We start from the raw sequence: 144,179 nt of genomic DNA, 5'->3' as shown, positions 1-144,179 counted from the left end.
TCTGCTTTTTGGAACTGCATAGCTAACTTTTCTCTATGTGGAAAACTGTCAACAAACAAACAAACCCAGACTGAAGCTGAAAAAAATGAACATTTACTTGTTAAAAAAAAAAACAAAACCAAACTAACAAACCAAATCAGAAACAAGCAAATAAAAACCATCAAATGGACATTTCAAAATCAAAGCGTTTTCTAGAAAATGTCAATAAGAAAGACTGAAAACCTCGGAGGCAGAGAGTTGTAGAGAAAAAAGATCCTCCCAGAATCAGAAGAAAAAAAAAAAAAAGAAGATAGTTTTTATAGGTATTTACTGCCTGCATATGAGCAACCAGAGTTTTTTCAGCACATGGTGTTTGGGGAGACACTTAATTGTCCAGATGAACTAGTACAATGTCTCCAGTTCGTGCCTGCAACCGCGAGTACAGGTATAGAGGTGGAGTTGTGCTCTGTTTTCTAGATATATTTTCTAGACCCCAAATGCTTTTGGCCCCTGTGTGGTATCGTGAAATAGTCCATCTTCACATCACAAGGCACAAAGAACATGGAGGCTGACGGGGAACTAAGACTATAAACTCCACTTCATTGAGAAATTAGGATGCAATATCTGTATCTATACAAGACATTCTATACAAGGCAATACTTCTTCATGTCTCTATTTACCATGTCAAAAAGCAGAAGAGATCTAGTGAGTAAGCAAGTGAGAGGGAGATTAACAAAAACAATATACAGGAGCCTAAATTGAAACATCATTTTTCACAGGAAGAAGTCTTTGGCAGGGCTCATGCTGTTTCTGATGTAGTGTCTCCAGTCGGCCCCAGGAAAAGTTGGCTGCAATTTCTCAGAACCTGCCTTTTGAGACTCAGTGACTGCTTTTCTTCCCACAGATCTGATTAAGCTAATTGCACATTTTCTTTAATTAGAAGAATGGAGGTCATTTATCTGCAAATGGCCTGAAAAAAAAATTATGTTGTTTTAATGTGGCTTTTTTTTTCCCCCCTTAATCCTTGCTTTTACTAAGGTGTTTGGCTTCTTTTCACTCTGCTGCTTTCAGCTACCCCGTTTTGTGAGGGCTAGGCATGCTGGACCTGGCATCCAGACAAATTCTTAGGGAGCTTATGAGATTGTTTTATGGGATCCAGTCATGGGGATTTATACCATGAGGAAAACCTAGAGCTGACAAGATCCTCCTCCAGCTGCAGTCTGAACCGAAGTGTAAGTGAACTGGGACTCCAGTTATTTGTGCTTTTTTTTAAATTCTCTGCTAAGCCTGGCCTACCCAAAAAAGCAAAACGAGTGCCATGTAAGTAAGAACCTGAAGAATAAACAATGGGATGGAGGGGGCACAGTTTACAAGTGCCCTCCAAGCTGCAGGGACTTTGAGGTGAAATGTTAACAACTAGGGGTGTCTTACTACCACAATTTGCCATGGAAAAGTCTCCCTTAAAAAGATAAATGACAGCACCTCCCAACTCTTGCAAATGCTTCCTGCCAAAAGTAAAATTGTGTAGGCTCTCAAATCTACAGGCTGCTGGACTGGGATGTTTTGCAGAGTTGGTGGATGTAGCAATCGCAGAGCTATGTGGCAGCCAGCATCAGGGATGCGTTTCAGTGATTCCTCAACTTCTGCACTGCCAAAATATCAGTCTCAAGAAGGCTTGTCAAGAGCAGATCCTCCATCACATTATCCCTATTTGTTCTGTAAACCAAATAAAAAGGGCATGCTGGACATTCAGGGCAAAAAGTCCCTCTCATCACTCAAGTCAGTGAAAAATGCTCAAAAAAGGCAAGGAATTATGTGTGGGGGGTGAGATGGGTAAGGAGAAGGGAAGCTATTAGAACTGTGGTTTAGGGGATTTCCTTGAGCAGTGGACAACTCATCCGGATCTCTGCAATGTCTGGTATGTACTCCACCTACTGCAAACTGTGGTGACTTTGAAGACCTGAACAAAGGGAAGCAATTGGTACCACCATGCACTAGTACCACCATGGCATTATACCTTCTACTAATGAACACTACAGAGTACTTATTTTGCACTCAAACCACTATATATTATCCTGGGTTCATTGGCTCTCCATCCCAGTGAGACATCAATGTGTCAAGAAACAAGCACAACAAAGACTTTCATTTTTGCCTTAGAAGCCACTGATGACCACTTTGTCAGTTGTTCCTCCTTCCCTGCCAGAAGACACACTCTTTGGGATTATTACTGGCTAGTGTCCCAGCAAATGACCGAGCTGAACACCCGACCAAACTCAGGGACACTAAAAAAGAAGGGATGGGAAAGCTGATCTGGGTTGTCACAGCAGTGGTAGCACACCCGGCTGCCCTCATCTCCCTGTTCACTGATGGGAACCTCTGGACCTCTATACAACTGTCCCCCTTTTCCTCTTGGGTTTGCTCTTATGCTGTCCTATTGCTTCTGTTATTCTATGTGTGCGTTCACCAAACACCAAAGAAGATGTCAGTTTTTTAACACTCCAAAGCAGTGTTGAACGGCTTAGGAAGCAGTGTTCACCATACAGGGTTTGCCAGAAAGTAGAGCAGTCACATTTGTTGGCAGTCCCTGACCACTGCTGCTTCTGGCTGCCTCGCAGAGTGACAGGAACAGTCCTCCCAGAGCAAGTAGTCATGCTTATCTGAACTTGGGAAGTCCTAGTGTTGGCCTGCAGGATTAACCTACAAGGATTCATTCACCCCTTGGTGAGGCCTTATCTGGCTGTCTATGTACATCTTGTAAAAGGTTATGGTACACACATGACTACAGCCCAGTTGTTTCTACCCTGTTCACTGTCAGAGGATGCTCCCTCATGGACAGAGCATCACTCATCAACTTTGTGCCATCCATAGCCTATGAAAAATTCCTGTGTCCCTAATGCCTCATGTCAGCTGTTAGGTTGGCTGAGATATATGGTGAGTTGGCCTCTACAATTGCTTTTTCATACATATCTGGCCTGGGTGCCTGTGGCAGGCTAAGTACATGCATTTGCACCCCTCCCTGTTCATGACATCCCCTCTCTCCTTTCTCCCTCTCTGTGGAGGGCACAGAGATATGCTACGTAAGTTTTTCACCCACCTTTGGAAAGGCACTCAGCAAAAATAGATGGAAGGCCCTGCACCCCCCACCAATGGAAAGGCAGAGTCAATATCCTTCAGCAGATGAATTTTCCAGGCAAGGTAAGCTTTTGCAATCAGGTAGGGAGGTGAAGGTGTACTGGCACTTGCTCTTTGTGCCTGGGGTGTGTGATGGGCATCAAGCCCCTCTGGTTGCATGCTGTTAGGGAAGGCAGACATGGCAGTTGAGGCTGGTGAGGGCTCCCCATCGGGCAGGGAAGAGGTTAATGGTATAGCTGGGCAGAGGGGGCCACTGGGCAAAAGATATTGCTGTTTCACGTCTGGATGTTTTAGCATAGAGCTGTCGTGAAGCCTCACAGAGCTGAGGGGTCCCTCAGTAGTTCCTATAGCTTTAAAGTGCCCGGGATGATTTAGTGGAAGGGAGGGATTCCTGATCAGAGAAGTGCCTTTTACTCTTTTTTTTTAAACATGTCGCTGATCAAAGCGGTGCCAGGGAGACTAGGAAGAGCAGGACCCTAATGGATCAGCTGTGTAAAACATGTCAGCAGACAAGCCCCAGTTCTCAATGTGTCTCTCAGGGAACAGCTCACAGATTAGAAAGAAAACACACACACACAGAGACACACACGAACTCTCCTGCTGACCTTGTGTCAAGGAGTTAAGTGTTATTTGGAAGTAATCGCAATCAGCTTTTTTTTTTTCCCTTATAAAACCCCAAAACTGTATTTCCCAAATACCCAACAATAATTCCAGAAGCTATGGAAAGATTTATACAAGTTAGACAATGACTTATTTAAGGCAAACTCAAAACATTTGGTGGAAAAGGGCAGTGGACTCTATTGTTATCCAAATGAATCATACCCCCCTACTTTACAGACAGGCTTCTCTCCCCACTACCCTTACAGACATGACATATCTGGATGTACATGACCCTGCCACTGTTTCATTTTGGACAACTTTTGGCAAGGTGTGGAAAAAATATTTCATATTTTCTTTAACAGGCAACTCATTAAAAAGACAATCTCTTGTTTTAGAGGTGGAAAAGAAAACAGGGAAATTATGTTAACCAGAGACAGCAAGAAGTACTTTTTAATGAGTGGGCTGTTAAGGAAAGTAGCAATTAGATATACACAGAAGGAATAAATGTTGATAGAAATGGTGTAAGATTGCCCTGATAGTGCTTTCTAATCCCTTGTTTAAAATAGGCTGCAGACTTCTGAAGGAATTGTCATTGTGTCATGGAAAAAACAGCCTGCAATTCTGTAAGACTTTCTCTTGTAACCTGAATGGAGAGGACGTGTGTTAGGTGGGCAGGATGAGCCAGAAGACTACCTCTTCTGATAGTTTGGCCCATTGCACTCATTCTGTGGTTAATTACGGGTCCAAGCCAGGCTGGATCCAGTAGAGTTGTGAATGGCATGGCAGGACAACCTGGGTAGGGAGTAAGCTTAGGTTTCATATCACCCTCAGCAACACAGCTGTTTTACTTGTGCTCACAGGTCCTCCCTTCCAGTGCCTAAATGATGTGGTAGCACTGAAAAGCAAAGCCTCTTCCTCAGTCACTGCAAAGTTATGAAAGCAAAAGCTTTTCTTCTGCTTTAGGAGATCATGTCATGCAACACTATGAGGCAGGTAAAAGAGGGTGAATAGGATAGAATAGTTTAGTTAGAAGGGACCTACAACCATCACCTAATCCAACTGCCTGACCATTTCAGGACAGATCGAAAATGAAAACATATTATTAAGAGCATTGTCTTTTTAGAGAGAAAATATTGTACAAGTGAGAATCTTTAACCACCACCTCCTCCTTCCTCCTTTGCAGGAGATTTATCTCACAGATCAATACCACAAAATTTGCTACTGAGAATCTTTAACTACCACCTCCTCCTTCCTCCTTTGCAGGAGATTTATTCCACAGACCAACAACACAAAATTTGCTACCTTTAGAGACAGGAACCCTCCCAGGGAATTTTAGCTGCTTTAAAATCCCCTTAACAACATGCCTGTTGTATCATCCTGACTGTAACTAGAGCTGTGGAACAAAACAAAGGTTTTCTGCCAGTCGGGAGATAGGAAGACATAGTTATTTGATAAAGTAGCTGAAAACCTGGGGTTACATAAACAAAGAGAGAGTTCACTTCACACAAACATCAGCATTTCCACTAGAATAAATCTGTAATGTTAGCTTTCATCTCAAGCTGAGAGAAAAAAAAAAAGAACCCAAACCAAAACAGCCTGTAGAAATATACACTGATACATAATTATTTGCTTCATATTTTGTACACATTAAGCATAGTAAGATTTCTTATTAGGTGCATATTGATTTATGGTTATGTCTTTCAGTGTACCTTGTATCTGCCTGCAGTTTATAGATTTCTCCTTTTTTACAGCTTTCCTGTAATTTAGTATATTTTGATGAGTTATGAACCTAGTTTTATCTGAGGAATGTTCTCCAAGGAGCATGAGAAGCAAATATTCTCCTCTGCCCAGCCAGGCTGGGTGCAGGGACCAGGGATGACTATGCCAAGGGGACCACACGGCACACACCAATTCTTTGCGATGGAGGGGTTAGCAGTCAGGGCTGCTTGGGTGCCAAGCTGTCCCAAGCTGGACTTTCTCTCCAAGATATGACATCTCATTGTGGATGATGTCCCACATCTCTTTGATGCCCTGTGATGATATGTCCCATCCATCTTGCTCTCAGGAGTGCAGGGACAGAGAGGGCATTGGGATTAGGGGTGGATGAGTTGGCAAATTCCTGGGAAGCCTGAGTAACAGAGTTGTGAGAGGAGACAGTTTGGACAACAGGGTCATGCTTTGGTCTTTTGGATCTTTTGAGAAGTTTGAATGCAGAGCTGGGCACTTGGGACTGCCTGTAGTTCAAGGCAGTGATATATCAGATCTCTTCTGCCTTTGCCTCTCTGCTCCACTGTTGGCTATTTGGGCCTCCCGCTGAAGAGGAGACGAAATCCTACAAAACCAGAGATTTTTTTGTTTTTGCGAATGGAAGACATTTTCCCATCATTTGTATAATCTACTTTCAGTGTGGGTTGGCATCCTATGCCATGGCAAACAACATTGCACTCTAACAGTAACTGGAGACCAATTCACCACCAGCAAATCTTTTTTTTAAAATACAGCTTTATCACCATAGCAAAAATATCAACTATGTGATGACCATGAACAAATAAAGAGAAGACAGATGCTTCCCAGTTCATCTCTTTCCAGTTAGGTTTACACTTTAACCAGTTTGCCACTTGATCTTCAACCTCTGGATAACAATGCTAACCTCAGTATTTCCTACTCAGCTACAAATAAAGCTACACACCTTTGTAGTACCTATGATCACTTTACGATCACTTTATGCATTTTGATGAAGCATTTGCTTGTTCAAAGCATGTTTGCCAAAAAACCCTTCAATTTATCAAGAGACTGGCTGGATCCATTGCTCAAAAAAATGGTGACATGATGGCCCTTCTTTTAAGTAAAAGCTAGCAACGGGCAAGTCCCCAAAGGTCTATTAGTTCATTTTGGTGAAGATGATGAGAAGAAAGTTTGGATGAGGAACTGAGTTTCGCTTTATCTTCTGGAGACAGAACAATTAACCTGGGGGGTTCGGGCCCAAGATGATAAAGAGGCTGGCAGCAGTTCACTGCTGCTTCTTCTTTCTGAGCTGACTACTTTGATTGCTGCAGGAGTGGTGATTTACAGCAGCCTGTGTGAGAAGAGAACAAGGATATACATCTGCAAATCAGCGCTAATGAGATGTTAAGATTAAGAAAAGCCAGGAAATTCCAGAAGTTGGGACTGCTAAGGCATCCTTAGTTCTCCTGCAACGTGGTGCATATCTGGCAAGGATGGGACAGTCTGGTGCCACTGCACAAGAGGTAAGCTGAGTAAGTGGATCAATTTCTTCCCTGCAACTGAAGGAATTACCCCTGCACTGTACAAAATTATACCTCTGACAGGAGGGAGCTGAGCTGTGCCAGGGAAGTGGAGGCTGTTCATCACCCCAGGGGCAGTGCCAGGAAGTCATATGAGTGGTGGTGACAGCAGCATTTGCCTCATCTTCAAAAGGCTGTAAACAAAGTCTCACTGATTGTGATCCCTATCATTGCAGGACTGCATCAGCAACCAAATTATTACTGCTGTTGGTATGTGACCCCTTGGGGTGGGCAGTAAGGCAAAGCAAGAGGGAAGGACTATTGACCATCACATTAATTGCAGCAAAGAAAGAAAGTTCTTACTGCCTCCCACAGTGGGCAGGAGTAGATAGGTCACATGCCAAACTCAGTGGCAAGGTTTTGGTGCAGGATGATGGTGAAACAGTTCTTGGAGTGGGATGAATTGGTCTATGAGGATAAGATGTAGTGACTGACTGAGTCAAGAACTCCCTTAATTCCTGATTCCATGTCATGTAACAGCACGCCAGCCCTGAACATGTCTGGGTTTTGGGAGTTGCAGTCCATTACTTTCTATGATATGTGCAAACTTGGTAAGCCATCCTTTAGTTTCAGATCCCACCCAAAATCTGGATGGCAACTGCCTTGGTGAGGAAACTAACATTCAGCCTTAGACAACGGTGCCCATGACAGATGGTGAATCTCATGCAAAGGATGAAGGCCTCAGGACATAACATCACTCTCCTCAGGTTCCACATAGTCTCTTAAAGAAGAAATATTGCATCCTACAAGACCTTCTATTACTTTCTGATAACCTGTTACCAAGGCTTGGTTGAAGACCAGCTTTATGTCCAAGAAGAGAAATAGCTCAGCAGTCAGAGTGATGTCTGTTTTCTGAGAAACACTGCATGGAAATATTTCACTTAACCTGATCCACAAATTAAAAGGGTGTCCTGAAAACAAAAGCTGGAACTAAAAATATGCAATCCCACTGAAGCACTATTTTTCTTCCTCTACAGGAGAAATTATTTTCATCCTGAGCTGTTACTTTTTGGATTGGGATAGTTTGTTCATATAGGTAGGGGCAGGACTAAGTACATGTAATAAAATTCATTCCCTCCCTTCATTTTTTTGTGTATAAATATAAATGGCAGGTAAAGGACATGTGTAAAACTATTTCTATTGGCAGACATTAATGACACATTGCAGAGCTGGATGTTTTACAATGTTTGTTCAAATCACTTCAGCCCTTGGTTTGAACTGACTTCGCTCCACCAACTGGGACAGGACTGCATCCCTGCTGGAGAAGCGTTAGCTCTGCTCAGATTCAGATCACTAAGGACAGCTCTCAAAAAGACCACAGAAATACCTACTCCAAGCCACTAAACACAACTATCTGGGATACATAGGCACCATTCTTTACTAAGGATTTGACCCACAGCATGCCAGAGAGTAAAGTGCCCCTGAAAACATCACAGACATTGGATGCAGGGAGTCAAGGAGTATCTTGAAAGAGTTTTCTTAATAGCTACACAACTCCTGTATAACTAAAATGATACTAATGCCTTTTATTGATATGGGAGTGTGCACAGGATATGGATTGAGGATGATATGACTTTCCAGTCCTAGTAAATATGGCAGTGCAGGAAAAGGCATGGAAACAGTGAGAGATTGAAAGCTTGTTAAAACACCATTTAGACAGATGTACCAGGATCATAAAAGCTAGCAAGGATGCGCAAAGAAACAAAATCCAGAGACTGACTCAATATTGTAGCAGAAACTTGACAAGGTATTTCTCGTAAGATAATAATAACTAAATATTAATGAATAAATATTAACAGCAGGATTCTCTTAATAGCATAGTCAAAGGAGATTTAAGCACATACGAATTACTTAAGCATTCAGGATGAACAGGAACAGAAAAGTTAAATTAGCAGATGCTGCGGTGACGATTTGTCAAGGAAACAAGGCTTATAGATCCCTTTTTCCCTTGGGTTTTGGGCTCGGTAGAGGCTTCCACTTGGTACATGAGGGCTCAGGGACTGGCATGTGCTTTCCCACTTCAGCATTCAGCTAAGTGTCCTGCAAGGCAGAGGGCTCAGGTATTACAGCAACAGGTCAAGTAGGAGCAACCAGAGAAGATGGTAACTTGGTGTGCCTAGAAGTACTGAGGAATAAGCCTTCAAACAGACCTTCACTCACTCATCCCCCACCCCCATCTGTCCCTGAATTATTCACATCCAACAATGCCAAAAGTCTCTATTTAGCTGTGGCTCAGCAGATTACTACTACGGTTAATAGCTGGCTTTGGTATGACGCTGTTCGCCTTATCTCTCCTCTCTCCTTCAACTCGGCCTTTGAACGCTAATCCACCTTCTATAGCAGCCCGCACCCCGCTTCTGCTTGATCTTTGCTTGCCATGAATGCATCTAGCTCTGAGGATTTTAGGGGTAGGGTCTTTGGTGCTTGAAGCCACACTGCTGAAGCATTGAAAATACATGTGCAACTGCTAGCTCTTGTAGCTTACTGCTGGGTTTTCTTTTTCTTTTCTTTTCTTTTCTTTTCTTTTCTTTTCTTTTCTTTTCTTTTCTTTTCTTTTCTTTTCTTTTCTTTTCTTTTCTTTTCTTTTCTTTTCTTTTCTTTTCTTTTCTTTTCTTTTCTTTTCTTTTCTTTTCTTTTCTTTTCTTTTCTTTTCTTTTCTTTCCATTCCTTTCCATTCCTTTCCATTCCTTTCCATTTCATTTTTTCTTATTATAAATGAGTAGTTGTTTACAAGGCAGTGTGGTACCTGAAAGGAACAGATAGTGTGACTGTCTTTCCATGCATATCTCTCAAACATATGTATTTACTCTCTCCTCCCACACACACACACACACACACACACACACACACAGTTCAACAGCCCAGTTTTTTTTTTCTCTTTACCCCACCTCTTAGGAAGGAAAGCAAATGTTTCTGGCACTCCACTGCTGGATTGCTCACATATTTGCTTGAGGAAAAAAAAATTATAAAAGATGTTTGGCATAGTTTTCATTCAAAGAGGAATCCAGTGCCAGATCCAAGCATTGAAAACAAATGTGTGGCTTAACTGTCATCTACCCTGGGATCATGGGAACTGCTGCCTGATTTTCCCAATGAGTGATCACTAGCATGCTCTCCTGTGGTATATGAAATGCACTGAGCTGACCAGCTTTGTTCAACTTGAACATCACGGCTTTGCCTCTGGGTGACAGCCTGGGTGCTGATGTCAGCAGAGCTACATCTCTGCCTGCCACAGAGCTCTCATGTATGTCTCGTGCTGGTGAGAAATCCTCCCCTTTCCTGTGGACAGACAATGTGTTTTTGTACTGATAATGTGAAGTTTCAATGTGAAGAACTCCCTCGACTGATGGCATTGATGGAGCTTCATCCTGGGGCTACAGGCATCCAGCTTGCAAGTCATTTTCAGGGTGATATAAGTGGTCGAAAACACTCACCATCATGCAAACCACCACCTCCTCAAGGTGCACAAATGCTCTCACAGTAGGTCTAGGCTTTGATGTCATCACTGCTGTCACTGAGCACCTCCCTGGTTAGAGAGGGTATTCCCCTCCGCAAGATCCTCCCCTGCCCCTTGGCATAACACATTTTGTGGCAGAGGAAGGAGCTTGAGAAGGCTACATCTGAGAGACAATGAAAGACAGTTTTAGAACATCCCAAACTAGCATGAAGTGACACCTTTCAGCTACAAGCTGTGGCCAGGATCAGATCAAAGCTCACATAGCCATCATGGCCTGGTCTTGTGCTCCCCTGGCAGCACCAGTCGCTGGGGTACAGAGGCACCTGGCTGGATGCACCCTGCAGATCAGTGTCTGCCCATTGCATTCAAATCAAAGAGGCTTTGGATTTCACTGGCATTTTTGTGAGAGAATTCAGTCTGCAAGAAGTGTATGTAGTCCTCTGGCAGCTGTCAGCTCTGCTGTAATACCCAACTTTTATTGACTTACATGCGGCACTTGGCAAGGACTTAAGCTCTCACCCAAGGGCAGCAAAGCAGGAGCTAGCTTTAGAGACGTGGTGATAAAATAGAAAATTATGTACAAAGTAAAAGGATAAAACCCCTAATCTGAAGTGTTCTAGTCAGTTTGCCATGCTGGGTGTTTCTCCTGGATAAGAGATAACCCTGTTTCCAAAAAGTTTGGGAGAAGTTCAGCAGAAAGAAAAAAAGAAAACCAAAAATCTTACAAAAGAAACCCCTAAAACTTAAAAAAAAAAAAAACTGAAACACCAAAACTCAAAAAAACACCAACCCACAAAAGCAAAAACAGAGTCAGAGCCTCCAGAAAGCAGCTCTTAGTCGGGCTGTTCCTGTCTGAAATAAAGTCATCCCTCTTAATTCCCAGCTCATATTGTTCCTACCAAAGAGCAAAACCTTAGGAGGAAATCACATCAGTGAAGGGAACGCCAGCTCCTTTGTACTATTTTTCAACCCTGCCTTGGGAGCCAATAATCTGTCATCCCTTGAATAAACAAGCACCTTATCATATCACAAACATTTATTTAACCCTTTTCTCCTGAGCTTTTACCAGCCAAGCAAAGTGGCTGGTGGGAGGGGGAGGGTAGCCCTATCCCTAGACTGCTCTGGCAGAAAGGACAAATTTCCTGTGTATTACACCCAATCTGTAAAGTGTCAGGCAGCCCTTCTTCAGCCCCATGAAAGGCAGCAGCTTGAATCTCTGCATTTCACATAGCACAATCAAATTTTCCTGTCCCCCTCCCTCCATCCCTCCCCCGGTACATTAACGCCTCCCTCCCTGGAGACGAACCCTTGATTCCATCTGAGAGTCCATCCAAATGGAGCCAGATTTAATTTCTTGGACATTGAGGGGGGTGGTGGCAAGGGAGATTGTTTACATTTCTTCTTTTAACAAGAGACTGTGATGAACGGAGCTTTTGATTCCAAGTTGCCAAGGGATTTTTTTTTAGAGATATTCTTTGACTCTGACATCATCAGAAAATGGAATCGGCAAAGTATGTGCATTTCCTCAGCTCCCACAATATCCATTTTCTCTCAGTGGATGTTTCTTGTTTTTCTTTTCCAGTGTTGCTCCCACACAATGGGGCCAATTTTTGTTCAGGACAAAGAAAATATAAACAGAGCATGGAATTGGACTATGAGCAAGGTCTCCAAGCTTACAGAAATCCTCAGTCGTGAGGAAAGGCTACGTTATGTTAACAGTCTGCCAATTAACCCTGGCTAATCAACTGCTGGCCAGTATCTTCAGTTGCTTTGCTGGTGCCTCCAGAAGGCTGCAAATGCTGATGGCCCAGTCTGGCACTACAAATTAAATTCTTGATTTGGACTCCATCAAGTCCCTGAGTATTTGAAGTGCATATGCTGCAGGTGAGGCCAGCTGACCTCAGCAGGTGGGCAGGTAAAGACTTTTTTCCCTACCATAGTAGGGTATCATAAATACTGAGCTCAGCAATCAAAGTTCAGCCATCAGAGGAGAACAGTCCCAGACAGAAGAAAGTAGATCACCAGAAAATCACAGAATCACAGGATGCTAGGGATTGGAAGGGACCTCTAGTCCAACCCTCGAAACTGGCTTTCCCATGGGATTTGACATGTTAGCCTCCTAGAAGCTTGTGAATTAGCATATGACATTAAAAGAAAAAATAAATTACTACACTCACCGTTTCACCTTCTATCTTAAAACAAATATTAATATATAGTGGTCAGTCATAGAGTAAAACTTGCTCTTCCAAACAGCTTGGGAAGTCTGTTGTTTCAAAGACAGTTATTATTTTAGGCATATTAGCTATATTTGCTGTTTGTGGGTAAACCACAGCATGTGAAAGTGTCCCCTGATGTAGCTCCACAAGTGGCTTGCTCATGCTGGCCTGGACATAAGCCAGTCTGGGACAGCCAGTCCCTGGAAGAGAGAGGCAGCTCACTGGGGGCTGCCAGAGCAGAGCACTGCCACATGCACTCCCAGGGCAGGGTCATGTTCCCCCCCAGGTACCCAGGGTATCTACATTTTCTTTGTGACAGTAAGTCACACAGGTCTGCATGCAAGGAGGCACTAAGCTGTGACAAGCTGATTTATGCTAGACAAGTTGATTTATAATGGGTGATACAAACCAACTGCAATAAAGGCCTCATTTCTCCAGGCTTACTGACTGCAGCTCAGAAGCTGCTGGGAAATACCCCGTGAAACATTTATCCGTGTAAAATAAGTTCAGCCATCATTAGATGAATGTCATTGACATCCTCTGAATCCATGGCTTGACAGACCTTGTACTGAGCACAAGTTGGTTTGTTAAAAGCCTGAAGTCTACAGGCAAGCACTGCCCCAACTGAAACGATTAGCACTTTAATTCAGTTGGTCTAGTATGGGTCTTCTCTGATCTTACAACATTGTCTGCTGAGATCAACAGGTTGGGATGAGAAATGACCAAAGGGAAAAGGAATAACGATAAATGATTAACAACTCAGCTTCCCAAGACTGCTTTTATTAACAACATTAATATGATACCTTTCCCATTGCTTAACACTTAGCATGAGAATAAACAATTTGCAAGTTTTCATTTTGCCTGAACATTTTTTATTTGGATGTTCCCACTCCTTAGCAAAATGCAGTCAACCAAGAACCAGAGTAGCCTCAGAAAAGAACAGGGGAAAAAAACCTCTCTTGTATGAAGCTGAGTACCTGTCCTTGGGATGGATCCAGAGGCTCCAAAACCGTGCTCTGTGATTTTAGCCTCTTGGCAGCATTTACATCTATCATTGTTTTTGAGTCAGTTGGCCTGAGTATGTGAGGAGACTGAGGGAAGACGTGATCACTCACTAACTGAAATGAGGATGTAGTGAGGTGGGGATTGGTCTCTTCTCCCAAGTGAGGAGTGATGGAACAAGTTGCCTCAGTTTGTGCCAGAGGAGGTTTAGATTGGAGATTAGGAAGAACTTTTTCACTGAGAGGGTTGTTAGGCACTGGAACACTCAAGAAGAGTGTGGCCAGCAGGTCAAGGGAGGTTCTTCTCCCCCTCTACTCTGCCCTGGTGAGGCCTCATCTGGAGTCCTGTGTCCAGTTCTGGGCTCCTCAGCTCAAGAGGGACAGGGAACTTCTGGAGAGAGTCCAGCACAGGGCCACCAAGATGATCAGGGGACTGGAACATCTTCCTTAATGAGGAAAGGCTGCGGGAACTGGGGCTGTTTAGTCTGGAGAAGAGGAAACTGAGGGGGGATCTCATTAATATTTACAAATATCTAAATGGTGGATGTCAGCAGGTTGGGGCACCCCTTTTTTCCATGGTGTCTTGCAGCAAGACAAGGGGTAATGGAAAGAAGCTGGAACACAAAAAGTTCCATTTAAACATAAGAATATCCTATTTACTGTGAGGATGAGGGAGCTCTGGCACAGGCTGCCCAGGGAGGTTGTGGAGTCTCCTTCTCTGGGTGTCTTCAAGACCCGCCTGGACTCCTTCCTGTGTGACCTGATCTAGGTGAACCTGCTTCTGCAGGAGTGTTCAACTAGATGATCTCTAAAAGTCCCTTCCAACCCCTACCATTCTCCTGGGGCTCCAGACCCAGGGAGGTGTTGGAGTGACCATTCCTGGACATATTTAAAAGCTGTGTAGATGAGGTGCTCAAGGACATGGTTTAATGGTTGAATCTGATGATCTTAAAGGTCTTTTCAAGTCAAAATGATTCTATGATTCTAATGCAAACATGGAAAGGAATTCTGAAAAAATTTGTGGTGATGTCACCAAATGACACCAAAATTCAGTCCTAAAGAAAGCAAGCCTAGGATGAAGCAAAAGAATTTGGGCCTGGAGAAGAAACAGCAGACAAAATTTGCAAAAAAACTGCATGGAGTCTGTGAAAGCTGGGTTCTTCCCAGAAAATGCTGGCAATTTGAAGGAGAAATACATTTTTTTCATAGTAAGCTGCTCGGCTCTCAAAACTCCAGAGTGGATCACAATCACTAAACCCTGCAACAGAAACAGTCCCAGAGCTAAACTCATCCTTAGCAAAATGTGAACTAACATTATACTCCTAAAAATAAAGTCAGCACTTATCAGACACTGGAGAGATGCATTGGCTTCTCAAAGTCCTTCCCCCACCTGCATCAGGGAGAAGATGAGGAAAAGGTTTTGATGTTGAAAGGAAAGCAGAGAGGAGGGTCTGTCTGGGGGGGCTGAAGTTTTGCTTCAGTTTTCACAATCGTGTCTACAGAGCCCCAGGATACACAGCACAGAGCTGACTCCTTGTAACTATGGGGAGAAAGGATTATTTTGGAGTGATATGCACTTAGGACTCATGCCACTGGAGAATGCAGCCAGGCTATTTTTAATGTACTGCTTCATTTTGCACCTGCTACCATTACAGAGTTGTTTTTGTTTCCATTAGAGCCACTTGTCTTGAGGAGTTTATAACTCCAATGAAATGTGCAGTTCTGGGATGGATCTTCATCTGTAGTTCAGAGTAAAGAATTTTATCATTTAAAAACAATAGATGGTTAGCATGGTGGCATTAAGAGCATGTGAAGGGGTGCTTTGAATAATTTTATGGGGTTCTCATAATTGTAATCCTTGAAGGGCAGATTGACATAGCCTCCTTTATTCATTCTGAAATGGAGCAACATGGACTACAAGGACCTATCCCTAAGGAGCTTGCAAAACCAAAGTTGCATGAACAGTCATTCTCTAGTACTTAATCAGTCACAATATTTCAATCAAATTATGAAATAGGACATAAGAAAACTTGGTCCTTTTTCCCACTCTCACCATGCAGCGGGCCAAGTGGAGATCAGCATCTCTTTGAGAGGTTGGAGGCTAGTGCCTGGCATGGAACTGTGTTGCCTTAGATTACATACTCCCAAATACCCTCTGTGTTGTCTTAAATACATACTCCCACTGCAGTGCCAGAAATGAAGCTTGCTTCAGCAGCCTGCTGGAGCCTGTGAGAGAAGCTGATATAGAAACATCAAGATGTTTGCTACTTGCGCTCTGCCACCTTCTCTGATGAACACCAAAATTATTTTGGTTAAATTGTGCACATGTTGCTGTATGATCCCATGGAGAACAACTGCAGGCACAGCAAGCTCTCTAACATTTCAATATCAACAGCCTTTTGTAAGTATCTCCCTAGTTAATGTCAAAGCAAGGGCTCTACAAATGCTTGCCATGGCCCAATCTTGTGCCACAAGTGCTCCCATTTTTGGACAACAGCCATCTGAGCAGAGCCACAAAGCAGAAACAGCAATAAGAAGATTATTTGCAGATGTTCTCTTCCTGCCACAGAAAGTTGGTGCTCTGACAGTCTGCTAATTGGCTTTGAGATGTGGCATGCTTTGCTAGGCTAGCAATGATTGATCTGGGGGCAATGGCCAGTCCCCACAAGGTGCCTGCAGCACTGCAAAGGACCCACCAAGCCTGTTGGACATCTGTGCTTTTCAGACTGAGCTCCCTGGAGGACCTCTCAGCCTGAACCCTCACAATGCTGTCTTTCACAAGACTGTTTGCCTGTTTTCCTTTCCATGTTCAAGCTAGATCAGGCATTTGTGCAGTTAGGATAGTAACAGGGAAGGTCTTATATATCTCCTGCACTATAAGCAGTCGTTATGAAATCTCCCCATCCCACACATTCTTGTGTAAAACCAGGGCAGGCATGAAGAGGGGTAGCAATTTGGAGTGGCTGCTCAGCCCTGTACTGGTACCAGCTCCCTTCAGGGGTAATAACACCCTGGATTCCCATGAAAAAACAGTCTGGGGGTGATTTTTGCCCTGTGCAGCAAAGGAGAACTCAGAAATAATTGTGTGAAACCTCAGTGACAAACATATTCAAGACGACTGGCCTCATGTCTTCATAAATCAAGCCAAATCTCCAAATCTGAAGCACTATCAATTCAAACGTGGGTTTGGGTCTTTTCTCTATATTCATTTGGACAATAAAAATTCATTATTTCTCCCCAAATAATAATTCAATTAATTCAGACTCCTAGACTGTATTTATTTCGACAGCTCTTGTACATGCTCTCTTCTTGGCTTTCTGCAAATTCCTGACCAGTGACTTTGCCGGCAGTCATCCTGCCTGGACCAGAAGTGTGAGTGCTTAACTATTTAATTGCAACAATTTCTGTCAGGAAGTCATAATTGATTATGCAGTCTATTGCAAGTTTGCACAGATTTGGAGCTGGCAAATATTTAATCCTAAACACATTAACCTAACGAGATGCCACAGACACCTGCCAAGGAGGCTGCAGACCCTCCTCCTGCTCCATCCTAGTAAGGGAATCCTCACACGGCAGCAGTCCCAGTGGGAGGATCAGACTCAGGCCACTGAGTCCTTCTTATCACGACTGCCTGACAAATTCTTCTTAGGAATAAGTGTCACTTTGTGGTACCTCTATTTTCCTTCCCAATAAAATAATAATTTGGCAGTGCCTGAGATGATGATAGTAAATCAGTGTAAGGCTGCAGAGGTTACAGATAAATTCAACCTATTTATCAAGCCACGTCACTTAGCTATGTCAGCTGCAAGTGGACATAGGCTACTGTACTCTTAAAGTCATTTTCTTCAGAAAATGGGTAGTGTTCTCAGGAAAGCAGGGAAACATGACCTCCCTTCATCTCAGGAGGGAATTACTGGGAGCTGACCTGCCTCTGCTGCTTTGGTATTGCACACCAGGGCTGAACCACAGCCACTGTGCCCTGTGTACCAGTCTGATTATTGCCTGGACCACCTCTGGCCCATGGGAGAAAAAACGGACTTCCTTTCCACTCTTTCCAGTACAACACCACATTTTGCACCTCCTTGACATAATCTGTTGCCCAGCACCTTGAAACATTTTGAGCCATTCAGTTTCAGGGACAAGTCAGTATGAAGGCTAGAGAGTCTTGCCTGTGGGCTGCTCTGGAAACAGGTTCTCACTAGCAGATATTTCTCTGGTGTGCTGCTGAAGGTCTGCAAAGATTAGTGTCCCCAAAGGTCTTAATCTCCATCTCCTTCTGGTCCTTCAGGAACATCCACCTCATTGCTGCTGAACCCCTATCCTCACCATGCAATGGTTGCACCGTGAAGAGGATCCTATTCAAAGCAAAACCTACATTGAAAATTATATGTGCAATTCAGTCTCTCTGTATGGGTTTTATAGCGTGTGACTGTAAGATTTTTCCTTTAATTTGGGATTATGATTTTAATACATGTCCCCTTCTTCTGCTTATATCTTTCTTTCACTTCCTCTTGCATTTTCCCACTGTGTTGCAGTGGTTTTCAAAGTGGGAACTAACAGGTTATCTTAAGAACAGACCACAGACTTGAGATCTGCCCTCTGTTTTCACACAAAAAAAGAAAAGCTTTTCAGGAGGATAATCATATTCGGAAATGATGTGACTAAATGTTATCAGGTTGTCATGGTGACTGCAGTCTTTTAAAAAACGTCTGTGTTGTGGTTCACTAATGAGCAATATATTAACTAAACCAAACACCATTTGTCTTTTCAAGTATTATTCATATGCACTACTGAATTAAATCTTTTTTTCTTTTTTTTTCTATTGGAATACTGTTTTTTGTCTTATAAACACTGGAACTGAATTCAGGCAATAAACAAGAGCAGAGATAACTTCATCACCTTTGCCATATTTTATATCACTGTGTCAAGCTGAGCCTCGCATTAACAAGTCTGCAGTAGGAAATACTCAGCATCACATTGCCAGCAAAATTACTTGTATAAGGTAGACCTTCAGAACTGTGGTTTCTGGCACTTGAAACTTTGTCAGTCCCAATTCCAGTGTAATTCTCACCACATTATCTCACTAGTGTTAGGGTTTACATTTTCCTGAGGTGCAGAAGACAAGCTGGAATGCTGCAGCAATGTAAAAGTCAGTCTGGTTCTGACTTCAACTCATCCTTACTAGCTCAAATCTTTAAAATTCGCCTTTCAAGTCTCCTACATGAAAATAGCTTTTGATACTGATGTGCAAGTCAAACCACCGTCTGCGTTTCAGAAACTCTTTGGATTTTAGAGCTCTTCCCAGCAATTCTACTAAAACCCCTCCCAGAATGAATCTACCACAACCCAAGAGGACACCAGTGTTTTGGAGGAGCAGTAAGGTCACGCCAGAGGGGAGAAGATGTGTGAAGATACCCTAAGAGAGATAGTGAAAGCCTTTGAGAGTCTGGAGGTCTTTTGTATATGAAACTGTGCCATTCCAGGTTCAGGCTTGATCAGGACATTTATCGCCCTTGGATCACTCTCTGCACTGACAGTGAAAGCAACTGCAAACAATGCAGAGTTTAAGACAGAGCTGGACTGTGTCCAGATGGAGATTAGCTATAAATCACCCTTTTACAAAATAATTTCAGGTGGTAGGCACTCTGTTGTCTTTCTGAAATGAAAACTTATTTATGTTCCTGATTCTTTTGGCACAAACTAAGATGAAAATTCCAGCTCCTTCAGTCTCCCCTGGAGTCTGTTTCTGCCTGAGATCTGTAGAAAATCCATTATTTTGGTCATGTGTGCTTGTAAAGCAAGTTTGTTGGTAGTGGATAAGAAAGTGAAGGACACATCATAGAATCACAAAATGCTTCATAGATATGTTTCATGTTCTGTGGGGAAGAGATGACATTACAGCACACACTTAGCCTTATATTACATGCTCCTCCTCTGCAGTTCACGCTAAGGCCCCATTGGCCTCTCATTAGTTTTTCAAGCCTGCTAGAGGACAATCACAATGACTGGAACATAATGACTAGTAATTGGGTTAGTTAAGTCTTCCCAGGCATTTTCTAACTTTTGTTTACAGAGTTGTTTAATATCATGACTCATTTGCTTTATTTTTGTTGAGTGAGTAATATTTGGTACTTACATATGTTTCCTTTTTATAACGACTTCTGAACACAGAATCTCTGCTCTGCTTAGAATATAAAAACATAAGCCTTGCTATTGAAAACTCATCATCAATTAATTATGCCTAACTACTCTCAGCATAGGTTTTGTGTGTCAAAAGAGTAGTCCTGGCTTTCTCCCTCTCCTCTGTCTTTCCCCCTCTCCTCCATCTTTCCCCCTCTCCTCTATCTTTCCCCCTCTCCTCCGTCTTTCCTCCTCTCCTCCGTCTTTCCCCCTCTCCTCTGTCTTTTCCCTCCTTCCCCCACACCACTGCAAGGCTATATTTAGTTGGAGATTTAGGTTGATCTGCAATTCCCGCTGCAAATTCCTTTCCATCAGCAACTACAGCCAGAAGGTCTGAATAAGGGAAAGCATTGCACTTCAAGAAGCTTCCTGTTTGCCTGGATTTTCAGGTTTGCTACTGTTTGTAGAGCAAGGCTGGTACTAGACTCTGCAGACTAAGTGGCTGCTAACTCATCCCGGTTCTGGTGCTGGCATCAGACTCGGGGTGCAAAGCATTGTCTGGTTGATGGCTCGTTCCAGAAATATGGGCAGCGAAAGCAAGGAAAGCGTGTCTGATCCTGAAATATTTCCAGAGCAAAGTGTTAGAGAGGATAATGCTGACAGGACTGGCAATCTCTCCGAGAAGGAGAATGAAGTAGAGGAGAGCAGTCTGTAAATCATGGTGGAAGAAAGTGCGACACAGAAAGAGCTCTGCAGATAGAGGACAGAAATACTCAACTCTGCTTCAAACAGAAAGAAAAACATTAAATACTTATGAGAGGTGTTCTCTAAGGTTTTCAGTAGTTCTTTCCCCATAATGCTTGCACTCCTAGCCTTGGTTGTGCCCTACCCTGTAAGCTCCCTCTCCCCTGGCTTTAAGCTAAAGTAAAAAGAAGCTGTAAGACACAGCCTTCGCTTTTACTGCAACCTGCTCTGCAGAGCCCATGGGATGAGAGTCTTGCTTGAGGATTTTGGAGACCAGGATTCAACCACCTCCTAGCCACAAACTTCCTGGGCAGAGCCTGCCACCTGTAAAATTCACCTACCTCCTAGGCATGTTGAGAGGATAAATAGTTTAAAACCCATGAGACGCTCTAACATTATAGTTTTGGTAAGCACGTAGCACTGGAGATTAGTTGGGTTTGCTACCTTATTCCTCTCCAGACTCTAAAGGTTTCCATTTTGCTAACTGTTTCACTACAATTCACATTCATGTTTTTATCCACTGTTGAACTGTCAAAAAAGAGCCAGTCTGGATCTTTTCAGTTTCAGCTGCATTTTAACACTTTAACATTTGTTAAAATGAAGCCAAACACTTGCCTACCTAGTTTGGATGATGTCGGTGTATGTGTAAAATGAATGTGATAAAGAGTGTAGTATGGAGTATATCCAATAACTGACTTTTTTTCATCAAGCCTGAGAAATAAGAGGACTGTATAACAAAGTTATTCCTAGAAGAAGATGCAGCGAAAAGATTAACTGCATGTGTTCACCTGCAAAACCTTTCTTTGGGGTATTATGTTCTCATCGGTAATTGTAACAAGCAACTCTAAGCCTGAACAAATGACAGATCAAGCTGATGAAGTCTTTCATGGAATTCAGTAGGCTCAGGAGCATAGTCTATGTTTATTATTTCTTTCACCCTTGTTTAACATTTGTAGGCTTGAGGCCAAACTTCTTAGGTGTTTATCATAAGAAGCCAAATTTTCTATGAATGTCCTCAAAAAATATTGGTATTGCTGACCTACAGACTCACTTTCCATAGGCTAAATCATGAAGAGCTCTTAAAAATGATGAGTTCAAGTGTCAGACCTATCATTATTATCACAGCATGTGCTGACTGAACAGGTCTGCCACTGGTTTCTGTCTCTCTCTGTATTTTCTGCTTTCTATCTCACCTGCTCTGGTGTCTCTTATTGTTTTCCTATCTTGGGTCACCTGAAGCTGTATAACCTATAGTTTATACCTGTGCGATGTGAAGCACTGTTGTCACAGAGATCTATACACACAGAACATGCTTTTGCTTCCACATTCATTACACTAAACAAATAGTTTTGATAGAGATCTTCTGTTTAGAATTACATCCTTCCAAATATCAAATGACATATTGTCAAATGTCTCATAAATGCAATAGTAAAGCTAATTGCCTTTGCTCTTGTTCTTGCCCCAGACTTCCTGCGTTAGCAGATTGTATTTATAGTAGCTACGTAATAAATGCACTGTCCTGGTTGAAATGTTAGATATGTTTCAGTTATTGTTCATGCTTTACTTTTTCTTCTTTCTTTGTAAATTAGAAAGCATTGGGGATTCAACTTGATGCAGTTACAGTGATTTCCTAATGTTAGCTTCTCCTTTTGTTATGTCTGTATCTGCTGTTGAGGTTAAAAGAAATAGTAGCAGTGACAGACCCTTTACAAAACAATGGAGCCAAATATTTTCAAACCATGGAGAAATTTGGTTTTGATTCAAACTTCACAGCTTGGACTTATCTCCATAATGAACTGAACCAACACCCAAGATACGAACAGCCTTGAACTCAGATTCCAGATAAGGATGTCGTGTGCAAATTCTTTCCTTAAAGCTCAGACTCATGATCTTTTCAGAAAGGGGCTTTCCTAATTTTAGATGTTACTGCCTATCTCTTCTTGGTAAGTGCCTTTGGGTGGGAGGTTACTATGTCCTCAGCCGAGCCAAGTGAATGGACTTGGTGAGCTAATCAGCTTCAGTGCAAAGTCAGCGAAGTCACCCTGAGTTGCTGCAGAAGATGAGATGAGCCAAGCTGATGTCTTCACCCGAACGTGCTCTTCATTTGTACCGTCGGACCCTACTGGGAAACAGTAACCTCCAGTGCGGGGACTGGATCAATTTCTTTGGCTAGACGTGCAGGAATGCCTCTGCCGCCATCCCTTCATGGTACTCAAAACTATGTCATTGGTCTACACCAGAGCAGAATTTTGTCCCATCTGTAACTGACAGGGGACTGATTGACAAAGCCCAGTCTATTTGTGTCCCTAAGTATATTTGCATGATTCCTTTGTGGATGTTTTTTACATGAGTCAGCTCCTGTGAAAGGAAAAACACTGATTTCACCAAGAAAATACAAAGCTTTTTTTTTTCAATATTATGAAATGTCTCTTCACTTTGTTATTTCTGAAGGGCTCAGGCTTATGAATAAAGGGCCTAATAAGGAGCTGCTGTAGGTGGTGTGCCCCCTGGAACCACTCTTTATTTGCAGGAAAGAGAGTGGGCTCAGGATTTGAGCTGATGGTATCACTGCTAGCACTCCTGCAAATTCCAGTCGCAATTCCTCTTTCACATGTACCTTCGCTTTTCCCAAAGAAGCCTGTCTGGCATTTTATTTTTGTGTTGGACAGAATGACATGTTGCCTCTAGCTTCATGAGGAATGTCAAGGTGGAGTAGGTGGAACACCAGCTTGAGGGGAAAAAGAAATGGCTTTTGCTGCAGCATAAGCCTCCCGCCTTTCATCAGCTAATCGAGAGGCATTTTTTTCCCACCCACTTCGGCCTTGATGGAAACTAAAGGAAAACAAAATAGATTGGTATATACCTGGTCTGTAGATCATGGCGTCCTTCCCCTACTTAGTTAATGTTTCTTTAATTGGCTTAGTTAGCTCCCCTCACCTTTCAGCACTTCAGAAATGACTCTTTGAAGAGAGCCATGTACAGAGATTTAGTTGACATTTAGTGACACTAGGCTCTGCAGTCTCCAAAATATGACTGATGTCACTTGTTATGTTCCCCCAGGTCTCTGGGGACAAAGTCACTCTTACCCTGAAGCATGCATTGACAATCTCAAGATAACACTTCTTTGACAGAGTCAGGGGCCCTGTTCCAGGGTCTAATGTAACCTCTAGAAAGTTTCCAATCTGGGCGTTGTTTGTTATTTATATTTCATATCTGGGTTTTGTGTTTGCTTTGCTGTCATTTTAGTATGGAAGCTGCTAATAAGATCAAAAATTTATACCTTTTTCTAAAACAATTATTTTTCTACTGGATGGCTGTGCTGGCAGGTCTGTGCTTGGATGTAAGAAACCTTGTTAAAGGTGAACAAATTCAGACAAATCTAAGAAAATAATCACTGAAACTGAATTTTTACTCTAAATTAGTCTATTAAGCCCACATTATTGTGCAGATCCTTTACACAATGGACATTTCTAAGCAGAGTAAGATACTCTTTGGTTTATTCCTTAGTCCTGAAGAGAAAGATGGCTTTATTAATGCTTTGTTTTGCCTTTTATTGATTACTTTTTATTGATTTTACTTCCTTTGCCCACACACAAATCCACGGGGCCAGGGTGGGCGAGCTGCAGGCGCTCACGGAGAAGAGCGCTTTGATGCCAACCTCATCCCTCCTGAAGACCTGCCAAGTGTGTCCTACCCGTGACTCGCCTCTTCGAGAGGAGGAGTCACCCAAGAGAGCCGAGGCCGGGATGACTCCGGGGGCGCGTCGGGGCGCCCAGGCGTGGCGCGGCCCCCGCGGGACAAGGTGCGGCGTGGGAGACCGGCACACGAGGGCGCCCGCCGCAGCGCTCAGCCCCGGCTCCGGCCGGCACCGCTCCTGCCCGGGCTTCGCCTTCGGGTTTGTTTTTTCTACCGGCGGCTGGAGAATTATTTTGAAAAAGAAGTGAAATAATAGTTTGTCTCTCACAGACCAAAGGCTAAACCAACTGATAAAATTCAGCAGCTATGTGGGATAAATGCGACTGAAACTGCCAAAACAAGCCTGACCTCCGTTCCTGCGTGTGCGTACCAAAGCGTTTCACCAGGAGCTCAGCGCTCGGCGAAGCAGAGCTTGGCACGGGGGAAAACGAAGGGATGTGCAGCGAAGAAACGGTACTTCAACAACTAGCCCAATCTTACTGCTTTAGTGCACTCATCGAAATACTAATTTAATCATCGAGGTTAATAATTTATTAACGTGCCGAGAACCCGAAGAGGGAACTCTAGGGAAGTTTTTTTTGTAGGCTTTTTTTCCGTTCCACCTTTGATGAAACTGCAGGTTTGTAACAGCTCCTCCCCTGTCGCTCTCCCCTCTGGGCCCGAGGACCACAGTTTGAGTCTAGGTAAGGAGTCTGGTTCAGAGGGAGCAAACAATACCCTATAACAACCGACCTCTGACCAAAATACCAGAGAGGACTTGGAAGTCACTTAAAGTCCACTGAGCAGACACTTAAAATCCCCTCACAGTATTTTTTTTTTCCAGACAAAGAAAGTAAGGGATGGAGGGAGAGGATCTCACGGAAAAGCAAGACATTGTACAAAGCGCCTTTCTGTCTCTACCAGAAGACACAGGTTAAAATTGGTTCTGCATTGTAAGATTTGAAATTACTCTATTTTCTGTCTCTTGTACACAAGCCCAAGGCCTGGATAAGTCAGGTTCTCTGAGTAATCTGAAGTAGAAGTGACAGCTGAGAACAAAAGTAGTGTTAAAAATGGTTCTTGTACATGCTGCCCGAGGTGTTGAGGTGGGTTACTGCAAGGCAGGGTATTTGGGTCATTATCAGACATCCCTCCAGATGACTATCAGTCACACCTGGGCATAGTAATAAAGTGTTCCTAAGCAAACACGAACTGTTCATTCATACCTACCCCTCACTCACTCCCAGGAGATTTGAGGAAAGACAGGAGCAGTTTGTTTCTGACACCTTTCTCTCCTTGGGTTTTCCTCAGATCCAGGCAGTAATTTGGACTGCAGGCAAATAGGAGATGGCTGTGCCCTAAGACGTAGCTCAGTGTAAGGTCAAAGTTTCCACAGTATATTAGGCCTACAGCACATGGGCAGGATATTATACTGTTCATGGGATGGAGATCTGAATGGGTGACCATGGAGGATCTCAGCTCTCACCTGACGCAGGACATGGAAAAGTTGATTGTCACTGACTTGAAGTGTTGCACCAGGTATGAAAAGTAAGGTATATGCATTGGAAGACATGAAAACAAAGGGAAGGGTTACAGATTCATGGGCACTACAGTGTCTCTCCTGTTTACCCTTGAGTCATGAATCAGTGTCCAGCATCCCTGTGTGGTAAAAGGAAGCACACACACATGCAGTAATTTCCAGAATAGACTTGAATGAAGATCTAAACAAAGACTAAAATGATGCAAGAAACAGGACTTGTGATGTGTGATGTGGTTTATATGGTCAGAGATGGCTACTCCCATCTTGAAATCCCAAGGCAGCAATCCTCCTGCAGTCCGAGCCTGATCAACTGCTTGCATAGGACATCCCTGTTTACCACCCTGTGAACCAGAACTGGAGGGAGGTAATGGCTAATATGAATGGATGCACTGGCTAAGAATACAGAATTCACCAGCAATGTCGTAGAGACTTTAGTAGGATGGTTTTGCAGGGTGATTTTTCTATGAAGGTGTCTTTGTGTCACCTGAAATGAAGTAAGACAAGGGACACGAGGGACATCAAGGTATTGCAGACATCAAGGCTTGGCAGAAGCTGGGATGCAACAGAGAGTCTGTTGAGGCGCCAAGATATTGTCTGTAGGTACTCATGAGGTGAGTAGGTGTCTCAATACCATTGCAGCTCTAGACCTTAAATCAAAAGTAAGGACTCCAATAATAATTCTGTCACAGAAGCAACTCATATTCATGAGTGACAAGTCTGTGTGTCTAGCACAACTTGCTTTTTGTGATTGTCCTGGCCATCAATTCCCTGCCAGTTCACAAGCATCAGGTTTACATTTCCTTTTCTTCCAAAGCATCCAGGCTCTATGTGTGGAGCTGGTATTGCATATGCATATAACTGGCCATGAGCAGGTGAAAGTCCTTATATTCTCCGTGTGTGCTAGGTTTTAGGTGCATGAAATGGGCAGAAAATCTTGACAAAGAAAATTTAGTAGTAGTTTGGAGAAAAAGGATTTCTCACTGGAAAATCAGACTTTTTTAAGCAAGGAATTCAGGGTTGTCTCTCCCAGAGATGAATGCATAAACTGTGAACATTCTTTCACTTGCCTGTTACCACATCAAAGAGGCATCAGGAATGAATTCCTAGTATAGCTCAAGTTAAATTAAAATGCAATCTCTCAAGGTGTCTCTGTGTGTATTTTTTATTTCTAAATTGCACTTAACTTGTAAATGAGCATATTCTCAGCCTTGCTCCACTGCTCCTTATGGACACAACCTTCAGGGATTGAATTTGCATCAGAAACACTCCCCTTGTTACACTCTGTGGTTGTTTCCTAAGAAATCTATCACTCACAGCATGTGGAATCTTAGAAAGATTCCTCACATTTTCTGGTAAACACAGCACATTAGTCTTGTACAATTCAGAAACTAATGTTTGTAAATTGTTTGGGAGATGAACCAAGCTGACATTTTTAGGTGCTGTCACAATAACAATCCATAATGTCAAAGCGTCATCAAGCTCTCATCATGTGCAAACGGAAACTATGCAATGATATTGATGTAAAGCTGTTTGCTAAGTAGACTACCACATATCTTGATAGTTCCTGAAGAGATGTTTGAAAAATGCTTTTTAACATTGTTTTTTAATTATATGAGATGTGCTAGGAGAATTCATGCCTAGGATTGAACCAATGGAGTGGTAGTAGTCCTCAGTAACATATCTAGAATGAGATGGCAGGTTGCATTTGTTAATTTGGAAGACATATATTTATACAGGATATTAAGGTTTAATGAGGTCATGATGAGTCACCATTATTCATGTTGAAGGGAAGAAATAGGAAGCTGAAGGGCCAGAGGTCAGAAACAGAGAGTGGTTGGTTGCTGCCGATAGGCTTTCTGTGTGCAAAGTCTACCATAGACCAAAAGGGATGGGCAGGCTGGGAAGTGAGGAGAAGCAGGACTCACTTCACACCTGGATGTTCAGCTGAGACTCGAGCCCATCTGGGCTTGACAATGACTCTGAAGATGACCCTATCAAGTTGGCCTAGTCTGAGATAGTCAAGCTCAGGTCCTACTGCAAGGAATGCCATCAGAAGTGACATTACCTCTTATTCTAGAGAGATTTTTTTCTTTTCATGCTGCTTACCTCGAGCATTTATATGACAACGTCTCCTCTCTCAGACATTCACCACAATCTCAATGCACAGTCAGCCCATAAAATCTGCCAGTATGGGCATTACAGATGCTCACGTACCCTTTGCCTTGTTGCACAGACTTTACATAAATCTGAGACTTTTCAGAAATTCAGTTTAGTACTGGATGCAGCTTGGCACGATGTGAAAGTTAGTAGAGGACAGGCAAATTTGGATCATTTTCCACCTTGAGATAAAAATAAACAGAGTTGTGATGCTGTCAAGGATCCTGATACAAATTCTAAAGCCCTTTGAAAAGCCATTTGTGTCACCTGCTGGTAGCATTTCTTCCCCTGGTGGAGGTACCTGGCCAGGCCACTATATCCTTCAAAAAGCAAATTTTAACATCTAGGATCAACACACTGGTGCATCACTCTAGAAAAGCTGGTGAGGCGGATTCCATGTCAGAATGCACCTATTCACTGTAAAGTCTTTAGGGGCAAACGTTGGAGATACCCTGCAAGACTGACAGAAAATTACTCATGGCTTCAGCACTCACCAGTACTGAAAGGTGAGGAAACATGTGAAAGAGCATCTTAAACTTATTTAGATTCTGTTAAGCAAAGCCCACTGGAAAGTGTTGACTACTTAGTGGAAATTGCTTATGCCAGTTGTTAGCAGCTGGAACCACATGGAGGGTCCATAATTTGACGTCCAAAAGGCTCTATGAGACTAGAAATGTCTTGTTACTGAACTTCTGAATATGTAAAGAAGAATTCAGAAAAGAAGGAAACAGAGATGATACAGTGAGATTGGTGAATGATAGAAACTAGTCATTTCTGAATTCTCATAGAGTAAGTCCCAAAAGTAGATTTCTGGAACATGTGAGTAATTTGTTTTCTCACATCCATTAATTCAACACATCATTTTCAATCTTGAAAACTCTGAAGTAAAATTGGCTCATGAGACGCTTCATTTGAAAGGCATCCCTTAAACATACTTTGGGAGAAATCATCAGCTCAGTGGACATCTGGTGCTGAAAATGCAGAAGTCCCGGTTCCCTTTCTGTCCTCTTGGAGGAGCAGAGATGGAGCATGAGAGCATTGGAGGGAACAAGAGAGATGAGCGGAAGACAAGGAAGGCTATGGTAAACTGAAACTCCCATCTTACTGCAGGAAACTCTCTGTTCATGGGCACAATGAAAATGTCAAAACCATTGCTATCTCACCTGTCTGCCTTGTTCTCCACCTTGTGGAATTACATTTGAAGTTGCAGCCACGGTTCCCAACAGCCAGTGTATGGCAAGAGGAAGAGGTGGTGAGTACTTCTGGGTACTGTCCCTTGCAACAAGCAAATCCTTTCAGGTGTTTACTCTATACCGAATGGAGGACTGACCTGGATTTGTCCCACAGTCACTTTCTAAATATACAGTGTTGACAAGATTTTATTTTCAGTGTCTTATCTATGAGTAATTCATTTTCTGTGTCTTGGAAAAAGCATATTATTAATAGGCAACAATAGTGTGGGAGTGAATCATAGGGCACCAGACTAGAGCCAAGTTTGGTCTATCAGCAGTCTAGTCTCTGCTCTTAGTTTCTGCTCTACCCCAACATAGTCATGTAGGCAGGAGTATCACTGAAAGAGCGATGCTGACAGCTAGCTAAGGAACGGTGAAAGGTGTCAATTGTAGAAGTGGTGAGGGTAGACTTCAGCAGGAGCCTGAGCTTGTGATACCCGATTGCTTTTCATTCTCATTGCCGTCTGTAGCTTTGGTCCACTCCACGTTACTGCATTTTGCTGGGCTTAGCAGCAGTTGGGGTCAAGCCATGGGCTGGAGGACAAGGCTGTAGAGCCTGATGGATCTAGGGTATTTGAGAAAGGGGTAACTCCAGCCCTTACACATCAAGCAGACTTGGGCGCTCTCTTTTGTATGCTTTGGAAGTTGGTGGTTTCTTAGCATAATCTTGATGATTCAGAACACTAAGGGTGATTGAATCTGGTGTTGAGAATGAACTTAGAAATACATCAAGTTAACACAACGGACATGTTCTGGCAGTTTATTTCATCAAGGACCAAAATTATAGTTGGTGTGAATCCACAAAACTTGGTATCTTCCAGATAGGAAGGTGTTTCAAAATGATACAAGGATATTTAGTTCTCCTAATGGGCTTTTAATCATTAGACATTGAAGTCTTAGCAAATGGAAGACTGTTTGCCTGACAAACTACCAGGTCTATGACATCAGCAGGACTGAAGATATAGAATAAATTGGTCTACCAAAACACATTTATGGAGTTATGAATAAAATACTCTCTATTACTTGACAGATTGAGAAGTAGAATACACAACCATGGGTGAGTGTCAGCTATTGAGGAAAAGAAACCAATGAGCATGAGCCAGTAGAAACTTCCATATGTGAGATAAGATAAATTCAATCTCAGGAGCAAGAAGTGGAGCAAATTGAGAACCCAAGCAAGAGTATAGTACTCAGTGCAGGATAGCTCCATCAGGAGCTATGCGTAAGAAATCTGAGATCCATTAAACTTTGGAAGGCTCCTAGCAAAGTAATAAAGGATCATCACATTTCAGATTCAATATGGGAGCCTGAATCATGATATAGTTTTAAGGTTAAAAGGAAATGGATCAGTCAAGGAGGAAGTTAAGATTTCCTGTTAACCAAATGGTTAACTGAATGCTAAGCTCCAGGAGTCCTCAGAATTTTTCAGAATCAATTTGGTTTGGTGTTTGTTTATCTGGGTTTTTTTAAGATCATGGAAGCATAACCAGTTCATTCTAAGGTCCCAATACCAAAAGACTAATGAGAAACTCATTATATTCTTCAAGGGAGTGTCATGACTACAGAGCAGGACAGAGGTGGGAGCATATGCCTCGTGATACTTTTTGTCATTTAGAGCTGGCAGCCTTGACACTGAGACAAGAGTTGCAGGTGAATGAAAATTATCAAAGGTTTTCAAATGAATGCTAAAAAAAGACTGGGTGCATTTGAGTCATCAGAGAGCTAAACATTAAATCATAAAAAAAATATCGAGCCATCTGGGAATTTCAAGTTTTGGGTCAGAGCTGCACGAACAGTGGCGTGTTGTTGGGAATTTCTAGCTCAGCAAACTGGCTGGAACCTGGAGGGAGTGTTGGGGCCAGCAGCAGAGAGGGCGTGAGGAGAGCGTGAGTCATCTGGGACTGCAGACAGGAGAGGGCAGCTGCCAAGTGAGTGGGTGCCCTTGGGGAGTTTTGCATCTTGCAGGTCTCCCACAGCTGGAGTCAGCGGTGCTTGGTACAAGCAAGAGCACTTTCCTGTGCTTGAATGTTAATATTTCCCAGACACACAATAGGAACTGCACAGAAAATATCCCCACCTTGCCAGTTATTGGGGCCTCATCCTGAAAACATTTCTATGGAAGACACTATTTACTGAGGCCACTGGGATTAATAAAGCTACTCCTTTGTTCATTGGAGGTGAAGTCTCCCAGCAAATCACATCCATTCCTGATAGGCTCCACTGGTTTCACGGTTGATTAAATCAGAGATAAGCGTTCCCCTTCTCTTCTGTTCTCAAAGATGCCAGTGATACCTGAAACAACTGCATTTGTTAAAGATGCCATAAGAAGCCTCAGTCTTGAATACTTTTCCCTTGTTTTCTATTTTAATACTTGATTATCTTTGGCTGGCCATCAGTGTGATAACAGTATACCAGTTCATTCAGTAAATATCTTTTCATGTTCCCGAACAGCACTCATTATTTATGACTGGTAAGAAAACCTTTGCCTCCAATGGCAGAAGGAGAATGTCTCTTTGTTTAATTACCATGTATAGTTAGCTGCATGGCGATTGGGATAAAATAATTCACTTTCTATTCCCAGAAGAGTCTTCCTAAGTGCCTTGGGAGGCGGGGGGGAGGCTGGCAGATGAGTGTAATCTCAAGAAGCACACTGTAGTGGAATCCAGCACTAGGAGCCAGATGGCAAGTTTGCACTGAATAGCACATTTTTTTTTAATAGCTGTGAAAGTTCTCTGTCTGCACATGGCTTTGCTGAATGACAGCAGAGAGCACTTTTAATTTATCTGGTGTTACACTTAGGTTATTCCTTCTGAAGGTTTCTCTTGTTTTTCACATAAGATCAGGGCCCAGTTTTAGTACCAAAGCCAATGTTTAAATATCTGTGAGAGTTCAGAAAGCAAAGAGGGCAAAGGTGTGGGAGGAGAAACGCTAAAAAAATGAAAAGAGAAAAATGAATGTAGCAGCATGCTAACAGCAAGCAGCACCCTGGTCTTGGTCTGTACAATCCTCTGAAAAGTGGGTTGTATAGCTCTCGAGCAACATCCATTGAGTGTGTTAGGATCTGCACACACATTTCGGAGGATAGGGATGAGAACGTGAGGTAGTTAATCATTTCCCATCTTGCTATAAAATACAGTCAGAGCCATAAATGCTCTGTAAAGAATGCTACCATAGCAGTATATACATGTGGGCTTTATATGGGCTTGGTTCTGAGAGCTTCATTACAGTATTAGCCTTTACTTGAGAGCTAAAATGTATTTTCCGTCCATGGAAGGATGATTAGATCCCAAATTTTGAGTTTTCTGACTCCATTCAGACACACAAGGTCTCAAAACCCACACGAATTAACATAGTCTGTGCAAGCCCATTTCATCCACAAATGCCTCTTTGAGCATGTAGAATCAACTGAGGCAATAAATGGAAGCTAAGATAAACTCCACCCCTGTCTTCAGATACTCACCTAACTGGTAATACTCTTCTGGGCAGAGAGGTGATGGTAGAATTTGCAAAGACTATCAAGAAAACACAAAATTTGAGAAGCATGAGGCAGTCCCATGGGCTTTCATAATGTGTCCCCTGAAGTGGACATATGTGCGACATGCCCCTGGAAATTTGGCCTTCTGTGACAGTTGTGTATTGCTCTGAATGCTTCTAGTGCCAAGCACATTTGCCAACATGACTCACAAATTCTGGGAGAATTCAAAAAATTCTGAAATTCAGTTTTGGACTTACAGCAGAGAAACCAAAATCCATGTATTGCCAGCTGTCTAACTCTATGGCTTTTATTCTGTCATTGAATACCAGCTGCCCTGCTCTTACAGAAAACGACTCAAAGGACAAACATCGTTCTTCCATACCATCCACTTATTTAAAACTTTCCCACTTTAAAAGCATAAGACCGTTAAAAACCTGCAAGCAAAGCCATTGGTATGGTTTGTACTATACCCAGCACAGGGGACTCCAAATCAAATCCATGACAAGCACCCAAAAATAGGAAAGATCATCTTCAGCCATGACATTGCTGCTAAGAGAGCACTATAATGTCTGTCTTATCTTACATATAGCTGCCTGCATCTATTTAAACAGTGGAATTCATCCTTTGCAAAAGGTTGCCTTCAAAACAGGACTTGTTGCACCTTATCTGAGCCACAGACATTGCTTTGGCTTTCTGCATGGGGGTCAATCCTACGAAGTCATCACTAGAACAGGTTGAAATGTTTTTGTATTGTTTTTGCAGAATAGTGTCTGGGAAGAATGGGAAGTAAAATATTTACTTCTTCCAACATTTCAAGGTAATTTTGTGGCACACATCGCTTCTGGTTTCTCTTTTCACTTTTTTCAGTTTTCGTGCTTTGAGCACATTTTTGCTTCTCATCTTCTGCACATTTTCCATGGGAGTGTGGAGCAAAAAGTTAAATAAAAGGCAGGATTTACTTTCTGTGATGTTTCCAGCAGTCCTTTTCCTTATCTGAGTCAATATTTTCTTTTCCAGGATGATATTTAATTCTTTTAAGATGGGAGTCATTTTCATTTGAAAAAAAAAAAAGACTTTAACAACAATGGAAGAGATAATTGGATCAGCTCAGTGCAGCTACACATAGTGATAGCCAGACTGAGGATGTAAAATCATCTTTTCCCTCTTCCAACTGTTTGAAGACTGCATATTCAAGTCATACTTCATTGACAATCAATAAACAAGTTTTTTACTGCTGTCAGCACTAAGGAGATGCAGTGTCGAGAGAGGGAGTTGATAGCTGTACTGACTCAGCCAGTCTTCAGGCAACACTCAATTTTTTTTCTGAGCCCAGAATCCTTCTATTACACTGAAAAACGAAATAAACAACCCCACTAACCTGCTTTCAGAGATTTTCATCACATTTTCAGGTTCCTTGTCAGCCATTCCCACTTCAGATGTACAAATAATCACAGACTGAGTTCAGTAACTTCTCCTGTCTGACACATAAACTTCCTGTAAGATGTCCAGCCTCAAACTAATGACATCAAGCTTTGGAGCAGTCATCATTTCCCAGAGTAAAGCATTATTGTGACTAATCATCCATGCTTTTGATACCTGTTCCACTAAACCACGCTGATTTTAAAGCACTTTTTTTTTCTGATTCCCTAGACTAGCACAAAACCAAGCCAAATCAGCTCATTTGTATGAATCAGTGAAACAGCCCAGCTCTGTCTGAGGATCCTGACTTCAAAGAATCTTCTCTTGCACATCTGAAATTTTGGTTTTGAGGCAGAATTAATCATTTATAAATTGTCAGCTGCTTAACTAGCTGGTTATACCTACAGCTCAGGTCTAATTGTTTCTGCTCTTGCTCAGAGGCACAAAAAATTGCATCAAGATAAGTACCCTAGGAAATGTTTAAATTATCCTAATACATATGGTCAGAACTGCTCCACTTGGAGACAGAGATAATCTAGCTGTCATGGACTAATGAGCTGCAACCTGGAATTCTGGTTGATCCTGTCACCCTTGGCCAAAATAATCCAAGGAGGGACGTGACGTATGTTGAAATCTTGTTTTGAGAACTGGACATTCGGATATCTTCCAGGACTGCTCTCAAGGTTGTGTTGTACTCACAATAAAATTGTTTGGGGAAATTTAGAAAAACTTAATGATGGAGGATTATTGTCTGGGCTCTGCAGTGAACAAAAAACCATCCTAACTGCAGAGGCATTTCATACCCCTTGTGAAGAATCCACTCAGACTGGGGCTTCACTGGTACAGTGGGAGATACCCTGCTATTTTACAACTGATAGCCCTACTACTTGGCTACTTTTATTGACTGAAATTAAGTGTATACCTTTTTTTTTCACTTCCTCTTCCATTGTCTGTGTAACCAAATGTGGCAGATTTTAGTGTTTATTTGCCTGAAAGTGTTGTTTGGTTTTTTAAAGAAGTATTTTCCATTTTTTTGCAGTGTTTCTTCCCCTGGGAGGCAACGTTTGGAACCATCCAGGAAACAATATTTTAACAAGCATTAAGTTGCCATCTTTGAGAGAACAGAGAGAAGCTGATGCAGAAGGGAGGAAAAGCGACTGCAATACACCATCCCTGATTGTGGTTTGTAACAACACCTATCCTGCCCAGCCACCTCCACCCCTCCCTCCCCCCTTAAAAAAAAGTGTCATTCTCATGTTCTTCTAAGTGAAAATCCAGGGAACAATGAGGTCAAATCAAATAAACAGCCATTAAAAGCACTAGAAGTCACTGAAAAAGAGTGAAAACTAAGTTTAAGCCTAAATTCCCATCTGTCAGTTCTGACACATCACATAGAGAAGTAGCAGTCTGCCGTTTTTCCATCAGACATCACTTTTTGACAGCTTTGCTTATGTGCAAGGGAGTTTGCAACGTAAAACCTATGCTGTGAAGGGGCGAAAGGAGCTTTCAGATTAGTAGAAGACAGTCCCAGAGACAGTTCTGGGACATTTTCCTCACTCCTGAGGCTGTAAGTTTGTTTTGCTGTCCAGTTGGCATATGACATTTACCTGCTTTACATTAGACAGTGAAAACACTTTAGCTAGTTAAAATGCTAAAACTGCTTTAGATGTGAGGGAAATTATTTTACAGATGGAAAAAAACCGAATGTTATGAGCTTGGGAGGGGAAGATTGACCACTGACCAGAGCTCCACACGCTGGTGTGCAGCCAGCAGCCCAGATAACACCTTGGAGGGGAGGATAAGAGCAATTTCAAGGAGCAACCTACAATTTCTGGCAGGACAACTAAATCAAAAGTAACATCTCCTTAAGCAGGGCTGTCTTTCAGATTGGAGCAGCACCAGGTGCAGTGCTGCATGGGGCATGTGCATTGTCCACGGCATTGTCCACAACAATCAGCCAACAGCCGTTTTTCTAGGTGCTTGAGAGCTGCCTGCTCTGGAAAAGTACTGATTATTACAACATAATAGGGAAATCTGGAGTGTCTAACAACTATTGGATGGCTGTTTGGACCTTGTCAGATGTTTCAAAGTAGAAGACCCAGTCCTGAGCTTAAAGGACTGACTTCAGACAGTGCTGTCATCAATCTTAAATAATGATTGCCCTAACAGCTCATGTTAATGAAAAGCAACCTGTTCGCCATCCCCAAGTGAACAGTTTTATCAGCACCAACAATGACAACACTGCCTTATATTTCCATTCTGAGCCTGATGAGTCTGACATCAGAGCAGAGAGTCATTTAGGGGCAAGATGAAGCATAAATAAAAAACTGTGTTTTCTTCCTACTATTAGGAAGTGGGAAACTCAGCAAGTGACCAAAAAGTCAAACTGAAATGAATGCTTGAGCATGCTTCTCAGTGTCTTTTGAAGGAAGGAACAAGTGCAAGGATCGGTCTTTGAGGAAAATACCAAATCATTAGTATGATATGCTGTCTGCAGGGAGCTCCTGAGAACAGAATATGTGGCTGTCATTTCAAGGGATCTGCTTGCAACAGAGAGGTTTTTCCACTTACAGCTGAGCACTCAAATTGGCTGCACATCTGCAGACAAACACGATGAAAGTCTCATCTGGATCTGCAAAGCACACAGTGGTAGTACAAATGCTGCATTATTTCCTCCTGCTTAAAGTAGAATGTACTTGATCTCAGATGATGCTCTGAGAAGGGCAGTTTTTCTCTCCTTATCATTTGAGGGGTTTTTAACTTACAAATGAGATATGCTGCACCACATTTCTATGGTTTGCATTTGATACCTGTGAGTAAACACAATGCAATGATGCTATTTCAGCAATATAAAAGGTCATTATCACAGGTGTTGATTGCAGCTGATGGTGTTATATAGCCTAGCAGTGACTTGCCACATGGTTTCTTCTGGCCTTAAATTCTATACATAGTTTGAATTGTTTTGTCCTCTTCCCTGTTAGGAAGGAATTGTATCTCTGAGTCTTCAAAGCACACATTTCCTAATCACTTTTGGCTGCACCTCAGCAGTGACTAAGCCAGCCTTTTAGTCCTTTTGTTCTTAGTGGTATCTATACCTCAGGACAGCTATATATCTGTACCTCACAGGACTTCTATAAGTCTGCTGTGCAGACACACGCTTGTAGGATTGAGGCTGCATATGAACAGCACCTACTTGAAGGAACACAAAGAAGAGGGAGGTGGGACCACAGGGTAAGCACAGGTGGCAATGGGGGGGGTACGCTCAGCAGTTCATTTTATTGTAGCTTAGTGAAGTCCTTGAACTGAATGTGTGGGTAAAATTGGGCTTTCTGTTGACTCATTATGAAACATCCACAACAATGTGAAGTTCAAAACCTGTAGTTAAATTGAATAACTTAGTGCCAGTAAGAAACATCCTGAAACCAAACAGTTTATGTAGTTGTAATCAGGAAATGTTGAAACATAATGAGTATGCAGCAAACCTCAAGATAGCTAATGATTTTGCAATTACCAAAGGTTTTTCAAAGAAGGGAGAATGGTACTACAGACCCTCTGTGGCTGACATTGGTGTGAAGGAATTTGTCCCTGGAAGGAAACTCTCTAAATGAGAGTTTGTAGGTTTTTTTATATATCCATAGAAAAAAAACCCTGTATTTCATATTTGACATGTATTCATATATTTCTTATAATCTCATTTTAAATGTTACATTTTTGTTTCTTAATGCTCCATAATTTTAGTGTTCCTTAAAGCTATCTACTGGTAGCTAGCTTTGGGAAAAGCCTTCTTAGTCCTTTACAATTTGCTGTGGGGACAGGACAATAAGTGCCCACAAGACTTTCCACTGCCTGAAGAGTTCACACTAGTAACCCTTTCAGGAGAAACAGCCAGCAGTTTCTAATTTAGGAACAGAAGCAATAGATGGTCTGGCTGATGAGCCCCATTCAATCACAATTTACAGCAGGAATGTTTGTGTTATATTGGAATTCACATTAATGTGCAAAATGAAGCAGGGGGGGAAAGCACTCATTTTTGTGAGCTCTTTTTCTTCTAAATCTCTGGAGCTTAAAATCCAAGTAATCCGTGACTGTTCACTTTTAAAATACGGCTTCAGGAGGAGGAGGAGGACTAGATCATAGCAAAGAATTCATTGCATATAATTTATCTAAAGGGCCTAGCTTATTCTGTTTGTGAGCTGTGGGCAAACAAGTTATGAGATTTTTAAGAGCTTTTATTCAAAGTTATTTTACTATTTTAAGAAACTTTGTTTCTGAAAAAACTTTGTTCTGCACAAATATTAACAAAAGGTAGGTTATATGTGATTCTATGCAGATCAGAGATTAGATCTCATTAGTTTTGGCTAGAGATTTACAGCTCATTTTACTGGGTGCAGGTCAGAAAAAAAATTAACATTACTGCCTTATTTTTGCTTGATTGTCAACAGACGTGAATTAAAAATTGTCTTCTCATCTATAGTAGCTTAAAAAATTTACTGTTTCACTACAGATTTCTACTGATTAATTGTTAAGCTATTAACATTGAACAAATGCAGAAGCCATAAAAAAAGTGAACACAGGTAACACTTCTTTTTAATTTACTTTTTGTTTATTTACAAGATACTTTTTTACACATTCAGGCAGCTCTGGTGACAAAAATGAGGGCACATTGTTTCTTTACAATGTAATTCATGAATGCCTGGTACTGAAAAAATGATGTTTTATCTTTGCTGCAAGACCTTTCAGCTTGTGGGGTCATTTGATGGGCTGAAGGATCTCACACCAACAGTGGGATGTGCCAGGTTAGCAAAGTCACTCTGCTTGCCCTAGCAGGGAAGGAAACCATCTGGTCTTATAAACTAGATGTTTTAAAATCATATAATATAATAATTTCAGCATTATCTACATAATTAATGTATTAGAGGTGATGGAATTACTATACTTATCCTCTAGGAAAATCCTACACTAAAGAAATAGCAAATTTGGCTACATGAGAATATATCCTCCAAATTTGGAAATGAGTATTTCTTCCTCTGCAGTTAGAGAACTACATTTTGAGATCTCCATTTCAATTATTTGAATGAAAAGAAAAACATGACCTGAACAAAGACTTTTAGATTCATGACTTTGATTGTTCTCCCTAATTGATTTTTTGTTCATATTTTTTTTTCCCCTATGCAGATCGAAAGGCTCCAGTTCTTCATCTCTAGACGAGAAATGTGGATTCATAACTCCTTCACTATTTGGTCATGATTTGGGCTTCAGGCCTATCAGTCCCTCAACTACAATCACATGGCATATAAATGTATTCAAAGAATGAAGGCTAGATTCTCAGACACTGGAAAGATTATAACTCCATTTGACCCCTGACTTTTGACACCTATTAAGCAGAATGCTCTCCTTAGCTACCCAGCTGTCTTTCTAAAACAGAGGGCTTAAAGGACATGAAAAAACCTCAGATACATAGGTAGAGTCAAAAAGAAAAACTCTTTCATGGCATTAGCCTGCCATTTCGCAGCCATGGATTTTCCACTTAGCAAATTGATATAGGTGTGGAGACCTGTGAAAAACCCCTCCAGACTTGTTCTTGACTTCAATGACTTCAGTTTGCCCGTGAAAAGATAGCATCCTAGATGAACAAAGCTCCTTGATTGAGGCCTCAGTAATTAATTCCTGTAAGAGTGAGTGGGAGGAAGGAGCCAAATGCTCTGACACAACCCTACCAGACTACTGAGAGGATGAACTGGGGGAAATGGTAGGTGAATGAGGGGTTTTCAGCCCACACCCTCTTCCTGGAGATTTATGGGAAGGAGATTTGAGGATCAAAAAGAAAATGCCGAAGGACAAAAAGGAAAGATTACCCAATGTAGTCTGACTAAGGGCTTCGAATGGCAGCCCAGGCCACGCGTCCTCTTGCAAGGGGCTCTGCCTCAGGGAAAGGAAGAGGCTGATGTTTGGTGCTTGCCAGCTTTGTGTTAGGAGCCTAGAGAGCACCCCTCAGCACACTGTCTCTGCAGCAAGACTGGACACTCACACAAGGGGTATGGCTGGCAATGAAAGGCTCCGCACCAGCCTCCGCACTCTTGGCCCCTACCAACAGGATCCATCATATGAGCTCCAGCTGTTTGTGTGACTCAGTACACAGACATCATGAGGAAGAGAAAAAAGCAAACAGTTACTGAAAACAAAAAGAGAGAGCCTAGAAAGCCTGGGATCTGTGTGCGTCCCTGGACTAAAATTGCCTTTAGGATGTAGGGCTTGTCAAAATCTACTGAAGTCTTGCCACAAAGGTTTGCAAGGACTCCTGCGTGCTTTGTGGAGACTGCTGCCTTCTCCTGGTGAGCTGGGCAAAGCACGAGCTGGAGAAAGTCCATCACAGCTCAGAGTCTTGTTTTGAAATTCATGCCTCTCTTAGAGCCCCTTGCCCTTAATATTATCCCATTTTTATGTTTTATGTAAAAAAGGACTACCTCCAAATCTGTAATGCTAAAATCAGTTGCAGGGACATCACTGATTTTATTGTTGCAACGGGAACAATACTCCACCAAGTTTTCTCCTTCCCCAGAACACAGCTACAGGGAGGGAAGCAAGTAATATCTACCAGGGCATCAAGGCAAGCAAAATGAAGAGGGCTTTGGAAGAAGAAGGGTGTAGACATCTGTTGGTTACTAAAGTGCTGTCTTGCTGCCAGGGCAAACAGACAGAAGGGGGAAGTGGATGAGGGAAGTTTCTCTGCCGGAGCTCCCTGCTTGCTATGACTGCTCCCAGAGATAAGGAGAGGATCAAGGGAGATAGCATGCTTGGCTCAGCTCTACTGGGCTCTGCAGGGCTCTGCTGTGCTCTGCTCTGCTGTGCACTGCAGAGCCTGGCCAAGCCGAGCGTGTGCACAGCTCCCTGTGTGGAGTAACCCCACTGGCAGCAGACACCCTAGAGACCAAAGACTTTAGGGGGAAAAAAAAAGGGTGTTTTTTTTTTCCCCACATGTACTCTGCAGATGAGATGTTTCACAAGCAGGCTTGGACCATCTGGGCTCCTCTGGAGAGCCCTGCTGAAGGCCAGGGCCTCTCTACTGACCTGGCAGGAGCAGGGGAGGGGGGTGGTCCCCCGGGGCAGCACTGCCGCCTTGCACCTCTGGCTCATCCCATCGTTCCCCTGGCAAGGCCTCTGGTCTAGCCCTCACACTGCAGCCCACAAGCTTGCCCAGCCACCCTTGGGGACACCCTCACTGTCTCCTAGTTTTCTTCTACTGAGATAGTCTTTTGCCTTGCGAGAGATCAAAGGCAGCAAGAGTAAACATCTCCATCTTCTCTCTGAACATATCCAGCCTAATATGCGTGGTATTTTTATTGTGGAAGGGAGCGATTTGTAAGAAGAAATGAAAATCTCCAGTGTGTCAGCTCATAGGAGCTAATGATGTTTACACAGACATACCACACTGATGGAATAGTCCCAACATCCCCTTCTCGGGGGGGAGGCAAGGAAGAAGAGGGGGGGGAGGGAAGGCTGGGGTGGGGGGGGTGGGAAAAAAAAGCGGGGGGGAAGGAAAAAGAGAAAAGGAGAGACAGCGGAGAGAGGAGTGACCCAGGCTCCCCTCCCCCGGCTCTTTCCTGCGCAGCAACCTGTACTTGACCCTCCCGAGCCTGGCTCTGCTCAGGCTCCATCCCGCCCCGCCGGAGCCGCCGCGCTGATACCGGGCAGCTGATGCGCTGCCTCATCCAAAACACACACTTGGGGGAGGCGCGCGCCCACGCCGGCCGTCGGGGGGGCGCCGGGGCCAGCGGGGAGGGGCCGGCACCCACCTTCCCCCCTCCCCATCTCACCACCCTCTGCCCGGGACCGGCCGGGACGGGACGGGATGTGCCAGGCCGCCGCGGCCGCCGCTGTTTGCCAAGCACTACAAGTGGCGGGAGAAACTGCTCCACTTCAGGGTGGAAATATTTCAAATGCTTGGCGGGATGAGGGCAGGGGGGGCTGAAGAGGTGGGGGAATGAGACCGCCCGGCCAAAATTTGTGGGAGGAGAGACCGACTAGCCCCTGCCCAACCCCCTCGCAGGCTCTCCCGGCCTGTCATGTCCCATCCCCCACACACACCCTTTTTTGAAGGGCAAATTCATGCCTGTTTGGGTGGGGGACTGGGAGCACTCTGTGCCACCGGCCCCTTGGCTCTCCCATCCCCTCACCCGCTCCCTGCGCTCCATGGGCACATGAGACCACATGAGGCTGTGGGCTTCCCCGGGGCGAGGGGCACTGGAAGGGGTCCCTAGAAGACCATACAAGGTTATACAAGGCAAAGGAAACAGAAGGTGAAAGGTCTCGGAGCTTAAAAAAAGTCCTTTATGAGTCAAATTTTCAAATTGTCAGTCTTTGAGACTTGCTCATTCCAAGCTGTTGCAGTGCTGTCTAATCTCTGCTACCCACATTTCTGCTGCTGCTCAAGTGTGTTAGAAGCTGAAGAGGCCAAGTCCAGTGGCAGCTACTCTCTACCTGCAGCTGCTGTTTTCCTCTGTCTTTATGCTGGGGAGGAGCTATTTAAATGCATTTCCATGAGTCACAAATTCCATTGTTAAATATTTATTTCAAAATGCCTGCAATGTACCGTTTCCTTGAGTTTTATCATGGATTTCACAGAAAAGCCTGGAGCAAAGACTTTTGTTGTTGTTGTTGTTAGTCTGGTTGTTTCCTGAAGTACAGGCTTGCTTTTACAACAGACCAGGTTGCTCTGGACTGACCTATTTCCTACCGAGCTGATTCAAAGCCTCTGGCTGGGTCAGGGCACCGGTAGAAATTTCAGACTGTGCACAAAACATAAAGCCTGTGGAGAAGCCAAAGTGACAGTTTATTTTTGAAAGAACACTATAGCTAAAACTGCATGTAGCAGTTCTTGGGCAGCAGAACTGTGGAACCGTTCCATGGCTAAGGTGGCATTGCAACTCCAAGCAGTGTAGTCTTCAGCACTGTTCACAAGCCCGCCTCTTGAATGGTTGGTAGGGAGATTGATCCCAGAGCTGTTTGGGTTGGGAGGGGACGTGTTTATACACAAACCTGTGGTGATTTCATCCAGAAAGTCCCTTTTATCTGAACCTCCTCACAGGATGCATTGTAAGAGCATTGACTGTGTGGGTGGGAGATAGCTACTTTTCCACACTGGGAGCTGAGATGGTCGCCAATCTCCCAAGCTTTGGAGTTGGGCATTGTTTAATTTTTTTCCCTCTCTCAGCTTCTATGAAAACCACAGAGACTCTTGCAATGTTGTATCCAGTCAGTCCTCTGGCTGGCCACGTGCAGGTGGCTATGAAAATAGTTGTTGATGGAAACAAACATTGCCTAATTCACCTAGTTTTCAGGATAAGGCTGAAAGATTTATTTTTCTCTGAAATCAAGAAATTGTCCTCAGAATTCAAGCGTGTGCTGTATGTTTAAAACATTGTTGCTGAAGGCTGGAAAACACATAGAAGCGCTCAGTTCTGAAACACCACAGTCACAAGGCGCTTGAGTTTCAACTGTGTTGGAAATGCAACTGCCATAGCTTTACTCAGTAGCCTGTCCATTACTTTCTGCGATTTACCTGAGCCTGTGCCCCTGAATGTCCAGCCTCTACAGCCTGGCTTGGGACAAAAGAGAAAACTCATTTGGCACTGCAAAAGAAAGGTGCTATTATTTTTCTCATCAGGGAATGTAAATGAATATGTACCAAATGCCTGATTCTCTGGACTGATCATTGTGCTATGAACACTCTTACAGGCGTAATGCAGTTACTTATGTCCAGATTCTACCTGTGAGTTAGTGTCCTGTAGCTGGGCTTTGCACCTCTCTAAAGTTCCCCTTATCCATAAGCCTTCCAGTTTTTCAGATTTCTAAGCAAATACACTCCAGAATAAAAAAATGTCAAGTAGCCCTATTTTAAAGGTAGCCCCTCAGTAAAGTCCACTCAACATCAGATAAATTGAAGTGCTCTGATTTAAATCAGTTCCCAAGGCTCCTGGTTCTCCCATCCTTAGGCACACTATATGGCATCTACTCAAGTGCAGCATCCTGGTGTTGCTCACTTCACCAGTGAATAGCCTTGATTTTCTGCTCCACTTGGAAACAAGTAAAATCACTGCAGCTTTCTGATGTAAAACAACATCATTCTGAACAAAGTATAAGGAAACAGACTGACAAAAGACTCCTTATTAGAGAAAAATACTCACATATCTGGTTTCTCTCCCATTTAAGACCTTGTTTTCAGTGTGTAACTCGATGCTGGATGCTGTGTGGATTATTGTAATGGCTGCATGCACAGGTTGGAGTACCTTGTTTCTGCCCTCCCTCTTCCCCGTTTTTTCCCTTTGTCTTCTATTGCTTTTGCTGCAAGTTCAGAAGCTCGGTTGTAACTTCTCTTGTTGATATTACATGTTTGCCAAGTTTTGGTATTTCAGCATTCATGCAGTTCCAGTTTCATTCAGTTTCCCCTGTGTGCTTTATCCCTTTCATCTTTGGCCTTATTAATGTGATTGCGCTGTGACAACAGTTGCTGGAAGACATACAGGAGGGCTGGAGCAACCCGTGTTTCCCGGTGAGTGCTGAACTCTGCCTTCGAAGCGATACCGTACTGCAGCAGGAGGGAGCAGGAGAGCCCGTGATGCTCTCCTGCCCTTTCACTGTGCAGTTATCCAGCTCAATTCTGCTCCTGGCAGGGAGATGGGTATTTTTCCTGGGGAACTCAGCTAGCCCTGCTAAGCATGCCCCAAAGCAGCCCAGTAAAGCCAGTCATTTGCAGTTCATTAAAGAGCAAAATGGCAAGTTTGTCTTCTATTTATTTCTCCTTTTATCCTGCTAGCAGGGGATCATCAATACACAGGCAGTATCTAGCACTCCCAGATAAACTGCATCTGTACAGACTCATTCAGACACAGGCTATAAATACCCACTGCCTGTGTGCAGACTGTTGCCATGCTCCCTGGGTGCCTCTTTGAGGGCAGATTGTCCAAAAGGCTGTTGGAGAGATCCCCCCCCAGACAATGTGCAATGCCTAGAACATACTGGGATGCCACCCTAGAGCTGTGATTAGCAGCGTGTGAATGCTGCTGCGACAGAGGCACTGACCACTTAACTTCTCCATTTTATGCCTATTTGGTTTCAGTGCTATGATTTAAGTAGGTCCCCTGTCAACCGGTGCATAAATTACAGCCAGCATTCTGGCACGGGACTCTGGGAGCCATTCAGGGCATTTCCCTTTCCAGAGATTTGTTTCCTCCAGAGCAACTTGCTAAAGTAATGCCTTCCTCCTTCCCACTGCCCTCAACTTCATGCTAAAGACACTGTTAGCCTGATGCTGTCGTCCTCTTCATCCTGACATAGCAAAACAGAGCATGCCATGAAGGAAGAGTTAAATAATTATTTTAGAGGTATCTAATTTTCAAAATCTTGTCTAATCTGGCTTTTCAGTTTAGCATTCATTCTCCCCACCCTTTGTATATACCAGTTTCAGTCCTTTATCTCTCCCACTTCTAAATATTTTACTGGGGTTTTGTTTTATACAGCTGAGAGGAATGCTGTTCTGATAAAACAGGGCTATAATCTCCTCAGGCTGCATTTCCTTAGTTCCCACTCTTCAACTGTAGCTTTTAAACAAAAAATCTTTACTAGATGAAAATAAAGACGGTGAATTTCAGTGGTACATTTAATAATTCATAAATCAAATGAAGTTCAAACAGGTTCAAAGTTTAAAAGTTTAAAAGTTTTGCTGAAGCTTTAAAGTTTAAACTGTCAGAGACTTTGACAAAAAACTTTTCCTGTCTGGAATATTTAAGATTGTTAAACTATATTGCATGCATGGCTATTGCTACATCTTTTCAACCAAAAAGTTGTCTTCTAAAAGAATATTGATTTGATGTTTTCTTTGAACAACTATTACACATACAGTATAAAGAAGCTTGTTATTAAAGAAGATCACCACTACATAACCTGCATATTATACAATATTTTTTTCAGGCCAGCCTACTTTGTCCCGCCAGAAATCACTTGATTTATTAGTGCTGCTACATGCTAGAGGGGTAGAAAAGGTCTCCTTTTAATGGCTTGGCCATTATAAAAGAAGAATTCAGACGAGTACATGAAACTACAAAGACTGAAAAGCATTAACTTTTATGCACAATGTCCTTCCAAACTTTGGAAAACACTGAAGACTTGATTCTGTTCTTGTTTATACCAGTATCAATATCAAAGTCAGAAATAATACCACCAATGAATTTCTATGTGATCTCATTTATGCCAACTTAATTTCATTAATGGATTCAAGGATCTCCTTTTTCGTATATTTTATAATTCCAAAAGCATTTAAAATATTTTCAGAAATATATTTATTTCATTCATTGCATTTCTGAATGCAATTATAGCTCTAAATGAAATTCTGTGAAACAAATATGTTATAAATAGCACATTAGGCAGATGCTTGTACCTAAAAAGAGAACAAACTTAACTTGGGGAAAAACTGGCATGGCATCAGAGGAATCTCACCAGCATCCAGTGGCTGTGGCCCAGGCGCAGCTCAGACGTAAGCACCACCGGTAAGCCTAGAATTGGACGTCTTTCCTTCAGGAAAAATAACACACATTCTATCTGTCATTATTAGCCTTTAAAATTATTTTAGCTTTCATGAATGAGCTCACAAAGTAACTTGTTTGTTATGGTAAAAGCAGAAACATTAGTGGCTTTAAATTACTTTAATTCATAGTAGTCCGATAGATGGGGTAAATGGAAATAGCTATTATATGCCCCATAGTTTCTCAAGGAAATTGGGGCTGCAGAGGAGAAAGTGAAGGAGAAAGGCAATCTGTGGTTCCTGATGTAGCATAAGGTGACGGTAAGAAATGTGTGTCTCAGACTGCTTTTGAAACAGAGTTATTTTTGACTCAAACGCAGACCAGTTGCAATGTTGAGAGTTCAGCAGAGAGCAGAGTCATGTTCTTCCATCAGTCAGGAATCCCTTACTCCTTCTAGTAAGTGCAGATTTTTTCCAGTGAGCAGCAGGGAATGTTATGCACATGTCACAAGACTTTTCTGCAGTCTCTTGGACTGCCTCACCCTCACTGAAGTTAACAGTGAATAAAGGACAATTTCCCAGCATCCTACTGTAGTGGATTTTTTTCCCCCCCAGGGCCCATTGGACTAGCGTGTGAATTGCCGTGTGAATAATCTGCAATATATGCGTACAATGTGTTGGTTTGCCTGCCAGTAGAACATTTGCAAAAAGTCAATAAAGGAGAGATACAAAACCAGCTAAATAAAATTATTTTAAGACATGTATTTGTGAGATAGTGTTCACTCAATACAATTAAGAAACCTTAGATACATTCAGCAAAGGACTAGGTGCCCACAAGTTAAGTGTGTGTAGCGAGTAGTAGTGGCTGAACACAGAATGGATCATTAAGGGTTAAGACTGAACCTGTTGTGAGGGAAGAGAGCTAGGTACATCCAAAGGACAGTCCAAAGATACCTCCTTGCTGGGCTGGAAACTGACTGTAAGCAGAAAGCTCTCGCACGAGGTGAACCCAAGCCCTAATTCACCACCTCCTCCCCACTCAGGGAGTTTAGATATCTGACTTGAGGTCAGTGATATGTTACTGATATTCTCATAGGTACTTGTTGAAGGTGGGTGCTTGCAGATTTTCAGTTATGGGTCTGTAGGATTAGACAGCTGAATAGGTGTTTTCCAGCTCACAGTTTTGAGCTTTAAAAACTTGATGTCCTTCTATGTTAATTTTGGACCTGTCACTTAAGTGTAATAAAAAGACTTAGTGGTGCCTTGCCCACAATACAGTTTGCTGTAATTTCCATGATAGTTGATCATCATCAATTTAGAACTGACTGACTTCGCCAAATTGCCTAAACGCCAAGGAATTGCTGAATGCTTCTTTTATAACTTGCCGCCTGGGAAGAGACAGTGGTCATCTTATGACAAGAGTAAAAATAAATCACAAATCATGATTTCTATCTACTAAAGCAGTCAACATTGATTGTATGGAGTCTTTTATTTCAGGGACTGCTAGCTGGTACGGCCACTGCTCCTTGCCAGTTGTACTAAATAAAAAGCCTCCACCAGCCCTGTGACAAAGAGAAATTCAGCAGCCATGCAAAACAAACAATGCTATAAGCTATCTTCTGCTTAATTTCCAGGCCACAGTAGTCTTTGGGGACCATTCTGCATTCTTCTGCTGACTTGCCTCTTTGGTACCCTCCCTGCTCTGCTCACATGGGGAGAAAAATGGCTTGTTCCTACTCAGAAAAGTGAGTAGTGAGCAACATGCTAGAAGGGGCATTTTCACCAACTGCTTCTACAGACATCTTTCCTTGGCGGAAGAGGGAACCATTATAATCCTTTCCTAGATTACAGTGTATACAATTTCTGTGTTTAGAAATTGTAGGCAACTTGTGTTCAGGAAAGGGGCCAGTTAGTCCTGTAACAGTTCCAGAGAACATAGAAAGCATGCATATAGCTCTAATAGAGGAGAAGTTCTGGCAACACCACTTGCCTCTTCCTCGTGTGCTTGTTACCAGTCCAAACAGGACTTTCAGACATGTCAGGATACAGACTCAGTAAGGTCTGGGTTAATAGTTTAGGGATGAATAAAAGGCTGAACCCAAGAACTATTGTACAAATTACTTTCAGCGTGTTGGATGAGAAGACTAATTTAGTCAAGACTGGAAGAACAAATAAGAAAAGTAGCTTCCCACATGCTACCCAGTGCCCTGGCACCAGGCTGCAGAACAGAGAGAGTGAACACCTCAGAAGTACTTAGTTTCCTCTGGTAGATGTTCTTCAGAAAGCCTGAAAGTTCCGTTAATCATATAGTTCCTGCTTTTAACACTGCTAGCATCCATCTAACAGAGCATGCCAGCTCGGGGTGTGCAGGAGGACACAATCTAGTCATTCCTCTGGGCTACTGTTTCCTGCCAATGTGTAAGGCAATCTCCAGCTCTGAGAGCTTTCAGCAGAGCCTTTGCCTACATGTGTCAACAGTTTTACAGTGCTCTCCAGTTGCTGCCATAGCAGGAGTGCAGGAGTAGCCGGATACCAAGGAGCCGAAGTGGCCCTTGAGCAGATGTTTTTGAGGAACATTCTTCAGTGCTATTCTTACTCACAGTCACTGCCATTGGAGTGAGTTGGGGAACGTTCTCAGTATTCAGGCAAAGAGCAGGAGGAGCTCAGCTTTGCTCTCCTTCCTGGAAAACTTCACAACATCCAATTTTTAGCTGACTCCTGGCATTTAAAACAGTTTAAGGATGGGAACATTCAAAACTAATGAGGCTGTTTTGGATGTCCTATGAATGTGTCAAACTAATGCTTACCTTAACTAATAGTGTCCCATTAATGCTTACCTTAACTAATTATGTAATGTAGGCTTTGGAAAGTAATTGGCTTTTTTGCACGGCATATTGAGATAGACCTGTGCTTTTGGATTACTTTCAATGAGTAGATGTCTGAGATCTTGTTCTGGAAAAGCTTAGTCTATCGTGATATGTGTCAGAATAATGTAGTTCAAGCCTCTGGATTTTGAAGACAAAAAGATAGGTTTCCTGGAAAGAGTTTTGATTTTATTGTCCTCAAAGGAAATAAAGTCTGCATTTTGTAACAATCATAACCACTATACTTAGGTGACAAAATGAAACAAAACAAATCCCCAAAATATTCAGAAAAATCCTTCAAATCAGAGACAAAAAAGAATGCAGTGACAGAGTTTTCTGGATCTGACCCTCAACCACAATAAATAATGGAATTCCTTACGATATGAGCTTGTACTAGCATATTATAGCCAGAAAATTGTACTGTAATAGTGTTAGGTTAGGAGAGGTTTTTTATACTGTATGACTACTACAGTGAAACCCTACATATACCCAAAGACCTCTATGCTATGAAACAGGATAAAGCTGAATTAAGGAGGAGAAAGCTGCAGAAAGGGAGTCATTCTTCTGAGACTGTGATTTTTCTGTGAGTGTTTTACTGGCCCAAGCCATTAGAGTGAAGTAGGAGAAGGTGACAGCACATGGCAATGCCTGAGCTGTCGCACCAACAGTCCTCTGTTCTGTCACCAAAGGGGCTGGGAGATGGTACATGGAACAGTAGATCTCTTATGAAACCATATTTTTTGCAGCACAACTTTTGAGCTTTCAGCAGTTGTTTGCTCGATGCATCCTCCCTGAATTTCTGTAACCCCTCCCCAGACTTGTAGACTTCATGCCTCAATTACACGCAAAGGGGAAGAATTACCATTTCATTCTGTATTTCTGAAGGATGAAAAGATCTCTTTTTGCTTGTTTGATGCTGGACCTTACGATTTGACAATGGGTTTGTGCTGCTTTGCTGCCCAGGGAGTTCGATGCCTGCTGTGGAAGGGTGGACAGGTCCCACCAGCATCAAAGGAGATGTGGCATCCTGACTCCAGCTTTGGCTGCATGCAAGCTCAGAAGGTGTTCATCCAGCATTAAGCTACTTCACAGAGCAGGATACTATTCACTTGATTTGATTTACAACCTAATGGGAGAAGATACAAGGACTGTACAAGGCCTATCTTAGGTCAGTTTAGGCTGCTGTGGAAATGTAACTTTCCTTCTAGAAACATGACAGTTGTACCTTATTAACTTTTTTTCACATCAGCCACTTTTCTGTAGACTAATATCATCTCTCTCTCACTCACCTGTGTTCCCACTGAATGAAGATAGGTTTCCAAACAAAATTCTTCTGAAGGGACATTGCAGGTTTAACCTCAGTGCAGTGCTGCCAATTTTAATGACCTTTGGTCTCACATGCCGAAAGTAGTCTCCTGAAATGAATGGGATTCCGTGCAGAGTTGCATTCTCTCCAGTATTAGTCAAGATCTTGGTTGCAAGTGCCACAAGCAGCCCTAGACTGTGTGACTTTGCTGATGCAGGAGACACAAAACCAACAGCAAGCTCTGCAGCTTGTTGCAGCTTTTTCTGCCATCATTGGTGCTGTGCTACTAGGCTGTATTGTTGCTGCTCCAGGGAAAATCTGAAGATGAAGAGCCACATACGTGTCTAAGAAGCCTTTGGGCAGCAGACTCTCCATTTCCAGATGCAGCAAATAGAGAGAGCCCAAGCGCTTCTCAGTCTCACTTTGAGCCTGCAACAGTTTTCCTGTCCTCCTCTCCATCTTTTAAATCATTAAAAGAGAAAACCTGCTGAGGAGGTGGAGGTAACTGCTTTTCAAAATCACAGGGTAATCTCCCAGGTCTCCAAATCTTTCTCTTTGTGTCCCTGTGCTCAAGGCAACTGGATGAAGAGGAACTGTCCCCCTAGTCTATTCCATTTTGATTTTGGCTTTCTTTTTTTTTTTTTGGAGAGTTTTGCCAGATCTTCTGGGCCAGGGCCTGTGGTTTTGGAAGAAGAAACATTATTTATCTCATAATAGAGAGATCAAATACAAACAAGGGAGCTGCAGTTCCTGGCATGAAAGCTTTTTGCAGCAATTTACTATCCAACATCCTTATAATTAATGAGGGCTATAACCACTATTTTTAGTACAACTAAAATGAGGTATAAGTTATTAAAGACATGTTGTGTAATATGTGACTAACATATCATTTTACCAAGAATTTGCATTAGATTGCTGGAAATTGCAGGAAAATTATTACCAGAGTATTCCAACTGCTCTGGATATTGTTTGGATGTACAGTAGAAAACAATCTACAGTTTAGCTGGCCTGACTGGCTAACTGTGTCAAAGTCTTAAGAAAACTAAATTACTGTACTATAAATCCAGTTTACATATTGCAAGAAAGACATGGCCAAATGTATTTCAGATGTGACAAGACTGGAGTGATCAAAATTAATTGAGGCAAGAGGTGGAAAATGGAAACGGGAGAAGATTGCTGGTTAGTGGAATGGGTGGAACAAGATAAGGTATTAATGAGAGGATTAGCCTATCAGTTAAAGACTGCCTAGGGCATGGAAGGCATGAAAAGTCCAGTCAAGAGCACAGCAGAGATGGTGCTGGTGGTGGTGCAAGGCACTGCACCTCATGCTTCTCCCAGCAGCTGCATTGGTCACTCCTACAGCTGCAAGGCAAACGTAGAAGGGAAGGGAGACACTAAGATGGGCTGTGGCAGGGAGGCATCTGGAATCCAAGCTGGTATCAGGGGAAAGCCACTGTCTTGACATACATTTGATTTGTTCAGTGTAGGGTTTTGTCTCTGACGCTGATGAGGTAGCCAAGTATCTTGCAGGATTCGCCTTGAAGAGCCAGAATCTAGCTCTCTGAGTGCTGACCTATCGTTTCAGCAATGGCTTCCCAGATACATGCTGAAAACAAAACCAACAAAAAATCCACTACCCCCACCAAGCAACACCTTTCTTTTAAAAGAAGTAGCATAAAATTTTTTTGCTCTTCTCTTGAGATGGGGCACACCCTACATAGTGCTGTTATTTTCTTGTCTGACAATGGTGTACACACAGTCACAGCTCTTGGCTATGCAGTTCAATTCATAAAAGTCAGCAACCTGTTGAAGTGATTAGCTGTATTTGTTTTAGAGACGCCCAGAACTGAAATTACTGGGAGAGTGCATTACAGATCAAAGTTACAATATTGACCAAGATTGGAGGGAAGCTTGTACATTCACATTAGCCATTCATATTTATGACTCCTAACCTGGTTAACCTAAGTACAGCTACTCTTAAGAGATACAGGTGGGAAGTAGTTCTGTATAAACTGTATACTTTATAAAGGTAATGTGCAGACAAGTTGAGAATCGAAAGATGGAAGAGGGGATCCTTGAGATGCAAATTACTTCAGCTGCTAGACAAAAGCACTGTCACTGACTGAAGCATCAAATGTCCCAGCTCAGACATTGACATATTCTTGAGGGAATGCTCCAGCAAGGAGTATAAGGTCATCAGCACTGGCTTGGTGCCTTGCTGCCCAGAGGATTTCCATCTGTGCCTGGAGAATGTTGATCTACATCTTCCGGATGCTTCTGATCCAGATGGCGCAATGTGAGGCCAGAACACTTTTGGCACACATGTAAGATGCGAAACATAAAGAGAATCTGTGTGACTCTTTACCTTCACAGGAAAGTAAAACAAAGGTAAAAAGAGCAGATATTCATTATGGGAGGGAAAAAAAGAAGTCTCTGTGGTGGAGCACAGCACTCAGAACACAAACTGGACAACGGAAACGGCAGTGAGATTTTTCAAAGCGTGAAAGTAGCCTAGCAACACATATTTGTTTCCTGTTTTAGAAAAGGTGCTATGAAAGCATTAATTCCTAGGAGAGGAACAGTATATAAAAGACAAGTATTGTTTACCTTTGAAATTGCATGGGGAATACCAGTGAGATCATTCAGTACATGCTCTCCTCCATTCATAAAGGTCTGACATTTTGATCACCTAGTATGCATGCATCCAAACATGGTATGAAGCTGGAAAGTCCTTGCAAAACGGTGTTTAATGTCTTTCCCCTCACAATTCTGTTAGTGGCACAGTAAGTAGCAGGTACAGATGAATCTTACAGAAAAGCAAATCCTGTACAAGAGATTACATTGGTACATGAGAAAGATAAAGTAGAAAATTCCTGTTTTCCTAGTTTAGTAAGTAATCATGTAATACCTTACTTTCCAGGAGTCTAAAATCTAAAGAGGTTGCTTCTTATTTTCTTACTTCTGTTTGGGAAAGTGAAAATCCCAGTGATTCAGGGATTATGTTTCAAGGAAGTCAAAAGAAAATTAAACTTTACTAAGAACATTTCCATTTCTTTCTTCTTATGTAAACCTTTCTGCTTTCACAGTGATCTTCAATTTACAAAATTGGCAGTGCTGTTTCTGAAAAAATCTGGTCAGAATGGGCACAGTTTTACAGGTTGCATTGATGGCATTTATTGTTCAGACATAAGCATGAGATCTTTAATGGTCTTGAGCAAGCTAAACTCTATAGCTCTGTCCATAACCAGATAAATATTGTTCCACCTGTGTTGAAAGATATTTATTGACACTTAACAATTTATATGAGGTCATTGGCCTTTCAAATAAGTCCCTTGTTGAAAATTTTATTGCCGTGCTACATTGCTTGACTAAAAATAATTAACTTTCTACATTATTTAACGACACTTACAAACTACAAATAGTGTAAAACGGAAATGTAAGACCTTAGAAAATTCTACTTGATGCTCAGTGAGACAGGTTTTCTTTGAAAAATTAAGTCAATTTTTTAAAAATCCATGAAGGATTAAAAATGTCCTAGTTCCATTTCTCTGGGATTTGTATGGTCCCATACACTGCCTCCTAATCTTTAATATATTTGTCCTCATAACACCTCTGTGACAGAGTAAAAAGGATTTTTTTCTTTCCAGAGTTGGATATCTGATAGAATAAAGAGGAATGGATGTAGGAATGGACATGGACTGAGACTGCTGCAGATAGGATTAGTGGAGATAAGCAGGAAAAAGTTCTAGAAAACAGCAAAACGCCCAGATATGTAACTGGAGAATTTTAACAATTGATAAGTAATAAATATGGTACCTTACAGCTGAGTGAGAGTGTGGAATAATGCTCTTTTCAAGATCTCTCAGATGGCTCAACCTCGTTAGCTGTCTTCAAACATATGAGAAAATGAGATCATTTCACGTTTTCCCATTCCTGATAGTTTTCTTTGATAAATCTGTACCTAAAATTAAAATAGCCATTTAGTCTGTCTTTTATATTTGCCTCACTTGCACGATTAATAGCCTGATCTTAAGTAACAAAGATTCACCACTCCTCAGGACCTTCAGTCTTCCCATGCCCAGTAGAAGGTGGGAGACAATTCAACTCAGGACAGAGCTGCAAGCAAAGGCTTGGGAAAAGACAACTGCTTGTTTCTGTTGTGTCTTTCCAAAGCCCGTGCCAGCCATGTGTGCTGACAGCTCTGTATCCAGTATGGGAGCTCACCAGCCATTAAGAAAATCAATTTCCAGGATTTCTGGCTTGCTCAGTTCTCTGCAAGTTAATGTGCACACAATTTCACAGATGATTTCAAGCTAAGCCACTAATGATGGTAATAAATGTCTTCCAATTGTACTAAGTCAGATGTAATTGGATATTTCAAAGAACCAACATGAACAAGATAACTGAGGTTAGATCTATGAAAATGTGAGATTAAACTCTTCTTTCACCTATAGCAGAGGCTGTTTGAATATCAGAATAGGTGTCTGCATACTACTAATTTATATATGTCTGTGTTTACCAATAAATCAAATATCTGTGCATGTATACACTATAACTTTTATTTTTTAAAGTGGAGTTTGCCTCGTTCTCAAAAGAAATGGGAATTCATCGTTCTGTTTACACATATTCCAGAGGCAGAAGCAAGCACTTGCAAGGTGTTCCACACTTTCAAAGTGAAAGTTGCTCTTTTTTTTCATGTGTAAAGGGAAGAAAATCCAGGTGGAAACTTTGCACATATTCACGGGAGATGGACATCATTGCCCTGCTTGTAAAGCATGCTCTGAATGAAGGAGAAGGTAGCATATTAAAACTGACTTCTGGGTATTCTAGATATATTCTTGTGCCGCCATACCCTGCCTGCCCCTGCCAGGAGCCCCTTCACAGTGACTAGGCTCTATCTGCTGAATAAGATCTGCAGATACTCAAAGCATGCATGTATCCTAAGGGATAAAGTATTACTGACACAAGAAGTGGAAACAAGAACAAATGTCTGTTAACTTCATGTCTGGCAGGATTTTGCCTAAAGTTACAGAGGTAGAAATCACTGATGTAAAAGCATGAAACATTTATAAAATATGAGTGGCAATATTTCTCCACACATACCAAGTCAGGTAATGGGATTGCGTTTTGATTGGATGGCTAATTTGACAGGCTTAAAAAATACTGAAGCTATGTGAGTGGAGAAAAGGCCGCTCTATAATCCCACTCAGGTGCTGAGAAAGCCCTGCATAGTGCTTAAAATGCCTACATTGTCGGAGAGTCTCATCCTAAACTCAGAGAGCCGTTCAAGGTGGAAAACTGGAGGCTGGAATCCTGGAGGCTGCCTGGGCTATTTCCCAAAGTAGGATTGCCGAAGCATGGAGTTGTAGGTAGGAATGGAGATTTGTCAGACCACTTGCTTATTCCACTGAGGGCTTTAAAAAAAATAAAATAAATGCCAACTACAGCATGATAATAAATGATACCTTTTATTAGATTTTTTTTTTTTTCTAAATCAATGAAATTTGGGAATTACTGAGCTTTGTGAGGCTGAAAACTAAATGAAGCAGTAAGCCTAGCTGTTGCTTGAGCAGGGATGCTGTATGGCAAGACTGAAGATATCGTATGCTCCTCCACATCAGCATCCTGCCCAGGTCTGAGTCTCCACTTTCTCAAAAAAAAAAAAAACAGGAAAGATGAAAATCCCCAAGCAAATGCCCAGTGTAATTGCTGCAGTAGTCTGCATGACAGCGAGCCAGAGCAATTGCTTTCACGTGAATTGTCTGTCTCAACTAAACATAGATTATAGCATCATCAAGCTTCTTTAATGTCCAACACTATGAATTATTTGAAAGAGTGTAACAGAAGAAAATGAGGGTCCTGCAATGGAGCCTAGACCATCCCCTGTCAAATCCATTTTAGCATTTTAAGTGGGAAAGAGTTACCATCACCTACCTTTTCCTTCGAAAAAGGACACAAGTTAAGGACTCCAGGTAGACCTCATCACAAAATCTGAGTGCCTCTAAAGGAAACTTTTCACGTGGAGTCTGGCAGCCAATCAGTATAATATTCTGAATATCTGTCAGCCTCTTGTAACTTTTTATTTATTCAAATGTCTTGAATTTACAGGGAAAAAAAAAAGATAGAAATTATACAACTATCTTTTTATTTCCACCTTGCTTCAGCCACTGATTTGATATGGTGTATGTATAGATCTGTTTTACTGAAGTCTGGGAACACATCAATTAGTTTGTGCCCAGGACATGAATCCTTCAAAGTCCTATATTGAATGCAGACTAGGTAAAATTTTTGCAGTGTAAGGAAAAAAAAAACAACTGAAGTCTAATTGCTTAAAAGACCGAATGCTTTGTTCCTCTTCCTTCAGCACAAGCTGCTCTAGCCAAGAATATTAACCCGAGTAACAAAAGGGATGACTGAAGGGGAAGTACAAGATGAGGCTTAACATCCTCCCGGCCCAAACCTAAAGTACTTTCTGTTGCTGAAGCTGCTATTGTTGCTGAAGACCCTGTTGTTAGTTCAGGGACACAGGAGCAAGCCTGCCTGTGTGGTTTAAAATTCAAGGAGGGTAAAATACTGGAGTTACAGTGTGAAAAGAGTGTTCTGTAATCTGAGAAGACGTAAAAGATGGTCTTATACACCCTTTATGAAGATCCATATTTTCCTAGATGGAAGGATTCTTTCCTGAATAACAAGTGTCATTTGAAAACCATGAAAGCATCCAAAGTTCTCACAGTCAGGCCACTTAGACAACAGTGCTGTCTGACAGAATAGGAAGGAGTGTCCAGCCTCACTGCCTTGTAGTGCCTCGGTCAGCTGAGACTCAGGAGACTGCAGAGCAGAGAAAGGGTCTCAGCTTGCATACCCTTCCATTCCCACAGGACAAATGCATCTTTCTATTTCCCATGAATAAACTCAGAGCCTTTACTCAGGCTTATTTAAAGTGTCATCAGTGTTAGATGAAGTAGCAAGCCAAAGTACTGGCTGAAAGATCTGCCCAGCATAATTGTCCTGAACGAGCATTTATGCCATGGTGGACCTATGACTGGCAGGCAGTGACTTGCTGACCAGGCTATCAACCTGAACACTTCTGAGGCTGCTCACAGACATACTGAAATAGAAAAGATGGTGACTCATGTAAATAATAGCTGGCTCTCCAGTCAGAAGAGCACAGTGGTTACTGGCACAAATAGACAACATGACATATGTTATGTTTTGGTTTTTTTAACTACCCCCCATGTAACAAAGAAGCGATTTAATGCTCAGGGAGTGTTTCCCATGAAGGCAGAGTGGTGGATTAGCAGCTTCCTTCCTTCCCAGGCCACAGGCTGCAGGGCTCCCTCAGCCATGCCGTGGTGGGGTGCAATGACGGAAGGAAGCGGCTAACACAACATACGGCTGTCCTGCACACAATAGGAGGGCCCAGAAGAAGAGTTGGTAACTGTGAGCTGTGAATATCCGGGTTAGAGAATAAAAGCCAGGTGATACTGATCTCCAGATGGGGCCCGAGCTCTGCCCCAGCACTGCTACTGTGTCTGTGGGAACCACTCAGGAGTTGAGACCCTCCTGCACCTCCTGGGTATTGCCTGCCATCCTGCCTCTGACCGGACACATGGGGACAGGGAAAACCATGTGCTGAATTCAGTCTAGGCTTCAGCAGACACCTGGAGGCAGAGAGGTGGTTGCTTCGTTCAGTGATGTGATGGGAAAAAAACAAGCAGGACACAGAGGAAGAAACTCAAAATTAATGAGACAAAAGATGCTCTCCTCCTCTAGAAAACCCCTCAAGACAGTAGTTGCATCCACACCGTTTTTCACTCTGTCTATGCTTATACACCTATTATCCATCTTAAAAACAAGTAGTGTTGCCAGATCGGTGTCTCTAATATCTTCTATACATAACCTTGCATCTGTGTTCAGCCTTACTATTAAATGAGCAGGGTTGTAACAGTTACTCGTTTTGATAGGAAGAGTATGTATCATGTTTTAAATAACCCAGAGGATAGGAAAAATACAGTGCCTACAAAAAAATGCAGTGAAAATTACAACCTAAGAATTATTACAGTATCTAACTACACTGAAATCTGAAGGAAATGAGATAACATCTAGGTCAGGTGAATTCATCAATAAAACTTGCAGTCACTCTTGGGGCGTATCTTTCCCAAAAAATATACCAGGTCAACTACAGGATTAAAAACAACAATGAGGAAGAAATGAAAGTGGGTAAATGTGGTAGTAAATTAACAAAAAAAGGAAAGATAGTAAGATCTTGTGCTAAAACAGAACCTTCCATCAGGCCACAGTTTAGTGTGAGAGAGACTGAGAATGCTTTTTTTGTTATTATTCATGTGGCTCGTGGTTCAAAGATAAAACACTGGAAACATCTGTGTTCTGCCCTGCCCTATTTAAATCACTTCAGGACAAATCCAGCCCTGTTGTAAGTGGGTGTAACTGTTCAAGTCAGTGGAATTGCACCTGCTTACATTAAGGCAAAAATTGGCTCTGTTTGGATCCAAATTAATTCAACATTTGGAAATAAAGATGAGAGGCTGGGCATATTTCAGCATTTCATCTGATATCTCATAACACATGAGATTAGTTTATCTAATAGATTTACAGCTTGAAAAATATTTTATTCTGCTATCAACTCAGTCCAAAAATCTCCCTCTCCCTGTTCCCTTAATCATTCCTCTCTTCTATCCCTCGGCAGGAGTGTTAGTCCTGCCTTGCCCCATGTTGGCCTGCTGCAGCCAGTAGAGAGCACAGCTAATAGCAGCACATCCTTTTTGATCTCCAAAGTGCACCACAGGAGGCAGATAGATTTTTCCTGTTAGTAAGGCTGGCGCTGCTGCACTCATCTGCCAGCTTCTTCTCAGACCATAAGGATGTAAGCAGCTGAGGATGAGGGACGCTTCCTGCACCGGTACTGCCATAGACCAGGCCAGCAATGTCTGGCATCACTGGGAAGGAGGAAGTCTGGTTTCCTCCCTTAATTACTAAAGAACTGGTACAGGGGCTTGTGGGGGGAGGAGAGTAATTTCTCTTTAAAATAAAAAATTAAACTTGCAGTTTTGTACATCTGCCACGTTTCTTTGAGGGTCACAAGGTAGAAGCAGTTAAGCCTGGAAGCCAGTAAGAATTTAAATTAGTATCTCTCAAAGAAATGAAAGTATGAGGAAATGTCAAAGATCCTCCACACCAAACCCACCCGTTCAGAGAAAAGCCTGAGTAAATAGATAGCCCATGCAATGTGTTGGGAAAGTCAACAAACTCAGTCTCTCTCATGCAAAGAGGGAAGTGAATTCCCGGACCAAGGATTCTCTCCTGAAGAGACCCAGCCCACAACCCTGGGAAGTACAGATTTCAGCTTGTTAATGCAATCTGTTGCTTAGCCCTCCAGATCGAATAGTCCAAGAACTCTGGGAGCCTAAGAGAATCTGGCTTAACAGAGCAGAGTCATTTGCATTGCACTTGGAAATGAGCTCCAAGACAGATTAGTCTTTGCACTGCACACTCATTATGTTTGAACATTGCTACATGTGCATAGATATGATAACCCAGCCTGTCAGGCACAACTAAGTGAGCACACTGTCACTATATAGGAAGGGCTGTAGAACCACCAGTAATATTTGCAAGATTAGTATGTGGTCAGAAACACTGCTTAGAGAAGAGGGAAAAAGTATATTACTCAGCTGGAAAGGTAGTGGCCATTTGGATTAAGTACTTTCAGAATCACAGAGTGGATGAGGCTGGAAAGAGATCAATGTTGGTTTTGGTTGGCATAGAGTTAATAATAGTAGCTGATATGGGACTTTGTTTTGGACTTTTGCTGATCAACTTGTGTTGACAACACAGGGATGTTTTTGTTATTGCTGAGCAGTGCTTGCACAGAGTCAAGGCTTTTTATGCCTCTCACCCCACCCCACGAGTGAGCAGGCTAGGTGTGCAGGAGAAGCTAGAAGGGGACACAGCTGGGACAGTTGACCCCAAATGACCCAAAGGATATCCCATACCATCTGATATCATGCTCAGCATATAAACTAGAGGGAAAGTGTTCTGAGAGCCATTCCTCAAGGACTGATTGGGCATCCTTCAGTTAATTGTTAGGAATTGGTTTTCATTTGTATCATTTGTCTTTCTTGGGTTTGTTTCTCCTTTTTTTTTAAAAAACAATATTTTCCTTTACATTATTATTTATTATTATGTTTGTTATTTTATTTCAATTATTGAACCATTCTCATCTCAACTCACAGGTTTTCTCACTTTTCCCTTTCCAGTTCTCTTTCCCTCTCCACCCTGCTGATGTGAAAGTGAGCAAGAGTCTGTGTGGTGCTTAGTTGCTGGCTGAGGTTAAACATGACAGTACCTCTGGAGGTCACCTGATCCAACTCCTCCGTTCAAATAGGGCCACCCCTAGAGCAGACTGCCCAAAACTATGTCCAGACAGCTTTTGATATGTCCAAGGCAGGAGACTCCACATCCTTTCTGGGCAACCTGTGCCAGTGCTTAGTCAAGATTTCCCAGGTAGAGCCTCACGGCCCAGCATTTCTCCATCTTTCAATCACAGGAACTGAATTTCTGCCTCATCTGTGTGGTTTAACAGGTGGGTCACTCAAAGGGTCAACAAGGTGCTACCATATCTGTTACACCCATCTAGAATATAGCTCAAACTTTGTGACTGCAAAAATAATGATCCAAATTTTCTCCAAGTGGAAAGAAAGAAGCAATTCAAATGGAACTTTATTTGGTTGTCATTAATAGACATGCTCCTGTCACTTCAGGCTTCAGAGCAGTGTCTCCTGGTAGATAATGTTCGAGAACTGCCATTCCCACCACACCTTTATCTCTTACAAGAGGGAAAACAAGCATATGCTGCAGCAACAGTCCTCATGTACCCCAAATCTCCAGTGAAGTACGAGATGGTTAAGTTATCTACCTTGTCTTAGCTTATATGCTGCTTTTGTCACTAGGTGTTTTTTTTTTTATAAAGGCTGTTTTATTAAGCCTTTTTATCAGGCTGAAGACAGAAGCTTGTTGATAATGTTGTTTGTGTCAAGATAAGATTGAACACATTATTTGTAAAACAGTGAGGCTTCACTTTTCTGAAGGAAACTGTCAACAGTTGTCATGAAAGCTGTTTGAGAGAAATCCCTATTTGCCTATAACAATTTAATCAGCAATGAAGAACCTACTTTCAAACCACTAACAGCAATCAGCTTACTTTCCAGCTGCTTCTTGAGGTTTTTCTATTTAAAGCACACTGGATTATTTCCTTGCAGTATACAAATAACAGTTTGGATCAAAAACAAGCTAAAGAAAAGCACAAGGGAACAGAGGGCTACATCATCCAGATAAGGGCAGCAAGAACCAAGAAACCTTTTGTTAAAGCAGATGTGAATTCCTGTTTGGTGAAAATCAGTGTGAGTTTTGCTATTCACTTCAAACTGCTATGGTCCAATCCATAAGAATTTTAATCAATACACACACACACAAAAAATAGCACTGATGCTTTAGACACAAAGGAAAACAAGACAAATCAACTAGTCAATAGAAATGAAATAGTATATCTTTGGCTCTTTTGGAGATGAGGACTTTTTTAAGTATACTTACTGTTATATTTTACTTTATGCAGGAAACAAGGTATTTTTTTCTTTTCTCCTTCAAATATTCAGAAGTGATTTTTACACCCAGTAAGTCTGCATTAAGAAGAGATGAAAAGTCAAGTCTTTTGTGGTGTGCTTTGAACAGAAGATTAACAAGGACTAGTAAAACAAAAGTGAAAGAGCATCATCATATTGATGATTCTATGATAATTCATACCTGGGAGCTAACTCCTGCCATCAAGAAATCAAGAAATACCTCTTATTATCAATGATTTCAGTGTCTTTGATTTTTCTTCCTATCACATGGACTGGTAGCAAGATTGAACCAGCATAACTCATAACAGCAACAACTTGGACAACTCATAGCGTACTTCTTTACTGATACATAAAATCTAGAAAAGAATTTGTTCTTCTTGGCTTCTGATGACATTTGTGTCAGTCATATCATCTAACTTGAGTTTAAGGCTTTTTTTGTCAAGATGTGAAGTAAAGCCACCAAGTTTCTCCTGTCATTGGAGTCCAGGTCTATTGAAAACACATATTTCCAGGTCTGGAATTTACCAAGAAAGCACGAGTATTTTTGTCTTTCCTGCAGATGTCTGTGGGACAAGTCTATCAATGTGTACAGTTGCTTGTGATTCCATGTGCTTGTAAAAATGAGCAGTTCTCACAGTTGCCTGTGGTAGTTGGTTGCTTTGTTTTGACTTGCTCCATTATTTTCTTTTGTCTCCCAGTCAGAGAAAAATAAAATTGCTGATAAACAATGCTACCGTGTGATATAAAGTATTTGGAATTGTGAATGAAAGAAGATGGCAGGGAGGGGGAAATAACAGAGGGCAATTTTACCATATCTCCTTGATCTGAAGCAATAATAAATGCGAGGTCTGTATGATCATGGGTGATGTTTTTATATACATATCATATTTTAGATTGGTTTGGGAGAGAAACACATAAAATTGATCGACTGATGATGTGGCAGTAATTACGCAAGGAGAGCAACTTGACCATAAAACACTTTAAAGGGGAGAAAGTAGCTCAGTAATAAATAAGCATACAAAATGTGGTTATTTTATCTGTCCTAATGCCCTGAAAACTCTCCTGCCAAAGTATGAAAGGAATGGATGCTGTGTAACAAAATAAAAACTTTATCAAATATCAGATGAAGGTCATAAATAACTTGTCTGTATAAAAAGCATGTCTTTAATTGCCAACTGTGTCTTTCTTAGAATTTTGTTCAGTCTTGGGCAAAGTTCAGTTTTATGAGACCAACCTTGTGCAGCAAACACACCTTTGCTCTGCTGCTTTACTGCAGTGTTAATGGTTCGTTTGCCTTTGGGGGTAGGGGAAGGTAAGCACTGCTGTTCTAGCCTTTACCTTATGCTGCTCAAATGGGGACCATGAAATAATATGAGTTCATTGAAGCATTCCATGAACTAGACTGAGTTGCTATGATAGCAAGTAACAGTAGAGTATCCCCCCATTGCCCACTCATCAGTCCCCGTATTTTTGCAGCTGCAAAAATCATAGGTGATGCAAAATGGTGGATGCTAAAGAAGGGGGAAATGAATTATGCACATTTTCATCATAGTCCCAGATGAAGTAAGTTTTCTTTCTTGCTGCTTGCTTTCTGGTGTCCAAGATATTTTGACACTACCCCAGTCCATATATGTGATCATGACCTCAGACAAACTCAACACTGGTCTACAGTGAATGCATCAAATCCCCATGGCCCTTCCAGGCTTCCTCAGCATCAGCCACATACTAGTGGCATTCCTCCTGGAGGTTTAGTCAGCAGCCACTTCTCCAGCAAGTCCCTGGCTGATCCATACTGATACCTGCAGTCAAACAATTATTCCATTTCTGTAGGCTTACTATATTTGAATTTGCTCCAGTCCTATAGTTCAGGCATCTGGTCAGAGCCTGAGGCTTCTCTACCCTTTAGCAAAGAGTTTGGATTGTCATTGAGTAGAAACCAGGGGGCAGGATTGTCTTTTATTGGAAAAACACTCATCTGAGCACAGATTTGTCCTTAGTTTGGCCTAGATTTGGGATCTGAGTGAAGAACTCTCCAATATCTGGGAAATCAGAGATGTTAGTCCAGAGGCAGCCATGGCATTAATTTTTAGCAAAGCAGAAATTTCCAACAAGGGCAGACTGTTGAGCAGCAAGCCAAGAAGACCTACAAGTGTGCAACACAACAGAGAGTGTGGACAACATCTCCCAGCATACACTTCTATCTAACCAGAGCTATCAGGATATAGCTGAGAATCCTTTTATCAGCTGGCACTGTGTCCAAGCAGTGTATGAATTTCTCCTAGACTAGTATGGCATGCCCTTGGCTAGTTGCTCTCCTCAGCAGTGAGTCGAGTGCTTTTGGGCAGGTTCACTGTGTAGGGGGTCTCATCATGCCTGTACTCTTGGCCTATTGCTTTTGGATGTCCCTGAGAGACCAGCTGTGCACAAACAGGCCAGTTCTGTAGAACAGGCTTCCTTCTGGACAAAACCATTTCCCTCCATTTTCCATCGACTAACATCCCTGAGCTGAACATGGCCTTTGGACATACTCTTCTGGAGGGTGACATAACACTGCATAAGGACAACCATACTCCTCTCAAATACCAATAAGCTGTGCCAACATAATGTGGATAGCATGCTTTTGGGGGATCCAGGTTTTGAGATGTTATAGTCATTTATCAGAAGTGGCTCAACATAGATTGGCTGTCCACAATATCTTCAAAAGATGACCTAAAGACCATCAAATGAAGCTAATAGGAATGAGGTTCATGACAAACCAAAGGAGGTGGTTATTCTTGCAGCAGATGCTAGACCTGTGCAGTTGCTTGTCAAAGGGCCCTGTGGATGCACACAATTTTCATGGACTGAGGGGGAAACAGGACCAGTCCTGGACAAGAGATACGTTGCAAGCTACTACTGGAATTAACTGCAGTGGCTAGGAAAGTCCAAAATGTTCCGAGCTGAAAATGGTCAGAGTGTGCAAAGGAATTAAAGGGAAATATTATACACACTTGCCCTGTTGTCATGCTCCCCAGGCATGCAGCTTGGGTTTTTAAAAACCGTTTTAAAGACAGACTATTAGGCTAGAAGGATCTTTGGTCTGAACCAGTATATTCACACAAGTGTTTTCCCTACAATGAGACTGCTAAAAACTTTTTTGCTATCTAGGAAAGATATCATTAAAAAAGAAAAAAAAAAAAAAAGAGAGATTTAATCTTGAACCTTTTACTCTCTTGAGAAGAGAGTTACTCCCACTCTGATCGTTTCACAACTAGTTATGGACACTAGCTGAAACTGAGACTGAAAAGGTGAAGGTAAGGTATCTCAGCTGCTCTCAGCAGTGTCACAAGCCAAGACCATAACCATGCTAGAAAAGGTCATGAGCATGTAGTACAATAGTCAACTTGTGTAGAAACAGTGATTTTCATACTGTATGACAAGATCAATGGGTCATCAAGCAGCAAATGTCATGTCATGATATGTGAAATTCTAGGAAGCTCCTGCCCTGTACCGCTCTCACGGAGATTGTGCACAAACTTTTTTCTTTTTTTTTTTTTTAATTTTATTAGGTTATTGTGCAGGCTCTGCAGCCCCTGTCAGGCATAAAGTCTCACAGACAGATAACCACAATGGTAACAATTTCCATGGCTCCAGTAAAGACCGTAGCTTAGTATTAGCAGATGAGATGAGCAGGACTTGCTTTTTAGCCCTAGTGCTGTCGTCTGCATTTAGTCCAGTGTCCAGATGGACTAACACAGAATTACCTGGAGATAGGAAAGATGTATTTATCCTCTAACACCAATAATCAGTATACCCAGGAGATAGTCCTTCAACACAGGGCGCATCAGACACCAAAGAAAAGACATCATTTCAGCCCACGTCCTGCAGCTAGTCCAAACACAGAATCACAATTCCTGCTAGGGTCATTTAGCACTTAAGGGTAACTAGTAGGCAAGTGAGAAAAAAACCTGTTCATCTCTGATTTAAAAGCAGTTTCTTGAACCTGGCACAGCAAATACAATAGACTGTTCTCCAAGTGGAGATCAGGTATGTTTATTTTACTGAAATATATGGGTTTGTGACAATCGAAAGCAGGTGTTCGTTAACAGGCAGAGATGAAGGTAAGTTTTCAAGGCACAAAACATGACGAGAGCAAACAGGCAAAACATTCAATTTTCTGCCTTGCACCTGAATCTGCCCAACCCTTCTAAATCAGTTTTCAACATGCTTTTTTATTTTCTTGTTTTTAAGTAACAGCTATGGAGATGCTGCTTCTATCAGCCTTACAAGAACAAGGACTTTGGAGATTATTTTGATTCCTTGTTTTAGGATATTTCTGCTTTGTTTGCCATAAACTCGACTTGAGACCTAGAACTAGATTTGAAATCTGATGTCTGAAGATGTGCAGAACCTATACACTTATTTTATAAACCCACTCCAACCTTTAGTCTGGAGCTGAGCTCCTTTAGAGCCTGCACATGCTCATATCCCATCTTCAGTAGGGAGGGATTCCTATGGACATTTTTCTCCTTATATAGCTCTTATGTGTCTCCTAACAGTTTGAAACTCCTTTGCTGGAGGTGAGTGATGTTGCACCAGACCAGAGAAACCTTATTTCAAGCAGGAACTGTCAGCAGAATCAGTGCAAGGTCACCTACTCTGGTTGTTCCTTTCAGGAAACTACTCCTCCTACAGACACCCTTCTACTAAATAAACCCCCTTCAACATGAGTGCTGCAGCATTCCTCCATTCGCTGGCGTCATGAAGACTGGCAAAAAATGCCATGGCAGCAAATATTAGCAGACTGCCAGACCAAATCAAACCCCATTTTCCCTTGTACAAGGACAACTCCAAGATAACTTAGAAGTTGGCAGAGTTTCACTTTCCAAACAGTACAGCAGAGTATCAGTAAAAGAGTCTCAGGAGTGTTCTGCCAGGGAAACTGAGAGATGGGACCTGTAACTGGATTCAACACACCAGTAAAATAATTACTTTTATCAGCTGACCCTGAACATGAACATGGTTTTTAATTTTTGTCTACAAGTGTGTCTGAACCACAGTTACAAACCAAACCAAGGTCTACATGTCACAGATCAGTTGCTTGAGTACTTTAAAAATGAAAAACAGATAAAAAAACTAGGGTGAATGTTGACTTCTGAAAATTCCCTGAATGGCACTCCACATTTGCTTCTCTTCATTAGAGAGCCTGAGACATCATTGTCCACACACCCATCCATGTGGTTCATGTCCCCGGAACACATGTGCTCTCAGAACAAAACAGTTGGTTACTCACTCGACCATGTGGCTTACAAGTTATTCTCATAGGAAATACTTGTGAACCCACCTTGCAAAACAGCTCTGAAGAGGAGGAGACCCTATTTGCCAGATGCTGCATTTCAGGTATAATGGTCACAGTATCAGGATACTGGTACTAACTCTTACAAAAACCTTCCAGCTATGTAGTTACACAACTATAATACTTCTGACATAAAAAGTAATAATACTGTTTATCTGAAGTGATAATGACTAATTAGAGATCCAGGGCCAAGTCCTGGTTCTCATCAGCAGAGATTTCTGGGTCCCTGGTGCCCTGAGAGGGGAAGTGGAAGAAAAGAGAAGGACTCCAGGATCCCCGGTGGGCTAAGAAGCTCCTCAATGTCCCCTTACACGTGGTGCGAAGAGTTTTGGCAAGGGAAGGAAGTAATAGGCACGTAGGTTGTTTGTCCATGCCTGGCACTGACCTTGAGGGCCCATGAGTGGTAAGTAGGTGGCATACCAGAGCTGGAGCCTAAATTGAAAAGAAGTCTCTGCATCACTGTCTCTGCTTTGCTTCCATTGCTTAATCTCTGTACTGCAGAGCATGGGAGGGGAATAACAAACTTAAAATAGGCATTAGACAACAAAAACCTTATTTCTCTGTGTTATAAAAAGTCTCACAGGGCAATCTTTATTTCCCAGGCTCAGCATTCAGAGCAAACATGATGCTGTAATCTCTAGCAAATACATTTTTGCTTGCACAATAAATCTGTTCAGAAATCACACATTTCCTTTCAAACTAGTCACTAAAGAGTCACGTGTTGGGGCATATCTCTGCTTTGTGCTGACACTACAGAGGCAGAGAATCACGTGCCTTCATGAAAAAATATCCCCAGTCTTAAGGCACGACTTGGTTCAGGGTCATGTAAGACTCATACACCTCTTGTATCATGTTTCCCCTTCTTTCCTCACCAATTAGTCTTGAAATATGACACTTCCATGCAATCAGACTGACACACACCACAAATACACACCAAGTGGCGGTATCTGTCCTGGGGAATAAAATGAACCAGGGAACAGTCAAAGGAAGAATACTGAAAAGCAGTGTCTATGTTCCTCCATCTAAGCTCTCTTACCCTCCAAAGCATGGGAGCAGCAATTCAAACCAGGAGTAGGCCCTGACCCAGTTGCAGAAGTTGAGAAAGTGGTAGGTGATCCTGACAAAAACCATGGCAAGAAGCCATCAATATGATCTGTCACACAGCATTGCCCATGTCCTGGCCCTGGTGAGATACTGCCAGGATCCACCAACGGAGACATTGCCTGGGACCTGAAAGATACTCAGTAAATGTCTTATCTATTAATAACTCTTGTGAGACTTCAAACACATTATGGACACTTTCTCATCCCTGATGATATCATATATCTCAGTGGTGGAGTGAGGACAGAGAATTTTACAGCTCGGATAGTAGCAGGAAAGAAATGGAGTACCCTGTCTGTACAGCTTGGTTTATCCCATTGTATTTGATAATTATTGTTTGAACAGAGAATAAATACTGCTTTAAGTGAGCCTGATTCATAATCAGAACAGAATGTTGACCTCTGCTTTAAATTGCAGTTGAAGACAGTCATTCGCATTGGAAACAGGCATATTTGAGATAAACAAGAATATATACCCTTAAAAGATATATATTTTACAATATTTTGCCATATTCTGAAATGAAGTGGTTTACATTTTATTTCCTATTGGTATTTATCTTTTTTCTTCTTTCATTTGTGTGAGGTAAATTTATGACCTAATTATTGCTGTTATCTGGAACAACACTACTACTTGAACTTCAGTAAAGAAAGGCTACCACTTCCTTATACTGAGGAACCCAATAAATGGGGTGGAAAAAAAGCCAGGAAGTGGTTTTGTTCAGTGGTGTGAATTTGAAGATTTTTCCAATCTCTCAGTTGTCCAGAAATACATGGGAGGTAGCCCTGTAGCTGGAAACAAACAAAACAAAATGCATTGGATGAAACAGAGGGAGAGAGGGAGAAAAAGAGAAAAAGAGAGAAGGAGGAAAAGAATGAATGAGGGAAAGAAAGCAAGGAGAAGGAACTACCCAGACTGATGTTCCCTTCCTCACTCATGCACCCATGTGCCACTACAGCATTTAAAAGCCTTCAGCTCTGATGGATACAAAGCACACTCAATTTTCAGACTTCAGTACTGAAAGTCCTCCAAGTTTTGCAGTCTCTATGTAGAGCTACATAGAGATAGTATGCTCAAAACTCATAGTTTAGCTACAGTTCTTCCCACCTACCTGGCCTTCCCCTTATACCGTAGGTCTCTATTTAAAATCTGAAAGGTATATACCATCTATGTTGCCCAGTCAGTGGCTGTATTCCTACCTCCAGGAAAGCTGTAAGTGCAAGGGAAGTATTGTGGAGAACTGTTATTTTCAGAAGAGTTCACCACCTCCAGCAAAGCTGGGTAACGTGGGCTACATAGGTGTAGGTTCTCCTTTGAAACTTGTACATGAGGCTTCTGTGAAAAAGCTTTCACACTGCAGCAAGGCTTTTGCAAAGTCTAGTGGATGAAAGACTTTCACACGCATATGCTTCATGGTCATGGGAAGCCATAAATGCAAGTCTACATCCTCTGCTGCCATGGGTTCACAATCTGCAGGGATGCTGGTAGATGGAGAATACTTGACACCAGGTGAGAGTCAGCTGCGACATGTCTGTTTTTCCATGTGGAAGAGTTAACTGGAAAGACGGTTAAAGAACAATATTCCGTGACGTCAGTGGTGTTTATGACATGCCCTTTAATTACCCTTACCCGTAAATCAGTGTGCACTTTAGTACTGCAGAGTAGGGCATACTTCAAAGAAAATAATAGCTCTGCCGATTAGCTAATGAATATGCTATCGGAGAACTCAAGGAGCCTTTTCACTATTGCTTTCTTCAAATAACAGTGCTAATTAAAACCATGCTGCATGCCTCAGATCTACTCAGCTTTTGAAAAAAATAAACTCTCACATTCATTCATTCCATTATCTGCTCTGTATTTATTAATAGCAGGATGCTGTCCTGCTCCCTGGCTACATACTTAATTCATAGAAACATAGCAGTAGACACAGAACAGAGGAGTGAATCTAATTGTATCTGTGATTGGAAAATGAACCTCCCATCTCCGTAGGGCCAGGGAAGCTGTCTCCGTAATCTCTCTGTTTAAGCTGGCTGAGGCATATCCTTGGAGTTTTAGGTGGCATCCTGCAGCTGAAGGTAATACTTCAGACATATGATGTTGGTGGCTTCCTCTTTCCCCCTTCGTTTGCTGATGAGACTGAAAACAGCATGGCTAAAAAGGTTACGTGACCAAGAGAGCTCTCATAGCCACTACTGTATCTCCCCAGTGCTTTTAACTTATCTGCTTCCCTTCTCTGCTCAGAGCGCTTTTACCTAAAGGATCCATTTAATCTCAACTCTTTTTCCTCTACACATTTCCAAACTCATATAGACTTCATGGGCCGGGCTCTGCCCTTCTGGAGGAGTCTCTCTTGAGGGAGTCAGCTGTCTTAAGGACAGAATACAGCCCCAGTGTCTGTGGATGTCTATAAGTATTCTCTGATACAACCAGGGCAAGAGTAGACCATATCAAAATCACTGCAAAATTACCTGAACGGGAAGTTTGGCAAATTATAGATTTCCCTTAGCTTCACTAAGGAGTTTGCCACCAGGAAATGTACAATGTAAATCAGAACTAAAAAATAAATTTTCTCAATCAAAGAGGTTCAGCAAAATGTTTGTATTCCTAGCAAAAGAGCCTTATTGTGATGATAGTTAAATTAATGTTTTTGGAAAACCAGGTACTTTCAATTCACCGAATGAAAAGAATAAATCTATTCTATTCAAAAACCTTTGCTGAAAAGACTTGATCTTCTGATCACACTACAGCTTCCAGTTAATTCTACTTTTCTCTTGTGTTGCAGCTGTCCTTAATCTTAAATCTTCTCCCTGAAAAGCTGTATTTCTACTGTCTTCTGTTGCAATGTCTTTTATTAGTAGAGCTCCATCTGACCGTTACTTCCTTGCTTCCCTCCCACTCACACTGTAGCATACATGTTTTTAACCACAGGGAGTATTTGTTCTCCTTTAAATAGGTCAATTCTGCTCAAGGCAGAATTTCTGGGCCCAAAGTACAAACTCTCTCAGCAGTATCCCAGGTGAGCACTGCTTTTCTGCACCACTACTGAGGTGGGGGAGGTAGGACCATGATGCCTGAAGACCCGAAGACAAGAGGGACATCCCCTACCACAGGTACAGGTGGTAGCCTGGACTTCTGATGGCCAAGATTTCCTCATAGGTCCAGCGCTTGACAAACCCCTGAACCACAGAGTGCCCTGCTCAAACTGTCTGGGAAAGCTAGCTGAAGTCTGTCCTAAATTACTCTGCCTTTTACAAGGCTCCTCCCAATGGCTAGGTCTTGATCTAGGTGACTGCCTTAGGTAGTCTCATTAATTACAAATGTGTCAAATGCATACTCCTTGCCTTTGTAGCTAATACAGCTTTTATATTGAAACAGACAGCCTGCTGCTTCCCGTGTAGCTTGTCTGCTTTAGCTGACCATAATTTAGGGCTGTGGTCATCTCTTTAAAAGGTCATTATAAATCAGAGTTCACCTCTGCCACTGAGCTGCAAGGAGTTTCACTCCTGACTGCAAAGGGAGCAAGAGCAGGCCTGAAGCTAGGAGAGATATGGAAGATCTCAGTGTAAATCTTCAGGGATAGAGAGGCAAGGCTAAGATTTCTCAGAACCATGTGTGGCTGAAATCTTAGAGCTATCATTTAGCTTCTGTAGGTTTCTCTTCATTGAGTCACAAGTGAAGCATCTTGACCACCTTTTAGGTTGCCTGAAACAGGGAAGGCAGACTGTACATCAATATCATAGTACCTTGGTGCATAAGAAGTGTGAAATAAGAGTTTCTTCCAGCCCTTCTCTGAGTTTTTGATATGTGGTTCATTTCAGAAGCATTAATCATTTGCTTTAGATAAGACAGGGTTTTGCAGTGTGACAGACTGACCCTGTCGCACGATCCTGAAGCAAGCGGCCCAGCTCACGCTCCTAGCTACTTGCAGAAGGCAAAAGCACACATAAGATGAAAGACACTAGGATCAGGACTGGTTTCCACTGGAAAAGGGATACAGCATATGGCTGCCAGTGTCTATGTCTTCCCTGAGGAACTCAGTCACAGAGAAATGCTAAAATACAGGTGACTTTTTTACAAAGCGTAAGTCTGATGGGATCTGTGCTTCAAGTTTCTTACTTTTGCATGAAAACTGAACATGGAGACAAAAAGATAAGTTATTTTTTATCCCGAATTTCCTGCTTATACAAAGCTTTGATTTAGTCACAGGGATTTTATCACTGCACTGCACAAAGTGTTAAGACTGGGTAGTAACGTGAGAGTTCTGACTTTAAAGGTACCATTGATCTCCTTCTGCCTTGTGAACAGCTAACCTGGCAATACTTTTGGACAAGGTGTCTTTTTAATTCTTTGAGAGTTGCTAAATTGCACAGAGTATAATTTTTCCATGCATATTCTGAACATCAGCACAGTTATTTTAAAAATCTTGAAGGAATCCCTTGGTGATTGCAATAAAGAATAAACATTTTGTTGGTCCAACTTTTAAGCAACATTTTTTTTTCCATTGAGTAAAATAATAATGTTAGTTTCCAGTCTCCAGGCTCTCACCTTGATCTGTCAGGGACAACGGGAAAAAAAAAAAAAACAAAACAAAAAAAAAACAAAGGCAAGTCAAAGTTACTGGGAACTACAGGACATCCTCTTGTTATAGGGAAGAGAGTATTGCTGTGTTTGGGAGCCTATTCCAGGTTTAAATGTTCCTAATAGTTTAAACTAAATGAAGCTAAACTAAACTAGACTAAAATAAAGTACAATTAAATTCACCTTGTGACATGCTTCATTGAATATGTGAAGGGGATATGCCTAATTTCTTGTGCAAGGCATGGAAAGCCCACGAGGTACCCTTGCCCTGATGTGCACAGTGCCAGGGCAGGCAGGCCTGCCCAGAACTCATAGGTACCCCTCCTCACCTCTGCCACTGATCTGGAGAAGTCCTGTCATCCCAGCACTTCTTTTTTTTTTTTAGAAAACTTGGATTCAGGCAAAAAAGAACAACTATAGGTAAGTGTAGGTTATGGTAGAAGAAGGATAGAAGAGTAAAAGACCTAACTTTAAGAAAATTGAGGCACATGCACACATACACACATAGAAGATGGGAGACCCCAATCTGCCAGAGGCCCTTACAGGCTAAGTGAAGTCCAGTTTTAGTTTCTTGATGCCCAGTTATAGAGAGCAGATCCTGATGTCAAGCAGCTTCTCATGATGCTGCTCAGTCTCTATCGCTGAAGTTGAGGCACAGCAGATCTCCTCTCCGTCAGATTTCCTACTCTCTCTTCTCCACAGACCCCTGGCCAAATACGGACACCCTCTCCTGTCAGCAAGACCACTCCTGCCTCTGATGCAGGAGGCAAGAAAGGCACATCCACCAAATTTATGCAAAACCCTTTCAGAGTGTAAACGCTTACCAGGATCTGCCCATCTGCTCTGGGGCTTCTCTGTACTGCAAAGGGGTCAGGTAAATGTCCAGCCTAAGGCACATTACCCTCTTGTGCCATAAGACTGGGCCCTCTGTAAGCAAAGCACAAAAAGAAGTATTATTTTTTTTAAATGTAATTTATTCTCATGAGAGGAAGGAGTAGGACTGGGGTGGAGGTTCAGTGCGCTACAGAAACCTACCATCATGATTTTAAAACCAACACATTTGCAAGATGATCCACATGCCTGTTCATTCTTCAGGCTGTGGTTTTCACAGCATCAAAAGGTCACAGAGAGAGGACCTGCAGACCGCGTTCTTCAGAAAAGGTTTCCTTCCTGCTTCTCCAAGAGCTGCAAGCTGCTTGGCAGCCTCTGCCTGTGTGCCATGCTGTAAGAGTTGTTAGATTTTTGAGTTTTGTTTCTTCAACTTTGAAACACAACCTTTTCTTCTGTGTTACTCAGGATGTCTTTAACAGGAAGCAATAAAGATGCAGGATGGTTTTGGAGAGGAATCAGGACATTTTAGGTAGGAAAAAAAGAATTACTTATGCTGAAACTGGGTCAAAACACCACAGTGTTTACCATGACTCTCAGGAATTCCTGAGTGCCATGGGGTTTTTAATAACAAGAAAAATTCAAGATCTCAGCATTAGGTCTCATCCTCAAAGTAATTCTATTTCAGACCAAATGGAAACCAATCCAACCTGTATATCATGATGCAGCAGATGCAAGCTTCTCAGTCCTGGCCCCAGTCACTTTTGGTGGGCTAAAGCTGATCTTCCAGACCATTTTGTTGCAAAGGCATCAAGATATTGAGCACTCATTTTTGTTCTTCACTGTCATCTCTATTGCTAATTTTGTTAATTGTTTCAGCTGAAGCTAATCTATCTTTTGAATTAATCTGGTTTCACCTTCTGGGTACTAGGTCTTGCTATGTATTTCTCTGCAAGATCAAAGGCCTGTTAGCACCTACCATTTTCTCCATGTGAAGGGATTGACTTACTGCACCAGTCACCTTTCAGTCTTCCTTTGTATACTCTAAACAGACTCTAGTCTTCAAATTTGTCAAGCCACTTTCCCCAGTCCTTAAATCATTTATGTGGGACTTTCCCTACCCATGCCAATCTTTCAACATCCTTTGCAAATGTAGATGCCAGGTCTGGATGCAACATCCCAAAGTAAAATTACGTCCTTACTCCTACTCAGAATTTTCCTGATTATTTGTTCAAGTATATCAGCACTTCTGGTTACAACATTGCTCTGACAACTCTTTCTTGACTGCATGTCCACCTGGGCACCTGAATCCTACTTTCTTCTCCTATATATTATACCAACTTTCATCCAATGTCTTTAAGGAAGATTAAGAAGTGATTCTAAACCACACATAATGAAGATCTCAAGCCTTTTGCAACATGTGGAGCAGAAGACACTTGAAACTTCTCCTCAAGTCCTCATTATCCTTCTTGCTGTCCCACTGCAATAACCTTTGCCCTATATTTTAATACTGAATTCAGTGTGTTTAACACAACCCTGGAATGTCCAGTGTATACAGATTTAGGAACTGGAGGATCTGTGAGGAATGAAATTCAGGACAGCTGGATAAGGAAGATCTGGAGCTGTGAGCACACAGGAAGAGCTGAAGTCCATTTGGGAATTCTGCAGCCCGTGCTCAGCTAAGGCTTGTGTTAGCAGGGACAGGATGCCCCTCCTATATCTCCTCTTGGAAAGTAGGAGAAGTGATATTATTTTTTATATGGGAACAAGAGATTACCCAAGTTCTATATGACTCTGTCTAGTTTTGCAGCAAGAAAACCAAGCCAAATCAGCTACTTTGTCTCTTCACTTCACAGCCTCTGGTCAATCCACATGTAACAAAGCCTGTCTGTGGTTCTGGAAAGAGCCAAGTGCCTTTTCCTCTCTTTGGGCAGCCTATCCAAGGCTGGTTCTCTCCACTTTACCCCTGTCACCAACCCTCACATACCTCCACAGCACTCACATCATACCAGTGTATGTCCTCAATGCCATCCTGACAGATGCCACTCTGGACCACAGGAGGGATCTCAACTTATTTCAAGCACTTTGAATAGAAAACAAATATGGCAATGGGTGAGGGTGACAGGAATACAACTAAATCAAAACCCAAGATGTCTGGAAGACTAGAGTCCAGGGTAACACACGTGGCCAGGAGCAATCTGCTCTTGAGGAGCCACCTGAGCAAATGTGAGTCTCCTAGTACTGCTTGGTGTGGGAGCCTGAAACAGATGTCTTGATATATTGGCTATTTTATTTCATTTGTTTCCAGAGAAAAGCTGCTAAGGTGACAAGTAACCATGTAGGCTTTTTTCCCCCCAAACGTAAAATCTGAAGCTTCGTTCTAGTACTAGAGTGACTCTCGGGGTCAATCTGTCTTGTTCAGTCTCACTAGTAACCAAGACCCATGGTCAAACCCTTTCTTTGTTCTTTCTCAGCCTATTCCAGGGGCTGTCACTGAAGAGAAACAGGGTTAAGTGAGAAAAGCATCTGGTCAGACTGTCCATTAGTATCAGTGCTATTGATGATACACAAGCCAGACCAAAGTTCATCTCGCACACTCAGAGCCATACTGGCTCAGCAGGACTAAAAGGCAAAACTGGGGGGAAAAAGAAAAAAGGAGAAACCTTTATTTTGTTGACCAGTAACAGCTCCAGCAATCGGTACACTTGGAGAGCAGTTTTGGTGAGTAGGAAGGTACTGTTCTTACAGTCTTTTTCTATGTAAAATTGTAACACATAACATGGTTTTGAGCTCTTTGGCATCTGTACAGTAAGGCAACATGGTACTACAACCATCTGCCTCTTGCAGAAGGAGGAAAATTTGATTTAGCCCTGCTTCTTGTACAATGAGGCAAAGTATTTCATTCTTGATGTTTTCACTGATAAGAAATAATGGGAAACACGTTTTTACTCCTACAAAATATTGGTTTTGCTCTTTTTTTCCCTCTTTTTTTTCTGATACCACCTAAAAGAGCATTTTCAGCCTCAAATCCAAGCCCCTTCATATAGGGTATATTTTATGCCCCCTGCAAGATTTCTTATCTACAGGAACCACCCTAAGCCAGAGTCTGGGTTAAGGTGGTTCTGAGAAGGGAATGGTGCTTCCCAGGAGCCCTCTTAAATTGTGCTACAGGGTTTCAAAGCAATGTGGCCTTCCACAGGCTGCCGGCAAAAGTGTCAGCAACCAGTTGACTTTTTCTGCTGGGTCAGCAGCCCAAAACTGGGACATACTGGTCTAAACCTCCTGTTTTATGATAACTCTGAATAACACAGGTCTGGCATGCCCAACAGTGAGTTTTGCAACAGGCTTTTCAGAAGTAACACATCAAACTTCACCCCTGGCAAGAAAAAAAGCAGAAAAAAACCGATGCTGACCCCGGTTAAGGCTGAACACTCCTCGACAGCTGTCAGCAACAGCTTTTTTATCCATTTAAGTGTCCAAATAAGAACGTCACAGAAAAAGACATCTTAGCTGACAAATGCTTCAAAAGCAAAGAAATTCACCCTTTTCTCCAAATCTTTTGTCTTTTAAACCAAATACTTCTCTACGTGATGATTTATTTTGTAAATCATGAGATCCAAGACCTCGTGGCTCCAAAGCTGGCAGGGCTGGGGTACCCAGATGCATCAGCTCCCAGGAAGCAAGAACATGAGGTGGCCCAGCACCAAGCCTGGTGCAACAGCCCGACCATGAAGGGTGAGAGGTTCCCACTCCTGGTTGGACGGAGCAGCCCAAATCCCAGGCAAGGCTTAGCCTGTGCTAAGCAGGTCCGTCCCTCAGTCCCCATAACACCCCTGGGGTAAGAAGGTGGCCTCTGCTGTTGGGGTTGGAAAAGCAAAGGGTAGATTCTCAGCTGGTGTATATCAGTATAGCTTTACTGGAGGCCAAGGAGCTATCCCAATCCACCCCAAATGAAGGTTTGGCTCAGAGAGGCAAAGAGGTGCATCATAGCTGCTCCACAGGTCACTGAGTACAGGGACTGGGCATGCTGGCTTCCCAGTCCAATAGTACCACCAACATATCTGGAAATCACATCTGTAGGTAAGTCTTGCTCTGGTCGGACAAGCAGTACATAGGACCTCTCCTCAGGGCCAACAAAAGGATTTCCACTCCCCTCAGTTACTAAAATTGATTGTCTTCTCTTTTCAGTCAGCAGCACCTTCAATTTTTGCTGCCCTTCATCTTTGTCCACCAGAGGATGCCAGAAGGTACACAACAGCTCTGTCAACCAGCTAGCCATCCATAATTACATCTGTAGTGTGTGACAGGGAGGTACTTGCACACACAGGGGACCTGGATGAGACCCTTTAGCTATGGTGTGAAAGCCAAGCAAAACCATGACACTCCTCACGAGGCATGGGAACAGTTCCCCTGACTTTCATCAGAGAAACCTCCTATGTGCTCATGAGGGGCTTGTGTTTTTAAGTGGAGGCCTTAGTTCTACATATCATCACAAAGCATAGTGAGGGGAGGTTCAGAAAAGCCACACACAAGACAGACTGAGCTAGCCAGAGCAGGCACTTCAGTTGGAGGCTTTCCTTGCAGCCATCAGACACGCTGCCCATATCAGGTACATTTCCATAGCTTTTAATGTTGCTTAACAATTGCATTGGAAACAAAGGAGAAGGCACAGTGTACAGGAAAAAAAAAAATCCCAAAATGATACCCCTTTATTTGTAAAGCTCTGATGAAACACCTTTCCAAATGACATCCCACTTAGAAACCAATGGAAACCAACCTAACTATGCATCAGTCACCCTATACAGATTGCATCCTAGCATCCTACCTTTTCAAGATGCCTAAATATCTTATGGAGTATTTACATATGTATCAGTTAGGTAGTAAAGTTTCATTGCGATTTCTTTCTTTCCAGCACATACTTATTCAAAGGCAAAAAAAAAACAAAACAAAAAACCAACTGGGGATGCATTTGCTTTTTTGTACAATACTTTTGAGCAAACAGCTAGGGTAATTTTCCTGAGAGAAGGCTTGTTCTTTGAAACTCTTGCTTTAACAATTGGAAATACAGAAAGTGGATGGGGTTTTGTTGCACTATAAAGCCTAAGGATGCCTAGTTAAGTTTTTCTTTTAAATTATTTACGTACCATTAAGTTAAAATGTTTACATTCATTCATTCATATAAAAACTGTTGTTAAATCTTATGCAAATGATTTAACACTGATTGCTGCAACGCAAATTGCACTTCTTTAAAAAAATTATTGTATATATGGAAGAAAAATATCTGATTGCTACCCTGTTTACAAATTTCGACTGACTCTATACAGTTCAGCCAGGAAATACAAACTTTCATAAACCTCAGTCACAGTGTACTTTAAAAGTTATATTGCAGTCTTGCAAAGTGAGTAAATATCTTAAACCAAAAAAAAAACCAAAAACCAAACCCAAAATCTCCTTAACAAGATGGACCTTGTGAGACTTGTACCAAACGTTGTGATTTCTTCCAGGGGCATAGCTGGGCTCTGAAAAGCAGAGCAAAGTACGCTGAAGGCAGAGGGTGCAGGAGGAGAGAACTGACGGGACGAAAACATCAAATGTTCGGTGCGAGACGTCTGCGCCAACTCAAGCAGTACGTACTTCTGATGCTCGTTAAAAAGGATCTTGTCTCTAGTAATTAAAGCCTTTGGTACTCCCTCCCCGACACTGACGACTTCCACCAAATTCTCAGGGGAGAAGGTGATGAGAGAATGAAAACAACTATACAATCAGAAAGGCAGCACTGCTGGTTATGTCGAGGATGTATCTCTGGAATCTATCAATAGGTCTAGGTTTATCTCTTCTCTTTTTTCCTTTTTTTTCTTTTTTTTTCTTTTGCTTTTTTTTTCCCATTGAGAGTATAAGGCTGGATTAGCTATCCCCTCGTGGGCATTTGCTTTCCCTATATTTTTCTTGCATAGACGAGGAATTGGATGCTTCAGCAGAACCTCTTTCAGAGGCATTGTCTTTGCCAGCACTCTTGCTGCCACTGCGACCGCTCGGCAGGAGAAACCGTGCGTGGACATCTGGGGGCTGCTGTGCAGCGCTGGGATCCAGCTTCCTTCACACTGGGTCATGCCAGAGCCAAGGCACACCAGGGATCCTGTCTCACAGATGCTGTCACTTCGGCTGTGGAGGTCAGACTGACTCCTGTGTACAGCCCATCTTGACCTGAATACTTAAGGTTGCTGTTTTCGGGACTGGTGCTCTCTCCTGGGCCAGACATCACCGACGAGCTTCCCTGGAGGGGGAGGAAGAGCAAAGAGAGATTGCATTGAGCAGGTGAGCTTTGCACACAGCGGGGTGTGAGAGGGAGCGCGGTGGACTTGGGGGACAGCTGCTACCCCAGGATTTCTGTGGAAAGCCACAGTTTGCCTTCTGCTCCCCCGTGCCTTTCATATCCTGAAACTAAAAAAATGCCTTAGGGTCAGCCTACTCATTTAGCCCCACTGATGGGAATGATGTGTGCATTTGGAGATCACCATGTGGTTATCTTCACAGCGAGGTGGAAAAGAAAACAAGCAATGTGCAGAAAAGCCTGGAAATCTGACCATGATGAGGAAGGTAAGGTGAGTGTGTCCCACTGCCCTCTGCTGAGGGGATACAGATGCCAGCACCAAAAATGTGATCAAGGAGTGGTGGCACCTAGAGTTTTGCTTCCCCAGTGGAAGAAGATGGATACATCCTAATTCTCCTGCAGCGGGTGCAGAGCACCTCATGGAAATCAGTCTTCTTTGGATGCCTCAGACCTTGAAATACCTAAAATCATTCTTTACCCTTCAAATGCCACTTCAAATCTGTAAGACTGGCCACTAAAGGAGATGCTCTTTTCATCTCAAGTGGAGAAACACTCTGCTTTGGTACCAGGGACCTTTTTTGTTTTGTCACCTACATGCACAAGGCAACACACAGGGGAGCCCTAGTAGGCACAAAGATGAACCTCTGAACTGCACTGGAACCAGTCCATGTATTTTAACAGAGTTGCAAAGGAGTGATCATTTTTTTCCATGAGGCTGAGTAGATCTGCTAAAGAGGAAAAATTTGCAGTGCCAGACAGAGAAGGGGCAATGTTTTCACCTGATAAAGGAAATGTTTAAGAGCTGACTTCATGCAAAATTAACTCTTGGATATGTCAACTTTAAAACCTTAATTTACTTGTTAATGGATGGAGATTCCTTAAAAAAATAAAAACCCCCAAATTAAAAAATGCTATCCTAAACTGTGAGTGCACAAGCTTTCTGCCTGCTGTTTAAGGGAAAAGTATACATATTTAATCATTTTACAAGAGTAGAGCTCTTGGCTCTCCTGGAGCCATGCCAAGTTAGCAGTCCTGACATAGGAAAACCAAGGCTTCATATATTCAAATGTAACTTGCACAGTGTTCTGCAGGGTTCTTGTTGCTGTCCTTCTCTCAGGGATAATCTGGCTTCACCTTCTAAAAGAGATACTCATTGCCAGCAATCACTTTTGTCTGAAATAACTCCGAATACAATATTTTCTATAGCTTCTATTTAAATGACTGATCACCACTCAGTCATCAACCACGATCCGGCTCTCCCAAAATGACTTGCCCCATAAAAAGAGCCAAAATAGGTCTAATCCTAAGAAATATGTTATCTTTCTCTCCAATACACAATTACCAATCAGTGACAATACATTTCTGTATCCTCTTTTCCTGTGACTACGCATGGAGAATTCAATGAGGCAGCTTTTGTGCTAACCTGTGAATTCAGTTCTGGTCCTGCATCAGGCTAGAGTTTCAAAAATACTCTTTTTATTTTTAACACATCAAATAACCTCCTGTTAGCACAAAAAACATTATTTGTAACAGCCTGAGTGTCCCTGCAGTGGAAGAAGGGTTTAAACTAAAGTCAAGCGGTGTTTGCTCAACCTGAGCTAAAAATACTAGGAGCTGCTTTGAAAGGTTCCCGTTTGCCCATATTTGCTGCTGTTGTTCCGGTAGGCAAATATCTTATCATTGCCTGTTTTTTCCGGGCTTGGAAAGTGTAATTTGCCCTTTTCCTGATTCAGCCCTACAAAGGCGGGGTGCAGGGACCTGCAGTTTCCATGTAGAGTTATCAACTACCCCTCCCTCGGGCAACCCTGAAGGGAGGACGGGGAGGCACGTCCTGTTTAAAGACTGCCCATCCCTGCCCGACCATTGAGCCGAGGCGGGCAGGACCTGGGCAGGACTCTGGGGCCTGGAAACCCCACCCCGGTAATGTCATGACAAATTCAGGCAGCTCAGGCAGCTCCCTAAGTGAGACATGGAAAACAAACTTTAGCTCATGAAAAGGACACGATTGAATCATGGCTCTGCTCCCAAGCCAGCCTACCTCTGCTCTTACTTCTCTAGCTTTAAGGGATGAAAGACAACAGAAGTTACAGTTAGTTATTAGAGGACGTTTGTCAGATGGAATAAATAAGCTGAACAATGCTGCTGAAGTCATTGACCTCTTCTAATTCACAACAGCTGGCCCTATCAATAAAAAGGTAATGGATTTATTTTTATTGCTGAAATCTGATAATAGGATAGATAATCAACTGAAGGTCAGCTTCCTGAGGGAAAAAAAAATGAATGAAGCCGATTGGGAAGAGCTTGCCTTACAACAGAGGATGGTTGTGTTTGTATCTGCAAAGGTTCTTCTTTTTAGCCTAAAGCAGCAGAAGCTGTCCATGGGGCAGCCCCCAAGCAGGTCGTGTGGATCAAAGGTGGCCTGTCCGTAGAGGACCTGCCCACCATTGCTCACAGGGAGACCTCAGTCAGAGCCACAGAGGAACTTAGACACCTGCATCATACCCAAACCTGCTGTCAGCACCCGAGAACCAAATTCACCCCCTCTAAAGCCGTCCTAGATCAAAATCGGGCTGCTCAGCCTGTGCTGGCTAGCACTTGGGGAATAGCACCAGCATCTCTGGCTGAAGGACTGCTTTTTCCCACCCACTCCTTCCTGTGCCATAGAGAAGGGAAGGATATCACCTGCCCCAATTTTCCCCTGCACCTCCGCAGCAGAGAGGCAAAAGCTCTAGGCAAGGATTTTGCTAGTAGCTGGAGAGGGTGCAAAAGGGCCTTGGTCTAGACCTTTGCTCTATCCACTTCATAGGTTGAAAATGCTCCACAAATTTTGAAGATTACAGTCTGTAGTAAGTGGAGTTTTAGCTAACACTCTCTTCCTCTTCAGTTATCTGACTTTGGTTTCACTATGCTTGAATGGTAACAAAAGTCAGCTGAAACACACTTGCAAAAACTTCTTTTGCATAAAACATCTCATGACAAACTGCATTGGAGTCCTTAATTTCACATCCTCAGCCTTCCTGCAATAACTGCCACCTCCACCAAGAGCACTTTCTCCCAATACTGTTGCTCCCTGGTTTCTGAAGAGCAAGCCCTGGCACTGCAAAACCACAGCATTTTTTTTCTGATTCAGTGACCCTCTTAGTATGCAAAGTTGTAATTTCTTGCTAGTCCAATTGATCCTTTTGTCTATATTGCAGACATGCAAGTTTATGTATCTTCTGATCTCTCCCTTGCATTATAGCGACATAAATCTGTGGTTAAGACTTTATTCATTCCTAAGGGAGGCAACTCCCAGTGTGACTTGGGAAAGCTGATGACCCCATTGCTATTGGGGTCCATATGAGTAATTGGCTTTATTGCTTTGGCAATAAAATAAAACCAAGCAAAATATGTGTCTCCAAATGCATATAGAAATTTTGGGCAGAATAAAAAATACTCTTTTCCTTGGTCTTCCCCACTGAAACAAAAAAAGCTGGATTGTTTTGTTTTGTTTGGTATAAAACGAAATGGTCTCTTTGCAATACATGTGCATGGAGCAAAAAAAAAGTAGTTACTAAATGTACAAAACTGAGTGAGCAGCAGCATCCTATTTTGTGCAGGAGTGAGAGCTAACACAGAAGAACTAGGAGAGGAAGAGAAGATTTAAACTGGAGTATCAGATGTCACAGCATAATGCCTTGACTACCAGACTATTTGGTATTTTCGGTTGCCACTTTCCTCATGCCTCCTGTTGATCTCATTCCACCTGGTTTAGATAAATATTTAAATAAATATTTACTTATACCAAGACTGTGGCACCATGTTCCCATTTTTCCAGGTGAAAGTCCTACCAATCATGCTGATGAGCCTTTCTTATGGAAATTCTCTCCCGATGGCTACGAAATTATTCTTTAGCAATGGAAATCTTATAATCAGATAGCCTGAAGGACCCTCAGCCATACAACTTTCCGACATCCAGTTGGCCTCTCTTTTTAAGAGGTCGGGTCTCTTGTTCATCCAAGCTTGGGAGATACTGTATGAAGGCTGATTCGCCTAAAACCTTCATGATTATCTTACCAATTCACTACCTAAAAAGGAGCAAAGAACATCACCTTAAACCATCTCACAGAGGAGAGGAGAGGAGAGGAGAGGAGAGGAGAGGAGAGGAGAGGAGAGGAGAGGAGAGGAGAGGAGAGGAGAGGAGAGGAGAGGAGAGGAGAGGAGAGGAGAGGAGAGGAGAGGAGAGAAGAGAAGAGAAGAGAAGAGAAGAGAAGAGAAGAGAAGAGAAGAGAAGAGAAGAGAAGAGAAGAGAAGAGAAGAGAAGAGAAGAGAAGAGAAGAGAAGAGAAGAGAAGAGAAGAGAAGAGAAGAGAAGAGAAGAGAAGAGAAGAGAAGGGAAGAGAAGAGAAGGGAAAAGAAGAGAAGGGAAAAGAAGAGAAGGGAAAAGAAGAGAAGGGAAAAGAAGAGAAGGGAAAAGAAGAGAAGGGAAAAGAAAAGAAAAGAAAAGAAAAGAAAAGAAAAGAAAAGAAAAGAAAAGAAAAGAAAAGAAAAGAAAAGAAAAGAAAAGAAAAGAAAAGAAAAGAAAAGAAAAGAAAAGAAAAGAAAAGAAAAGAAAAGAAAAGAAAAGAAAAGAAAAGAAAAGAAAAGAAAAGAAAAGAAAAGAAAAGAAAAGAAAAGAAAAGAAAAGAAAAGAAAAGAAGAAAATCAGGAGAAGCTATTCAAATATTTCAGCCCAGACTGTCAGGCATTTTGGGAACTGTTAGAACTTCATTTTCCTTCTAGCTCACCACCTGCCAAGGCCATTTATAACACCAAAGAGTCAGTCCTGAACCATTTCTCAAGGTAAACCTCCAAGGGAAGTAAGTGCTAGTTTTACCTGCAAGATGACTGTCCTAAGTTATTCTATGCTGTATGATAAGGTCCTCTGAGAAAATTCTAAACTGGAGGCAAAGGGCTCAGTAGAGTGTTCTGAAAGAGGAGCTCCCTTGATGCTGCTGAGCCTTTCCTGACATCAGCCCTGGCTCAAGGAGCTTCCATGTCCTGCCATAAAAAGCAGATTTTACAGCAGTTTTCGTACTGCCTTTTATCCTAATAAGGCAATAAAGTCCTTCTGGTAATCGTACTAGTTGGAGCCCCTGCATGGAAATGGATGGGTGTGCAATACAGATCGTGCCTTCATTTAGCAACTTACTCTGCACAGCTTTTCTCTGTACAGTTTCAGCAGCATCAAAGGGAGAGCAGGTATACATGCAGATGCAGGCTGTCTGAAACTTTCAAATCTTCTTTTTATGGGGACATAAGGCAACTTCATATATCATGCAGCTGGACCTTTTCCATATTAGTAACACAGGACACCCAGTACTTATACTGCTTAGGAAAACAGAAACAAGCCTAAATCCTAGATCCAGATGTGAATTTGGCAAGTAGCCCCTTTACAATGGGACAACGAAATATCTCCAATCCAAACACTTGTACATATGGGGATGTTTGAAATCAACTTTGCACCCACAGCAATTCACTAATCATATCTTTTAAATGTTTAAACTTCATCTAGAATGTAAAATCAACATTTAAGGTTCTTGCTAATTTACCTGAACGTTGGCATCATATAAGACTCCTTTCATGAAATGGATACTCTTAAAGACATTTCCAAGAATAATTGCTGTCCTTCCCTTTTTCTGCCCTCCTCTCTTTATTTTACTTTAAAATAGATAACTAAAAGGTAAGGCAGAAAGTGAGTATTACTGACACAAATGAATTCTGCTGAATTTCATTTCCATTAGATTACTACATAACTGGGAACTCTTTTGGCAGTCTCCCATAAAAGGCATAATAAATTGCTTTTGTACCAGCAGAGGAATTCGTTTTCTCCATTTCATTTAACAACAACATTGCTGTGAATTTCAGACAACAGTTTCTAAAACGTCATCAGATTTCTCTGCCTAATGTCAATTTGGCATTTTTCCCCTCTTCACAGAATAAAGGCCAGAGAAGTAAAAACAGAGTAAAACAAAAATAAGTTGCCATGCCAGTTGCACAACCGGGAGGGCATGAGCCAGGTTCACTCTTACAGCAGGTGCCCGTGTTTCTGCAATGTCACCAGCGCCAACGGCAGCACCAAAGATCACAGGGCCTGGATTCATCCCTCTGAGGACTTTTTTCCCTCCTGATATGGCCTGGAGAAATTTATTCTGCTTGTGTAAAGTCATGACCTGTTCTAAGAACAAATATAAATCTTTGGCTGTTGGTGGGTCAACTCAAATGGAGGGGAAAAGAAGAGACACCAAGGAAAACGGAAGTCTAGTAGAGTATCTTTGTTTCAGCATGTCATCAGATTACAGTCCGCCTTGCTCTAAAATGCTGACATCCCTTCGCTCCCAACAACCCCAATGGCCCTTATGAGCACTTAGCCATCCCTCCACTCCCCATGGGATAGAAGCCCGTTAGAAATTATTTCACTTTCTTCACAAATAGTGATCTTATTCCCAAATTATGTCTGGGGCAATAGGAGCCAATATTGACAGAGACTGTGTTCTCCTTCCAGCCTCCTCTGTCCCACTCCCATTGAATTACTGATGCTTGGACAGAGCCAGGAGCCCAAGAGAAGGACGTGGCCATAGCCACAACATGCACTATCAACAGATGCCCTCCAAATCTCATACTCACTTATGTACAACTGGGGCTGGGGCATGGGGGTGGGAGATCACCAGATGCTCATGTAAGTTGAGGAAGAGTCAAGAGGTTGCCCATAGGTCTGGTTGCTACTGCAGCCTCCCTGCATTTCACAGTCTCCCTCCATTGCATCCTTTTATCTGTTTTTTTTTCTCAAGAGATAACTCACAAGTGCTTCACATATGCAGGGTCCATCTGATTGAATCACGGTGGGGAAAAGCCTGTGCAGATGTTACTGTGCTGCCTGCTGGATACAAGGGACAGATTTCCCTGGCACTTGTGCAGGTGTCCCCTCCCAGCCTGACCTACTACAGAAAACTCAGAGAACTGAGAACTGTAATTAAGAGTAGCCTCATGTTCCCTGGGAGTTGCCCTTAGTTGCTAACAGCTCTCAACTAGCACTTTGGCTCATGAACGGTGCCTCCACTCCTCTTTCCTCTGGTAACCACACAACCCCACCTGGCGAAATTATGTTGCAAAGAGTACTATTAAAATTACAACATAAAGATTATTAATAACAGGTTTTAGACCCTGTTCTAGGGAGAAGGGCTGCAGAAAGGAAGGCAGGCTTTAGCCAACCAATGGCATAATGAAAACAGGATCTCATCTATACGGCCTTTCCTTGCCCAAGCAGCATACAGCTACACTGCCTACAGTCTACACCGCTGCCTTGGCCTCAGCTCAGATTGTGCTTCTAATTCTGTCTGTTATGTAACTCTCGATACATTCTTCAGGTACATAGTCCTCCTTAGGGCAACCTAAGGGAAAATTTCAGGAAAATCTGGCTGCAGTTTTTCTCTGCAAACGTTAGGGGAGAGTCTAAAACAGTGCTTAGTATTTCACTGGGGGCAGCCTGAAATACAGTAGCGGTTCACTTTTTGGTTAGCTTTATCTTTTTGTTTTTAATGTTATCCCAAAACCTAGTGCCTCTGAAACTGGGTGGCCCTGTCAGCCCATGAACAATCGCATTTACTAAAAACACTTTTTTCCTCCCCTTGTACGATGAAACTTTTTACATCAGGAATTAAACAATTGAAAGGAATTTGGATGTGGGGACGCCAAAACATATTGAAAAATAGTTACTATAAACAATGTCTTCTTTTTATTAATAAAGGAATAGAAAAAGCCACATTAGGGAAGCTTTTCAAAGAAATGATGTGACAGATTAAAGGCTACAGAAGGCCTAAGCAGAGTGTGGATACAGACACGTATAGCCAAGGGGTTAGAAATTAATCTACATTAGGCTTTGCAACTAGTGTTGCAACTAGTGCTGTAGTGTCGTTGCACATGTTAACTGAGTGAAGAGAGGAAGTCTGAGATAGCTTGAGTATATGATCTAAAATAAGGATCAAAACTAAAGCAGGGGACAGTCGGTGCTTCTCTGGTGTTCCTCTGGAGCTTGCTGCTGCCAGATGCTGAGCATCTGGCCCCTGAAGAGCCAGAGCTCTGTGAGGAGAAGGTTGATCCCCTTCATACTTCAATCAGCAGGGCACCCCAGACTGGTTTCTGTTGGGTTTTGAATTGGGGTTTAAGTGCTCATCTCAGTTTAAAACAAAAGCCTTTATGTTCTACTTCATACAGCAAGATGACTGGGGTTTACTAGTCATATAAATATATATATATATATTTTATATATATATATATAATATATATATTTTTTTATATATATATAAAAAAACAGCTTTTGCCAAATGTAAAAGTAGTGGTGCTTTAAATTACAAATTCTTGTTAGATCATTTCAGAAAAAAAAAAAGAGGTATATGCACAATTGTTTCTTGAAAGGATCAATTGTGCATGATTTATTGCTTTTACTCCAAAAAGAAAACCTTTGATATGTAAGAGCCTGAACATTTCAAAATAAAATGTCTGGGGTTAAGCTTAATGATAAAAATTATATAGATCTTAATTAAAGGGTTTGTAAAGTACTTCAGTTTGTCGTTCTGTTTACAGCTATACGTAATATCCTTTGAAAATCTTGTTCCTCTATCAGCTAACAAAACTGGAAAGTTTGTTTAGATTATTGTTCTGCTAGATAAGATAAAAGCTGTGATAACATCTCACAGTGATCAGTCTGCTTACAGATACGGACACCAACCGGCTTATAGCTTACCCCAGAGGCTGCGGTCTGTGTGCTGGGAGAAGCTGTTTTGCTACAGTCATCTGAGTTAGTAGAAGATGTGGATGTTGGAGTCATAGGAACTGCAGTAGTACTGTTACCTGAAAGATTGAGAATTGGTATTAGAAACAAACCATTTCAGCCATGAGAAAAAAACTCTCACAGCTCAACTGTCTTATCTTTTATATTTACCAGAGCATGCCTTTGACTTATTTATGTTCTTAGGTTTTCGCTTCCTGGTCTGAATTCCTTCTTTTTTCATAGCAAGAGGTCGGGGAACCTGAAAAAATTACATTTCCACACTGATCACAGAGTTGTATGCGTACTCTAATATTAAAAATCAAAATACACTTCAAGATCAATGCTAGTGTTGAAAATACCTGTATTAGTAAGTCAATAAAGAAAATGGGGAAACATTTGTCTTGATGTGAACTAAACAGTTTTTCCAATACCTCAGTCAGTCCACATTTAGGGAAAAACAGCATTGTTTGGCTATAATTCACATGAAATTAAATTGGATGAAAGATGTCTGATCCCTGATTCCTTATTCCAGTCAGTTAGGAATTATCTCCAGGGGCTGATTTTGGAAAGTAAGGATTTACATGAAGGCAAAAAAAAATACCTGTCTTCCTGTGGACCAGGTACACAAAACAGATCATCGGCAATAAGTGTCTTAAGACAGAAGATTTAAGCAATCATTGGCTTAGTATTTGTTCTTAAAAGCAGTTCTGCCCATGATACAGATTTATATGGAAAATGTGCTCAAAAATCATCTTTGCATTCTCATCATTACAATGATAATCATTATGCAGAAAATGTTTGCTTACAATGTATTTTAACTTAGTGACAGTACAAGTTTGGGAAAAGACAATTCAGGTATGTGTTTGCTGTCTTTATAATGTTGAATTCTGTGATATAATTTACTTTTTTTCTTGAGGACTAGATCAAGTCTCAACCGCTCCTAATGCTCTCTCTCCAAACACTTGCACTTGACTGCAACTTAATCCACAGGAACATAACAGACTCCAAATCTCACCCGAAACATACTCCATCACATTCAGGATAGAACCATTTTCTCTTATTATTATTTTTTATTATTTCACTTCTATTCTCTATTATTGCCTAGAAAAAGCTGAAATTACAGTTCTTCTGTCATAGTTGTGGCTTGAATTACATTTAAAGTTTTGCCGGCATAGCTATGTCTGTCTGTGAAAAACTGCCTTATTAAGGGTCTAGGGTTTGGGATTTTTCCCCCACTGAAGAACTGGTTTAAATCCCAGTGACAAATAGACGTCTGTCACTTGTCCAGAGGTGGTTTCTCTGTAAAAATCTGTCAGGAGAGCTACAATGGCAAACACAGAACTTGTCAAAAGCATAACTTGCTAAAATGGTATCACCATTTTCTAAAGTCACACATTTTTTTAGTCATTTTATCAATTTTGTTCCTTGATTTTTGACTTCACGGTCCAAAACAAAAGCCGAGACTATTTAGCATCAACAGAAACATCACTCCAACGTGAGAAATCCCAATACATCCCCCGCCAAAGCCACTGGCCACCGACTGTGGCCACTTACCCCGTGGAGCTTCATGTAGAGGCCGCAGGCATTGCAGACAGGCTCACCCTCTGCGTTCCTGCGCCACAGGGTAGTGGTTGTGGTATGGCAGTTGGCACAGGACAATCCCAGTCGTCGGGACGAGGGCTAGAGGCAAGCACAGGCAAACATGGGCATAAATGGATGGCCAAGAGCAAATCATTTTTGTCTTTATGGTTTATGAAAAGTACTTTAACATTCATCGGAGCGGCAGGAGCTTTTTTTATAGCATCTATCAGTGCCATCCCAGAATTAAAGCAAGATTATCCTCTTTGCAGAGGCTGGAAAGCTTAGGTACTGTGGAGAGGTACTGTGAGTCTGCAACTCTAGACAGTCACAGCAGAGGCAAAATTCACATTTGGGACCTACTAACTTGGGAACCTCTGTTTAGACCATTGGGTCTTGGCTCTTCCTCCAGCAGGACACCTAACAAACATCTCCGCTACAGCTTCATCCAGTTGAGGAGCAGGCACATCACCCCAGTGCCAGCTCTCCGGTTGATCCAGTGCCCCCTCACCTCTGGGGTGGGCAAAGAGGCAGCTCTGAACCCTCCACCGATACCCCCAACTCATCAGAGAAATCATCTGCTTTAATCATCTGCCCTCAGTGGCACCGCAGCTGAGAAAACCTTCCCCAGGCATCCCAGGGGTAACAAATACAACAGCAGGATCTTTGTAAAAAGTTCTTTTTATCATCACTCATTTTATCCTCACACAAAAACCAATGTGCCTTGGGAGCATGTTTTACAGAGCAGAGCTCCCCCTCATCCAGCAGAAAAGCTGGTGGGTGACAACAAGGTCCCCACTGCAAACAAGCCATTTATGACACTCTTCCGTGGAGTTTGGAGCCAAGATGAAGCAACCTTGTATCAGAAATAACCATATAACCCAGAGCTTTATGGCTGCAGGCTGTATATCATAAGTGAAGGCAGTCCTCATAAACATGTGAAATGAAGGTGAATGGGTTATAAAAGTCCTGTAACAAGTGATCTCTTTTACGTTCATCACAAGCAAAGAATTCCAGCTACATCATAAATCTGGTCTTTTTCAAAGTATCGCATTGTCAAAAAAAATATAAAAAAATCTGTGCCTAGCTCTGTGTCTGGCAGCTGAACAAGTTTACATGGAAAAGTCAGTTTTAGAGGATTGCATTAATCTTATTCTGACTATAAAGCACCCATAACCGAAATTACTAACTTAAGGGTACAATGCCCTTCCTCTTGAATCATTTACTGCTGGGTTGTTAGACGTAACTTGGTCACCTTTGATATCGCAGACCTGCTTGCCACTTGGGAAACCAATAAAAAACGTTTTGAAAATCAACAATATTCCAGAGTAATAATCCTGTTTCTTCAATGTTATCGGTTCCAGTTTCTTTAGCAGTAAGCCAGTGTCTTACATCACAGCTCGGAAAGATCTCCAGGTTATATTTATACGAATTTTGTAACTTTGAATCAGTAATCCATTATTAATTGCACAGCAAAAAAAAAAAAAACAAAACAAACAAGCAAATAGCCAAGTGTAATATAGGCTGAAGTGCACACACATACTTTTTAAGCTTAAAAACACAGGTCTTGTGAAAACAGAATTTTTAAATACGTATGCACACACCATCCTAATTGCACCCTTCAATTCACTACGAGTTTTACATGGATCAGGTGAAAATAAAAAGCTGATCTTAACACATGAGCTTCATTTTCTTTCTTTGCAAGTGTAATGCTGTCAGATGTTTCACTCAAATCTTTCTTGCTTTTGTATGCAGTCTGGTATAAAGTTTTATACATTTTATTTCAATACCTTTTGCTCTTTCCCGTGTCTAAACAAACTGGGGCAGGGGGGCGGGAGATGAGAGTACAATGACAGGACATATATTGAAGCTAAAATGGCTTTTCTGATGCAGGAATTTTATCAGAAACTTTGAGGCAATCTAAACATATTTAGCATTTTCAAAACATTTTCCCTTCTCACCTACATAGTTCTAACTGTAGGAACACACAGTCATGCTTGATTTATAGTTATGGCCAGGATACTCGATAGGGATTGTTACACAAAGCTATTTCACACAAAGCTATTTCAGAGTTACTTCACCGAGGTGTCAGGCAGAAATGGGGATGCAGTTTGGCTCTGGTTTAGTCTCCTCATCCCCACCCCTCCTTCAAAAAAAAAAAAAAAGAAATACAGAAATGCCAGAGACAGGTATCAGCTACTTGAAATCTGTATTGGGCCAGAGTGCCACAGCCAGTCGAGCTCTGACACTTCAGACGAGCAGCAGATCTGGCTCGTCTGCTACGCTTGTCACTGGCAATGAGATAACACCTCGTGTCACAAAATTTAGCAAATGGCCAGCTAGAAAGAAAAAATAGGCACCCAGCAGTAATTAACCTCTGGCTTAAAATTGAATTAAGTCCTTGGCTTAAAGCAAGATCTTTAGGCAGAGGTAGGGTTGGTTCTCAAGCACTCAGTGTCTGCTCTGATCCTTGCGGGTTTGGTTTTTATTTCCCCCCTGCTCCCATAAGGGCATTAAATTCAAACGGTTGTGAAATAAAGAACGGGGTGTGTTTGAACGCTGGGAAAACAGGCACGGAGCGAAGCAGCTGGCGTGATTGAAAGGGGCTTGAAAGGCTGATGGGTTTGATACACTGTCTCCATACACAAGGGTCCAAACATCAGCTTGGATTATACCAGTGTGATTTATTGTGGCTTGCTCAGTAACAGCCATTACTGAAGTGCGTATTCTTTCTCTCTGCTGACCTCCACCCAGATTTGCTAAACATAATGTGCAGTTCTCGCTTGTTAAATTTTCTCCTTGCCAGCCTGAGCTATAAACAGGGGTTCTGGTTTGTACTATTTATTTCCCCCTTAGTTTTCAGAGTATATTTTTAGAAAAATTGCTGCTCATTTCTTAGGAGTAAAACAGAACAAAGGCTATTATCATTGTTTAAACAATTGGTTTTCTTTGAATTATATACAAAACTTGCTTACATTCCCAAGGATCGAGCAAACAAAGCAGGACTGCAGAAATTCCTAGTCCTCTGAACAAACACTTTCCGACCTTGATTTTTTTTTTAATTTTACTTTTATTTTCCCAACATCATCCAACATCAACATCAGCAGCAGAAATTTCTTCCAAGCTGATGATTACCCCTCTCCAACAGAGTGCATTGACTCAAAAAGCCAGGCTGACAGATGCCTTGGGGCACAGAGGTGAGCCCAAAGTGGTGCCCAAAGGGCTGTCGGCATTGTCGGGCCTCATTGTGATCACTTTGGCCTGCAAACGTGGTCAAAAGCCCCACTTTGATTTTGCAGCTGGAGGGGATCAGCAGGCTAACACGCTCTTGATTGCCCTCGCCCATCGTTGCTCTTGCTTTCCCCCTGGCTAGCGCTGACTAGAAGGGCCCTCGGGGCTCAGCTGCTCTTGCCTCCATCCCTACTTACCACTCTCTTCTGGGGCTTGATGAGAGGCCGGCTGAGGCCGTTCATTTTGGTGTAGAGCCCACAGGCGTTGCACAGGTAATTGCCGGTACCGTCCCTCCTCCACAGCGGAGTCTGGATGGAGCCGCAATTGACGCACTCGCGGCTCTCAGATAGGTCCTCCAGCAGCTCTGAGGGGGCAGGAGCAGAGGAGAGAGGTGGTGAGGCAGGGCGGCGGGAGGACGCGGAGCCCCGCCAGCCCCGAAAGCTGCCCGGCCGCGCCGCGCCGCGCCGGGACGCCGGCCCCGGGCGAGAGACGCCTCGGAGAAGCAATGCCTCGGAGAAGCAATGCCTCGGAGAAGCAATGCCTCGGAGAAGCAATGCCTCGGGGGTGATCGCGGCCACCCGGCGATTTTTTTACAAAACTCTACTTTTTTTTAATAATAATTTAAAAATTTTTTAAATGTAGCAGACCCACTTCTCGTCCGTGGGCACCCATCGCTTTACAAACCGGAGTGGAGCCGCTGCTCTCAGGGACGGGGCTGAGTGGGGCAGCGGCCGCAGGGAGCGATGACCCCCGGTAGCCCTTCACTCAAGTCGGCATTTGGCCCTTTGGAAATCTGGCTGGAGCGGAGCGGCGTCCGCTCCTGAGGTGAAACCTCTGCCGTGTGGCCACGCGGCACAGAGCTTTTGAGGAGGGCAGGGGGGGTTAGGTGACTGCCAGAATCGACCGTTTCCAAAGCCCATCTTGGGAGCCGGGCTGCAGGGAGAGGATATAAGGAGCGGTGCTTTTGCCCAGTATTTCCCCCGAGTCGAGGCTGGGAGAGGAGTTTTTAAAGCAGAGTCTCATTTTAAATGTCTCACAACTAGTAAAAATTTGACGTTTAAGGAGAGGGTGTGTGACAACGACGTGCCAAGGCAGCGTCAAGGAGAGACCACTTTGCCTCAGCTAGTTGGCCAAATTCGAGCTTGATGGTAGGAAACAGAGGAAATGGAAAAATAGGCGGTATTCTCTCTCCTGCTCTCTCAACAGGGAAAGGGTCGAAATGCACGGGAAAAAATAAAGAGACCTCACCTATAAAAGCAAACACCTTCACCTCTGCAAATCCTTATATTTTTGTTCTGACTCAAGTCTCCATAGGTAGGGGTGAGGGAGAGGAATCAAAACCGAATTTCACATATATCGTGCCACATTGTGCAGAAATAATAAAAGGAGATGTTTGGATTTCCGTAGTTTTCGAGTCAAGGATGGGGAAGTTTGTTTCAGTTTTCTCGCTTTGTCATTGATTTGGTTTTGGTTTGGTTTTGGGGTTTGGTTTGGTTTGGTTTGGCTTTTTTTTTTGGCTCCTTCCATCCCCTTCACTACATGCCTTAATTCATCATCGGGTTATTCTTTTACGTGTCGCTTACTAGCTTTAAGCTGTAAAGCCACGGGGAGCTTGAAAACGTCAGGCAGCTTTGGAGAGAGGGCTGCGGTGACAAGGCAGCCACTGAGCTGGGAAAGAAACGGCTTTTTTACCCGCACGCACTGAAATACATTTCTTCCTCCTTTATATTGCAAATTATTAGGCGCTAAAGGGGATTGGGCACACGGCAGAGTCCAGAGAGCACAGTCCAATTCACGTTGTCAGTTTGTAGCTCATCACTTAAGATTTATTAATCTTTGCACTAAAAGCGCCATTGAAGACTGCAATCAGGAAAATGCTTAAGGCTTCAAGGACGATAAAAGTTAAACAGTTATTTGTCTCAGCTATTTACTTTAAAACATTATCTTCATGCCTGCAGGAAAAAAAAATCTGCCGTGACAGTATTTCTCAGGCATTTTAAAATATTTTTTTCCCCTTAGTGCATGAGAAATACATTTTTCTCCAAGGAAAGCAAAGTTTGGATTTTAGACATTGTTTTAGTAACTCTACGTTTAATATTAAGAAAGCTGTATCAAACTGTCTAATATTTTGCTATAAAAATATATTGCGGCAACAATTTGCAGCTCCTGACCACTGACACGATTATTTGAAACGGAAGCGCGCGTGGCTTCGGCTTTGCTGCCGCATTCTCTCTTACAGGAGCAGAAAACTCGCGTGGCCCAGCAACTCTGGGCTACATCGCCCGGGGTTACGACGCGGTGCCGGCTTCACAGGCACCCGTCCTTCCCCTCACCGACAGACCAACCCCTGACCCTCCGGAACTGGAGGCAACGTCCAGGGAAAGACGACGAAGGTGCCCCAGCGCCGCGGCGGTCCCCACTGCCCCTGGCCTGCTCCTGCCCTCCTCTGCCCCTTCTCCTTCACACTTCTCCTCTCCCTTCACTGTGATTCTCCAAACTCAACTCTCATTCGGAAAAAAAACCCCAAACCAAAACAGGATTTCCCCCCCCCCATCACCTAGTTTTACACTGCAACTTCTGGAAACTGAGTTAAAATCCTCAACTTTTGCGTCGCCATGAGATGTGGCCTCTTGGCTTTGCTCTGCCTTTTTCCTACCACCAGTACAACTGAATCTTCTTCCCTCTGTCACGTTAGTAAACACCAACTGGGAGTTTAAAATGCCTAAATCTACAGGAGGACCATCGTGTACACAGAAAGATGAGAAGCCATGGAGTAATTTTCTGCAACACTGCACTGAACAAAAAAATCGCAGTGTATGTAAAATATACCTGCCTGGTGAGTCGTTTATGATTAAAGCAAAAACTGATCAAATGAATGTGTATGTGTGTATACATATACATACACGTACATAAATATACACAAATATGTATTTTGTATATATAAATATACATATGTATACACATATACACACACATACACTTCTCTATACATCTGTATTTTTATATATACATACATATATATTATAGTATATATATATATACACATACATATATTCTAAGGCTAAAGACACTGCAATAATCGTTAATCTTTCTACCTCTAAGTAAGTCATCGCAGCTCAGCCACCACTTCTACAATTAATTAAATGACACCGAGAACTTAACCAAACTAAAATAAATCACGGGGCACCTCTGAAGCGAAAGTAAAATCCCATCAGGAGGTGACACGTTTTATCATCAGTTTATAAACGTTCGTATCAGAGGTTTTGCTTTGCTGCTTCTCTCACTTAACGAAGCACCGAAGTGGTTTGTAGTTGAAATAATCCAAAGTGAGTAAGCAAGCCCCAGCAGTCTGCCTCTGCGCTACAAAGGTTACTTCGCAGTGTCACCATTTGGTGGGCAGACTGCCGTATTCAGGGAAAACAGGAATGTACGGACTTGGGAAAATGAAATGTGAGGCTTACACCGATTGATTCGTTTTGGGAAAGGCGGGTTTGCAACTGCGACTGCCATAGAGATTTTTTTTGTTTGGTGTCTCCCCCATGCCAACGCGAACAACGAGTGCCACATCCACTCCGGAAAAGCCACGGTCCCGGCACCGCTGTCCCGCCACCGACGCGCGAGCCGCTCCACGCTACGCCGCACCGTGCCCCCCGGCTCTCCCCGGCGCCCCGGCATGCGGTGGCTGCCATCCCATCCCATCCCATCCCATCCCATCCCATCCCATCCCATCCCATCCCATCCCATCCCGGCCCGGCCCCGCCTGTCCCCTCGCACCCCTGGCGGCCGTTCCTACCTGCGCTGGGTGCCCGGACAGGGATGGGGGCAGCCCGGCCCTGGAGGCAGTGCAGCATGGAGTTCTCGAAGGGTGCCGTGGGCCAGGCGGGGGTGAGCTGCGGCCCCACGTAGGACGTGTAGTGGCCCGGGTAGGAACCGTTGAGTGGCCGGGCCAGGGGGCTGTACTGGTCCCTGGCGCCCAAGCTGTTGCTGTAGGCGCCGGGCTCCCGGGAGGCCCCATTGGCCACCGGCGGGCTGGGGGAGTAGGGGAAGCGGCCCGAGGGATGGGAGCCGCCGCTGGTGCTGTACGAGGGGCTCTCCGCGGATGGCTGTGACCAGACAGCATGGCTGCCTCCGGGGTGGCTGGGCTGGGCCGTCCCGCTGCCCTGCAGGTAAGGCAGGGTGGGCAGCATGGAGCCCACGCGGGTGGTGGGCACGTAGACGGGCGAGCTAGGCGTGGAGTGCATGAAGCCACCCGGAGATCCGTCGTAAGGCGTGGGGCCCTGGGCGGCAGAGATGGCCAGGGTCTGGTACATCTCCTCGGGCTGCTCGGCGCCGAGGGCGCTCAGCTTGGGGCCGCGGCTGGACCAGATCAGCTTGTTGGTTTGGTCTAAATCCGCGAAGAGCAGGATGTCCTCCCAGCTGGGCAGGCCGGAGGGGTGGGGGGTCCCGAAGTGCACGTAGGGGGCGAGCAGTGACCTGCCCTCAGCGGCGACAGGCGGCGGTGGGGCTGGCCGATGGCTGCCGTCGGGCTCCGGGAGAGGAGTCTTGGAGGAGCAGCGCTCACCCTGGGACCCGCCGGAGGAGGAGGAGGGCGAAGGAGGAGATGGGTGCGGCTCCCTGGTCGCGAAGGGGCAGGAAGAACCGCCGGCGTCCGCAGCGCACCGCTTCACCTCGCACCAGCCGCCTTCAGCCACGGCCATCCAGGTCCCCTTCTAGCTGCTGGGTGTGGATGGGGAAGGGGGAGGAGGGGAGGAGGAGGAGGAGTGGAGAGGGGGTCCGCAGGGCAGGGCGGGGATGGAGAACACAAAAGAGCAGGGAGAGGGGGAGAGAGAAATAATAACAACAAAGTTAGCAAACAGGACAGCCCGTCTCCCTCCCTTAATGAGATTCATCAGAGCTTATCTGGACCCTCTGAGGACTCAATCAGTCATGTCGCCTCGGCGCTGCTCTCCCTCGTCCCGGCGGAATGGGATCAGACAGCCCAGGTCACTACGGGCCGGGAGCCACCGGCCACGGAGCGCCGTCCTGAGGGGACAGGGCAGCGGGCTCCGGCCCTACGCACTGGTGGCGGATGCTCCCCTCTCCCGCCCCATCTCGGGCCACGGATTTGAACGTGAAGCACGCCGGGGTGAAGGTGGGAGGGAGGGCGTGCGGATAGAGGGGGGTCTGTGCCAAAACTCCTTCCTCGGCTGCTATGGTGGTTGTTATTATTACGATTATTTCAATGAATGAGTCATTTGACTCGGTTCCACCGAGAAAACAATTAGTAAGGCGCTCCCTTTAAGGGTGCTGCTCCGGAGAGCGATGTTAGTTTTTCCGCACATCGCCTCGCTCGTTTACTTATTTCCAGCCCAAGGTCATGGAAAGGAGGAGAAGGAGGAGGGAAAGGCACCCGGGAGCCGGGAGATGCTCAAGGGATCGAGCCCCGACGTGCGCGTGGTAGAGGCGGGACACGGACCGGGACCGGAGCAGAGGCCTGTCCGGGCGGGCTGTGCTTGGCGCAGGGGCCGGTGCCAGCCGGCAGACCTGGCCGGAGGCCTTCCCTGGGCTCGAGCACACCTTTGGGGGTTGGCACCCATCCCTCAGCCAGGCGCATTCCGGAGCCGCCAGCGTGAGAAAAGCCGGACAGACAGTCAGATACAAAGATGCCGGTGCCCAGCCTCTGAGAGAAGGGGCAGAAAGCGAAAGGGGACGCAGAGAAATGACAGCAACAGAAGCGGGAGGTGAAACTCTCCGCTCTTAGCCCACCTCGGGGGTCTCCAGATAACCACAAGCACATGAATACAGGACACACACGCACACACAGCCCCTTCGCAGATAGGCACTGAATACGTTTCTCCCTCCTGCGAGATAACTGGGAGATAAGTCTCCAGCAGATAAGGGCCCCAGGCACCGGCGTCAGATGTTTGCCCACAAAGTCTCCCTCGGGCTCCCCCAGCCCGGCGGAGCCGCGGCTGTCGTTCGGGAGCGGCCAAAAGCAGGAAGGCGTGAGACTGGGAAAGAAAACAAGGGGAATGGCGGCGGGGGGTGAGGGAAGGAGAAACGAGGGGCCAAACCTGTTGCCAGTACCCCGCATGGGACCGGAACGCGGGGCCGCGGCGGGCGATAAATCCAGTGCGGCGGGAGCGAGCGGCGGCGGCGAGTCCGGTGGCTGCTGCCGGCGGCTGATGTATAAAAAGGAGAGAGGAGGCGCCTCTCGCAGCCGTGCCGGAAAACTGCAGGCAGACAGCCCTGATTGGGCTCGGCCAGCCCTAAACAAACACGGCGCTCCGCAGGGGTGCCAGTCCCGGCGGCCAGCCGGCCCGCAGCGCAGCCGCGACGGGGCGGGCACCTCGGAGTGCCAGATCCCCTGCTCGGGGATCGGGTAAGAGCAGAGGTGGACTCGCCTCCCGCCCCAGATGCACGAGTCATATATATATTTTTTAAAACCAGAAAAATACATAAACTTTTCCCGCTTCCCCTCGGATAATATCTTCTTTAGGGTGAATACTCACCATTTATAAGGTTTTTCCACCCGCCTCCAGAGCCTGCAGCGGCCTTGCTCTCGCCCTAAGCTACCAGGTGAACGTCTCCCCCACCTCAAACCTCCTTATTTCTGGTGGTTAAAATTAGAGCTGTACTGGGGGGGGGGGGGGGGGGGGGGGGGGGAAGTAACTCCTCCTTGAGTTACCCCAGTCACTAGGTGAAGCCAAAGCAAGCTGTGGGATGTATCCACCCCAGCAGTAGGCAGTAGGCATTTTTCCTGTTTCTTTCTTATTCTTCTCTCCATCAGCACGCCCCCCCCCCCCCCCCCCCGGCCCCAGCCGTCTTATCTCAGCTGTGTACAAACTGATATGGTACTTAGCAGGAAAGTGACTGGAAATTAAAATAACTTCGTTCACCAGAGGTTATCAGCTGGATATCTGTCATCATCAGTTTGTACAGAAAGAGTCATCTGCGGCAAAGGGTTGGAGTAGAGCAGAGCTCGGCTCTCGGCAGCTAGCAGACTTGAGCCCTCCCGACAGAAACCGAGCCCAAACCTGCTGACGCGCGGTGCTGTCGCTCCTGGGGTAGGCACGGCTTTTTCTTTCGGGCTTTCCAGGCAAGGTGGTCGGGAGGTGAAGGATTTGTGATACTGGGGTACGGTAAAACCCTGGCTGTAGCCATTCGCTCTGCCGGCATAGGTGAACGGATTGCAACCTCCAAGTTTTAATGTGCTCGTCAATTTTTGTGGCAAAGAGCAGCAAGGGTTTGGCTGGTAAATAACCATTTTCCCAATAAACCGTTTCTCTATTAAATTGTATCATTAAAGACGTTACCTCTTTCTTCTCAGTTCTGTCTAAACGGTATCGTTCTTTTGGTCAACCTGCCACGTTGAAATGATTTTACTTTTAGACGTATGTTGGTGAAATATTAAACAAACAAAAAAAGAGAGCTTTTGCGAGCGAGGGCAGTGATTCGTTGTCTGTAAACGCCTGGCGTATCTTCCGACCCGCATTTGAAACGTAAAGCATTATCCTGTGGTTTTGACCTGCAAAAGCGCTACAAAGGCACGGGAAGCCAGAAGTGTCTATGCCCATGCCGCTTCTTCCCTGTTTGGGTGATGCCATTGCTGAAAAGCGACGAGCTATTGGCTCTAAACCCCGCATTTCGTTTAAGACTTTTGGATGCCTCTTCTCGAGTTCAACTCGAGGGTATTTCAAACACTTGTAAATGTGGATATCATGAGAGAAACGCTGTGAGTTTTGGTTTGGATTTTTTTTTTTCAAGGAGCTTTCCTCACTGAGAGGCCAGTGATCCTGCCCATGTGCCCCCAGGGTGGGCAGCAGAGCCCCTGCCCGAGCTGGAGAATGCCTGTCCGAGACATGAGGATGGTTGGGAGGAAGAATGGCCGCGCTGGCCTGGCAGGCGCCTCTTTCCCTGTCTCCAAAGTGACCTGTGTTTTACACTTCAGGCGCCTCGGGTTTTTTCACCGCTGATTAGCCTGTTTACGTTATAGCCAGGCTACAAGCTTCATTTTATTTCCTCCGATAGACCCGATAAGAAAACCCGTCTTGAACTGGGACCAGTGTGAGAAACCATTCCTAGTGACCCCTTTCTTCTCCACTGCTTTTCGTTTCAAGTTTTCTCTCGAACTGTTCAAATCATATAGTCTTCGGTTCCTAACTCCATGACGTCACTCTCTTCCCAAATCCCACTCTTAACTCTCACCTCGGGGGTCTGAGGAGCCTCCCGGATGTCTCCTGCCCCGGGGCTGGGGTAGGCACCCGGGGAGCATCTGCAGGGAGAGCTCCGAGCCTTTTTTTTTTTTTTTCAGAGAAAAGCCAGTGGGGGGATACTCGGTACGGAAAGGCACCACGGGGAAGGTGGTGCCAGCGAGGTAACCATCTCTCCTTCTCGCTGTGGCTAAAGAGGGAAGGAGGCAGATAGGGGGGGAAAAAAGAAAGAAAGAAAAAAGGTTTTGCATCCAGTTAAGGCAAATTCTCCCCAAAAGTGTTGGAGGAAAGCCGTGTGCAGCCGCAGTGTGATTGCTCCTTCCCCCACTCCTGGTTCTCTACAAGCCTGATCCCTTACCAAGGGTCCATTAAGAGAGGGGGAAGTTCTGCGGTCTGGCCACACCGCCAGCGCCCTCCTGGTCCAGACAGCCCGGGGGGCCGCGGGCATGGCCCGCCGGGCCGGGGCCCAGGGACGCTGGCGGAGAGGCGGGATCGGGTGCGAGGCGGTACGAGGGGTCACTTTGGTGACTATCGCAGGATGGAGTGTATTCTTTTCCGAGCCGTGTTTATGTAACTTAATGTACTTTAGAAACTGCTGGGGAGTTTAGGCCAGGCTGATAAGCGCAGCGGTTATTACAGGCGACGTGCCGGCACCTCTCCACCTCTCTTCTCCTGTTCGCTTATCCGCGCTGCTTAAAATATACTTTTATCAAGGCCACCCCACGATATGGAGTGTTTCCATTCTCCAACGGTTGTGACATTGAAGTGGACTTATCGATCGGGGCATTGGCAGGGCCGAGACGCGCCTAGCCCCGCAGGGAGTCACCGGCCCCGCACTCCCCTACCGCTGCCGGCCGCGCAGGGCTCCAGCCCCCGCCGCAGACACAGCGGCCGAAGCCGGCGGGACAATCCGTACCAGTCGGGGAAAGGGCGATTTCAGAGGCAGCCGAAGGAGAGGGGCTTTTGCCATTGCCCGTCACCATCCTTCTCGGTCCACGCGGGACCGCCCGGGGAGCTGGGGCACTGCTTCGTGAAAAAAATGACCTCCAAAGCAGAGGGATCCTGTATAAAACCAGAGCAAGGTGGGAGGGCATGGTGGGAGTGCCTTTTGCCAGTGATCAGACATGTCCCATGGAGAGTGGCGACCTTCCAATTTACAAGGACGAGGAGGGATTATTTTTCCTTTCCCCCAGACTCCTAGCATAAGGCTGCCCGGTGTTCAGAGACAGGACTTGAACTCCTGCTTTTCTTGCTGGTTGCAGACAGCGGGGTCCGAGTACTCCCGACTGCTCCCACCCCGGGCAGGACACCCTGCCCCAGCTCCGGGGAGCCTTCCCCGCTCGCGCCTGGCTCTTCACTGGTTGAAGCCGTGCCCGGCGGCGGGGAACGAGGCAGGAGGTTATTACTCCCTACGTTACGCGGCCTCGCCGTCACTGTGACCTGCTGCTGTTTTTTTTTAATGACGTGCAGATTCATTTTATTTGACGGAGGTCTCCGAGGTCTGCCTGGTATATGATTTCGACCTTAAAAAAGGCGGGGGAGGGGGAGAAATAAAATGGACAAAAGGAGCGGAGAAGAGGCTCCTGTTGCCGTGTAACCTGACTGCCGGAGCCGGCGCTCCGCGGTACACGCACCGTGAGCCCCGGCGGGGCGGTCAGGGAGAGGATAATGCCCTCCAAATCTCGGCATGACCGGGAGGTAGCCAGCACCCACGCGGCACCGTGAGAAACACGGTTATGATTTAGCTGCCTCTGTCCAACAGGAGCGTAGGCACTGTTTCTCTTTCCAACACGTACACAGGGGATTTTAAAATGTGGTTTGTTGTTATTACTTCTCAGAGTTTTTAAATTTTTTTTAAGGGCCGGTGAGTAAAATGACTTAATTTCGATGCTTTTACCTCAATTTATCTCAATATCCTTGCTACAAAGCATTTGGGCTGCGTTTCATATATTCGTGCGGCGACGAATAGTATCCTATTTTTAATTGCAGGGAAAGGCCAGAAGGAAAACCCTCCTATCCCCGCCTCCCCGCCCCGAACCCCGCCGCAGGGTCAGGGCCGCAGGGGGAGCCTGGCGCCCTCCCCGCCACCGCAAGGCCCGGGCCCTGGAGACCCCCCAGGGTCCCTGTCCACTCCTGCCTGGGTGCCAAGAAAGGCTTTCAGGGGTCCTTTCTGGTGGAGCAGACACGGAAAGCCCAGGAGAAAACTTCTCGGACTTCTTCTCGCTGCGAGAGTTCGTTGTGGGAGAGTGCTGGAAACGGAGGAATGCGAGCAACGGGGAAGCCGTGCTTCTCTTTCCCACCGCTTCAGAGCAGAGCTTCTCCTCATTCTTCCCCTTGTTCCTGCTTACGGATGTTGGGCAATATCAAATCAGATCTCCAAATAGCTACCCTGCCTCCGCCCCAGTCCCCACAACAGGGGTTGCCAGAGGCTTAATTCTTTTTCACTTGAAAAAACCCAGCCCCACACAGGCAAACCTCCACATCACCAAGTGTTCCCTGGGCTGGTTGTCTCGACTATCACACACTATGAAGGAAATATCGTTTTCAGCATCGAAACCTATCGGCCAACCCCCACTGTGCATCGTTGCCTCTCTGTCGGGGAAATAAAAGAATCTACCAGAATTGGTCAAAACCTTTCAGTCAAAAGTTTTCCACAGGACAAAATGAATCTGTCCTCCGTGGTGCGTTTTACAGGCGTAGCTCCGTTTCACGCCGGTCCATGCTGAACTCCAGCGGAGCCCCTCCTTTCTTCTTGGCATCGTGGCAACTCCTCGCCTTTCCTTTTGAAACCTTTTTCCTTACCATTTAGCTGCCTTACCGAAATGGCTCAAATCGAGGGCTAAATAACTTTAGAAAAACCCCCAACCAAATCAAAAACGAAACTCGCAATCCTAGCTAAGCAAAACGCGTCCCTTAATCTGAACTAAAACGTTTTCGGTTGCTGCTTTTGTGAGAAATGTAAAAATTTGGGGACTTTGTTTCTGCTTGAAATGAAAGTTGATTTTACAACGTTAAAACAATATATTCCAGAGCGAGTCAGACCAGTTCTGTAAATGCAATTCCTACCAGATTGGAAAAACGAATCAAAACAACCACATCATAGAATTAGAGACATCAGAGTTAACAGCTCGCAGTAATCAGATAATCTATTAATAGACTTGCTCCTCACTGCTATAAAAAGTCGATGGATGGCTCCTGCCTCGGAAGGTATGCGCCAGCATACCATGAGAGGTGGGATAGAGACCTAGGAGATGGCGGGAGGTTTCCGACAAGACGTATGGGGCCCCATAGACAGGCAAAATGCCGTACCCCTCCTTTGCTTTGCCTGTCTGTGTCGTGTCGTGTGTGTGTGTATCCCAGCAGATGCCGTGTTTTCCCCTCATTTGACATAGCGAGTAGTCGGGGGGAGGCAGATCCCGGCCAGGCGGCTCCCATCTTCGTGGGCACATAGATAAGAGAAGGTTCTAGGTCACCTCCCTTCCCTTTTTGCGTTTCTTACCCTTTCTGAGGCGTATATGTCCCCTGGTGTTAATGGCTTCGTGGGCACAGCCCTCTATTTGCAGTTAAAAGTATGAATAGAGACGTTTGCCGTGTGAATACAGCAATTTCCATTTCGTTCATGTAATCACTGGCAGTGTTTATCCATTTCGCTTAAGCCTCCTGGGCCGAAGAGGCTGTGCAAATAATTCACCCTTTGCGATTACTTCAGGAAAAGCTTGGTTTTGTACAGCCATTATTTTTGTTCACGATGGATTTACAATTCATTGTTAAAAGACATCAGTATTTCCAAATAAGAAAAAGAACAATTAAAAAATTGTCCCAATAAATGGGACAATAACTCGTCCCATTTAATCTATAACATCTAGTTATAGATTATAATTAGATGGCTATAACGTATTGTTCCACTGCTGTTATTGACTTGTTTTAAAAGGTCACAGATGGCTGAATTTTAAGGAATCAAATAACTTTAATTCCAATTAAATAAATACGAGTAGGAAGTAGTGTAGTCTGACATATGTAAGGATGGTTTCTTCGTGCTATAATAAAGTCTACATTTTTTGGTACATACATAGTTTCTTAAGTTATCATCCCTTATGAAGATGATAGTTTTTAAAGATGTACCACAGTAGTAACGCAGTAGATAGGAGTAATCCCAATGTTATCCTTGGATTTTGTTCAATTTTTTGTTTGTTTGTCATTTGTTTGGGGGTTTTGGTTTTTTCCCCAGTATTCATAACAAGCATAGAGTTAGCAGCCCTTTTCTGAAGTAACCAATCCTCAGAGTAAACCAATGTGGTGGCAGGCTATACAGTGAAGACCTAGGTATTTTCAATTAGCTCTGAACATAATACCATGCAATGGTATTACAGGATAACTTGAGGGATTTGAGGCTAATATCCATCAGTAAACAGAATGGTTTCTGGATCATGCATTTATTTCTGACAATCAAACACACAACTTTAGCCACATGTATCCAGAATATTCACCCATGAAACCATGACCAAAAGAAAAAAAAAAGCCTATAAATTTACATATACTACTGCCTTTGCAGCACTGCCTTTTCATTGTGACATTGCTGTAGGCTGGGGTTATTTTTCTGACAGTGAATCATACACTGATTTGAGTACGTGTGAATCAGTGCTTACAAAGAAGCCCTGCTTCTGTGTCTCTGCTCAGTTATCCAGATCCTAAAATGATCTAAGGACACTCATTCAGCTGGAGATCATCCTCATGCGCAATGATCAAAGCATGAAGAGTCAGTTCCACAGACCTCCTTGGAAATACCTGAAGTAATAAACCTTGCTAATGAATCCATACTGAGGCTGGCAACATGAATTGCCGCTTGGCCCTTCAAGACACGGTTGCAACTTAACCACGATCGCTTAAAGCAGATCAAACAAACCCCAAACTCAGACAAATATATGGACAGCTAATGCAGAGTTTTCTGCTGTCACAGCATGGAAGCTGTTGGTCTTGAGCAGATCCAATCAGCACTAACTCTGCAATTCAACTCAGCAACTGCCATAGTTCCTGTAATTAACTTAGCAACAGTAAAGGTAACATAGCTGGTCTCTGTGTTTTATGTCTGGTTCTGTCAAGTTTAACAGCATAGCTTTATGATAGAGATGCCATGCAATTGTAGGGAAATTAAAGATGGCAGATCTCAGCTCCATGGCCAGCATAGCCCTATTAACTTACACTTCCCTTACTTTCGGGGGCCAGTGGCCCCAGCAGAAAGCAAGACAAGAGCAGTTCTGTCAGTAGCATCTCATGGCATCACAGCTAAATCCAACAAAGCCTCGCTATCAACGCCCTGCAAGTTTTGGGAGGTTAAAACTTGGCAGTCACTGGCTGGTTTGAGAGGTTTTCTCTACCTATTTTCATCTTTCCCCAAAATGTCCCTAACATGACACCCTAGACAGTACCACTCCCCACACATCACCAACAGATCTGTAAAACTGCAGCTTTAGGTAACATGACATAAATCAAACTGTTTCAGCTTCTATGCTAAGCCAAACTCTTTGCCCCTCAAAAAAAAAACCCAAAAACCAAAAGGTTCATATAACTAAAAAAAAAAAAATCCTTTTATCCAAAACAAAAGTCTTCATGCTGTTTATGAATTATTTAACCCTTTAAAAATATAAACTTGGAGACAAATTTGCAACAAGGTTCCCCTTGAGAGGATAGATAAAGTGTTTCGCATTTTCCACTCTCTTTCAGTTTGGTAACAGGGTCACACCTGGGATGTTTGGAAAGACCAGTCACATCTGGACCAGAAGCCAAGATCTCAGCACTTCATTGGTGCTCAGACACGAGAAATCACAGCAAATCCCCTTGTTTTCTGCCTGTTCAGCAGAGTACAGAAAACAACAACCCTTGAACTGACTTAAGCTGCAGTCTGTGCTTTGTGTTTAAGCACAGAGGGGCTCAAAAGGTAGGGGCTAACGTAAATACAGTCCAAGATATTTCACCCATGGAATTGGAGTGGGCTGTAATTCAGCCTAAAACCAGTATTTAACATATACTCTCTGAGTTCTTAGTATCTACAAGGATAGTTACTACTCGTCTCACAGACTGGGTCTGCGACCTGTGCTAAGTTTCCAAATTCATTCGGTTTTGCTTTGGATAGCTTCAACAGAATTGTTGAATGACATTTCCCTTAGCAGGAGTTTTCCAAACAGATTAACTTCATTTCTGCTTGCAAGAAATGGAAAAAACCATATTTTGCTTCTGTCCACTTGGAACTATGTGTGCCTCTGAGGTCCAGAAGGTGACGCATCTTCCATGAGTGTTTCCTCTAATAAATGTAGAGAGGAGAAACTAATGGTTGTGAGCTGCAGCTACTAGAAGGCTAAAAATATTCTGTACAGAAAAACGCTCACCATAGCTCAGCTTTTGGACTTGTGGAACATAGAATGTATGGAGAGAATCAGAAAGTAAACAATTAAATCTGAACTGGAAAAGTAGACCCCTTGAATTTAATGGGGTTATGCACTTGGATGATGTGGGTAGGTCCGATCCTGGAAGAGCCTGTCTGAATGTTAAATGTCAGTATTTAGGGTGAATTCTTCATGTCAGCCAGGTATTTTGGATACAGTCAGTGCAGTTATTACAGCAAAGGCTAAGTTTGTTGTTATGATTAAGGATAGAATTGGAGAGAAATGCTAAGTGGACGGGAAGGCTGGGGACGATGAGAAGAATCTCATTCAGGATTCCGTGACTATTTATAAGCTACCCTTCCAACCATTCTGTAATTCTATGAACAGAAAAAAACCAGAAGCCTGGCATCAGCAATCCAGCATAGCAAGCCAGGGCTGCCATAAGAAGGGGAGTGCCATTGCCCAGGTCCAGTGCAAGGGGAGAAGGACCTACACACCTCCTTGCTGCCTGGAAGATCTGATACACACCCTGGCCCCTTCACTCCAGGATGGCAGCAGGGCCCAGGAGGCAACAAGGTCTCCAGATGTTTTCTTCTTTCACATAGGAAAGAAGTGCTGCTCTGGGTCTATACCTCCAAAGCATGGAATTCCAGCCAGCCACCCCATGGTGTTTCAGGGGTTGAGACAGGTTCACGGGCTGCCTTGAACCCATCCAATTGTTTGTGTAAAATCAGAATTCAGCACACCTAGAACTACACTTCACTAAAAGGAACAATAGCATATCTACTTCATGGTATTCATCGATTATAATTCTTCCCAGTGTCTGTCAATTGGAATGTCAAAAATATACCATTTAATGGATCAAATTATCTTATCACTCCTCTTTGTGGAAAACTGAAACCTGCTGTCTAAAGCTCAAGAAGTAAATACAGTCTAACAATGAAGGAACACGTTCCAGTGGGAGAAATGCCTGCACAAGTTGACCTATTTAATTAAAATGCAATAAAATGCAATTTCCTTTACATCATTACACTCTAGTGTTAACCTTAGAGTCAGAACTTTGTTAAAAGCTGAGCAATGTGTTTCATCTATGGTTACTTCTTGGTAAAAAAAAAAAAAAAAGAGGGGGGAGAGGGAAGGGGAAAGATGCTTTTAAGGAAATATGATAATAATTACAAATAAATGTAATGGTTCTAAATGAAGAGCACTGACATTATTAAAATGGCTAATGACTTTATTATTTTTGTTAATGTTGGTTATTCATTTGAGGACCATCAAGTTCTAAATCAGGGTAATTTATTGACTGCAATATAAACTGGATATGTGCCATATTATTCAAGAAAAACAATGCACTGCAAAAACAATACAGAGAAAGGGTAATTTGTACAGAGTTCATGAGACAATTATATCATGTAATTACAAAACTGACTCACTATGTCCTTGGTTCCATTTATTAGAAGAGAATTGAAGGACATACTAAACATACTGAAAGTCTAGTAATTTAAATTTAAGTCCTGCCTGTACACCCAAGCATCCAGGAACTGGTATGATCCAACACATGGAGCAGAAGTCCCAAAGGAGGATGCCTTGCTGTAAGACACAGGGATACTACTTCATTTTCCTGCATACTGGAAATCAAATTACTGCTGCATTTTGCTGAAAAGTGCTTTGAAACTCAATCAATGTCACAGAAAACATTTAATAATGTTCGTAACACAGAACATTCAGGTAACCAATTACTTAGTTTGAGACTTGACATCAGTTGGACAACTGTCTGTATTTTACGTGCTTCACTTGGTACAGTGCCTCTTTGGAGTAATACAGCAGAAGATTACCAGAGTGGATGCATTTCATGTTCAAATGGAAGCAAAAATTGAAGTGCCTGAACAGTAAGAGAGGAAAAAGGCTCTGCACTCTCACTCACAGTCTCACTGACAGCAAAACTCAGCAAAGCACCAAAATTATCAAATTGCTGAATTCTTCTGTGAATTTCCAAATTGTACCCGTGCTGCAACCTTTTGAACTCTTTTCAAGTGTTTTTCCTTGAACTATTAATGCTATTTAAGGAACATACAAATATTTCCTTTGTTGATCATATAGCAATCTTCATTAAATATTTATTTTATCTCTTCTGATGTTTTTTTAAATCTCAGTTTACTCAGTGTATTTTGTATTTGAATAGATTTTAATGGGTGACGTCTAGCCATACTATAGCAAATTGTGGAGGAGGCTCATATTCAGGATGATTATAAGGAGTATTTGTTTATAAAACAGGAAGAAACCTCAATGTCTCTTTATTTGTTTTTATTAATACTGATGTTGGCATGCCTAGAGTACTTTCACAAATGAATGTTATGAGGTCCTAGGAGACAGAATAGCAAGTGTAGAGCCTGGGATATCCGAGTCTGACTTTGACCCAGGTAGAGAAGGCATAATTCTGCATGTTGGGAGATGTAATTCTACAGCATATTTGCCTTGGTGCAATGCTGAGTTAAGAAACCCTCTCCCTCTGCCAGGAGGGACTCTTCTGCCTGGAGGAATCACCCGTGCCAGAAGAGCAATCCGTTGCCTTCTTCCAGTTGTGTTAATGAAATTCCTTGTGGGACCACACTGGAAGAAAGACCATTGAAATGATTACAATTAAAAATAGCTCTCCCTCTTCTCCTCCCACTAACAGTTTATTTTTAACTTCCATCACTTCAGTACTCCAACTTAAGCACTGTTCTGCACACAGTTGTTTTGGCACGACTGAGGAGGTGACAAACTGCAGGCCAGAGGTGGGAACAAGCATCTGGGTCTTGAGCTGGTTGCAGCAGCTTAGTTGCCAAAGGCAGTGTATCATGAGACCATGGTGTGATGGTTCACTATATGAACTTAAACTTTGCCTTTCCCAACTATTTTGATTGACATGTAGCACCTCTGCTGCAAATTCCCGGTACAGAAGTGTTGGACCAGTATTGCTTTCCTATCCTAGCCTGGTTCATTTACGTTAGAGAGCTGTATCATGGAGAAACACAGTGTAGGCAAAGTCTCAGTCAAATCATGAAGCTTATATCTTACAGATGTTTATTTAGGTGGCTAACTTCTAGACAGTGGAAGGTTTAAATGGACAAGGTTAGGAACAAGCATATAGTCAGGGACAACATCTTGGCCACAGGGCAGCACCACCTATGCCCCTCAGTTGTCTTCCCTTGCAGGCCTATCAAGACAGCCTTAAGTGTTTGGCTCATATGCTAAGGATCAAGCTGTGTATGTGATTCAGGACTGAGTAAAAACTTCTGCCAGGTCATTTTGTCCAGGATTTAGGGTCCTTCCATCTTTTCTTAAACCACAGGCCATGAGTCACTTGCAGAAATCTCTTTTCTTATCTCTTCAACTTCCTGACACTTCAAGGACCTCAGGCAATGGTGTCCCTTTTATTTCTTCTGTCCTCTGCCTGCAATGCTTGTCTCTTGCAGATTCAAAAGCAACAATCGAATTTGAATTTTTGGACACAATTATATAAGCACTTGGGGAACTTTTATAGCCTTTAGCATACAGGAAGTCAGATAATATCTCATCTCCTCAGTAGGGTAAAAGTGTGGCCCTAGCACGTTATCAACCAAAGCATTCTATAGCAGACAGCACAGGACATCATGTAATCCATCCTGCAGTTCCTATATTAAAACCAATCATCTGACTTGTTCACCTTTGACAGCATGACATCACCCAAAACACCCTGAAGTCAATGGAAGAAATATCAGTTCAGGTGAGTTCAGATCTCTCCTTTAATGCCCCTTTTAACTCACCTTACACATCAGAATCTGGGATTTGAGCCTCCACTATGTTCATTAGTCCCTATTTTTCCTTCTAGTCTTGACCTAGAATACAGATCTAGATGACCTAGATGGCAGATGTAAGACTTCAGTGTCATTTTTTTTAATAAGAGGTCCTTTGATTGTGCCTGCACAAGCATATTGTTTATTTGCTGGTCCACAGACTGCCCTAGTCCTCCCTGAGGTTAGTAGACCTTCTTGTAATACAAATACATTTAAAATAAAATAATGTCATATGGCTCTAAAGGAGCCCTTCCATGGCACGCTATCTTGATGGCAGAAACAAAATACTGAGTGAAAAGACAAGGTTGAAAATCGTCTGCCTCACAAAAGTGCAGTTTTATGATGGAATGGAGTGGCCCAAGCTTGGTTAGACCAGGTCTAACCAACAGGTCTATGAAAGTCTTAGTCCTTCATTGTCTGTGAAATTAGTCCTGGAACCAGTTTTTCAAACTGTGGTGAAATACAAGTTTACTTATGTGTTCAGCTACTGCATGTTTATCTGCTGTTTCTTAACTCCTTCCTGTCACACAGGGAAGATAGGTGCTCCCTAAGTTCAGTGACTTCATCTGCATTGGGGTGTTTTTCTGTTTGTGAACTTCATTCTTGCCTTTCATGTCCTCACTTTGCAGAGGGATTGCATCAAGCAACCCATAGAGAATGTGCAGGATCTACACACTCACCCTGGAGACCACAGTATATGGTATGTAAACATTTTTTTAAAAAAAGAATATATTTTCTTAGTAACCCTTATATATCCATCAAGTTGACAGCTATTTCAGGGAAGACTCATGCTACTCTAAAAAAAAAAAAGTTTCCAAAGTCAGCCAAAATTCCAAGGGAAAAAAAAAAAAAAGGCAGACAGGTAACTAATCCATTTTGGAGCTGTCAGGTTGTGACCTGAGGCATATTTTCAGAGGAAAGGTAAAAATCAGATTCTTTCCCAAATGAAGAAGAGTATGATGTTTTAAATATGAAAGACTAAATGATGAGCACACAGTTGCTGACTGCACAGAAATCATTCTCACGAAGAGGACTGATCTGGTGTAGTCATAGCGAATGGTTGCAAACTGTCAGGCAATATTGACTCCTGTGCTCCCTTTCCTGGCTGTAGCTTATGCAAAAGTCTGGAAAGAAGGATAACCCGTGGAATAATGAAGATGAATGCAATAAATATACCTGATCCTGTCTACTTGTTTTAGTGGTTAATGCCACTAGAGAAACACTGCAGGGCTTTAAGCAATTCTCAGTGATGAAGATTTATGAAGCCCTTTTAAAAACTTCATTAAGGGGTCAGAGAGATTTAAGTGGCCTCGCAAGCTCTGCACTGAGCCAAGAGATTCACTTTGCAGAAACTCAGCCAAATGTAGCAAACGGAGAGCTGGTGTGCAAGGACTCTTCACACACTCTGTCTTGAGAGGAGCAATGCCGGGTACCCTATGGATCCGGGTAGTACAGTGTGCTGCCAAAGTCCCAAGCAGTGTTGTGGCATGTAAGATGGTTAAGAGAAGCTGCTTAGCAAAAGTAATCACTGTGAATAATGCTAAGGCCAGCATGCTCTGGCAAGGAATCCAAGTCTGCATGCAATGTTCACATCTCTTCTAGCTTCTCTCAGTTGGTTGAAAATAGGGTAAAGTGTTTTTTATAGTTTGGATGCATTTTTTTCCTTCTGATGACAAATGCTGCTTGAATCCCTTCAAATCCTAGCCCAGAATCTTGCCTTCCATATTGTTGCCTCCAAGCAGTTGTTTAGAACTGTGATTATTTAGATATAAATAGCAGTGCTCATTAATCTAGCAATGACTTACTCCCAGCTATGAAAATGCAAATTGAGTTGACTTGTTTGTGTTTATGAGAGAGAGAAGGTGGTGTCGGTAGGTGGGAAGGAGAATGTTCCTGAGGTGCTGCTGTTATCACCAGCACCTCAGCACCTTTTGTCTCACCATGAGGCAGAGAACGTTTCATCTGCTCCCTGCAGAGTTTTGCTGGGCTCTGTTCCACCACCACTGAGGTAGGTGTGCATCATGCATGTCTTGTAAAGGTGTTTCATGGACTGATGGATTGGGTCAACACCATAAAAAAACAGCTTCTGGATTTTTGGTTTTTTTTAATAGGAGTGCAGTAGAGTAAGCTCTGGTAGCTACTAAAGGCAGAAAATCTTGACAGAGTGAGAGATGAATGCTACTCTAGTAGCATCACAGGTAAAACTACCATTCCCTTTGGCTTGCTGAAGCTGTCCAGCCATCAGGGAAAGGCCATGAAAGAACAGATATCAGGAGATGTTATAAAACTGAGCATAAAACAAAGCAGCAAATCTCCTCCAGAAGCTGTGTTTCAGCTTGGCTGCCCACCCAAAGCCAAAGCCCTAGGCTAAATGGCTTATAACTGAATAAGCAGTGCTTCAGAGGAGGTGCAGAAGGTGTTACACAGTCCAGTGCCTGGCAAGGAGGTGAAGGTCTCCTCTGAAGCTAGAAGGAAGGAGTATAAAAGGAGAAAGATAATAGAAGATGAAGAAAGGGAGAGACCTGAGAAATCTACAGTAAGAAGAAAAATGCTGGACTGGATTTTTTAAGATCTCTGATACGTCACATTCCTGACAGCTGCCAGCCATAGACACTTAGAGAAATCTCCCCAAAAAACTGTCTAAAGCAGTCTTCCCATGTTTTATTCTCACATCCCCAACACCTTAAACACCTTCAAATCCAAGCTGTGCATTATTGGAAGGATACTCTCATGATAGAATCAGTTTAACAATTAATTTTTTGTGATTTTAAGGGAACTTGTTCATACTAGCCCTCCTTCAGGCAGACACTTTCTACATTCACAGAGCTTAACACCGTGCTTTACACTGAGAAGGACAGAGGAAACCACATGCTTGTGAATGGGGTTCCTCAATCAGCTTTCATGGCAGAGTGACTCAAGTCTGTGGTAGCCTCCAGTAAGGGTTAAATTTATGAATGATGCAACAGGGAAGTCTGGGTGACAGCACTATCTGACACCACTTTAGCGTCTGTTAGAAACACAGCATTGGCTACAGTCTTCAAATCAAGCCATAGTAATATTTTCTGAAGAGCTATTTGATAAATGATTCAATATAATGAATAGCCTGAGGAAGTTAATCTACCATCAGCTCCAGCCTGCAGGGTTTCTTAAAGATGTCAAGGGCCTTACCTTGCTACCTTCATCTAACTACAATACTTTCTTATGGGTTCTTGAAGCTGGCTAGCAACAAAGACAGGAGATGTCCTCCCATCTGCAGGAGCCAGCAGAGACTCTACAGTTGACTAATTAGAGTTGGCAGGAAGGAGAGGCCTCCCTCATGACAGTGAGTCATGAGATCTCCTCTTTGACAAGAACTACTACAGAAAAGCCAATTGTGTAATACCCCGAAGAAGAACAATTAAGTGGCTTCATTGATACAACTTCTGCATGAGCTACACCCTACAAATAGCAACTTCATTTAGGCTATTTCAGTGAGGCACGATAGAGATAGGAAGAGTCAAGATAACGATGCTTTGCCATGGCATTTTGAGAAACTGGGGATCACAATTTTTTCCAGAGCAGGAATATTGCTTTTTGCACTGAAGACTTTGTTTCGATTTCAAGCACTGCTGACTATGCAGTTGCCACCTTTTTAAAATACCTTTTTTTCTTTTTCCTTTTTTTAAAACTGCTCTCTAGATCATAGGGAGATTTCTGCAGCAAAGACTCTTCTGAGCCATATCTTTTAAGAGTGGAAGGAATCTGCTCCAGACCTTCCGTAAATACAGGGTTAACTCACTGTATCTAAGTGCCTCTACATCAGGAGCATTGGTCTTGAATGCCCTGTGGAAAATGGGGATATAGGACAAAGAGAGGTGGTGGGTGGCTCAGGCATCCAGTATCTGAGCTTATGGATGCCAGTCTCAGCCCTAGGTGCTGATTGTTCCCTCCATAGCCCTGAGGTGTGGCACGCTGGATCTCTGATGCTCCTGGCCTACTGCCACTGCGTGTGAGGTGTTGCAATGGGTCAGCTAGGAGAGCAAAGCTGGCCTGGGGGCTGCTATATGTAATCCCATGTCACTCTAGTAAGCAACACCCCGACCTGTATGGTTAATAACAGCTCCAGAAAACAAGTTCACAGGGAAGTGTATCCTGATCCTTTCTGAAATTGTATTCCTAATGGCTGCCAAAGCCTAAGGTGACAGGAATTTGTGAATCAGGGGCCCATTTGCCATTGTTTCATTTTGTTTTGTTTTCATTTTCCACTTGCAAAACAACACAAGTGGTTATAAAATTATTTAGAGACTTGTGTTGATCCCCAAGTAACACTCCTAGAACTTCTGTTCCCTTCAGATTTGTGAGCAAAACAAAAGATAAACCGAAGCAGAACATAGCACTGTTTTTACTTGAGACAGCAAGAGCCATGCCAATATTTGACTTTTTAAATCTGTTTTCCTCAGCTAATTTGGTCATGCAAAATTAGCAGCCTCAAGAAAGAAAGTGTGAGTGTGTTAATATCTGTTATACCGAGAAGTGGTTTGCATTTCCCATCAGCATTCTCAAGCAAGACCTGTACACCTCTGAAGAACATTTTTTTTTAATTCCCTCCCAGTGGTAATTCTTTAGCAACAAGGGAGCAGCAGCAATGTTTGTTGCAGACCTTCTTCTTTTGGGCTTTGGATGCAGTCATAGCTCTTATCTGGGAGCTATCAGTCTAGCTGCTACATTGTCTTTCTGCAGAGGGTAAGGAGAACATTACCCTCTCCTTTCTCCTCCATGTGGTAAGAAGTCACAGGGAGTTACAGGGCTGGGTCATCCTGAATTGTGATCAGATTTGTCAGAGAGCTTTTCCTACTGGAAAGCAAAAGTGCCGTGACCACTCACCTGCCCAAGCACATACCCAAGGCTGTGTGTAGGAAATGGAGTGGGCAGAATGGCTCCTGCCCATCACAAGGCCATGCATGGCCCACTCTGTACATCCTGGCTCCAGGGGAGCACGGAGCACAAGCAGGAGTGTGAGCATCCAGCATCAGTAGACACTACAAAACTGCTGTATGGGCTCAGATCATGCCCGCTGCATTGTCTGGAATGAAACTGGGTATTGAGGGCTGTCCAGTCCCATGACAGAAAAAGAAAGAAGTGGATCTTCAGATAACAGGCTTCAAACATATAAATTAGGCTGCTGCAAAGAGAAAATGAACTTTTTTTTTCTGTTGGCGTACAGAATTGATGGGCTGCCTGTTTAGCAGACACGATTAAAGGTCTGCTGAAGAGTGGAGAATCCCCATCACCTGTGTTTTTAAGAGCAGGTTAAGCACCTTAGGCAAATGCAAAACTTAGGGGAAAAAGGGACTGAGTAGCCCTCAGATCCTTCCCAACAGAATACCTCTCTGGCTCTGCAAATGAACAATGATTCACATCTGCTGGTGAACAGTGCTGTCACAGGAGAGAACAGTTACATTCCTTAAATAAATGACTCATTGAAAACTAGTGACCAGCTCCAGGAAAGATTCACTATCAAAGTTTTGTCTCAAACTTAGTCAGGAAACAATGAGGAGTAAAAGAAGGAAGATCCGTGTCTCAGCAATTAAACCCCTTCAGCAATTAAACCCCAACAATAAATACCGGCAAGTGCTGGAACAAGCCATTATTTCTAGAAATTATGTTAGCTGTGGAAAATATAAACTGTGTCTTCCCTGCAGACACGACCAAAACTAATCAAAATGCTCCTCATAACATAAAGGAAATACCTCTGGGCTGCGATAAGGAAAATGAATGTAGTTCTTTTACGTCTCCGCTAGCTAATAACAATAAGATGGACTGGTGGCACTGTTTTCAGCACAGAGATTAATAGTCGGGGAGAAGTTGAGAAGGAGAAAGTACACTTTCAGTTTTCTTTCCGATGGCTAATTAACAAGACCATATCTGAGAGGAAACATTGTGGAAATGAGAGCTATTTGGATGTGCCTTCCCCCGTATACCATCATTCTGCTTTGTGAGGAATGCTTTATTAATGCTAATCTCATCCCTGTGCTTTGACAGAAGTTACGGTTTCCTTCCTTTGCAGCCGCTAAGGCTCAGTTCTATTACGGGATTTGTTTAATGGGAGCTTTATTATTTTACTAAATTACCTCATCTTCTGGGAACAAACTTAACCTTGAACTATGAAGCTAAATGGGTTTTTAATGATGCAAGTCTGTTTGGAAATTGTGCTTTGATGACTCTAAATTTTCTTCATTCTGCGTGTTTAATATGTGCAATATATATAAAGAAAACGTGACTCACTTCTGCAGACTTTTCTAATTTGGTGTTTTAAAATCCATTTGCTACAATTATTAGCATTAAGACAAGTGGGAACAAATATTCTTAATGGTATTCAGGCACCAGTGATGAGCCTTTCACATCACATCTATGTCTAAATATTCAGTATTGAAATGTTTAAACCCTAAGATGATTTAAATATCACTCCTAAGTGCGTTCTGGGATGAAGCTGTCTCGTGCTGCCATGACACTCAAAGAAAACGTATGAGAAACAACAAGAAACTACTATTAATGAAAATGAGACATTCATTGGATCCAGAATTCGTAGCCAGGCCAGAAGAGTGCAATTTTCTGGAACAATCTATGGGATGATGGAGTCTCTGATCCCAGAGAAACAAGGCTTTTTCTTGCACAGCAGTTATCTGAGCACAGAGCGGGAAGCATAGTACGGGACTACTTTGTTAAGATCTGAGGCACACTGTCTTGGTTCCTGTTTGATTCTCTCCCAAATGCCTGTAAGTCACTGGAAACCCACACAAAAGACTATTTGACTCTAGAAAAATGTACGTCTCTGTTTAGGGTGTGTGCAATTTGGATACTTCTGAGACCATATTGCCCGGAGGTCACCTTTGTGCTAAGATGGGGGCAGTGTTTTTTGTTTGTGTCGGACTTGAGTGGGAAGAAATAAATGAAAATCAAACAGAAATATGCTGTTTACTAATGGGGTAGCTACACTGTGATGACCTATTTATTAAGAAATATCATTAAAGCCTGTGATTTTTTTTCTGTGTCTCCATTCAGAAGAAATCTGCATCTTCCCAGAGCACTGCTTCTCCTTCCTCATTGAGCTGTCAGACCCACTCAACCAGGCACAGTATGTCCTGTGGATGCTGAGGTGCTCCAGACCTTTTGCATGTGTGTACCCATGTGTCCCGTACCTGTCACCTAGAAAAAAAAAAAGGTGCTGCCATCTAGGATGCTTAGAGAACCAGCACTGGAAAGGTTAATCCTTTTGAGGAGCAGCACCTTCTTCCCAGACACTATATCTCTGAGGGAAAGAGGCCCTGAAAGAAATGGCAACTGTGGGCAGGCTCATCTGGAACAGTTCCTCTGGGCTACCCAGAGATTCCCAGGCACAAAAGCTACCAGGTCTGGGAGATAGGATGGATAAGTTGTCCTGAGGCCTCCAGGCAGCCTCTTGCCTACAGGCTTCAAGTTTTGTCCCATGCTACTGAGGAACTAAAAGCAAGGTTGTCGTGAACAGGTCACTTCTAGTACATTTTTTCTTCTACCTTCCTCACCTTGTGACAGTTCTTGCATATCCTGTGAAAACAGGTATTTCTAATGTCACTCAGAATTGTCACTAGTTATTTCATCTGTTGTTAGACACCCAAAATCATCTAAAAATAATTCAGAAGAGAAACCAGAAGTCCTGATACCCGTTTTCCTGATCCTCAGAAGTTGCTGCCCGAGCTTTGAAATTAAGAATAGAGCTTCTTTCCTGGATGTCCTCATCAGATGACCCACTCTTCTATCATGATGCATCTAGATCACTCCAGATCAAACTCTTCATCCACTAAGGTCATCTGTCATTCTCTTACTGTAGATTTTTATAGAGACTTCTGTATTTGCACAAGGAATGGTAGTTGACCTAAAGAGATGACAACCAACCAACTGCCCTAACCCAACTTTTTATTCTCTTCAGGACCCGCATCCCTCTAATAGTCCTGGATTCACACATTATTCTGAGTCTCTGAAAAAGCAGAATAGCCAACTTTCCCATAGGCAAACTTTCATAGGTATGTGTCAAAATCTTTTCCAGGCATGAGCTGTGGGATAACACAATGCCACCAGCATGAGAAAGCTGAGGGAGGAGTTCTGCCAGAAGTTCATTGTTTGGGGACAGCAGCAATTCCCTACTATTTTCCTATCAGGTAGAAATGATTTGCATGTGGACTGCATTATTAGGTCGTTTAGCCACGTTAATCCCAGCATACTCTGCCAGTTTTTTTCCTCTACCACCTGGGATTGCCCTGGAGACCAGTGGCAGAGCAGCTCCAGGGTGTCTCAGAGCTGAGCATGGAAAGACTACCTGCCTTGCACAAAGGCTCCTTGTGCCTTAAAAACTGTATGTTGACCTCCTCTGCTTTATTTCATCTTAATTGCCTGCAGTGTGAAGACAAAATGCACTGCAAGACACCACTGAAAGTGAAAAGTCTGTATTTACTGCAAATCCCTTACATACAAAAATATGTATTTTTATATTTTTGTCCCCCTGGTCCTCTGGCTAGATGCAAGTTCTAGCACCATAAATTTATGACATTGCTTGGAAATTCAGTTGACAGACAAGGTCCTGCTGTGCTACTAAAGATAAACGTTTCACCTTCTTGTTGTGTTAAGCCTTGGCTGGTTGTGGTTTTTTTCTCCAATATTTTTTTTCCAAATGGGAATGCAAGCAGCTGAAGTCCAGTGAGAAAACATGAAAATAGATTTCTAGGGAAGTAACCAAAAGGGCTTTACAAGCAGGACAAGTTGCTTATCAAGAACTATTTTAGGAACGTGAGGAAATGAAACTCTGAAGAGAGAGTTCCAAGAGGGAAGATTTACTGAGGAGCTGAGGGTTCAAAGCAGGATGACAGCACAGCTATCAGGAAACCTTCTCTGCACCTGTTTCTGCACCAGCTGCCTAACCATACTCCCCCTGTTTTCTACTGGCAGCTGAACAGCCGAGGTCTGCATCCTCTTTTGTACTAATCCACTCCATCGTCTGTCTGGAAATGTTTGCCAGTCACTTCATCCCCTCCTCCTCCTGAGCAGAGACATAAGACTCAGTTTCTGATTTTAATGCCCAGCTGTGCTCCAGAGATCTTGTATAAATCCAAGTCACACTCTCAGAAAACAGAGTAGCAGCGTACTTCAGTTTCCCATCTGTACAAGGGAAATATGTTACAGCTTTCATTCCTTGTTAGGTATATTATCTAGCGAGGCTTTGGGTTCCTTTGGCTTGTAGTTGCTTCTTTCAGAGACTATGCTCAGCATTTAACGCCAAGGGAGACAATACAGTTTCAGCTTGCAGGTGCTGTTGTGCTTTAATGGTGTCTGAAGCATTTCTATTATGTCCCATTGGTGCAAATTTACTGTAAATCAAAGCTCTTTCATGCACGATGAGGTGTAGTCTTCTGTAAGCGCTGCTTTGCACATGAGTACTTTGTGCAGGTCTCGTCCAAGCTGCATCTTCGAACTTGTAGTTTCACAGGCAGGAATCTTGCCTTCCTCCTGCATGCTCTTCCCCTGGAGAAATGCCCTGAAACTTTCACTTGCTGCACCAGGTCTCAAGATCCCAGAACATCCCGCTTCTATTTTGCCCTTGTGCCATGATGAGATAGCAGGAATGGGTGGCTTTGCTAAAGTCAGCAGAGCATCATATGTTTCGACTTTACACATGATTTTGGAGTCAGTTTAGGATTATGAAGCTAGACACTTCAGCACATAGGCACCAAAGGAGACTCATACTCCCTTTTCCTGTCAACAAGTGATGCTAAACTTAGAGAAGAGAAACTGGGAGCAGCTCCCATCTCAGCCAAACCCCAGCTCTACCCTAGACTGAACCAGTGGCTTAGCCCTGCCACAGAACTGACCAGCCTTGCCCACATCTTGCCTTTCCAGGAAGAGGGAGGCTGTGGAGCAAACACGGCCTAACAGACTTCTAGCCACAAACTTGGGGCAGGGTGACACAGCCTGATGTTCCTCAGCAGGCAGATCCAAGAATATCCTCAAATGTTCTCCTCCCAGCTGTGCAGCAGCAGACCAAGCTGCAGCACAGGGTTGGATGTGGTCAGCAAAGTGTTGGTTGGCGAAAGCTGCTAAGCAAACACAGCCTCAGATCTCACTCACATCCCTCACAGAGAAGCTGGCTCTCTGATCTCTCACTGCCAGCACACAGAGGGTGTGTGCTGGGCCAGCAACTGACATGAGGCAATGCAAACAACCCACTGCAAGCCCACAGCTGGCTGCCATTTTGTCACTACTGGTGGTGCATGGGGGATAGGAATAAATCCTGCAAAGTCCTGGCTGGTTGAATACTCTTGAGTATTGCTCTCATTCGGTCTTGGTGCATACATCCATATTTGAGAAGACTACAGCATCCCAGGCACTAGCAAAGAGACTGAGCTCAGGACATAGTACATGGGAAGAGACAAATCACACCGAGCTGTGGCAAGGAAGGATCATGGGCAGCTTGTGGAGAAAGGGAGACTGGCCCAGAGACCCCTCAGCCACATGGCAGGGACACCAGCACATCTTTGCTTTGGATGACAAGGACCCTGTAGAGATCTCTTTTTGAATCATATTTTGACATGATATATTGCAGCGGTCAGAGAGAGTAGATATGGATCATGGCTGAGTATGGCCCAGGGAGTCAAGGAAAAGACTGAGGAGACTTCTCTGAGAAAAATGCTGTTCTCCTTGAACTTGAACTATATCCCATAATGATGGATTTCAAATAAAGGATGGCCCATTTAGCGTGTAGCTGTGGAGCCTGTATCAAATTCCCAAGTTTTTCCTCCTCCCTGACAATGAGAAAATGTTTTAATATATCTTGCATATCAAGTTCATGACCTCCTGAAAGAAAATTATTCTTGTTTCAGCATCCACGACTGAAATGTCTTTAGCAGGGTGTGACCAGTATTGAGGACAGAGCTGTCTCTATCGCTTTAAGCACCATTTTACACCATTTCTTTTGTTTTCTTTCACCTTCATCCTCCCTTTGCTAGCAGGTCTTGTCCTGGTTGTTGGCTACTGTAAGGATGGCGCAGGCAGCAGGAGGAGCTGGTTGCTGAAGAGGCAAGAGATGGGCTATGCACTTGGAAACTTTGATCAGATGTGTATTTTTTAGTGAACAAATGCCGCTATAGTTTGCAGTAAACCAATGAGATTGTTGCTACAGTCATTGTTATTGTGGTTATCACAGGAGTACCTGGAGGATTAATTCCAAATCCCAGAAGTTTTGAAATAGGAAGAGAGATACACAGAGTGCTACAAGAGCCTCCAGTATGAGTTACATGCATAGTACACATGTATGTAGACATATATGCACACACTTTCTTTTGAAATGCATGTGTATTTTATGTATGAGTTCAAATATATACGTGGATGTCTCTTTTCACTGTACAGCCCTCTAGGAAGCAGCCCTGCATTCTCAGTGCCTGACCACAATGAATACGTTTTCAGTGTCCACATTGCATTTACAGCCAGAAGCAAGCATCCTGTGGATTTCCTAAACTTTGTAGCTCTCACAGACAGTCCTCCCATACCTGAATGCATATCCAAAAGCTGACAGTGAGTGATCTCTGCTTTGCGTTTCTTTTTTGCCCGAGCAGGGAGCTCAGCCTGGACTACAGCCTGCCCCAAACACCACAGTGATGTCTTCAACCACAGTGATCAACGACAAGGCTCAAGGCATCTTGTTAGCAGCCAGGCTGTGTCTCAGGCTGAAAGGCAGGCAGCACAGAGTAAATCACAACCTCTGTAGAAAACTCCTGGGATAATGCAACCAAGCTTTGAAGCTTTCACCCAACAAGCTTTGACCGCTTTGGGAAGGACTGCTTTTTGCCCTCTACCCTTCCACCTCCCTCAGCAGAAGGCTGAACCTACGCCAGGTCTGTGGCATCAGGGCAGCAAGCCATCCCACTGCAGCCACCCCATGACGGCCCAATGAGTCGGTAGGCATTGGAGGCCAAGAGGAAACCCAGCACCTTTGCACATTGGAGCCGTTTACAATGACTTTTGTTGCTGATGGCGCATGTTTCGTTGTACTTGTTAAATCTTGTTAAACAGGAAACAGGTTTCGAGGCGAGAGGGTCCCTTAGAGTTCAAGCTCCTGCTTTCAAATGTTCTTACAAGATGCACAATTGGCACCGACTTACAGGAAATGTTTAATTGGAGTCGGAAGGCGCTGGCTCCACCGACCTTGTATTACATTCCTCTGCGTGCTCCTTTCACAATGATTTTCACCTATAGCTTAAATCAGTGATTTATTTATATCAGCCAATGGTGAGTTCAGCAACGTGGCTGGGGGGGGGACGGGACGAGCGGACCACAGAGATGCAGCAAGTGAAAGGGAGGAGCAAGCAGCAAGGAGCAGTCCTACCAAGCAGAAGGGGCTGCCACAAACCTAAGAGTGACATATTTATGAGTCCAGTATCGGTTGCCTGCACTGATAAGCCACGGTCATTAAAGGAAGGAAAAGTCACCTTTGTGTATATAAAATATACAAGATTCATAGTCTGAAAAGACTCAACAGGAAAGCATTAGGTAAATAAAGGATATCCCATAAAGCATAATGTGAAAATTAAATTACCTCATAAGGGAAGAAAACTGTCTGTCCCAGCAGTGAAAGTGAGGAAAAATTAAATTCCTCTATTCCATCCCAAAGCTGACTTGGCTTTGGGGTTTTGGGTGGATCTAGATACATTGTTACTGATGTCTATTAAAAACAAGCACTAGAGCCCATTACATAGGATTGGAAATGCTGCAGCTTCCCACAAATTTTCACTATATGCTCACAAGGTGGTAAGAAGCGCCCTATGCATCGCTGCTTACGGTAGCCAAGACACAGAAGTGTCATTTCAGGGGGAGCCGGACTGACAACATTATTTCCAGTTTTCAGTTCTCATGAGATGTTCTTTTAAATTTATTTGGGGAGCTGTACTTGTGAAACACTTGGAAAAGTTTTCTTCTGTCTTCTCTGAACTTTTTGGATGGGTGAAATGTATCCAGGATCCACCTATTTTTGCTTTAATTTGTCAGCCTGCCTCCAAAGCCAAGCAAATGTTGAAATATCAGGAAGAGGCAAAAGGAGGGAAAACTGAGTTCACTTGGTGAACTGTCTAGTAAAAGAGATAATGGAAAAGAAAGAGAAAGAGAAGGTAATCTGCTATTTGAAATCTTTATAATTAAAAAAGAAAATTATTTAAACTTTAAAAAAATATGGAATGAACAATTTCACAAGTAAGTGACCTGCTAGGGGTTGTTCCTGTGGAAGACATGCACAGCCCCTGCCTTGCACACAGGTGGCTAACCTATGAGCAATGTGTAGCTTTGCAGCCTCAGCAGCAAATCCCTGCACCTACAGCCCTCAGATCCTCCAAAGGTGTTAACTGATGCCCAGGGTTTAGACACACTGTTTTTGGTTGGGAAGGAGCTGATCCAATCTGAACCAAGCCAATCTTATTTTTTATTGCAAATGTTGATCCTACAGTGATAAGGTAGATCTCAATAGCAGCTTGTAGCCACTACTAAAGGAGGATTTTCCTTTTCCTCAGCAGAATTCAAGGATGAATACTCTATTTTAAAATGTGGCTATCTACTTTGGTATTCTCCCTGTATGCAAAAATCCCGTGAGAAGCCAATTTCCACAACATGCTGCAGGATTTTGGAAGGATAACAAGCAAATAATTTAGTACCTATTCCCTGGATCTCTGCTCCCAGGAACAAGTGCCACAGTTGCTGATACAGCTGAAAACCACATTTGACTTTTCTGGTGCATCACACAAGCAAATCAAGTTGCTTTAGGTGCCCAGGAAGGACAGAGGCACTTATTCAGCATAGCCTGCTTTTTGCCCTGGAGTTTGCATCAACATCTCTTCCCACTGACTCTTCTGCTCCAGATTTTTACAAATCCAGGTCATGTTGCTACTACATCTCATTCTATCTGAAGCCCTTTGCTTCTCAGGAGCTGACATTTTCCTCTCCAGAACATCTCCAGCCCTTCAGGCCTCTGCATTAGACAAATGAACTGAGCATTAATATGAATGACTGATAAGCAGCAAAAGGGAAGAAAGCCAGCAAGCAGTCGAGAAACCTATTCTGGAACAAACTGAACTGAATCAAGGAGAGTGAAAATTAGTTATCTTTGCAGACCAGTAATGTAGTGGCATCACTTTTGCACACTAACACAATCATTAAAGGGTCACCATAAACAGCTCTTCTCCTATTTTTTAAATGTCCACGTGGTGTTAAACTTAGAATTTGCTTTTTCAAGTTGAAACAAACACAGAGCCTTCCAGAGCTGACTTCTTCTTTCAAGTGCAGAAGAGAGGAAGTCTGTTGTTTTTATCACATATCTTCAAATTGAAAGGTACCTCTAAGCGAGGTAATCAGTAGCACAGCCAGGTTTACACCTAGGAAACTATGACTAAAGAAATAGTAAAACACTGATTTGCCATCCACAGAAGCGCAGTTTAGTCCAATGCTGTCGTCTTTATTGACCACCCTTGGGGACATTTCTTTATTTGTAAAGGGTTCCCTTTCAAAAATCTACATGTGATCTCCAGTTGGATAAATAAGGTGGGATCCAGAAGCGAGAAATGGGAGATCAGTTTTGTGAGAAGGCTGCTAGATGAAGCAGCTTTGCTTCATTTTATTTGGGACTTTTCTTCTATTCACTCTTTTGCCCTTTGCTGGTGTCTCAGCTCCCTCTCTAATAAATAACTAGTCCACATCACTAAACTGCTGCACATAACTCAGAGCAATTTGTTACTGTTGGCAATGTCTGTGCAGCGGGGGCCCAGGAAAAGGCCAGCATGGAAGCAGTAATACCTCCCACTCTTCAGGAGCATGATTTCTGCCTGATTAGAGAAGGGGTCATTGGTAGGACAATGTAGAGAAGGTCGTACACAATTGCCTCCACACAAGTTGTGTGTGCTGCATGATCCTTGTGTGAGCTACTTTACCCAGGAGTATCTGTCATGAGAAATCGGTCCTGTGATGTCAACACTGTAGATGTGGCAGGATGTTAAAAAGTTAATACATATTAATAATCACCAGAATGCAATGAAAGTGTCTGAGCATTTTATACAATCCTGAGCCCAGAGGATAGTTTAAAACACAGAAATTCCTTTAGAAACGATGATATAATAAATCCACTAGGCCTAAAGTCCTTCCAAAGGTAAGACTATAAGCACAGTCTCTAAATACTTGGTAAAGCTGTCACGTTAAGAGTCGTGTATTGTTTTAAAAAGAAATGAAAAAAGGGCTACACTTTTGGATTTTTTTTTTCTGGGTCTCCATCTGCCTGACGTTCATGAACACAGAGAGGTGTAGAGGGGACATCTCATAGCACGGTTATTTTTTAAGGTATACACCACAAAAGAATTTTCTGGGAGCCAGGCTGCAGGAAAGGAGTTTCAGTGTCCTGCCTGAAATGGGAGAGCTCAGCTGTCCTCTGACTGCAAAAAGGTCTGAGGGTTAGCTAAGGGCATCTGTCACTAGACAGACTGGGCACCTACTTTTCTTCTTCCAAGGAAGCTCATGAGAGTTGGAGAAGGAAGAATAGCAGCTTCTAGTCTTTGGAGGAAAAAAAATCATCCCAGTACACGCTAGTTGCTCTAGCTCAGCGGGGTCTTTCTCAGCTTCCCTTTGTCTACACACAAGTATACAGTCTTTAATACATCTTTCTTATTAAAGCCATCACAGAGGATACATGATTTCTACACACACTCTGTTCTCTTGCTGCCAATTAGCTGCTCTCTCTGGATGTTGGTACTTGAGCCTGGAAACCTTGGGGCTCAATGGAAAAGCACCAAATGGAAGGTAAAAAAGAAATCATCAGAGCAACTGGAGGGCAACTGCGGTTTACCCGAGCTGTAATGTCTGGGCTCCGTGGCAGTGTGTGCAATTTCAAAGTCGTCTTATTTGTTTCTGTGGGAATTTGAGGGAAGTTTGTTATTCGCTGTTGGTTTTGTGGTTTTGTTTTGCTTTTTAACAAAGCACCTTTGGAAAGAATACGTTTTTCAAAAAGGCATTGTTTAAGGTAATAATACAAGAGTGAAAATGGGGGATGTGGGGGAATGCAAGGGAGAAGTAAGGCAAAAAGAAAATCTCCTCAGTTACTCCCAGTAGAAAAACACTGGGTCTATAGGGTGTGACAGGTTAAAAAAGAGAGGACCTCTTGGAATTTTTCAGATATGTTTCATTAGAGATCATTTATTTGGGGGAAAAAAAGAAACATTCATTTTTTTAATGGAAATGTTATTTTGTCATTTAAGACCATGGGAGAGACAAGCAAGGCAGAATACCAAACTCTCAGTTCTCATGCACAAAGCAGAAAGAGTTATGGCAAAATGGGTTTTGTCTATGACCACACTAATGACCAAAATAAAGACTATGATCATCATTTTCTGGAGTGAGTTTTAAGAGCCTCGAATAACAATCCTACCTTGCCTAGGACCCTCACTTACAGGCTCTATCACTTGCTCTTTCACAAAACTGGGTTGCCCATTTCTGAGGAGGCAAAGTCCATTGGAAGAGGAAAATGATGTAGCTCAGACTGGGGAAACAAAGGTGATTTGAGCTGCTCATCTACAAATGCAACAGGAGTCAGTAAAGGGAAGATGAGGAAGCAAAGAGGAAGACTGGGGCAGAGAGGAGCCCAGTATCCTACAGACCCACTCTGTGGGCACAAAAGCAAATTTCCTGCCCTGTGTGTCACCACTTTGGCAGATTGGGGAAAGGCAAGAGTGTAAAAGGTAGCCATGCTGGTGATGGGCACTGTCTACATCAAGGCATCCATGGTGGAGAATAACAGAAAACGAGCCTGCTATCTTTGGCATCAATCAGAAAGACAAACTTAATAGCAGAAAGGACAGGCAGAAGATTATCTCTCTCCCCACCCCTTTTAAGATTTACTCTGGTCAGTTGATGATTAATGCTAATATATAGGTACCTCAAATAATGCACAAGGTTCAGATAGCCTTTCTGGTTACCAAACAGTTGTTTAAAGGCAATAACAAACTATTCATGAGAGACGAATATTAAACTAAAATCTCTAGTTTTACTTGCATAACTAACATTAATGTCATCTAGTTGGGCAGAAGGGTGAAAACCCAGGGAGCTTGCAGTGATAACAAACTTCACAGGATGGTGGCATTCACCTCATTCTGGATGTTTCACAAATGCCTGGATACCTAATAAGATCACATGAAGGAATGATTTTGTGACGATACTCTCTACTTGTGTAACACTTGTTGTAACACTGAGCCTCTGAATTGGTCCCTCAAAAATAAAGGAGCCACTCACATACGTAAAAGTCAGGCAAGGCTACTTGTATTGCTGGATCAAGACCAAATCTCTCTTGTCTGCAAAATGAAACCAAAAATCCACCACAAGTTCTCATGTGATTTCCAGTATTTCTTGTTTGCAGGCTGCAAATCTTGCCCAAACACTTCACAGTGTTACACCTTGCAAGCCAATTCTGGTCAGATCCAGCAATGACTTCCATTCCTTAAAATACTTTGTATAAGATATCTATGCACATTCAAACTTAAAGCTTAGATGTGTGGTTTCTTCAAGTCTAGGCTTTTAAATTAACTCTGCTTACTTAGTTATTTTTGAGCTATATTCATTTGTCTCTCCTTAACATGCTTTCTTGTCATGCTTTTCCTTCACTGCTCTTGCCCACCATTTCCAGACCTGATAAACCTGCACCTTTTACTTGACTTATTTCTGTGGAAAGAGTGAGCCCCTCCTCCTGCCTCCCCCTTATCCCTGTGTAAGTAACATCCATCACTGTATCAGCACCTGTCTGAGCAGCACTAGGGAAGGGTCAAGGTATTATTTCCTACCCTTGACAGGTGTTACAACAACACTAAACCACCTCAGCTTTTAAAAGTTTCCATTCTGCAAACTGCTACATGTACTTTTCTTCCTGCTATTCCATCCTTCTTGGCTTTGCTCATGTCGAGGCAAAAAGCCACTCACACTTCCACAAATATAAAAACAAAAGACAGACTTTCTCCACATTGCACAGTGTTGTGAAGAGCCAGCACATGTGAGCACATCCTCAGGGGTCTTCTGTGATGGCCACAACTGGCATTGCCCCTCTTGGGTCAGGGTCTGTCTGAAGCATAGTGCTGGGAAGCATAGTGCACGATCCTGCCAGGTAGGATCGTGCTTGGGCTGAAAGAGGAGACCCAGAGGAGTGAAATAATGATACAAAGGCAGAGAAATGTATCTCAAATACCAAATAGTTAGTCCTTGTCCATGGAAAGGATCAACTCACATATGTACTTACACAACTTCCCTACACAAGCAACTTTATAACCAGACCTAGGAAATCACCACAAGAATCGAGCTTGACTGTAATAGACACCAAGCAGATAACAGAATCTGAACTCTTGGGATGCCAATTTGGCTGCAGCAGGTAAAGATAACAGGAGATAAAAAACACCAGTGCTGAGTAGAAGCAGCGGTGCAGCCACACACACTACAAGCACTCTGGCATGCTCTTCAGAGAGATGCTGAATTCTCTTCTCTCTCATCATTCCTCACTCCCCTTTGCTGCCCACTGTGGAGAAGCACACATGTGCACAGAGGTACCTGCTGCACAACTTGCATGCACAAGCACATGAACAAGCCCTCTGCACACTCTCTCCTGTAACATCCAGAGAATGAGAACAGTTTAAAGGACAAATGATCTATTAAAGCCTTACAATGAAATATTAGAAGTATTTGAAAGAATGGTTTCTGGGCCATGCATCTAGGCATGTTACACATGTACGCAAGTTAACTGTCTTTTTTTATGGTGAAATTGACTTCCCTTCAAGGGGACCTGTTTCATTCTAGCGTAAGTGTCCAGACTAAACTAGAATAAATCACTCTTCACTATTAAATCTCTCTGGTCATCAATCAATCTGGAAACTTAACTGAATTTTTTCATCCAACTTTCAAGTAAGTGGGACAAATCCCCTCTCTTGTGTCCCACCTTTTTAGATGTGGTTTAAAGTTTTTCTTCTTCTACAAGACATGTTTCCTACTAGTTTGAAGTTCTGAGAGATAATGCAGCAGGTTATTAATTTGAGGAAAAGAGGAGCTCCTTGGAAAGGCTGCTTTTCAGGGCCCCCAGCTCTCCACCTTGTGTACATCCTTCATTTTAGCAATGATGTATTCCATCCTCATGCAACTTAAGCAGCTACTGCTGAGCATATCAATATCCAGGCGTGAAGACTGTGACTGCTCTTCTCTGAATCCCTCCAGGAAATGCAAGGAAATTTGTATATCCAGGTAACAGTGTGGGAAAGGGGCATAAGAGAAGGCTATGGGGGAGGGGAGAAACTTTGTTTTCACAAAAACGTTATGTATTAGTCTATATCCTTCATTTTACACGGGTGTGATTTCTTTGTTGGGTGGGGGGTTCCCCCCTGCCCCCAGAAAAATCCCAAATCCTCTCTATGTAAGGAACAACTAACTACATCTGCTTGCATTCTGTTGCTCATACCTGTTGTAAAAAAGCTGCAGACTTCCAGTCTCGGAATCATCTGAATAGTTAAAGATCGACAGGATCTGTTCAGGGGTAGATAACAATATTTCTGTCATCCTGAGGCTGTAAAGCCAGTGTAGAAGACCACAGCACAGTGTCAAGCATTAGTTAGTTCTACTCTCCACCCAGACTCCTGTAGACTGAGGGGTGAGATGATAAACATTACAGCAGACTTTGTCCATCAGAGACATCCCCCAAGCAGAGGAATCCTTGCAAAGACTGCCCTCTTTTTAAAATTTATTTAATCTAATTCATTCCTTAATTATGATTAATAGTTTAACTTAGTTTGGCTATGATCATAAAGCAAGCTCAGGGATTTATCCAGCAGAGACATGCACAGTTTCTTTGACACACCACTGGCACCAAATCTCCTGATTCACTGGCAAAAGTGCTTTCAGTAAAACCCAGAAAAAGAAACTCAAAAAACAAACAAGAGCAATAAAATAACACTCTACATGGAGGATAAAGAAAAAGCTAAAGTCAGCATTTTATCTGATAGTCTGTCTTCAGGAAATGCCTGTGAAAACAGTTTGGGAAAGTAATATCTGATCTGGCTGCAGATATTCCCTGAAATAAGAAAGGTGCAAAGTCCTGGTACTTTGTTTTTTTTTTAAAGAAAACAAAACAGCTTTCACCACTCTAACACCCCAAGAAAGGCAGTGTCTTATTAAAGGTAAAATATTAGAAGACACAAAGCTGACAGAAGAAGGATTCGTATACTTGTAAGAGCAAAAGGAAATAGCTGTGCATGAAAAATGACTGAATGGAAAGGGATAGACAAACACAGAGGAGGCCACTATGGTGTTGAAGTGTTTACCTAGCTAGGCTGTCTCTGAATCTCTGAGTGCCATCATCACAGTTTTCCTCATTCTCAGAATTTTTTCTGTGTTTTGTTGGATATTTTGACACGCAATTGTACTTGTGAAAATCTTAATCCTGGTCTGCTTTGCTGGTTTGTTGCATACCTTCTTCACCCACACAATGGCACGTATTCCACAGGAGAGAGAAACAGATGGAGAGCTAGCAGGTGTCACACTCCCGTTAAGACAAGAAATGTATCCACAAAGGTCTTTTTAGAGTTATAACATCCTGCTTAACAACTCCAGTTAAGCAAGACACTGCAAGTGTGCTCCTAAAAGCGAGGTCCCCATCCTTCCTCACATTCACACTTATTAATACATGCCTCTTGCAATGGCCGTGGAATTAATCTTACCGTGTCAATACCTTTTTCCAGGTACATGAGTTGAGTGCAATACAGAGAAGCCACACATCTGCAATTTAAACAACATCCTACAAGTGTAATGAGAAACCACATGGGCACAGCACATGGGAGCCCTGACAGATGTACTGTTCCGAAACCTGATGCCATAAATAACTGTAATCTTGCTATCGTCACCCAAAGTCCTGGGACAACACTATTGTGAGGGTACATTTGCCTAGGACACAGGGGATGCCTCCCAGACTGACATATAGATTAGACTGACTTCATCATTGACTTCAGTTTATGGTTTCATAGAATCATAGAACAGCAGGGGTTGGAAGGGACCTCTAGAGATCATCTAGTCCAACCCCCTGCTAAAGCAAGATGATGGAGATCAGGTCATATAGGAAATATTTATGGATAAAACCCAGTTAATAGTCACATTACAGACAGACGGAGCCTGCCAAGGCCAAGACGTGGAGATGTGTCTCCGTGCCTGGAGCTGGAGTTTCACTGGGGGGATGGTTGGAGGACACTGCACTGCCTGGCCTATGTGGCTGAAATGGCAGCTCAAACCTCTGTGCTTCCCTCAGTTGTGGTTTACGGTTGATTGAGAGGATGGGCTCTTGAAGTGAAGTGGAGGAGCTGATGTTATAAAATAGGCTGTAAGTCAGATGTCAGCTTTTCTGGCCAACGTGAGTATTCATTGAAGCAGCTTCCAAATTGCCTGGGCTGTTGGGCAGTGGGACAGCTTTTACTGAGCTGGGAAAACTGGATCAGGCAAGCAGCATAATGAAAGCAGGAGATCAGACATACGATGGACAATATTGAGGGTGGGATCAGAGGGGACAGACTAAGCTGGGTGTCTGGGGGCTGTAGAAGCATGTGCATTTTAGACAGCAGTGGCTAGCTGCTAGTGTCCAATTGTAACTACTGGGTTGCAGGAGAGGAACCCTGGGGATCAGCGCTCAATAGTTTTGGGAAAAACAAAAGAGATCAGTGGGATCCTTACACTTGTGGGAGTCCTTCCCAGAGGCCCTGAAATTGTCAGGTATATTAAATAATAGTAATCACAGGTACTGGATGTAGCATCACTGGAGATTGTACAATAGCAGTGAAGTGGCAGCCTGCCACCCAAGCCAGCCACTCCAGTGTCCACATCTTCCTCACATCTAGTGCCAGAATCAATCAGCCAATCCAGATCCTGATCTGATATAGCTTTACTGGTATGGAAATGGGAAGGGAACGATCCCAAACAGTAACAGCAAAATTAATATCTCTTTAGTAAGTGTCCTAAGCAAACACACACAATAACCTAATCCAACCAAAAATAAAAAATGATGCCTCTGAACCGCAGCAAGTGGAAGATAAGAACTAGTCTTTTATCAAGTCCAGAGGCCTCCTGGACAGAAGAAAAAACAAGTGGAAGATCAAATGGATTGTGGGTCAAGTAAAGCACTAGGCAAAGAGGTTTAAAGCCAAACCACAGGACACATTTGTCAAGCTCTTAAAAAAATAGAAATGCCGGATCAAAGCAGAAGCACTTTGCAAATATTAACATTTGTCACCTACTTTTACTTTTGATGTACTTCATTTTGAAGATATTTCTCCTTTTTCTCTTTAAAAAAAAAAAAAAAAAACAACAACAGGATAATCTAATCTTTCAGTACACACACTTGCCTCCTTCAAAAGAAACACAATGACAGTATTACAGAAACATAGGAGACTTTAATAAGAATAGATTAAAAGAACCAACATATGGAAAACAAATAATAGAAATATGTTAAGCAGCAGTCCAGGGAAGTGTTGTTGACACTGCTGTCAAATGCTCTAATATAAAGGTTTTGGTAGTTTTCCCAACAAAATAGAAACGAAACAATAACTCTTTGTCTTGCCTCACATTAGAGTGGAGGAAGAGCATTCCTGTAAGTGCAATGACATAATTAAAGAAAATCACATTAGCACCAAATGGATCTCATTCATTACTGATGTATATGCATCCTTTTGGAGATGCTATCTCATTGATTAACAGAATCAAAATAAGGATTAAAAAAGAGAAATTAGGGAAAAAAAGCTTGGAAATCTTTTCTAGGGCATTTTCAGCTCTGTGTTTATCCCTGCCACTCTGCAGCCCATGTGTAGCTCATGTCCTTCAAAGATGGTGAGACGAGTCCTAACTCAGTGGAGGGCTGATGTCTCCTGCAAGACTGGGTGATGGGTTTTTTTCTTCCTCCCTTCAGTCTGAAGGATTTTGTGTCTCCACTGACAACCTGAGACCCAGGACTGCAGAGGGAAGCAGCATTTGAGGACCTTCAGCATGTGCCAAGAGCAACCTTCTGCATGCCGAGAGATTTACAACTCTATGGCTGAGGTACTGCTTTGCAAGATACATAACAACAACAATACCTCAGGCTGAATTTAGGAAATTCGGTAATTGTCAAGTGTGGTAAATCGTCTTTAAAGCAAACACTCTTAAAAGCGGAGAGATAAAGTTCATTCCCCCACGACGAGGTGGTAGCGAGGAGCACAGCGAGTGGGCAGGGTTTCAAAGCAGCCCAGTCATGTTGGGTGAGATACTGCTGCCTGCTCCCTAAGGGATTGCTGAGACTGCTGGCACCAGGGTGACAGGCTGGTAATCGTTAACAGGGGAAGTCTGTCTGGTGCCTGCTCTTTGTTCCAGCCTCACTTTCATATTTGAGAACCCTTATGGTATACTTTCTATTCACAGCAACATTTTAGCCTGTCGTAAGTGTGGCCCCAGTCATTATAGGTAGGCAAATACAGCAAGAACCCACACATGCTTGAGCCCTTCAAAGTATCTTTTTTTTCCCCTCAGTTTTCACTTGTTAATATTTGACCGAGTCTGTAGTTTGAACAAGTACTTCCCAAATATATTTCAGCTTTCAAAAAAAAAGAAAAAGAAAAAAGAAAAAGAAAATCTACCAAACGTTTATGGTGCTCAGAGCATTTATGGCTGAAACTCGTTCTACAGGTTCAACCATCTGTCCTGCCCATCCTTGCACAACCAAACTCTTGTAAAATGCAGTCAGTCATCTTATTGGGGAACTCACAACGCCCCTGGCACCACATTCAGTTCCTGGATATCTCACCAGAATGACTTCTTGGAAACAGTAAAAGCAAGGAAGATGCTAGGAAGATGTGGCTCAAAATGCTTGCAGCTGCAAGGAGGCAGCAGTCATTGAGATGCAGATAACCACCTCTCCAGTGATCCACCTGAAGGAAGGACATATCCAAAATGAGGAATTGTGATCACCTCCATAGATGATGGGACACATGCCTCTGACTACATTAAAGTGAACTGATGTACCAGTAGGAACATCAGAGCTGTGACTGTTACTTATTACCAAGTGATTACCATTACTAACTGCTAAAATAGCTTGTCAAGGCAATCCATCATTGCTATTCAACTTTGGAGAAACATACCTGACATTTCACAGAAGTTGGAATAAAGAGGGTCACATCAACTCCAGCAGCTCCTTTTCCAAACACATTGTGAGGGTCTATGCAGTCTTAGCACAGGTGACTTGATGTGAATTTACACAAAGGCTTCTTCATTCTGCTTCTGGCAACATAAACTGTCTGAAAGAGGGTATCAATGATACTATTCTGATGGAAGTTCTAACAATTGTTCTTATGTGAACCTGTTAATCTGTTTTAAACCTCCTTAATCCTATGTCAGGACAAATGTGAAATTGGAGAATTTTACATACCCAACTTCTTTTTTCAGTCATGCACATATATCAGCCCTGGATTTCATATTTCTCTGCTCAAGACTATTCCCTATAGTATGGTGGTACTATTTGTACACCAAGGTGAGGAAACAAGGATGATGCAATAATAATAACAAGGGAGCATATTTTTCTCTTTGAAGAAAAGCACTTATTTTTTTTAAAGCATTAAGATAGATGCAAACAGCTGTGTGTTCTTAGAAATTATAGGTATTTTTTAACATGTCAATATAGCATTATTGTAGTAACCTTCAGCAAGCCTGAAAGGCTTTCACATGAAAAAAGGACACTGGGGGGTTCATCTCAAGGCTTGTCTAATTACCCAGACATAGAGGAACTGCAAAAATAAGATGGAAACTCCACTGCATGATAGCAATTCCACTTTCATGTTGCCTTGTTTGTGACTGGAACAAAATTACTTTAGGTGAAGTTCTGTCCCTCTACCGCAACTCAAAAATGCTTGATCTGACATAGTCACAGAGGTAAAAAAAGTGGCAGGAAGGCTGAAGAAGGAAGTTTTTCTAACAGGTTTACTTCCAATAAACAGACAAGGTTAATAATATTTATTAATGGTGCAGGATAAGTATTTAAATCAAGTAATTTTTTTACTCTTTTTTTTTGTCTCGCCTTACGATATACAACCTCAGAACTAAAGAAATTCTGAAGTCCAAGAATAAAAAATAAAAAGCAGTGCTCTCCTCCTAGATGCTGTTTCAGTGCTGTTGGAACCATGCCATCTCACACTGCATCTTGCAGACACTGTCGGTGAAGGCTCAGATTTGTTGAGACGAATTTTAGATGGACATTTAAATAACTATACAATTTTCCATTGCTCTTTTCTCATTCTTCTCCCAAGCCATGGATGCTGTCTCTCCACATCAGCCACTTCCCAGGCTGTAGACATTAATGTCCCATCTCCATTGCCTCTCCTCTGTCAACACTTTTTCCAGCTATCACTTTACCATGGTAGATGCTTATTCTACTATATCTTCTCATTTTCCTCTAATTTCCCACTGGGAAATCCCAGTTGAAGCTATCTTGTCATTTTCTCCCTGTAAGATGCCACTTTTGCTGTAGCACGTGGCAAGATCATGGCTTTCCTTTCAGTAATAACACCTCACCAACTCAAGCAGGGAAGTAGAGGCAAACTGCAAGGTCACATCTATCGGGTCTCTGGTTCCTGCTGAACAGCCTTTCTTCATAGCACTTTTCCCCCTTTGAAATGCAGACATGGAGCATTTCACATTTTCAAAGTGTAAATCAGGATCATATCTTGGATGCAACTGGTACAGTTGGAGCATGGTCTGTTTAAATCAGCTCAGAAAGTGAAAACCAAATAATGAATGAGCACAGAAAATTAGCTTGGCAAAACTCCACCATGGTGATTTGTTTTCCAAAGTACAACTGATTTACAGATCTGAGGCCTCCATTGGTGCTCTCTAGGTTTAAAGCAAGATATTTCAAGAAAAATTATAGCCAAAGAGCAGTTCTGCTGATACAGGAAATGTTGTGAAGGTGACAGTAAATGCTCGAGGTATGTGTGAGTGGGGTATATCCCAGCCGGTACTGTTATCTCTGCACAGAATTGCCAAGCAAGCAGAGTTCCTGAGTTTATTTGCTTGCCAGACCCCTGCCCTCCCTGCTCCCCACAGCTACCCCTGCTACCCCAACAAGCCAGGAGTGGCCTTAGCCAGATTCCTGAAAATTCCCACCAAAAAGGCACCCTCTGGCTGGAATAGGCGTGTGGAGGCTTGACTGCCATAGCATATCTCCCATCTACCCAACACCAAAACCATCCCTTCCTGTAGGGGCAAGGTGATACCCCAAATAGTTTGGGTGCTGGGACTGCACTTGCTGCTCAGCCTTGCCCAGAGACAGTGAGGATCAGAGCATCCGAATTTAAAGGTGCCTTTTTTAGCCAGCAACTTTGTCATTGTTACTGCTTACTAGTGGGGTGGCTGCAGTGAGCCAGGGCAGTGGCTGAGTGCGGTGCAGGTCCTGCAACGGGTCCTTCACCTCTGCCATGCAACAGAGGGCAGAAGAAGATCTTCAAGAGGTAAACCACGTGTAACAGCCCTTGGAAGAAACAAATGCTAAACAAGTCACTTCCTTGGGCCTCCTGTAGTTTTTCTTACACCAATAATACAGGGAGAACAAGATCTCCCCATGTTTGCTCATATCTACCAAACGTTTCACATCTATCACATTCTGGAGCAAGGAACCAGCAGTTCTCAGAGAGGTGGACCTACATGCCTTGTCTGTAATAATAGGAATTTTACCCCTTAATAAATTGGAAATTGACTCTTTTTTTGATGACAGAGGCATTGCTAGCTGACATCAAGTGGAATATGCAGCTGCATGCCTGCTAGTCATGAGAAGGTGCCCACAGGCATTTAGGAGCTCTCCAGCTTGGTGGGTTTGGTTTTTTTTTCATTGCAGCATGCAGTTAGACAATGGAAATTTAAACTACCTTAAGACACAACAAAGTGCTCGTCACATATTATATGATCAGTACAACCTTATTAATTTCAGTATCCTGAAGATAATGGATTTATACTCACTATGTCAATTGAAAAAGCAAAATCAAAGCACAAAGCAAATTCAAGAGGATGGATTGTGCCCTCACTTCAACGCCTATACTGTAATGAAGCCATATAGCCTATGGATGTGATTAAGGAGGACAATCTGTCTTTGGGATGATGTGACATATTAGCTAGGAAAGCAATGTGAGTGTTTAATAACAGCTTGCTCACAAATTAATATGGGGAAATGAGTTCATCAAACTTTAAAGCCTTTAAAGTTAAGAAGACAGATGTAAACAATTATTTCACTTACAATCTGAAGAGTGAAAAGAGAGAGCCTTTCCAAAGATGGCTTTGGTTCTAGCATACCTGGGTGCTAGAAGTTATGAAACAACAGAATGGCAAGTAATATTTCAAGCTATTAATTCTCTTAGGTTTATGGAAAAAGAAGCTAAAATGTTCTGTCACAATATTCTTGTGATCAGAAATACAGTTAACCAACCATTCTCAGCAAGCTGGCAGATGCTTTAAAAAGAGCTGTGACAGGACAGAAATTGGAAGGAGGCCCACTCAAATTACCCAGAAACATCTTGGCTGCAAGAAGGGCTACTCAGATATGTGAATTCAAAATTAAAAGCATAAGATTTTGAAAGTGATATCACAATGTCTTGCACAACATCACCTCAGTTTCTGTGCCATGTAGGTTTTAGTGGTGCAAAACCAGCAGTATATAAGGCATCCTCTCCAAGTGAGTGATACAGAGAGGTTGGTGTTGCAGAAAACCCAGTCCTGATGCTGGAACATCCCCACTGAATGGGCAGGAGACGGTAATGCTCAAAGGCAGTGGGAAACACAGCCTGTGCTGGTCCAGCTGGACAAACAGGGCTAGATCCATACCTTCCCCACAACTCAGCACCTGCTCAGAAAAGTGTTCAGGGTTCAGAACATTTTTTCTTTTTCCTAGAAAAAAAAAAAAAAAAAAGGACAAATTCACATTTTCATCTTGCTTCACTTTCTAGCTTTGGCTTCTTTTATGCTGCAAGTTCTTCCTCTTTATGTCATTTCTTTGACACTCTTTTTCTCACAAACAGAAGTGAAAAAAAAAATAGAAGGAAGAATGGAAAGGTGATAAAACAAAAATGCAAAACCCCTCTACTTTTCAATGTCAGATTTATTAGCATGGAAAAATGCTGGGGGAATAATGGAAATTTCTCAACTAAATTAATTTTTCTGAAGATAAATTCTGAGATTTATCCACTTTATTTGCATTTACAAATTTTCAACCTGGCTGTTTTCTGTATCTATAAGGAGCTTTGGAAAGACTTAATAGCTCCTAAGGGCATGTAAAACCAAACTTACTGCACTGAGACTTATAATCCTCAGAAGGACAGCACTCTGCAGTGCAAAGCATGAGGCTATTCTTGCATTTGCACGTCATTATTATATAATGGAAACTGTAGCTGAAAGAGAGAAGGGAAAAACCACAGAGTTGACTTCATGTGGCTACCAGAGAAAATTCTGAACTGCTTTATGTGTATAATATTATTTTTCTACCAATACTTCCACGACATAGTAAGGAGACAGCTCAGCACTGTATGTGCCATTCATGCAGAGTTGGTGGCAGGAGTTGAGATTTGTGTGAGTTTTAAATTTTTTTGCAAGGGCTTTATTTTTCTTCCAACAGACGCGGGCAAAGTTTTGTGTAATTTTCCAGTGACCTTGATTACGCAATTGTGTATGACTGCTGCCCGAGATGCCACTCTTGTTATCAGGTGGCAGGCAGCCCCGGCCAGGCGAGGGACACACTGAGGGCACCTGGCAATGCCAGGGGCAGATGGCCCTCCAGCCTACCTTCATTAATGAGCCTCTCCTGCGGAATTATTCTTATTACTCACCAGTCTATTTCTTTGAAGGAGGGAGGTCACAGAGCTGACAGTCATAGAACATAGAGGCATCATTAAGCAGACAATATACCACAAATAAACCAAATCTATTTATTTTCCTTTCCAAATAGAAGATGGTCCCAACCCAACAACAATATGTGCTGAACTCCAAACCAGGGGCTCAAAACGCACTGAAGTCAGAGGGTTAAATTCACACAGAATCACAGAATGGTAGGGGTTGGAAGGGACTTTTAGTTCAGCCCCTTTGAAGTCAGCAAGGGCAACCCTTCATCTCAACAGGGCCAGTTCCTCCTCCCAGTACTAAGTGCTTTGATGAATCCGAACTGTAACACCATAATGAGGTGAAAAGCAACATCATGGCTTCCAGGGTCCCTCCCTGATGAAGGTACAACTCTTGAGGGCAGCTGGAGCCAGGGCCAAGGTATGTCTCCTATAGACCATCAGGAATATCATCGAGAAACACCGCCCAGTTAAGTCGCTGCTCCTCTTCACAGCCGGGCCATGGTCAGACAGTGAAAGGCAAAGACCCTGCAGGGGCAACAGGAAGAAAGAGGTAGAAATAATGTTCCCTGAACCGCTCAGCTTCCATGATCTTGTTTGAGAAACCAACTTCAAGGGTACAGAGGAAACAAACTACAAAACCAAACTGAACTGTGGAAATGTGGCTGACATTATCCAAAAGCCCTCACATCACAGTCAGATTCTCTTTCAGTGTTACCACAATTTAAGTCTCCCCCTAAAACAGATAAAAGCCATCTACATCCAGTGTTTCAGATGATTGAATGTTAGTTATTTCTGTGATAGGATCTGGACAAATAACTTATGACAGGTTTCTCCTCTCTTTTTTTGGTCTCTTTTCCACGTTTTCTTTTCCCTGCAAGCCTGAGAGGGTGGTTTTAGCAACCAGGTGATCTGTCTCCCAAGTGCTCTTGACATGGTGAGGCAAAGAGGAATGAAAGTGACCCATTAATCCCCGGTTTTCAGAATTGTTTTGTATCCCTTCTACTGCCACACTGGGTAAGGTTTTTCTGATCAAAGCAAATGCTTGCCAAAGCTTTTTTAATTTTTTTTATTATTTTTTTTTCTTTTTAGTTAAAAAAGATAGAAATTGGGTTAAAAATAAGAAAGAAGAAAAAGAAAAGATAAGCTCTGGTCAATCAAGCCCCAGGTCTCTTGTCTCCAGTTTGTGATATATTTTATGATCTCAGACACAACAGATTGTGAGCCTGCACTGTTTGGAAATAGTAGATGATTAAACCTTCTGGACAGGTGTAAATGCAACCTTTGTCTTCTGATGACTGTGTGAGAATTACCTTCCTTCTCAAAGTCCCTGGCTGGCCCTGCTCTCCTCACTGTTAAAACGTCCCCTGCTTAGAGTTACAACCACAACGTGGTTCCAATCGGAACCTATATCCTTTCAACTGTCCTGAGATGTAGCCAAAAAAAAAACAAAGAAAAAAGAAAAAGGAAAAAAAGAAGAAGAAACTAAAATGCTGAGCAAGCTACTAAAAATTTGAAAGAATGTGGCATGTGAGTTTTTCTGCTTCTTCTCCGAGGGGGATTTTGTACCTGGTAAATAATAAAAAATGTGTAATGATTGACTAGGCTTTTAAACCTGAGCTGAAGGTAAGTTTGCCTTGCTGTTCCAGTTAAATATTCTTGCTAGACCCCTTCTCTTTTTCCAGTTTATCATGCCACAAAGTCCCTTTCAGCCTGATTCATTCTTTATTCTTTAGAAATTTGGGCAACAGTCAAATGTGACCTTTAGAGTCATAAACAAATTAAATTGTTTCACAACCAAATAATATGAAACAATATTGAATAGCTCAGCTTCCGCTGAGTTTCCTCTTAAAGAGAAAGAAGCCCGGAGACAGCTCAGACGTGGAAGATCTAGAGACAGAAAGAGATGGAGGACAAGGCATGCTGATACTCTGCATGGCAATGAGACAATGAAGCAACAGGGTCTGGCTCCAGATTGACAGGTACCAGCACTTTGGAAGATGCTGTGAGAGGTGTTTAGTAATTTACTCTTCTGAGAGCAGAGAGGAGGTATATCCCGCTGCCAGGCTGTTCCTGCAGAGACAATGGTGCCAGCAGTGCCGTGTGCTCTGGCTACAGTTGAAGGTGAAACCCAAAGGTGGCCAAAGTGGCCTTGGTGCCACAATCAGAAATCATTTCTCCTCCCCCGTGTATTTGTCTGAACTTTGGCTGTGTGTGGTTCAGCCTCTCTGCACACAGAGCACCTGCTGCCACATGCGGTCTCACTGACACAGGAGAGGGGCAGGACTATGTCACCTGCTGTTGGCCCTGTGGGGACATCCTTGGGAGCAGGGCTGCTCCCTTCCCCTTGGCTCTGGTGTATGCCCAGAGGCTGCCAGACCCAGAGGTGGCAAGTGGTGATGAGCTCTCTTTGGAGAGATGCTGTAGTGTTCAGCACATTTGCGGAACATTTTTGGAATGTGAAGAATTTGGGGCAGATGTAGAGATCTGATAAGGCTGTGCTGTCCTTAAAAACACTATAAAGTGGCCAGATAGGGATTCCCCTGGTGAAGGGGGATTCCCCTCCTGGCACTGAGCTGATCCAATGCCAGTGAGGCTCTGGGACCACTACAGGCATGCCAGCCTCTTCTCCTCCAGAGAGATCCACTCTGGCTTCCCTCTGATGTGAGTGGCAGAGTGGCACTAGGGAACTTGCTCACCCTATCCCCTTTGCAAGG

The 144,179-nt window shown here is 43.1% G+C and overlaps 1 protein-coding gene and 1 long non-coding RNA gene across 3 annotated transcripts; one reads left to right on the top strand and one right to left on the bottom strand.

Annotated features, from left to right (window-relative positions):
* Positions 1-78,819: 78,819 nt before the first annotated feature.
* On the bottom strand, positions 78,820-100,304 carry GATA6 (GATA binding protein 6). 2 transcript variants are annotated; one of them, XM_061994461.1, is made up of 7 exons: positions 100,195-100,304; positions 97,935-98,857; positions 94,339-94,505; positions 90,887-91,012; positions 89,504-89,591; positions 89,306-89,412; positions 78,820-80,488 (listed from the first exon to the last, which is right to left on the bottom strand). In XM_061994461.1, exons 2-7 carry the CDS (start codon positions 98,836-98,838, stop codon positions 80,321-80,323), a joined length of 1,560 nt encoding a protein of 519 aa, XP_061850445.1. In that variant the 5' UTR covers positions 98,839-98,857; positions 100,195-100,304; the 3' UTR covers positions 78,820-80,320. The 2 variants fall into 2 exon arrangements, with proteins under 2 accessions (XP_061850445.1, XP_061850446.1); XM_061994462.1 differs by having other exon boundaries at positions 97,935-98,854.
* A 766-nt stretch (positions 100,305-101,070) lies between these two features.
* Positions 101,071-128,046, top strand: LOC133625267 (uncharacterized). Its single transcript, XR_009818580.1, has 4 exons — positions 101,071-101,187; positions 112,411-112,461; positions 113,161-113,231; positions 124,150-128,046. It is a non-coding gene; the product is annotated as an uncharacterized LOC133625267 (long non-coding RNA).
* Positions 128,047-144,179: the final 16,133 nt, after the last annotated feature.

Source organism: Colius striatus, chromosome 4 (assembly GCF_028858725.1).
Source record: "Colius striatus isolate bColStr4 chromosome 4, bColStr4.1.hap1, whole genome shotgun sequence".
NCBI lineage: Eukaryota > Metazoa > Chordata > Aves > Coliiformes > Coliidae > Colius > Colius striatus.
This window is presented reverse-complemented; position numbering and strand designations above follow the sequence as displayed.

Coding starts and splice junctions, on each gene's coding strand:
- GATA6 (XM_061994461.1), bottom strand. CDS start 98,838: ATGGCCGTGGCTGAAGGCGGCTGGTGCGAGGTGAAGCGGTGCGCTGCG. Junction 91,013..94,338: donor TCAAGCCCCAGAAGAGAGTG/GTAAGTAGGGAT, acceptor GCTTGCCTCTAG/CCCTCGTCCCGACGACTGGG. Junction 89,592..90,886: donor TCTACATGAAGCTCCACGGG/GTAAGTGGCCAC, acceptor TAATTTTTTCAG/GTTCCCCGACCTCTTGCTAT.